Source organism: Pinus tabuliformis, chromosome Q (genome assembly GCF_031772625.1).
Source record: "Pinus tabuliformis cultivar Carrire ecotype Pingquan chromosome Q, CPIR1, whole genome shotgun sequence".
NCBI lineage: Eukaryota > Viridiplantae > Streptophyta > Pinopsida > Pinales > Pinaceae > Pinus > Pinus tabuliformis.
Window position 1 is genome coordinate 126,939,915 of NC_142296.1, and position 144,179 is coordinate 127,084,093.

At 39.1% G+C, this 144,179-nt stretch overlaps 2 pseudogenes; one reads left to right on the plus strand and one right to left on the minus strand.

Moving 5' to 3' along the window:
• The first annotated feature begins 28,851 nt into the window (after positions 1-28,851).
• On the plus strand, positions 28,852-81,373 carry LOC149218576 (putative cellulose synthase A catalytic subunit 1 [UDP-forming]; annotated as a pseudogene).
• Positions 81,374-84,772: 3,399 nt separating this feature from the next.
• Positions 84,773-85,717, minus strand: LOC149218577 (CDPK-related kinase 3 pseudogene; annotated as a pseudogene).
• Between the last annotated feature and the right edge of the window lie 58,462 nt (positions 85,718-144,179).

Consider the following 144,179-nt stretch of genomic DNA (forward strand, 5'->3'; position numbering starts at 1 on the left):
TAATCGTGCATGAAAAACTACCTCAGAATTTGAATCCGGGCTTCCTAAGCACGATTTTCGCCTTCGCGCCTTTTTTGCTGATGACGTCGGCGGGTGGGACCCAGTACGACAGATTACGTCAGAATGATGACGTCAGCATGTACGGCGGGTGACGTGGCAGTGACATAGTGGCAGTGACGTGGCGGGGTGAGTTGGCAGTATGGTGGCAGGAGGCCGACGCAGGCAGATGACGTCAGCGGGTGACGTGGTGCTGACGCAGGAGGGCAGAAGCGGTTTTCGGTTTTGGGCGCACCGCCTTTGGGCAGACGGTGGTATCGGAGGATGGGCTCCGCCACGGCCGAGAGGGCGACGCGTGGCGGGAGTACGGCGGCAAAACCGCCCATCTCCCAGACGCTAACCATCGGCGGGTTGGGGAATGGGAAGGCCCACCCACCGTTGATCTGGGGCGCAGACGATCGAATGGTTGGCGGGACGGGTAAGGCGGCGGGGGAATAAGGGATCGGGGCCCGCGAGAATATTCGCATATTAATATTGCGCGGCGGGGGTTTAAACTATGGTTTTTGTGGGTTTTTGTGTTAGTTTTAAGGGGGGGGGGGAACTTAATGTTTAATAAAACTTTTAAACATTAATCTTTGGGAAAATGACTGCAGGGGTAGAAATCGTGAGGTTTTTAAGGGCGAAGGGGTGGGTAAAGGTTGTTATTCTGACCAGGTGTCAGAGTAACTCCAGGACACGGATGGGCTAATAACAGCCCCAGATGAACTGCTACTTCCCAGACTTAGATGAATAGGGCTATAGTGCCAGGGAGGGGGTATTATTATATTTTTGGGATTTTTATATATAGTTTTAGTAGGGGAAGGGGAAACCGATAGGGAGCTAGATAATAGAGTTAGGAGTTAATATGGAGATGACAAGAAAGTGCTAAGGTAAGGGACCTTAGGCTACAGAGGGAAAATAGAACTTGTAGAAAAGATATGAGTGCCTCTAAGTAAAGCAGATCTGTTCTTAGGCAAATGTTATGAAACATGATGAGACTAAGAGGCTCAAGCAGATCTTGACCTCTTCAGGGAAATTAGTAAGTGTTTTGGGGATAAGGAAGAATGGGGAAGTTAGAGATGTCCAGCTTGAGCTCCTGCAGATGAAAACTGCCTCCAACTTGTGATCTTAATAAATATGACACTTGACAACATGAAATGGATCACAAGCCATGATTCTGCAACCACACAGCTACCTACCCACCCTACCTTCCTGACATTTTTTCTTATTTTTGGGTGGGTGCACTTAGACTTGCAGACCCTGATTATCCTTTTTTTTTCTTTTTGACTGCCCTCCTATCTAAATCTACCCTTATTTCTACCAAGGGCCCAGATTAAGCAGTTGGGCTCCTTTGATTCTCTACCTATCTACAAATCTTCCAAGATTCAGCTGTTTGGACAGATAATGGTTCTCTATACTCTAAAACAGGAAATTGAAACCTAGGGAGGCCAAAATTAAACTGTTTGGCCCTCCCTTTTATAGAACATTCTTCAAAAATGGTTAAGTCATCAAAATTGGAATACAACAGTGGCACTTGGACTGGCAAACTTTCATGGCCTTTTCTTTGACCTCTTTTGGAAATATGGAACCTTGCAGCATGAAAGATGACATATTTGGCACGTAAAAATGTCAATTATGAAACATGAACACCTGTTGCAACAGGAGGCTAACAGTGGCTCCACTTGGGGATGGCTTTTCCTTGTGAAAATCCAAGAACAACAGGTCAGACTGCCTGATCTTCTGTTGTTGTTGTAGATTGAAAAACTTCTTTATGCTGGCTGTTAGATAATTGAAACTTTGTAATATGAACAACCTTCTCCTCAATTGAAATATTGTGAAATGCATAGCACTGCCTGTTTTGTTCTGCGTGCTTGCTATTATGTAGAATGTTGCTTGAGCATTGTGCCTTTGAAACATTGTCAGAACATGGATCAAAACTGATGTGTTTGCCTTAGCCTCGGTCTAGAAACAGTTGCTGATATGAAACTTAAGACTGCAAGATTACAAACAACTTCTTTTTGCCATGAATTGCTTTGATGTGTCAGTGTTACTCTTTCTTTTTTGTTGAATTTAGTGCAGAGAGAAAGCTTTTTGAAACTGGAATACTTGCATTGGCTGTGTCTTCACAAAATTTACTGCTGCTCCTCCACCATTCGGAAAAATAAACAAAGTGCTGATATATAAAAATATTACTGTACAAGAAATATATACAAAGCTGTATTGTATCCCTTAGAAGGGATCATGGTAATGTTTCAGCATACGGCCATTAACAGGGCCTTCTTCAGCAGAGTTTCCCTCTACAGATTTGAGAAAATATGTGTTATTTCCCTGAACAGCAGAAATAACGAATGGCCCTTTCCATAAAAAATCAAACTTGGCATGTTTGCCCTTGTCTTCTCTTCGTGAGTCCCACCTTAGAACTTTGTCACCAATGTAGAAATCCTTAGCCTTAACTCTCTTATCAAATATCTTTTTGAGCTTTTCTTGCAAAATTTGAGCTCTGTCATAAACTTGTTCTCTGGTTTGCTGAAGATGAATGGTCTGATTAATCCTTCTTTGAATGTCATTTGGTTCAGCCTGAATTTCCTGTAACAGTCTGATAGTAGGGATGCCCAAGGATGAAGGAAATCTGGCCTCCATGCCATATACTAGCTCATAAGGGCTCATCCCAATGGATCTCTTTGTTGAAAGTCTATCTGCCCATAGGGCATTTACCAGCTTTTTGTGCCAGTTCTTCTTGTTTTCTTCTAGCACTTTCTTTATGATGTTGATGAGGCTCTTGTTGGATGATTCGGCCAAGCCATTACCTTGGGGGTAACAGGCTGTAGAGTGGCCCAAGGTAATAAGAAATTGGTGGCAAAAATTGATCATCTTTTTGGATTTGAAGGCAGCGGCATTGTCAGTGATGATCTTCTCAGGGCAGCCAAATCTAGAAAGGATTGCACTCAAGGAATTGGATAATGATGGTGTCATTGGCTTGCCTACAGGGGATGGATTCAACCCACTTGGTGAAATAGTCGGTGGCTGTTAAAATCCATTTGTGCTGGCCTGAGGAAGAGGGATGGATTTCTCCAACGAAGTCAAGACCCCATTGTTGAAAAGGTTTTTCGGTTGAGATGGATTTCAGGGGTAGGGGCAACAGCTTTCTTTTGCCCTCAAAGATTTGGCATTTGTGACATGACATGGCAAACTTCGTTACATCTGCAAAAAGAGAGGGCCAGTAGAAACCAACCCTTAAAATTTTATCAGCAGTGGACTTCCAATATAGATGTCCTCCACAGTCACCTGCATGGAATTCTTTCATGATATTGTTAGTTTCACTCATGTTTAAACAATTAAGCAATATACCTTCAAGATTTCTCCAAAATAATGCACCATCTATGACACAAAACTTTAAAGCCTTCATTTTCAAAAATCTTTTCTTGGTTCTGGACAATCCTGGGGGAGAAAATAGGTTTAACAGTACAAAACATATATCAGCATACCATGGGGATTGCAAAAAGATTTCACTGATCTGTGGAGTCGCCAACTCCTATTCATTGTCTAATTGGTTAATGTCTAAGGCTTGAAAGTTTGTCTCGGACATCAGTTTGGATAAACCTTGTCCCTTTATCAGTTTGGTTGGTTTTATTTCTATGTCATACTCAAGGATGTTTGCAATCCATTTTCCTCTTTTGCCTTCTAATCCCTCTTGAGTCAATATGTCTTTTACAACAGCGTTTTGAACATAGGCAATCACATGTGAATATAAAATGTACACTCGGAAATCCTTGATGGCCTTAACAAGTGCATAGGTCTGCTTCTCCATGATTGGGTACTTCAAAGGGGCATCTCTTAAGGCTCGGCTGAAAAAAGCAATTGGCTTTTCAGCCCCCTGTTCATCCTTTTGCAGAAGGACAACAGCTATGGTGTGATCAGATGCAAAAGAAAAAATGATAAAATCTTTGTCAAATTGTGGGCTGGTGAGGACAGGGGTTTGGGTTAAGGCAGATTTTATACTCTCAAAGGCCTACTTGGTTTCAAGAGACCATTTTACCTTGGCATACTTTTTTAACATGTTGCTTAATAATCTTATCAGCTCAGCTAGATTTGGAATAAATCTCCTTAGGAAATTGATTTTTCCAAGGAATGCTTGTAGCTCTTTTATGTTTATTGGATATGGGATTTGGAGGATGGCTTGGATTCTTTTGGGATCAATTCTAATCCCATCTTTTGATATGATGTGGCCAAGTAATTTGCCTTCTTCAAGGCCAAAGAGAGACTTCTTGGGATTCAGGGAAATGCCATACTTCCTACATGTCATGAATATTTGCCTTAAGTGTTTGAGGTGCTCTTGATCAAATTTGGAAAATGGGGTCAAGTCATCAAGGTAGACAACTAGGAAATCATGTATTTCTTTGGCAAATGCAATATCCATTGCTATTTGAAAGATAGCACCAGCGTTTTTAAGTCTGAATGGCATCTTTACATACTTAAATGTTCCCCACGGTGTAGTAAAGGCTGTCTTGTCTTGGTCATCCGGGTGAACAAGTATTTGATTGAAACCTGAAAAGCCATCTAGCAAAGAGATTCTAGATGACCCCACTACTCTTTGTAGGATGTGATCCATCTTGGGCAAAGGATAGTGGTCTTTTAGGGAGACTTGGTTTAAATTTCTCAAATCTACACAAAGTCTAATCTCACCTGTTTTCTTTCTTGTGGGAACAAGATTGGATACCCATTCAAAAAATCTGATGGGTGCTATGATACCTGCTTCAAACATTCTTTTCACTTCCTTTTCAATCAAAGGGAGAAGCACGGGATTGATTCTCCTTAGTTTTTGTTTGAAGGGCTTCTGGTTTGGTTTTAAGGGAATGGTGTGTTGAATTACTGAGGTGTCATAGGACTTCAAGTCCTCATAACTCCAAGCAAATACATCTTGGAACTCTTTAAATAAATCAATATACTTGGGCTTTTGATCAGGTGGCAAATTTTTGGATAGTTTGATCATTTTTGGCTTCTCTGCTATCCCAATATTGTGTTCCTCTATATCAGAATTCAATGGTTGCATTTTTGGTTTTTTAGGAACATCATTTGCATCAAACATGTCTTCTAATGGAGTTAGGCCGGCAGGCAGAAAGTTATCTTTTAAGTCAATGACTTCGGCCTCTGTTTTGGCTATTTCCTCCAAATGCATTTGTTTCAGCTGTTCTATGTTTGTTTTGTTAAAAACAGTTGGGTTCAGGATTTGTTTGGCTGTTGCAGCTGTTACAGCCCGCTGGTTTTCATTTGTTTGCTGTTGGGCATCGTTCATAGCATCCATGTCAATGTTAATATTTGCAAATTCATGCTCAAGAGTGAGGAAATTATTAATCTGGGCATCATTTTCGAACACTTGCCAATCTTTAACGTTATTTGGGACAGCAGGCCTATGTTTTATTTCAGCTGTAAAATGATGATTTGGCTCAAAGGGAAGCTTGCATGTACTAGCAAAAGTGGCTAGGCTGTGTGCATGAATGTTATGCTCTCTTGAGATCTTGGCCAGCTTGATTTCAGTGAATGCATTGAGTATATTAGTGGCAGCAGTCCTATAGGCCCTCATTCTATTGTCATTGGTAACAAAGTTACCTTTCATCTGTTGTATGATTAAGTCAGAGTCACCTAAAATGGACACTTTTGCAGCTCCTAAAGCTTTGAGCAGTTTAAGGCCTAAAAGCAGAGCCTCATACTCTGCCATGTTGTTGGTGCATTTAAAGTTGAGTCTGTAGGCACAGCCTTCTGCATGATTGTTATGTGTATTGTGAATCCATACACCTTCCCCTGCTCCTAACTTGTTAACAGAGCCATAAAACTCTAAATACCATGTGATTTCTTGCTTGTGGTTAGTACTAAGAGTTTCGGCCCTTTTAGGATTGGGCAGATTTGCAGTTTCTACTTGGGGAGTTTCTTCTTGTATGCCGGTTGCATTAACTGTTATGAGAGCTTCATCAGTATGTGCAACCGATTCTTCATTGATGTGTGCTTTTTGTTCTAGAGCCAAAGGCTCATCATCAGTTGGAGAATTTGTATCATCATTAAACAAAATAAAAGAATCCATATCAGAATGGATTGAGTAAATGGGAAAATTTTCAGGCTTGCTCTCACTACTTACCACATATTTCATGAGTGTTTCTCTGTACAGTCTCTTTGGTTGCCCAAAGACTGAAATAGTGGCATAGGAGAGGTCTAACTGAAGGGATCCTTGGAGCTTTGCTCCCCATGATCTTGATAGGATCATACCGTACTTTTGTGGTATGCCAGCCACCACCACATCCATGAGGATGGTCTTGTTGGGATATTGGACTAAGGAGACACACAAGTCTTTGATGAGGCCTAAACACTTGACTTGACTTGAGTCAAAGGAAAATAGATATTTGTAGGGTCTTGTGATATCAAGGTTCAGCTTTTCCATAACTGCTTTGGGCATAAGATTGTGCGATGCTCCTGAATCAAACTTGGCATTGTACAAGATTTTTTCATGTATATGTAAACTAACATAGAAGGGTGAAATAGGTCCATATGTTGACTTTCCATTAACTTCTGGACCAAACAGCAGTTCAGGGGTATCATCCAAAACATTTACATCGTCCTTATTCTCTGGGATTTGAAGTGAACTTTGAATTTTTTGCCTATATACATCGTGTTTGGCAAGTTCTGAGAGGGGGATAGATATCTTAAGTTTTCCAATCTCTGCTTCTAAGTTAAATGGCTTTTCCAATGGAGTCTTGGTGTTGATGATGGCAGTTTTTTCTTCCTTTTTTGAATTACCAGCGATTTGCTCTTGTTCATCAGCGTTATGGGAATTGATTGCTTGCGGTTTTTCTATTTTAGGAGAGCTTTTTGGAATACTGGTCGAATTTTGCTCAGAGGAAGAAGGTGGCAGAGGCTGATCAATAGAAGGCTGCATTTCTGTTATGTCTTCTACAGTCACTTGATGCAGGTTTGGGACAGGTATATCAGCTGGTTCTGTTATGACAACCTTGCTTTTAATCTTGTTGGGCTGTTTGCCATCCTTTGGTTTGCTAGGTTCAGAAATGTCAATGGTCCTAGTTCTCAGCTTATATTGTTTGTGGACCTCATACACAGTAGTATCATAACCTTGTTTAAAATAAAAAGACTCACCAGATTTAGTCTGAAATTGACTATAGTCATGCTCATCTTGGTCTTCTTAGCTCAAAAAAGTTTGATGCTCACCCTTTAGATCCATCAGATTCATGTGAGTGTCTTCTATGGGTTCACTAGAAGTGGATGCCTCAGCATAGTTTTCTTGGAAAGGGGGTCTTATGTCATGATCTGGGCTTGACCTACCAACATTTGTGTTCTGCGTTTTCCTAAAATTTGGGTTCCTTATGGTATTGGACTGTTGTCCTTCCCATGATGACTTCCTCTCAACACTCTCTACTCTGTCTCCCAGCCTTTGCATGCCACTGATAATAGCATCAAGCTTTTGTTCTAAGGCTGAGGGTTCTTCCTTAAAGGTGGTTCTTCTTTCCATTCTAGCTCTGTTTCTTTTGGCAATTAGGTTGGCCTCTATGCTAACAGCAACATTTTGCATGTCTGCAAGGGTCTGAGGGGCTCTTTCTTTTAACTGGTATGCCATATCCGGGTCGAATCCATCAGGGAATTTATACAAGGCAAGGTCAGGTGGTGGTCTTAAGTTCTGTGGTATTGCATTATAGACATTATTGAACCTTGCACAGTACTCCAAAACAGTCTCTTGAGGACCTCTTTTAATTGTATCATATTCAGCTAGTATGTGCAAGGGGTCTTTCTTTTTCTCCCATCTGTTGGTAAAGGATTGGTAAAGCTCATCTGGAGTGGTTATAGAATTTGCAGCAAGTGATCTGAACCAAGTTCTTACATCACCTGTTAGACTTTGAACAAAAATTTTCATTCTCACGCTACATCATCTATTTCGTAGTTTTAAAAATAGTCCTGCGTCTTCTTGGTATGCTGAAGTGCAGTGAAAGGACCAGTACTATCAAAATATGTAATTTTGGATTGGTAATCTTGAGGCAAGGCCCCAGGATTAGCAGGCAATTGCAGGGGTGCATATCTATTACCCATTTTCACCGGGATAAATGGTGCAGTTGGGATAACAGGAACAACAGGGACAACAGGGATAATAGGAGTAACTGGAACAGCAGTAGTGGTAGTTGTAGTATGTGCAGTGAATGGAAGTGTGGATGGAGTGCTTTGAGATGTGGATGATGAACAAGGGGAAGTAGGGGTTGAACGAAATAAAACCTTAACTGGGGTAGGAACACTGCTAGGGTGAACTGTTTCAGGACTCAGATCAGCAAAATCTTCTCTTTGCTCTTCCTTCCTAAGGATCTTTGGGATTAGGTTTGGATTTTCAAAAGCAGCTGGGGGATTTAGGTATGGATTTGCCCTTGTGTATCGTGGATTCTTCTTGGGAGCCAGCTTCCGAATTGTTTTTGGTATTTTTCTGGGAATACTTTTAGAATTAGCAAGGAACTGATCAAAATTTGGGAACAGCTATTTGCAGCTTAAAAATAGCATGAAGATTGACTGAAGCAGCTTTTATTTAATCCTGAAAATGCAAAGCAAGAACAGTTTCAAAGGCTCCTTGGCTGATATTCAGACTTCATCTGTAGTTTTAAGGAGCAAACAGCGCTTGAACAATTGATTGGTCCCCAGTGGAGTTTTCCAACCTGTTTTATGAAATTAACTGAGGATATCCCCAGTGGAGTCGCCATTATGTTATCACTCAGGTTGTCCTTTTGATCAGCACAAAAGGATACGGCCGAGGTAACCACAGACCAATCTTTGGACTACAGGTTCTAGCCCACCTACAATCAAAGAGGGCTCTCTCTTTCTGATTTAGCTTTGTTGGAGATGATTTTAGGCTAGTTATTGAGTTCAAGGGGGTTTTGTTTAAGTTTTTGTGGGAAGGATGATACTTTCAGGTAAAGAGGCAGAGATAGCACGAAAGTTTTAGAACCATTGAGCTTGGAGTCAAGGAGTAAGGCTGCTGGTACCTTTTCTTGGTCATAAGAAAGAATATGGATCAAGATAGATGCATATGAAACAATAATTCAAGGTAAAAAGATGGATTAAAGGCTAAGGAATGAGAGGCAATTAAGAATCTCTCAGTCAGGTTAGCAGAAAGGAGATAAATGAGCCCTATCTAGGAGCAGTTAAGAATTCCTAGATAACAGTCATTCATATGTGAAATAGATCAAACATGAGCCATTAAGGAATTCATATTTATGCCTAAATCAAGAGGAAAACATTAATAAGCCACAGAAACTGAGCATAGAGTGTGGCTAAGCAAATTCTAAACCAATCCTTTGTTCTGTAACTTAAGCATATGTGAAATTGGAATAACAGAGGTAAGAAACACTTATTGATTCATACTGCAGCACAAGAATTCCACATTCAATTCTTCAGGCCATTAGACACAGAGCAGACAGTCATTCCTCCAAAGCTGTTCAACAATCTTTGATTAAGTAAAACATCTCAGATATCCAATGCGAGTCTCTAATGAATATTATCAACCAACCAACCCTTAAAACAATACAGAGGGTGGTATATATAGGAAAAATATCAAAACTTGTCTATTACAGCTTGACCTAAACAGGTCCTAAAGAAAAATGATCACTTTAACCTAATCCTATCCAGCAATAAATGCAAGAAAATATCTTTGAGCTGTGCTGAGGGCAGCCGTATCAAAACTGAGTTAATGTGTTGTCCTCGGTGGCTTGGTGCAGTGTTTCTACAATAACTGTGCATGGGTCTCTGCTCCATTGTTGTTCGGCGGCCTTATATGCTTTAACTGTGATTTGAGAGCTTTAATGGGCTTACACCGCTCTATTTGACTTTGTTGAAGGCCCTTCAATGTTAACCCGCTTTAGGAATTGCAGATTTCCTTTAAAAATATTCAACTGATACTCTTTGTCGCTTCTTCGATGTGTTGTGGTGCTGAAATTGTCAAATCAATATTTAATGGTCGTTTTTCGGCCCTCTGTTTCCTTTAGAACTGTTTTTTGCTCCTTTCTAAATGCCTCGCAAAGAAAAACATGTCATTTTGCGCCTTTCGGGCTTGTTGGGGGCTACGCGATGAGGGTCTTTCCATTTTGGCCCATTTCGCGTAGCCATGCGCGATTATAAAACTACCTCAGAATTTGAATCCAGGCTTCCTAAACACGATTTTCACCTTCGCGCCTTTTTTGCTGATGACGTCAGTATGACGTTAGCGGGTGGGATCCAGTACGACAGATTACGTCAGCATGTACGGCGGGTGACGTGGCAGTGACACGATGGCAGTGACGTGGCGGGGTGAGTTGGTAGTATGGTGGCAGGAGGCCGACACAGGCAGATAACGTCAGCGGGTGACATGGTGCTGATGCAGGAGGGCGGAAGTGGTTTTCAGTTTTGGGCGCACCGCCTTTAGGCAGACGACGATATCGGAGGATGGGCTCCGCCACGGCCGAGAGGGCGACGCGTGGCAGGAGTATGGCGACAAAACCGTCCATCTCTCGAATGCTAACCATCGACGGGTTGGGGAATGGGAAGGCCTGCCCACCATTGATCTGGGGTGCAGACGATCGAACGGTTGGCGGGACGGGTAAGGCAGCGGGGGAATAAGGGATCGGAGCCCACGGGAATATTCTCATATTAATATTGCACGGCGGGGGTTTAAACTATGGTTTTTGTGGGTTTTTGTGTTAGTTTTAAGCGGGGGGGAAAACTTAATGTTTAATAAAACTTTTCAACATTAATCTTTGGGAAAATGGCTGCAGGGATAGAAATCGTGAGGTTTTTAAGGGTGAAGGGGTGGGTAAAGGCTGTTATTCTGACCAAGTGTCAGAGTAACTCCAGGACACGAATGGGCTAATAACAGCCCCAGATGAACTGCTACTTCCCAGACTTAGATGAATAGGGCTATAGTGCCAAGATAATAGAGTTAGGAGTTAATATGGAGATGACAAGAAATCGCTAAGGTAAGGGACCTTAGGCTACAAAGGGAAAATAGAACTTGTAGAAAAGATATGAGTGCCTCTAAGTAAAGCAGATCTGTTCTTAGGCAAATGTTATGAAACATGATGAGACTAAGAGGCTCAAGCAGTTCTTTACCTCTTCAGGGAAATTAGTAAGTGTTTTGGGGATAAGGAAGAATGGGGAAGTTAGAGATGTCCAGCTTGAGCTCCTGCAGATGAAAACTGCCTCCAACTTGTGATCTTAATAAATATGACACTTGACAACATGAAATGGATCACAAGCCATGATTTTGCAACCACACAGCTACCTACCTAGCCTACCTTCCTGACATTTTTTCTTCTTTTTGGGTGGGTGCACTTAGACTTGCAGACCCTGATTATCCTTTTTTTTCTTTTTGACTACCCTCCTATCTAAATCTACCCTTATTTCTGCCAAGGGCCCAGATTAAGTAGTTGGGCTCCTTTGATTCTCTACCTATCTACAAATCTTCCAAGATTAAGCTGTTTGGATAGATAATGGTTCTTTATACTCTAAAACAGGAAATTGAAACCTAGGGAGGCCAAGATTAAACTGTTTGGCCCTCCCTTTTATAGAACATTCTTCAAAAATGGTTAAGTCATCAAAATTAGAATACAGCAGTGGAACTTGGACTGGCACACTTTCATGGCCCTTTCTTTGACCTCTTTTGGAAATATGGAACCTTGCAGCATGAAAGATGACATATTTGGCATGTAAAAATGTCAATCATGAAAGAGAGCATGGTAATAATCTGTCTACCCCTCTCTAAAAAAATGATGGCAGCATAAGGAGGACTATCTGTGGGAGTATGGTGGTCCTCTATAATGAAAGCCTGGAATATTTGGGCTATTTTGGCCAGGTCTAACTTGACATATAGGTCCAACAAGTCACCAATAGACAATGGGGTCCCATTAGGGCTTGGCTGGACCTATAGCATTTGGTTGATACACTCTGCAATAATGCTAAATAATAATTGCTGGTTAGGGGTGATAATAACCATTTGGCTAGGAATGTAACAGGAATGAAAAAAGTGGATGATGTGAGGGAATGGGTGTACTTCTGGGAACAAATACTTGGGTAAATTTGATTCCCAAAGGTGAATTTCATTGTTCTGGTTTAGGAATCAATCCTTACTCCAGCAGTGGAGCTTTAGAAGGTAAGATGGGGAAGCAATATCCTTTATTTGAAAATATATGTATGCTAATGCTAGGTGGTCGATGTCTAGGTGAGGAGTTGACAAAGGTCTCACATCCAAATAGGTCTAGGAAGCCATGACTGAGTTTATATATGGATATGAATTAGGCCTGTAGAGATTCTAGAAGTAAGATTTAGACACCCTGGAACAGTGGGATTGCAGTTACAGTCTGTAAAAGAAGGGTTTGGGGTATACAAGTAAATTCTCTTCAATTTAGGCAAGTTTACTGATTAATTTCAATTAATTAAGCTTCCAATTAGACTGTACTTTTCAAATTGAGAAGGTCGTTCTGGTTTTTCTCAAGAATACCTAGAATTTGGCGGTCTAGATTACAAACTGAGTTCAATGGTGAATATAGAGGGTACGATAGCTTGAGATGTTAAATGGTTGCTTGAATTAGGTGTCCAAAGCTTTTTTAGGTGACAGATGGTGGTTAATATTGGTCGCAGAGGTTCAAGGTGTCACAGAATGGCTTGAGCAGAAGTTACAGTGAAAATGAGCGAAAAGAGTGAATTGGGGCTTTTCCAACCTTTTAACGAGTAACGGTCACATTTTGGCATGGAAAATATGAATGAACAGTCGGTAGTTTTCGGCTTTGGCAGGGAGGTGGTTTTCTGGCCATCGCATCGCTTTTGGAGGGCAGGCAATAGTTTTCATGAGCACACGATCTAGCCTGGGGCCGCCGCGTAGCAAGAAAGCGCCCAGGTAAAACCATGAATCTCGCGTACTCTCAGGCTGCTATTGGTCGAACGGTGAACCGATACGATATGGATGTGCACCGTCAAATTTGGGGGTAGGAGGTCGGACGGCAGTCGCGTGGTTAAGTTGCACAGAGGGAATCAGGGAAAGGATTTGCGAGGCTTGGGGTTTAATTACAAATAATTGTAATTAATTAGTAAATAAGGTAGGGATTAGATATAAGCAGCGGGTTTAATAAAGTGGGACCAGGGGTTATGTGGCAGGGTTTTTTAACTGCACCGAGGGTTGGTGGGTTAAAAGGGTTTGTCGGGGAAATATGAAGCGGGGAGTTAATTAAATAATGCAGGGAGATCAAACTTAGGATAAGGGGTTTTTTTGGGTTTTTGAAGGGAAATAGGGAAATTAATAAGGGGGGAAGTTAATATTTGTAATGGGGAATGGTTTTCACACTAGGGAAAGGGGCTTGTGGATAGTGAAATGATTTTTGAAGGGTAATTACTAGGGAAATGTGTGAAACCAAGGGGTAAGGTTCAAAATGAGGGGAAAAGGGGATTTATAAATGATAAAGAGATAATGGGGAAATTAGCAAATAAGCATGTGGGAGCATAGTGAAATGAGGGGGAATTAGTTAAAAAAGATTGTGAACATGCTTTTCTTTCTCATAAATGCCCCTGCACATGAAACATAGGATTAAGCATGATAAATTTGCTTTTGACTCAGCATCCTTGTACAGATGCAACATTTCTTCTACCTACCCTTTATTTATCCTAACATTTTTTCTTCATTTTATTGGGTGCATTTGAGCTTGCTGACCCTTTATTTCCTTTTCTTTTGACAAGAAAACTATCTAATTCTAACCTTATAACTTCCAATGGCTAGATTAAACTGATGAGCTCGTTTTTATTCTCTACCTAACTACTGATTTTCCAAGGTTAAATAGTTTAGCTAGATCTTTATTCTCTATTTATCAACATAAAATTTAAAACATGAATGAGTCAAGATTAAGTTGTTTGACCATCATGGGTTGTGGCATTTCTAACAAGATGCACACAACCTTATTTTACACAGTAAAGTAAAGAGTAGTGGCATTTGAATTTTCACACTTTCATGATCTATTTTATTTCTTTTTGAGGTTCATATTTTCCACTTTTTTTTATCTTTTTATCTTTCTTTTTGTCCTTTGATTATTCTTTTAGGACATGCCCTCTTTAAATTTTTTAATTTTTAATATGGAAAACATTTTGCAGAAAGCAAAAGTATGTACAATATTACAAGACTAACCATAGACAATTCAAAATTATGAATCCTATTATTATAGGACCCTAACAGTGGCTCCACATGGGGATGGCATTTCCTGGTGAAATGTCAATAACTTTAAGATTAGTAGCCTTTGAAACTTGACTGAGCTAACTTGTAAACTGTTCTTTTGTGATTTCTTCTTTATTCATACTAATGATGGTGAACCCTTCAAAGCTCGAGGCCTTCTCTCCGGGCTTGAACTTCAAAATATTACCATCCAATCCAATCTAAACTCTACACTGTTATATACAATGAGTAAAGTAAAGTGAACTATTGTTAATTTATGGAAAATTAATGCTTCAACATTCTACCATTGACAAGTCCTCCTAGTAGATCTATCCCATCTAACTCTCTCAAGAAAAATGCATTGTTACCTCTGTAACCATAAATGACATAAGGGCCTTGCCACAGAAAATCAAATTTGCCATGTTTTCCCTTGTCTTCTCTTCTAGAATCCCATTTAAGCACTTTATCACCTATGTAAAAATCATCAGCTTTAGTCTTTTTATCAAAAATATTTTTGATTTTATCCTAGATTACTTGTGATATGACATAGACTTCTTCTCTGGTTTGTTGCAAGTGTATTGTTTGATTTATCCTCCTCTGAATATCGTTTGGTTCTACCTACAACGCCTGGATGATCTTCATCACTGGTACTCGTAAATAGGATGGAAAAAAAGCATCCATACCATATACTAACTAATAAGGAGATGTACCAATGGACTCATTGGTAGTTAGTCTGTCTACCCATAAGGGATTGACCAAATTTTTGTTCCATGTCTTTTTGTTGTCTTCTAGTAATTTCTTAATGATATTGACAAGGATTTTCTTAGAGAATTCTACAATTCCATTACCTTGAGGGTAATAGGCAGTGGAATGGCCAAGGGTGACGTGATATTTGTTACAAAATTCTACCATTTTCTTGGATTTAAAAGCAACTACATTATTAGTAATGAGTTTTTGGGGGCATCCAAATCTTGACAGGATATTGTTTTCAAGGAATGAGATAATGACAGAGTCTGTAGCTTGTCTAGAATGGATGGATTCTATCCATTTGGTAAAATAATCAGTGGCTATCAAAATTCATTTATGTTGGGTTGAGGATGCTAGGTGAATTTCTCCAATGAAGTCTAAACCCCATTGTTGAAATGGCACTTCTGTGGAGATGGGTTTGAGAGGTAAAGGTAAAAGCTTTCTTTTTCCCTCAAATATCCGACATTTATGACAGGAGGTCACATGTCTTTTAACATCTACAAAAAGAGTGGGCTAGTAAAAACCAGCCCTCAGAATTTATCAGCAGTAGTTTTCCAATACAAGTGTCCTCTACAATCTCCTGCGTGAAATTCTTGCATAATTTTATCAGCTTCATCTTTCAATAAATAGTTTAATAGAATATTGTCATTATCTTTCCAAAATAAAGCATTATCTATGATACAATATCTCATTGATTTCATTTTCAAAAATCTAGCTTTAGTTCTAGATAAACCAGGAGGAGCTTGTAAGTTTAGTAAGACAAATATGATATCTGCATACTAAGGTAAATTTGTAAAAGGTTCATTGATCTGTGGAGTCGTCATCTCTTCCTGATCATCTAGGGCACCAATGAAATTTATATCTAGGGCCCGATAGTTCGATTCAGCCATGAGTTTGGCTAAACCTTTGCCTTTGATAAGTTTTGTAGGCTTTATTTATTCCAGAATAGTGGAAATTCATTTTCCTCTCTTTCCTTCAGGCCCATTTTGTGTCAAAATGTCCTTTACTACTGAATTTGGAACATAAGCAATGATGTGTGAATACAAGATGTACACTCTAAAACCTTTAATAGCTTTAACTAAAGCTAGTGGTTGTTTTTCCATTATGTTGTATTTTATTGTTGCATCTCTTAAAGATTTACTGAAAAACGTAATAGGATGTTCATATCCTTGATCATTCTTTTGCAACAAGACTGTTACAATAGTATGTTCTGAAGCAAAAGAAAAAATTATAAAATATTTTTGAAAGTCATGACTTATAAGGACTGTGTTGAAATGTGGCAACAAGAATATTCCAATTTTAATCCGTCCTTGAATTAAAATTGAGAATTAAAATTCGAATTTAGTCTCACCAACTGCTTGAAAAATAATTAATTAATTCATCTTGGATTAATTAGTTGGAGAAATTCAAGCTAGAAGTCTTTGTGAATTCATGCAACAGTTATCCCTTAAATTAAGGAGATTATCCCTTAATTAAGGAGATAAGGATGAGTTATAATTGAGTTGTAATTATTTAGCTCAGTTAACTGAATTATGTCTAGTTAAATTAGTTTCAAATAGTTTGAGGAACTAATTGTGAGTTCAATCAGTTAATGCATGCATGCATCAAACAAGTGTGCTCCAGATAACTAAATATTCTCTCATAAATAACTCATGCATGTCTATTAAGAGAAAGACCCAATTGAGATTAAAGACAGGGACATTGTACTATCAGTTGCTAGAATTTTCCTATAAGGAAAACTATTGCATACAAAAGGAATTCATTCCTTGAGATTTGTGTAGTTTTACAGGGTGTAAGATCAGTGTGAGTGATCAGTGTTACACATGGTAACAGCTGGATCACCCAGGAATAACTACGCTAGGAAATAGGAGCTTGGAGGGTAGTGTGGAGGACTTAATGAGAAGTCTATTTTGCCTGTGAGCATCTGAGAGGATTGTACTGAGAGCTGGTTAGCTGTGAGAGCTAAAGTTATGTGTAATTCTGAGATATTTCCACTTGTATGATAATACAAATAGCGGAGTTTTTAGCTTAGGCTTTCCCCTAAGTATTTTTTGTGTTTCATGTGCATTGATTCTTCTTCTTCTAGTTATATTGTTCAAATCGATCCTTAAGCTTCTGCAAGTTTGATAGTAGAAGTAGATTATAGTATTTTGCTTTGGTATATTGCATTATCGAGTTAATCTATACTTAGATTTTTTACATAGATCTCAGAGGTAGATTTTTAGAGAATTTGCAGGAAATTCTACATGGTATCATAGCAAAGGTTATTGGAGCTATGAATAGTATACAGAGAAGAGAATTCCAAGTTTGAAGTTCGGGATCACAGGTACAAGTGAAATTCATCTAATACTTCGGATTGGTCAATGGCGTCTATGGCTTGAGACTCGAGTATGCCTTAGAAGGCAACTCGAATTACATATCATGGAAGGATAAAATGGAAGTGGTATTAGAAGACAATGGTTTGAAGGATTTCATTGATCAAGAAATCCCCAAGCTAGCTGCAGCTAATGCAAAAGAATTATCTGAATGGAAGAAATGTGTGGCGAAGGCAAGACGAATTATTCTGGAGGGATTTCAAGACCATATTGTCTCAAGTCTCCATGGGAAGGAGACTCTGTTTACAATGTGGAAGATATTGAAGGACCTCTATTAGAACAGTAGTGACAAGAGGAAACTGGCACTCAAGGATAAGATTCGGAAAATCAAGATGGAGAAGGGTGATACTATTTCTACATATCTGAACAACCTCACCACCAGCAGAGATGAGCTTGGTAGTGTGGGAATAACTACTGTCGATGATGATATGGTGAGCCTTGCTCTCCTCGGTCTTCCAAGGAGCTGGAATAGCTACCAGGACTCTATGAATGGAAGCGAGAAATTTTCAGATTGGGAACGACTGTGGGAAATTTTCGAGATGGTTCTGCATCAGATAATGATGATGAATAAAATCTGGCCTTAGTGAGTAAGGCAAGGAAAAGGAAAGGGAAGGATTCCCATTCTAAATTGAATTCTTCTCATGGAGGGAAGAAGGGTGACAAATCTAAAGTGAGATGCTTTAATTGTCACGATATGGGACATTATGCAACTAATTTCCCATCGAAGAAGTCTAAGAAGGGATCCTCGAAAGGTGAGGCATTAGCCTCTCAGTTAGAAATGGACTTCACCCTCATTGCATGCATGGTTTCATCGATGGTGGGTTGTGTTTGGTATCTTGAAAATGGAGCCTCATTCCACATGACCGGTGATAAAATTTTATTCAGTACCTTGGCGGAGAAAGACCTAAAGATGCACATAGAGATGGGTGATGATGGAAAGTACAGTGTTTCAAGAGTGGGCATGGTTGCTTTTCAGAGGGAGCATGGAGCTCCTCTCACCTTGACAGATGTGAAGTATGTGCCTGGACTGAAGAAGAACTTGGTATCGGTCGCGATGTTGGAGGACAAAGGCTACGATTTTATCTTTAGTAAAGGAAAGGCGTTCCTAAGAAACATAGCCACAGGTCAAACCAAGAGGGTCGAGATTCGAGTGAAGAATATCTATAAACTAGAGATAGATGACTGTGATGCATTGAGTTCGAAAGCAGAATTGGTGCAAAGCCAAGACATTGGCGAGTTATGGCATAGGCGACTGGGCCATTTGCATCATGGGGCCTTGAAGATAATGTAGCAAATATCTACAGGACTTCCCAAAGGTAAACTTGAGAAAGTTGACACATGCAAAGGTTGTACCTTGGGAAAGTACGCCAAGTCTTCCTTTCATGATCGAGACAGTCAAGCAGAAGCGATCTTAGAGCAAGTTCACATTGATTTGTGTGGACCATTCTCGACGGCATCCATAGCGAAGCAAAGGTATTATGTGATTTTCGTTGATGATTAGTCTCGTAAATGCTGGATTTATTTCATGCAGAAGAAGGATCAAACCTTCTCAAAGTTTTGTGAGTTCAAAGCTTTGGTTGAGAAAGAATCAGGGAAGAAGATCAAGGTCTTAAGAAGCAACAATGGTGGAGAATATGTCTCTCAAGAGTTTAAGGACTTCTGTGTAGTGGAAGGAATTAAACAGGAATTGATGGCACCTCATAACCCACAACAAAATGGGGTGGTCGAGAGGAAGAACAGAACGAGTGTAGGGGCAGCACGGGTGATGCTACATGAATAAGGCCTACCACTTTATTTATGGGTTGAGGCATGCAACACAACGGTCTATTTGCAGAATAGAAGCCCACAACGCATACTTGGGATGAAAACACCAGAGGAAGCTTTCTCCGGTAAGAGACCAGATGTGGGTCACTTCAAGATATTTGGCTCATTGGTATATTTCCATGTGACAAAGGATGCATGGAAGAAGCTTGAGCTGACAGCTAAGTTGGGGATACTTGTGGGGTACACTGATACACCCCACAACGGTCGGGTGTACTTTCCAACTAGTCGGAGGACAGTGGTTCCTAGAGAACTCAAGTTTGATGAGCAAAAGGCCATGTGAGTTTCCCTTGGAGAGGGAGCTCCAACTAGAGGTTTTGGAGGAACTTTTGGTTCCTAAGGAGGAGGAGCCTCAGACTGATGTGGAGCAGCTGCATGTAGAGGTTCCAGGAGTGGAGACATCCACTCAAGTAGAGTATTCCAGAGATGGACGGAAGCGCACAAGAGAAGCTGACAGATTGTTGTCAGATGTGAGAAAGAATGTGGGAGAACCATCTTCTCAGTGCAGATAGAGGAGGTCACCTGAGAGGTACACTAGATACATGGCCCTTTTTGGGGAATGTGTTGAGATCGAGCCATATTCCTTTGAGGAAGCAGTGCAGCAGCCGATTTGGGTTGATGCTATGGTGGAGGAGTATGACTCCATAGTTCGGAACAATGTTTAGGATGTGGTTCCAAGACCAGAGAACAAGTCAGTTGTGAGTTCTCGTTGTCTTTATAAGGTAAAGCAAGCTACTGATGGTAGTGTGGAGAAACATAAGGCAAGATTGGTTGCTTGTGGTTTCTCATAGGTTGAGGGGATCGACAATGATGAGACTTCTGCTCCTATAGCAAGGTACTCATCTATCAGATCGATGTTGGCACTATCAACACATATGGGTTGGAAGATCCATCAGATGGATGTGAAGACCGCATTCCTCAATGGCAAGATTGAAAAAGTGGTGTACATAGAGCAACGAGAAGGTTTTGAGACCTTCAATCATGAGTTACATGTGTGCTAACTCAAGAGATCTTTATACAGGTTGAAGCAAGCACCTTATGCTTGGTACACCAGGATCAACAACTACTTCACCGGGTTAGGCTTCACAAAGAGTGAAGTGAATATGAACCTTTACCACATCATGGTAAAAGGTAAGCAGTTGATCATTTTACTTCATGTTGATGATCTCATATTTACAGGGATGATCAGTTGATCATGTCTTGCAAGGAGGACCTTGCAAGAGAATTCGAGATGAAAGACATGGGTCTCATGCATTACTTCCTTGGCATGGAAGTATGGCAGAAGGATGGGGAGTTGTTTGTGTCTCAGGGCAAGTATGCCAATGAGATACTCAAGAGATTCCACATGGATAAGTGCAAGCCCATGCAGACTCCTCTAGCAGGTAACTGGAGGAAGGAGGATGCTACTTCAGAAGAAGTAGTAGAAGCTACTATGTACAGGCAGCTTGTGGGTTCACTAATGTACTTAGTGAACACACGGCCAGATTTGTGCTATGCGGTGAACCAACTGAGTCAAGCTATGCTTCAGCCTACCAAGACGTTTTGGAAGGCGACAAAGCATGTTTTGAGATACCTCAGAGGCACATCTCAGTATGGATTATGGTACAGATGGATAGAGGGAGTGAATCTACAGGGCTTCGCTGATGCAGATTGGGCAGGGAGTCCATTAGATCGGAAGAGCACATCAAGTGGAATTTTCAACCTTGGGTCGGCGGTAGGTTCTTGGTACAGCAGGAAATAGAGGTCGGTTGCACTCACCACAACAGAGGTCGAATACATGGCTACAAGTCAGGCAGCATGTGAGGCCATCTTGTTGAGGAAAATTTTAGTTGGTTTGTTTGATCAGAGGATGGATCCAACTGTGATCTATTGTGATAATCAGAGTTGCATCAAATCCTCTGAGAATCCAGTATTTCATGACAGGTCCAAGCACATTGACATTCGATATCATCATCTCAGAGACTGTGTGACGAGGAGGATCATGTTGTTGTAGTATATTTCAACCGAGGAGCAAGATGCTGACATTTTGACTAAGTCATTGTCAAAGTGTAAATTTGAGTTCCATAGAGACAGGATCAGGGTTGCAGATGATCCCTTTCTTATTGAGAGGGAGTGTTGAAATGTGGAAACAAGAATATTCCAATTTTAATTTGTCCTTGAATTAAAATTCGAATTTAGTCTCACCAGTTGCTTGAAAAATAATTAATTAATTCATCTTGGATTAATTATTTGGAGAAATTCAAGCTAGAAGCCTTTGTGAAGTCATGCAACAGTTACCCCTTATATTAAGGAGATTATCCCTTAATTAAGGAGATAAGGATGAGTTATAATTGAGTTGTAATTAGTTAGCTCAGTTAACTGAGTTATGTCCAGTTAAATTAGTTACAAGCAGTTTGAGGAACTCATTGTGATTTCAGTCAGTTAATGCATGCATGCATCAAACTAGTGTACTCTAGATAACTGAAGGTTCTCTCATAAATAACTCATGCATGTCTATTCAGAAAAAGACCCAGTTGAGATTAAAGACACAGACAATGCACTATCAGTTGCTAGAATTTTCCTATAATGAAAACTCTTGCATGCAGAAGGAATTCATTCCTTGAGATTTGTGCAGTTTTACAGGGTGTAAGATCAGTGTGAGCGATTAGTGTTACACATGGTAACAGCTGGATCACCCAGGAAAAATTGCACTAGGAAATAGGAGCTTGGATGGCAGTGTGGAGGACTTAATGAGAATTCTATTTTTCCTATGAGCATCTAAGAGGATTGTACTGAGAGCTGGCTAGCTATCAGAGCTAAAGTTGTGTGTAATTCTGAGATATTTCCACTTGTATGATAATACAAATAGCGGGATTTTTAGCTGAGGCTTTCCCCTGGGTATTTTATGTGTTTCATGTGCATTGATTCTTCTTCTAGTTATATTATTCAGCTCTGATTCAGCTCGATCTTTAAGCTTCCGCAAGTTTGATAGTAGAAGTAGATTATAGTATTTTGCTTTGGTATATTGCATTATCGATTTAATCTACAGTCAGATTTTCTACATAGATCTCAGAGGTAGATTTGTAGAGAATTTGTAGGAAATTCTACAGACTGGAGTTCTGGTAAGGCCTTGTTTGATGGCTTCAAAGGTCTGTTTAGATTCCACTATCCATTTAAGTGTTGAATCTTTTCTTAACATGTTATTTAGTTTTCTAATTAATTCTGCTAAATTTGAAATGAATCTCCTAAGAAAATTTATTTTGCCTAAAAATGACTGTAATTCTTTGATGTTTCTAAGATGAGTGATGGTCAATATTGCCTCTATTCTAGTAGGATCTATTCTAATTCCATCTTTAGATATTATATCTCCCAAGAGTTTACCTTCTTCTAGACCAAAGAGTATCTTTTTGGGATTTAAGGATATACCAAATTTTCTGCATTTAATGAAAACTCTTCTCAGGTGATCTTGATGTTCATTATAAGATTTGGAAAAGACTATGATGTCATCTTGGTAAACAACTAGGAAGTCATGTATTTCTTTAGCAAAAGCTATATCCATATCTCTTTGAAATGTTTCTCCTGCATTCATTAATACAAAAGGCATTTTCAAATACATGAAAGTACCCAAAGGAGTAGTAAATGCAGTTTTTGCTTGGTCCTTTTGTTGAACTAAGATTTGGTTATATCCAGAAAATCCATCAAGCAATGAAATTCTGGATGAACCTACTACCCTCTGAAGAATATGGTCCATTTTTGGGAGAGGATATTTATCTTTCAATAAGACTTTGTTCATATTTTTGAATTCAATGCAGAGTCCGATTTCTCATGTTTTCTTCCTAGTAGTGACTAAGTTTGAGACTCAATCTGAACATCTAATGGTAGCTATGATTTGGGCATCATACATCCTTTTGACTTCCTTTTCAATTGATGGCATAAGAACTGGATTAATTCTCCTAAGTTTCTGTTTAAAAGTTTTATGATCTTCTTTGATAGGTATCTTGTGTTGTATTATGTTGGTGTCATAAGACTTTAGGTCTTCATAACTCCAGGGAAAGACATCTTGAAACTATTTGAACAGAATTATATATTTAAACTTTTCATCTACAGGTAAGCCTTTTGATATTTTAATGAACTTAGGTCTTTCTTCAGTTCCTATGTTACATTCTTCTATATCTGCTCTTAAAGGTTCCATTTTTGGTTTCCTAGCTACGTCATTTGAATCAAATAAATCTTCTAATGGGACTAATCCCTTAGGCAAAAAATTACTTTTATGATTTAGAATTTAGGATCATCATTCATTATTTCTTCTATTTCTACATTTTCTAAGTTATATATTTCTAGTTTAGTGAAATTAGTGGGTTTACCTATATCTAAAATATTTGCATCTATCCCATTATCTATGTCATTGTCTAGTGTACAATCTGTATCTATATTACAATTCTGAAACTCACCTTCAGCATTCATGAAATCATAAATTTGAGAATCACGTGAGAAAATATGCCAATATTGCAAATTTTCAGGTATGATAGGCCTATGTCTCACTTCTGTAGTGTACTGGTGGTTGGGCTGAAAAGGAAATTTACAGGTACTAGCAAAAGTAGCCAGACTGTGGGCTTGCATATTCCGTTTCCAAAAGGTCTTTGATCAAATCTAGGACAATCTCTCTATATTGGCTCGGTCTAGGATTATTTACAGAGTATTTGCCTTTGATTTGTTTGATAATCAATTCTGAGTCTCCCATTATAGAAACTCTCTTGGCTCCAAGTTTGCTAACCATTTGTAGTCCCAAGATTAGAGCTTCATATTTTTCCATGTTATTTGTGCATTTAAAGTTTAATCTAAATGCATGTCCCTCAGAATGATTGTTTTCCATATTGTGAATTCACACTCTTGCACCTACTCCTAGTCTATTCACAAATCCATCAAAATCCAAATGCCATAGAGACTCCTAAAAAATGATTTCACTGTTTTGTATTTTTGTTCTACAGCTGTGATTTCATTTTTGTCAGGGTCTGAATTGTACAAGATGAAAGAGTCCATATTAGAATGCATGGAGTATATATGGAAATTTTGTGGTTTTTCTACACTACTCACCATGTATTTCATCAAGGTCTCTCTATAAATTTTCTTTGTTGATGAAAAACAGAGATGGTGGCATATGACATATCTAATTGTAAATATCCCTGCAATTTTTCTCCCCATAAGCGAGATAACAACATTCCATATTTGGGTGGGATGTCAACAACTATTATGTCCATCACAATACTCTTTGTTGGGCATTGGACTAGAGTTACACACAAATACTTGATTAGGCCAAGGCATTTAACTTAGCTAGAGTCAAAGGAAAACAGGTCCTTATATGGTCTAATGATATCTAAGTTTAGTCTCTCCATGATTATCTTTGGCATTAAGTTATGGGATGCCCCTGAGTCTAGCATAGAATTATGTAATATTTTGTCATGAATGTTCAAACTAATGTAGAAAGGAGGGATACCCCCTTGCTAATGGGTGCCATTTACTTCAGGGCCAAACAATAACTCAGGTTGATCATCATTCAAATTCACAGCCTCCTCTCCACCTATATTCAATGTTTGAGTGGTCTGTGATCTATATGATTCATTTTTCACTAGCTCAGTCAAAGGGACTGATATTTTCAATTTTGCTATCTTAGGTTTAATGTTGAAAGGCAATTGATTTTTGCTTGATTGGATGATATCTTCCTTAGCGAATGTGGTTTGTGTGTTTTTATCTTCGTTTTCAGTATTAGGCACTTCAGTCTGTGTTTTAGTAGTTTTGTTTTGAATTCTCTTATTTGGAAAATTTGAGTAACAGTTTTAGTTTGAGTTTCAGATGAAGTTATATCTACAATTTTTGGGCTAGATGTCTCCTGAGTTCCCCTAGGGAGGATTTGCAGGATTTTGGTTACAAGAGATTTTGTTATCTTTTTAGTTTGGGTCTGGATTGATCTCTTAGTGGAGTTTCATTGTTATTTTTACCTCTCAAGCTATATTGTTTGTGAACCTCAAATATGGCAGATTCATAGCCCTGTTTAAAGTCGAAGGACTCTCTAGATTCTAATTGCTATTGTTGTAGCATGTACAATTCCTATTCTTCCTAAGTAAGAAAAACATCATCTTCTTTTTTTTATTCCTAATAAGTTTATCTAGGTTTCATCCTCTCCTTCATGGTTTTTCAAACCCTCAACATAGTTTTCCTAGAAGGGTGGTCTAATTTGTTGATCTGGTATTGCAATATTTTCAGTCTTAAGATTCTTCCTGAAGTTGGGGTTTCTTATTTTGGGTGGCTATTGATTCTCCCACTGAGTTTTTCTTTCCATGTTTTCTAATCTATCCATCATTCTTTCTACACTCTTTGCTAAACTATCTATTTTACCATCAGAAGTGGAAGTTTCCTCTTTAATGACAACTCTCTTTTCATTTCTCATTCTAGCATTCTTAGCTAATAGATTGGCTTCTACACTAACAACATTACTTTGCATTTGTTCCAATGTTTCATTGTTTATTTATCTTAACTGGTATGACATATCGGTATCAAAACCATCAGGGAATTTGATTAATCTTAGTTTTGGTGGAGGCTTAATATTAACAGGGATTGCATTGTAGATGCTATTGAACCTAGTACAATAATCCTGAACTGACTCATTAGGATCTCTTCTAATGTTATCATATTCAGAAAGTATTTGCAGAGGGTTTTTATTTCTCTCCTATCTATCAATAAACAATCTATGAAAAGCAACTAAGTCTACAATATGATTAGTAGGTAAAGCTTTGAACCATTTCTTAACATCCCTTGTTAATGTTTGGGCAAACAACCTCATTTGGACATCAGATTCATCAATCTCATGCAATTAAAAATAGTCAATCATTTTTTTCACTTGTTGTTGGGTAGTATACTGACCAGTAGCATCAAACAGAAAGATTTTGCTTTGATAATCTTGGGGCATGCCATGGAGTTGTGCTCGTAAAACCAAAGGTGCATATTTGTCTGCCATGGCTAAGATTCTAGCTTGACTAGGGGGTAAAGTTTTGGTACTTACGAAAGGGCTTGAAATGGATGGAGATGAACTAGATGAGGATGAGGAGTTTGGTTGGATAGGAAGCTTATGAATGACTGGTTTAGGGTAATGGACTGTGGTGGATATAATTAGTGAGGTGGTAGTAAATGAAGGTGTATTTACAGTATTTGAAGATTGTGCAGAAATTTCAGAGGCAGCAACAGTGAGGGTAGCTAATTCAACTGATTGTTGAAGGTAAGAATCATCTATATGGCTTATCAATGTGGAGGTTAAAGCTTCTAACTTGTTAAAAGTATGCAACACAAGTTTATCTAAATCTAGATGTATAGGCACCTTTTTTGAATCAATGGATTGAATAAAATTAGGGTAACATAGTTTCATGAATTACATTCTCTAATTTAGTTCTAAACAATGAGAGGTCAAATGACAAATCAAATGGAATTTCCTCTAAAGTTGATAATTCCTCGGGGAGTGAATTTGATTTAAGTAACTAGCTACTACTTTCTTGAGATTCTAACTTTTTTTGTTTTCTTAATATCCTGTCTGGGTCGTCAACTATGGTAGTAGGGTTTGGATCTGGATTTTCCCTGGTATAGTGAGTCTTCTTGGGAGCCAGAATTTTAACTTTTTAATTGTTTTTATGAAACTTTTTAACGACAATCTAAAAATGACCTTAAGGGGCACACGATGAAATTTAAGGTTTCCTTAAAGTTTTATTACATTGAGGATCGAAGTCCCCAGTATGGTCACCAATATGTTATCACTCCAATATTTCTCCAGATTTGTTTGAGAAATAAATGATTAGAGGTGACCACAAACCAACTTTGGAGATTAGAATCTAGCCTTCCTAATTCTCAGAGGGCTCTCTCTTTTTTATTTAAATTTGTTTATTTATTTGATTTTAGGCTACTTATGATTGTACTTGGGTTTTGATTTGGATTTTGTGGTGGGATCACATACTTAGATGAAAAGAGGGGTGTCTTTTACCATTTTGCTATGGGGTCAAATGTCAGGCAAACAAGACTGGATCAAGTTCTAAAAATAGTGTCTACAGGGCAAGATAGCAGAGTTACTTCAGATCTCAAGGTTGGATGGTTGAATCAGATCCAAAGAGAAATTAAGGGTTCCTTAGGCCGTATTATGAAGAAAGTGAAAGAGGTAAACCAGGATAGGAGAGAAATAAAGGATTCTCAGATCTGGATATAAGAAGAAAACATGTAAATGACCAACTATTCAAAACAGAGTGTACTTAAACAAATTCTGTGATAAACTTCCAGTTAATTCATTCAACTTTAGATAACATTTAAGTTTGTGAAAAACATAAGAAAATAACAAATTTGACAAAGAAAATACTTCACTGTAATAGCTCAATGCACGAATCCTGTAATGCAATCTCTTTATTACTTGGTCCAGTCTGCCGACTTGAAAAATTGGTACATTAACCTTTAGGTTTATGATCAAAATAACTTTACAAATGTATATAAATCCACCCTTAATACTTCAACTTTATGAAGTATTTATAAAAAAATAATAAATATCCCAAACTATCTTGGGAACTAATCTAGGAGAAAGAAATATCTTCATGCAAGAAGATAGAGACAGCTATTGAATTGTTGTTTGTTGTCCCTGTTTATTAGTTTGTGATGTCTTTAATCTTTGATATTTTTCCTTTTAATCTCTGCTTTGTTGTTTGGTCTTCACACTGGATGTTCTATTATCTCTGGCCTTTCAACTGATACACTTTCATATGATACACTTTCATCTGGGTGGCCTATCATTTATCCTTTTACTGTGCTTTTCAATCTTACTGTAGATTTTTACATTTTGACTGTGTATTTCTATAGTAAATCATTTAATTTCTCCCATGTTTCAGCATCTTGTAATTGGATATTTATCATCTTCTTGTAAATTTCATCTGCCTCCGTGTACTTGGTAAAAGTAGGCTTATTCACAAAAAGGTGTTTTACCTCATGTTGGAGGTAAAACAAGTTCTCAAAAGTTTGGTATAGGACCTTGCCAGTTGGCATTCCTTTCATAGATGAAGTGTTCACTTGATCTATGCCCACTTCTCTAATTTTTCTATTGTAGTCCTCCCGTGTCATTAACTTGTTGTTTATTACCAAGGGATTGGGTAGACCCTTTTGCCTCAAAACTTCAAACTTAACCATGAATCTGTCTAAAGCCAGTTGCATGGTTTGTCACTTATCTTCAAGGTTTCACATTAAATTCCTCTTGGTGAGGACCCTTTTCACTTCCTATATTGTACTTTTCCTATCAGGTATCTCTAATTCTTGTAATTCATACTTATTTTTGGATTTGAGGAAGTGAATGATCCTTGCAGCTTCCTTAGGCATGTCTCCCAGTTCTGCTTTTACTCTCTGTATGGCTTCTGTAGCCTGTTTTATTAAGTCAACTTGCTCAAAAATTACTTGGATGGATGACCAAATATCATTGACATAGTCAATGATATTGGCCCAAATTGTTCCTTAGCCTATCCAATGGGTTCCTTCAAAGTTAATTCCTTCTCCAATTTTTTTATTCTTTCATTCATCCTAGTGGCTTTCTCCACTTCTTCCTTGTGCATAATCTGGGCAAGCTTGTAGTCAGTCTTTAGACTTGTCACTGTTTCCTTGAGCTTTTTCATTTCAGTGGTCTAAATGGACATGTCTTCCATTGCTTTGACCAATCTGCTTTCCTCATCACCTGTTGACCATGTTGGTGTTGACCCTATTGTTGATGTAGATGTTGTAGAAGCTAGCAGTGTTGTAGGCATTGTAGATGTAGCAACTAATGATGCTTCCAAAGTGGAAGGTACTGCAGTAGTAATGGTTGGGATAACAGTGGCAGGGGCAGTATCTAGACTAGCTTGTTTTACCTATATCAAGCTATCTAACTCTTTTTCCATATCCTTCAATTGATCATTCAATTGTAAAACCAAGTCCATCATCTACTCTTGATGTTTTTGGCTCTCCATGACCTCTTTTGTCTATGTTTGCTCTGAATGAGGAAGCTTTAATTGTTTTTTAAGAGTTGCAATGTCCTCATTCTTCTTCTTGATCAACTTCTCCGTGGTTTTGATGTCATTGGGATCATGTCCCAACTCAATTACCAAGTCCTCCAATGACTTGATCATGTTGTCCTTGGCCTGTGAGGAGGCCTTTTCCAATTTATACTGGGTTGTAATGTTATCCAATGAATTTTGTAGCTTATGTGCAACCATGGCCTTCCCTGTCAGGGTGGAGTAGATCATCTCTCCAGCTTGCTTATGGAATTCTATCTGGTCAATGGGATGAACATTCCTAGTGAACACTTCGAAATCAGTTTTCCTATAGTCAGCTAATGTCTTTGGCTGCTGACCAATAGGTTGCATGAAAGACACCTGCATTTTCCTTGTTTGATGTCAAAAGTTGACATTAACCTGCTCTAATTAGCTGGTGTGTGCTTGAAGTATTGGGCAAATGTTTCAGCCTTCAACTTCTCATTTCTCAGCTTGATCTCCTTGTACCTGTCCTTGATATATTTTTCCTTGTATGTTTTCCTGGTAAAATAAGAAACCTGAACACTAAGCTGTCTCTCAATCAGTTGAGTGTTAGATGTTTATGGCTATTGTGTTTCTCCTGAGGCAATTGTGTCTTTGCTACTTTCCACCATTGTATCAGTGTCAGTTATTTCCATTGATTCAATGGTTTCTTCTTGTTCAGTTACAAGATTCATCTTTGGCCTTTTCCTGAGCTCAAAATGCTCATTTGTGATCTCCATAGCAGAACTGGAACCCTCCTCCCTATTTCTCTTTGGGTTTCTCTCCTCATTTGCTGGGGTTTGTAAAACTAGAATGCTATTCATGGGTTTCCCTAGTTCTGGAACCTGCAGGAAAGAACTTTCATCAATTTGTTTCTCTACATCAATCAGTGTATTTTCTACATCCACTATTGTGTTATCCATGTCAATTAATGTGTTTTCCAACCATTCTGATTGGTTGTCAAACCTCTCAATATTCGTCTAGGATGGTGGATGAAAGGTCCCAATTTGACCTTGATCCTTAACTTTTTTATGACCCCATGAGGGTCATACTGCCACATAAATCTATTCCTGAATTTCATTTCCTACAATATCTTGCCAGCCTCTGGTCCAGCCTCTCTGTTATTGCAAATGAAGGGGCCTAATTGATTTTTCGTTTTAAACTGGGTTTTCTTCTTAGCTGCTAAGAAGTTGACTTCATCGGAATTGATGATCTGCCTAAAATATTCCAGTGAAAATATCCTCATAGGGAGGTATTTTGGCAGTTTGTAAGGGGAAATTTGGCATCCATAAATTCTAATATCTGTGTGGTTCTGGTATAGATACCAGTCTCCCACCTTGTTGTTCTTGGCCAACTATAACACCCTTTTTATTTCTTGGTTGATTTTGGGCTGAGGGCTACTGGTCAACATGTTCATGACTAGATGGACAAATGAATCAATGAATTCCTTATAGGTGAATGCAGTGGAGTATTTTTGGATCAAGGGTGTCCAATAAATAACTGACTTTAGATTCCCTTTGGTATCCAACTTCTGGATGCTGACAGGGAATTTGTCTAATTGATAATATAAAAACATATGAAATAACACAGAGGAGTACTTGAAGACTCTCTCAATTGGTAGTCTGGTGAACTATTCATGCATCCTGTCTATAATGAACTGAGCATAGTTGTAGATGACAGAAGGAGGCTTGCCTGGGCTAAAAATAGAAAGAAAGGCTAGGACAACCTCATCCACATGTTCATCTGTGGTATATCCTAGGATGCGAGAGAGCATGGTAATAATTTGTCTACCCCTCCTTGAAAAAATGGTGGCAGCATAAGGAGGACTATCTGTGGGAGTATGGCAGTCCTCTATAATGAAATTCTGGAATATTTGGGCTATTTTGGCCAGGTATATATTCACATATAGGTCCAACAAGTCACCAATAGATAGTGGGGTCTCATTAGGGCTTGATTCGACCTGTAGAATTTAGTTGATAGACTTTGCAGTAATGATTAATAACAGCTACTGATTAGGGGTGATAATAGCCCTTTGGCTAGGAATGTAACAGACATGACAAAAGTAGATGATGTTAGGCAATGTGTGTACTTCTAGGAACAAATACTTGGGTAAATTAGATTCCCAAAGGTGAATTTCATCATTCTGGTTTAGGAATCTGTCCTTACTCCAGCAGTGGAGATTTAGAAGGTAAGTTGGGGAAGCAGTATCCTTTATTTGAAAATATTTGTCTGCTAATGCTAGGTGGTTGATGTCCAGGTGAGGGGTTGACAAAGGTCTCACATCCAAAGAGGTCTAGGAAGCCATGACTGAGTTTATGGATATGAATTAGGCCTGTAGAGATTCTAGAAGTGAGGTTTAGACACCCTGGAATAGTGGGATTACAGATACAGTCTGTAAAAGAAGGGTTTTGGGTATACAAGTAAATTCTCTTCAATTTAGGCAAGTTTATTGATTAATTTCAATTAATTAAGCTTTCAATTGGACTGTACTTTTCAAATTGAGAAGGTCATTCTGGATTTTCTCAAGAATACCGAGAATTTGGCAGTCTAGATTGCAAACTGGGTTCAATGGTGAATGTAGAGGGTACGGTAGCTTGAGGTGTCAACTGGTTGCTTGAACTGGGTGTCCGGAGCATCTTCAGGCAACAAACGGTGGTTAATTTTGGTCGTAGAGGTTCAAGGTGTCACAGAATGGCTTGAGCAACAATTATAGTGAAAACGAGTGAAAAGAGTGAATTGGGGCATTTCCGGCCTTTTAACGGGTAACGATCATATTTTGGCACGGAAAATATGAATGAAAAGTAGGCATTTTTCGGCTTTGGTGGGGAGGTGGTTTTTTGGGCCATCACATCACTTTTGGAGGGTAGGCGGTATTTTTCACGAGCACGTAATCTAGCCTAGGGTCACCACGTAGCAGGAAAGCGCCCAGGCAAAACCGCGAATCTTGCGTGCTCTCAGGCTACTATCAATCGGACGGTGAACCCGCAATATGGATGCGCACCGTCGGATCTAAGGGTAAGAGATCGGATGGCAGTCATGTGGTTAAGCTGCATAGAGGGAATCAAGGAAAGGATTTGTGGGGCCTGGGGTTTAATTACAAATAATTGTAATTAATTAGTAAATAAGGTAAGGATTATATATAAGTAGCGGGTTTAATAAAGTGGGCCCAGGGGTTGTGTGGTGTGATTTTTTAACTGCACCGAAGGTTGGTGGGTTAAAAGGGTTTGTTGGGGAAATATGAAGCGAGGAGTTAGTTAAATAATGCAGGGGGATAAGACTTAGGATAAGGGGGTTTTTTGGGTTTTTAAAGGGAAATAGGGAAATTAATAAGGGGGGAAGTTAATATTTGTAATGGGGAATGGTTTTCACACTAGGGAAAGGGGGTTGTGGGTAGGGAAATGATTTTTGAAGGGTAATTACTAGGGAAATGTGTGGAACCAAGGGGTAAGGGTCAAAATGAGGGGAAAAGTGGATTTATAAATGATAAAGGGATAATGGGGAAATTAGAAAATAATCATGTGGGAGCATAGTGAAATGAGGGGGAATTAGTTAAACCAGATTGTGAACATGCTTTTCTTTCTCATAAATTCCCCTGTACATGAAACATAGTATTAAGCATGATAAATGTGCAACATTTCTTCTACCTACCCTATGATAACATTTTTTCTTCATTTTATTGGGTTCATTTGAGCTTGCTGACCCTTTATTTCCTTTTCTTTTTACAAGAAAACTATCTAATTCTAACCTTATGACTTCCAATGGCTCAGATTAAACTGACGAGCTCTTTTATATTCTCTACCTAACTATTGATCTGCCAAGGTTAAACAATTTGGCTAGATATTTATTCTCTATCTATCAACATAAAATTTAAAACATGAATGAGTCAAGATTAAGCTATTTGACCATCATGGACTATGGCATTTCTAACAAGTTGCACACAACCTTATTTTGCATAGTAAAGTAAAAAGTAGTGGCATTTGAATTTGCACACTTTCATGATCTAGTTTATTTCTTTTTGGGGTTCATATTTTTCACTTTTTTTATCTTTTTCTCTTTCTTTTTGTACTTTGATTATTCTTTTAGGACATACCCTCTTTACATTTTTAAATTTTTAATATGGAAAACATTTTGCAGAAAGCAAAAGTATGTACAATATTACAAGACTAACCATAACCAATTCAAAATTATGAATCCTATTATTATAGAACCCTAAAAACTACCATGCATAGGTAGACTCTTTAGGTAGTTGAGGTGATCCAAGTCCGGATGTGACAAAGGACCTTTCCAAGACCTTTTACTTTCGTGATGTGTTAAATTGCATTTTTAAAAGAACATAAATGAATACATCTGCATGTTGTAAAGAAGAGGAACATGTCAATAATCAGCAACATAAAAACATAATCCGTTGATAACAGAGTTCTTCGGGCCCCAGTGTCAAGATGGTGTGGGCCACTGCATTAAGTGTTGTCAATAGTGATGATGTAATAGAGATGATGTCGCTATCATACAAGGAAAATGCCCTCATGCAGGAGTGGCACCAAGAGATGTTCCACTACATGAACTCTCAATCAAAATAATCCTATCCGTATGACACAAACTCATGCATGATGAGCATCCTGCCAACATGGCATAAAAGGGATCTCAATGCAAACATAGATGATGACAATATGAGTATCCCATCCACATACAACAAATAGATCTCAAAACACAACATGACGAATCATGACAACAAGTACATCACATAGATGATTCCATGTCACATCAAGCAGGAACCATGAAAACAAGTAATAAACAAGATCCCTCATCAACATCAAATAGGGATCTATGCAACAAAATGCATGGAAAAATAAGTACATGAACACTACATATACCTCAACCAGGGGCCATCTGAAGAAGCAGATGTCAAACTACTGAAGTTGTTTGTGCCATTGATCTCACAGCATAAATTGCATGAAAATCACTGCTCACACATAAATGTTAACACCTGCATTCCACTTAGAAAAGTGGTTGGAAAATGAAATGAGCGAATGAAAAATTTGAACACACCATCAGATTTGTGGCATCGAATAGTGCAAAATCAACTGTAAAATTTCTGAATTCTGAGAAATTGAGAATCTGGGGCTCAAGGAATCTTTTAGATTCCCCCTAGATTCCTCAAAGATTCTGCTCCATGGGTGGACTAGAAATCTACAACTCAAAAGGAAAATCTAACCTTGCCATTGCAATGCATGCAAAAAACCATGAAAAACGACTGTAAACTTGACTATGTTCCGACAAAAATATTTTTTTACCTCCCGGGAGAAACTTTGGGCATCAAAGAATATTCTACCTCCCTTGTCTTGAAATCCATGCCCACTCCTGGTTCCTCCATCTCCTCCCCAGGTGCACTGGTGAAATGAAGGTTTATATAATTTTTGAGGGCAGACAAACCAAATGAAACAATTTGGTATAGCGAAAAATAGGAAAAATGGTTGAGGAGGGGTCGGGTGGTCAATCCCCGCCCCTCTCATTTTAACATTTTATTGTTTTAAAAAACGAATCCGCATATGATTTTGGGAGGGGTCGAGTCTGCATTGGATGGCCCACACCTTAACTCTCGCAGCCCAAAGTTTACAGTGGCGCATTACTGTTTTGAGGTACCATGGATGGTTGCATTAAATGTTGACATAAGTGGGACCATTGGGGAGTTATGATGTGGGGTTACGTGTGAGGGTGCATGGGAGGCGGGCCGGCCACACCAGCCGAGCGGGTTTGAGCCTTGCCACCCTCGGTCTCTCATGTGTAAGTGAGGTGGGGCATGGGTTGGGTCCACCGGCGATGGCCCGCCCACTGCCCTTGTAATAATGTTTTAATAGATATGTGGTGGAGATGGAGGGTCCGGCGAGGTCATGGACACCGGCCTGATTTTTCTTTTAAATTTTTATATGTAGTTTGGGTCCTGGTGGGGGTGGAAGGGGTCATGTGTTGTGGGGAAAAGTATCCGACTCGGAATGACCCTATCCCTACTCTAAGGGTGATAGTTCCTTAGCAACAACTGAAAGTAAAGCTTTGATATTTTTCCTTTATGAAAGTACAGAGAAGGAAGAAAAGATTGACCAACCGATGTCTTTCGCTTTTGTCGATCCTGTCTTCTCTCTTTGCCTCTTGTTCCCAGCTCCTTGCTTCCTTTGCCAGCCCAGCTACACAAAGATCCTGCAAAAACAAGAGAGGGAAACTACAAGAAACATGTACTCATAACTGATGCATGGATTAGAATGGATCAAATATACAGATAAAAACAATACATCATTGCAATACAAGTATATAGGAGAACATCAAAAGCTTTATTGATAGAAGAAAAAGGTTCTGAGAAGGTTACAACCATAAATGGCTCCAATCCAGCAGCACCTCCCCAGCAGCAAGAAATCTCCTCTTCCCCTCTATAAAAGCAATCACCCAATAGCTCTAACTGTAAACCAACAGCACTTCCTTGCTTTGCACAAAATTCCAGCCTCCTGAGCTCATAGGAGAGAGCTCAATATATAGATGAATTGAGAAAGGATGAGTCAGCTTGCAACTGATGTGTAGCTGCCTTGTGTCCTCTCTCTCTTCAGTTAATCTTTAGTTGATCTTCAGTTCTTGAGTCCACTTGGTGAACCTTGCTTCCACTTGGAGAAACAAAGCCTCTGACTCATCACAAGGCGAAATACCTGATCCAAGTGTCATTTTTGGAAGATTCCAAAGCAATGACTCACTGTGCCACTTGTCCTTTCTCGCTCAGCGCAGGTGGCCTTCATTGGTTTTGACTTTCAGCGCAGGTACAAGGAGGAGCAGTTGACATTCAGCGCAGATGCTCAGTGGAGCAGCTGACATGATCCAAAAATAGCCTGTTTTTGAGTGTTTTCAGGTGGAGAACTGATAGGAAGTGCTGTGGTTTGCTGACCTTGTTCCTCTAGGGGTAAGAAAAACATGTTTAGGGACTGAGGATCCCTGTAATTATTGACATTTCATGCTCCATGCTGCGAGGCACAAAAATGTCTATAACAGTTGCCCCCTAAAGTATGAGGTCGTTTATCGGGTGAAATGCTTTATCCAGAGGGTCCGAAGTTCATTCAAGTGCTGAGAGGTGCCCTGTAATACAATACAATACAATACATTATTTTTCATTCTGTTTTCATGATCTAGCTGAGGCGGGCATTCCCATGCTCAGCTTTATAAATACATTTTGGTACATAGAACAGACGATCGTCTGATGATAGACTGATAATTCTCTACTGAAATTATCATCCTTTGAGTAGAATGATCATCTGCTGCAATGATGTACATGACAAATGCTTTTATATTTCCTGAATATGTATCGCAGCCCAGATGGATGAAACTAGATCCGGGGTCTTCAAACTCGTTCGATCTTCACTCTAAGTACAAGTCGATCCATGTGAGAATTTCGCTGAAGTCGAACATGGAAAGACATCGCTTGATTACCGGTCAATGATGAAAACCGTTAACAAGCGCGAGAGGAATCACCGATAATGATAATGACCCTCAAGGTACTGCAGTACAATTCACGTGGCGTGAATAAAGGACTTGGTGTCGAACGCCATGCAAAATCTTCTGGTCGAAGGTCATTGATGTATACCTGTCGCCGGAAGTGAGAAACTTGCCATTGAGGCATGCAAGCTTCAAAGTACTGATGGGGTTGTTCCTAGATCAACTTCTTGGATAATGAGCTGAAGTCGACAAGAAGCGATCCGTCAAAGGAGGGCCTTAATGAATCCCACATCAATGACACGGAACGGAGCTAATGATTTTAGTGGAGGTGAAAACAAACTGTGACATATGATTCAGGGTGGCGATCATGAATGGATGAAGGATAATGTATGGCAGTGGATGGGACACGGTTGACACTTTCAGAATGACCTCTCTTGAACATATAACGACACTGATGCGATGGATCGGTAGCATTACCCCAAAATGTGGATGGTTTGGCGAAGACCATGGTGATGAGACCGGTGAATGAAACAACCCAACCCGATGTGGTACGGAAGAAAAGTGTCATGTTCAAGAGCAACTTGCTACCATTAAGCTTTGATGTTCTCCCAATTTTTCCCCTGTCATTTCTGACCAGTACCTCTTTATTTTTGTCAAGCTTGAGGAGGATAACATATGCTTGTTCTATAACCTGCCCTTCGGGCAAGCCCATCGCTATGATTTAACGAGCTTAGCGATAGGGAAACTCATTCTCGTCTAAAGACAAGTTTGTCGCTATTTAATCATTTTAACGAGTCTAACGACAAGGAAAACTCGGTCCTTTTCATTTTTAGAGAGTCTGAAAAGGTACAGAAAGTTAACTCCATAATTCCTTTTTCGTCATCTAATCCCTTAAGTCCGAAAAAGTATAAAACAATACAGAAGGGATGGGTGTTCGGTACTTTTAACGAGCCGAACAAAACAATCGCTCGATCTTTTTGTGTAATAATCCCTCAAGTCCAAAAAGATTAAAGTCTAAATGAGGGACAGCTCTTCCGGTCCCTTTAACGAGCTGGAAGGCCAAAACTCGGCAAACTTTTCATATTTTACGAGTCTGAAAAGAGCTCAAAGAGGACTCGTCTTTTGAGGAACGAGTGATAAACAGGGATAGCAGCAGATTCCAGGTACAGGTTGGAATTTTCCAATCACGGCAGTGTCACAAGGATGGCTAGGTGAAATCACTCTTCGCAGATGTTCCTCAAAATGGGTAAACAATCATATGGGGGTGAGCGATCGGCCAAATGAAATGGAGGTGACGGTGCACAAACACGACCAAGGCTTTTAAGGCTGATAAAATTACGATCACAATGATTATTTACCGGGATAGGTTCATTTTTTAATGAGCTTGAACTCTGGTGGAACCCTTGCTCATGCTTTTTCTATTTTTTAACGAGCATAAATTCCGCAATAAAACTGCTCGGATCTCGCGCTTATTTTTTAACGAGCATGAGCTTTATGCTAAAACTGCTCGATATACCAGTCATAAGATAAGAATGCCTCCTCTAAGGATCCATTTTTTATAGAGCTTGCGCCTTACCACAGCTATGCTCCAACTCATCCTTCCTTTATGTAAGTTCCGAAAACGGTTAATCTTAAAACCAGATAAATAACCGCCCCTAGCTTGCACTCCAAAAGGTTCGCATGCCCCCAGGTATAGGGTAGGATTTCGAGGCTGCCCCTCCTCTCCCCCACCTCTGCTTTTCTTTGGGTGTTCACAGCTACTTGTCATCTTGCCAATCTAATGTTAACGATACTAGTCTTCTCGTTATTTTAAGGGGTCTTACGCGGTACTTGTCTTCCCGTAGGCCCAACTTTTAACGAACAGCTATTCATGACAAGAGAAGAACACTACTCAAAGACAAAACATTGGTATTATTGAGGGAGGCTTGCCTCTTTCTTATTATCCGAAGAGGGTTCTATTTGCTGCCGCAAATCAATCTCTTTCTTCGGCGATGTCTATCATTAGGTTACTCAAAGATGGTTACCCTATGTCACAACAATAGAATCTCTTTCTTTGGAGGCTGCCCCTACTTATCCTTCAAAACATTTGTTTTAATGGGTGAGGCTTGCTTTTCCCCAAAGATGGTTACTGCTTGTTGCAATAAGGGAATTCCTACTTGGGCATTGCCCACTTCTTTAGACAAAGGTGAATGACTCTTTTGCCAAACACATAACTTTAACAAAAGAATATTATTCCAGAACAACCCCTCTTCCATCCACGGACGGGGTACGGACTAGTCATATTCTTCTGCGGAAATTCTACCTTATACCCAGGGTTTCTTCTGCCCGAAGCAGACCAGGGTGCATGCCCCCTGGGTTCCAGTCTTTCTTTCCGAATCACTCGCACTCATCGGGAAGGAGGACTGGGGGTGGAGGCATATCTTGAGTGAACAGACCATTTAGGATTGGTATTTGACTATTTGCGATGCGAGATCCCGGAAATGAAAGTTGGTCTACGAGCTTGACCATCCTTCCTTCGTGTGGAAAACACATTACTCTAAAGAGTGAGGAGACTATCGCTCCCATGCAATAAATATAGTCACGTCCAAGGAGTAGGTTATAATCCAAGGGTCCTTGGACGACCATCACGTTCATATTAACGGTCTTCCCTTTCAATGTAACAGGCACATTGGGGAGGATCCCTAATGGTCGACTGGTTCCTTTATCAAAACCTGAGAGATTTCTTAACTCAGGTAAAAGCGCCGGGGAACCCAGTGCTTTCCAAGCAACAGAGGAAAGGATACTCACAGACGCCCCTTCATCAATGATAGTACCAGCCATAATCATTCTATAGATCTGGACAATGATTCTGAACGGTATACTGGCTGGTAACCGGGGTCTGCCTAGTTGATTCCAATCAAAGGATACAACCAAGTTGCTTGGTGGTGGGACCGAATATACGGCCGGATATGACCCTGATGATGTTCCTTTCTGCGATAAAGGAATGGGCGCATTGCCTTGACGCTCATCAGAGTCGGTGCTGATGAAAAGAACCTGGATGGTGTCATCCTTATTCTCTTCAGTGAGGGTGTCGCATGAAGATGACTCTTCGGCGACGGTGTCATTTGAAGATGAAACTTCTGAAGGTAGAACCGGGTCAACTGCCGTATCGACCTTTGGACTTTCATCCGGTCTGGGTTCAGTAGGTTCATTTTCAGTGACTGACGCTTCAGCCGACCACTTGAGCGGGCCAGCTGTATTTTCAACCAACGAAGGACTTGGCACGAGTTTTTTGTATCCAGGAGGAAGTTTTACAGGTGAAACCGGACGATCTTCCAAAACTCTCTTCGCTTCGTCTAAGAAGGGACAACGGTGGATGGCATGACTGCCTTCACACAACTTACAGGGGAATCTTACCCCCCCTTTTTGTCTTGATCCTTCACTTTCACTGGTTGACGGAAAGCAATCAACCTGATTGTCAGAGGTTGATGCCCCCGAATTGTGCAGACGAGGGGACCAGTCCCTTAGTATCCGGGGAATACAGGGACAATCTCTGTGGAAATGGTCTCCTCTACATATGACACATGGCGATTTAGGCCCGGTCTGTGCAGTGGGTGGGTTTTTGTCAGATGTCTTTTGCTTGCCCCCAGTCGCCTTAGGCTCCTTCTTCTTCTTTTCTTTCTTCTTCTTTTCCTTCTTCTCCTTGGGAGGCTGACTTTTGCCGGCTCTACCTTGCGAAGACGAAGGATCAGAGGAAGAACTTTTGGAAGTAGAAGGCTGGTGGGCAGCTCTAGACTGATCTAACTGTTGACTCGATTGATCAGGAACCATGGTGGCCTGAACTACATTGGTTGAGAACAGCCAAACTGGCAGGCCTATTGTCAGTCCTGGAAGCGACAATGTGGCCATATGGGGCGCACCAACTTCTCCCCAAGAGGAAAAAGGACTAGGACTTCCATCTTGTGGACTTCCTTGGTTGGGGCGTTCCATGTTCTCAACTTACAGATCAACGCGGGAATAAGAGGTGATTATGTTCCGTTTAAAATGAATTTTATAATGACGCTTTATTAGACACAACTTTGCTTTTTCATGTTTTAAGAGTCGAGAAAAAGCTAAAGATGACTCTAGTCGCCTTCGATGTATTAACGAGCCCGAAGTGACAAATGCTCGGTTGGACTTTTTCAGTTATAGAGTTTGAAAAAGGCCAAAAGAAACTGCTCTGGAGATCTAGGCAGAGGGTGTGCCAAACCTTTCGCGAAACCACAGAATACGTTTTACGGTACGGGTGGTCGATCTTCGTGAATGCTGTGTTCACTGCATCGCGATCAGTAGGGCGGCCGACACGGCTTCCTAAGGATAAAGGCTTTATTCCTATAGGGGTCTCCCAATATACTCGACGGTACGCAGGAGCACAAGTCCGTATTGATACTTATCGCTTCACCGTGGAGGAATCACCCAACCACTCAACGCTAAGATATCACGTTTAATGACGCCGGAACACGTCTCTAGCTTAGACCTCTATGTGTTTGCGTTATGTTTCAATGCGTTGTTATGTAAATTCAATTCATTTTAATGTTGATCTTGCTTAGCAGTTTGCCTTTTAAGGATCACCACGAGATGTATATATACAACTTCCTAAATGCAATCTAAGATGAGAAGCAAAACTTTTCAATCTTTCAACTTTGAAAACCTTAATCTACTGAGGGAAAAGAAAGACATCAACTTTTCACACAGATCATAGAACACACACTAAATGCACTTTTTCCTAAATCAACATGCAAACTGTCAATAATGCATATGCACAATGCAGATATTTCTTTTCTTTATCCTTAATGTTGATGTAAGACAAAAAGGAAACTGTTGTATAACTTTGAATCTAATTTCAAGCGAAAGTAAACAAGCTTGTCCAAAATCAAAAGACACCTTAAGATCAACTTGTTTAGACACTGGAAATGTATAGATTCAAACCACAAAATGAAAAACAAACAAACTCAAACAGCCATGAACAGTAATAAAACTAGCTCTTAAGATCACAAAGACACTTTTACAGTTCAGGATCTAAGAGGCCACAGCTATACTGGTTTGCTTTTCACAGTGGGAAACTGTAACTGAAACAAGAAATACTGAAAGAACAATCACAGTTTCATCACACAACTGAGGCGGAATAATGTCAAGGAAAGTTGGTTTAAAGCAAGTACAAATGACAAGCAATCAGCAGCAAAACAACAGTGAAAACAGGGCCAAGACTCAGTAGGAAACCTCAGCAAGACACTGGCTAACTGGTCCAGCGCAGGCTCTGGTCTGTCAAACTGACTTTCAGCGCAGTTCCCGAAGGGAGTACCTGCGCTGAAATGCAGACTGCCTTTGGGCAGCCTGCACTGAGACACGAGAGTTGCGTTTACAAGGGTTTCCGGGTCATAAAAAGCTCAAAAATTCACTGTTTTTGCTGAAATAAAAAGCTATAGGTCAAGTACAAGCTAAGGGATGATCAAGAGGATGAAAAGCTATCACAAAGAGCACAAGAGTCCAGCCCTCTACTTTGCAATTGAAGGACTCAATTGCAGTTCGATTTGGTGCTCTCCTTGTTTATGAGATGAATAGCAGGAAACACAATAAACCAACAAGATACTAGGCTCCCCAGCGGAGTCGCCAGTTTGTTGTGGGGAAAAGTATCCGACTCGGAATGACCCTATCCCTACTCTAAGGGTGATAGTTCCTTAGCAACAACTGAAAGTAAAGCTTTGATATTTTTCCTTTATGAAAGTACAGAGAAGGAAGAAAAGATTGACCAACCGATGTCTTTTGCTTTTGTCGATCCTGTCTTCTCTCTTTGCCTCTTGTTCCCAGCTCCTTGCTTCCTTTGCCGGCCCAGCTACACAAAGATCCTGCAAAAACAAGAGAGGGAAACTACAAGAAACATGTACTCATAACTGATGCATGGATTAGAATGGATCAAATATACAGATAAAAACAATACATCATTACAATACAAGTATATAGGAGAACATCAAAAGCTTTATTGATAGAAGAAAAAGGTTCTGAGAAGGTTACAACCATAAATGGCTCCAATCCAGCAGCACCTCCCCAGCAGCAAGAAATCTCCTCTTCCCCTCTATAAAAGCAATCACCCAATAGCTCTAACTGTAAACCAACAGCACTTCCTTGCTTTGCACAAAATTCCAGCCTCCTGAGCTCATAGGAGAGAGCTCAATATATAGATGAATTGAGAAAGGATGAGTCAGCTTGCAACTGATGTGTAGCTGCCTTGTGTCCTCTCTCTCTTCAGTTAATCTTTAGTTGATCTTCAGTTCTTGAGTCCACTTGGTGAACCTTGCTTCCACTTGGAGAAACAAAGCCTCTGACTCATCACAAGGCGAAATACCTGATCCAAGTGTCATTTTTGGAAGATTCCAAAGCAATGACTCACTGTGCCACTTGTCCTTTCTCGCTCAGCGCAGGTGGCCTTCATTGGTTTTGACTTTCAGCGCAGGTACAAGGAGGAGCAGTTGACATTCAGCGCAGATGCTCAGTGGAGCAGCTGACATGATCCAAAAATAGCCTGTTTTTGAGTGTTTTCAGGTGGAGAACTGATAGGAAGTGTTGTGGTTTGCTGACCTTGTTCCTCTAGGGGTAAGAACAACATGTTTAGGGACTGAGGATCCCTGTAATTATTGACATTTCATGCTCCATGCTGCGAGGCACAAAAATGTCTATAACATCATGGCCCGCCACCCATTTTAATATATATATACACCCATTTTATATATATATATATATATATATATATATATATATATATATATATATATATATATATATATATATATATATATATATATATATATATATATATATATATATATATATATATATATATATATATATATATATATATATATATATATATATAATAAGCCTATGTGCCTTTTTGAAAAATCGAAAAATGGACCGAAGGAGACAAATTAATCGGGCTGTAAATTCGCCCGGAATATGGCCCAGGTTGGCTAGAATCTAGTCGCCAGATTTTGTCCAAATTGTGGCCTCCTTAAGCCTGCCTAGTCACCAAAGTCAACCTAAGATTTGACTGCGCCTAACTTTTGCATACGAACTCAGTTTGACGAACCGTTCACATCACTGCGATTAGGACGACGAGATCTACACTCTGGTCCTAGTCCAAAATCATTTTGATCACTTTGATCTTTGAATGTTCACAAGCCCTCTTTGTCTTGTGTGTGTCGCTAGAGCCACCTAGATCAATCCTCCCCACTCAGGAGCTTTTGGTCCTCTAAAATCATGAAAACAATCTACAAATTTTTTGTACCTTGTCTGCATCACAAGCGTCTTGAAAGGCCTCACTTCCATCTCCTTCACCTTTTTTCTTTGGAGCCTTAAGCGATGAGCTAACACCTACAACCTCTGCATACTCAGTGGTCAAGTTTACATCAATATGGACACAATAATCTAGCTACGAAAACAAGGCCAACATATCACTATTGCTCCAACATGTGATGGAAAACACATCATCGTTGTAACACATGATTTACAAACATCAGGCCAAACACTATCGTTTTGCTTTGACAAGTGATGGAAACACAACATCACTTTCACAGTTTATCATGCTACTTAAAATAAGACCACACATCATTTTTGTTGAACAAGTGATGAAAAACACATCATCACTTTTACATTTTAAAATGCAACAAATGATTTACAAAAGCACGACCATGAAATGCTAACATATCTAGAAACCATTTTTCACTTATCAATGTGAATGGGTTGCCTCCTTGTGGCAGTTTTTCTTATCAAATAATTGCTTCACCTGGTTCATGCATTGACACTTTGTCTTTAAGGCATTGCTCTGGATGGAGCCTCCAACAAGTGGCCCTTTGATGGCCATTTCTATCACAATGACTGCAATACATCTTCTTCCTCCATATCTGTTTAACATATTTCTTTACCTATTGTTGAGAGGGTCCTCATGCCTCATCCTGTTGTGCGCTGCCATTCTTTTCCAACACTTAGAAAATGTATGGTTATGTAATCCACAAAAGGTACCTATTTTTAGATGCCATGTTTTACATTCATCAGTAACAACATGATCATAATCGAAATGAACATTTCAATGTCGAAAGTGATTATACCTTTCCTTGCCATCTCTAGTGTAATTATGGCGATGAGAGCTTGTCTCAACTCTTTCCCAACAATGGAAACTGTCACGGAATGATGGGGATGTTTTCCATTATTCTCTTTCCTCAATGATTTTGACGATGTCTCGGAAGAATTTGACACCTTCGAGCATTCTCCTTTGGTGTATCTCAAGCCTACAAATTGAGGTATCTGCACAGCCTCCAATGGTTGAGTTATGCCTTGGTTATTAACAACAAGTTGTTCTTCCTCCTCATGCCTCCTCCTAGTAAGGAGCCTCATGTTTGTCCCTGTAATTGGGATCTCCAAATATCCAATAGAAATCATACTATGTGAAGATGAAACTGAAAGGAAATCAACATCTTTAACCTCCTCTTTTGATTTGGAAAGAACTGATGAGGGCTTCTCATCATCTGTTTTTGGTGCTTCACTAGCTATCTCGGCGTAATCCCCACCTTGTTTTCTAACATACCCAAGTCCTATTTGACATGGTAATTCCTCCACATTGATGGGATTGACAATGCCTTGTCCATTAACACCTAAGCCTCTTCCTTCATATCCCATCTTCTTCAATAGTTTGGAGCCAATTCCTATGGTATGATTTTCAAAAACAATTAAATCATCATTAGGACACATACATGAATTCAGAGAATCACATTTTACCTCACATGGGTCACGTTGCAGCTTTTCCAAGGCCTCATCCTTTGCTTGCAGCTGTTGTAGCAAACTTTCTTATTCTTCTTTCTCTTCAGGTAGAAGCATTTTCAATTCAGCGTTCTCTATTTTAAGATTTTGTTTGTTATGCTTCAGTTCTTCTAGGGCCTCTTCCATGGCTTGTAACTGAAGCTACAATCGCTCCTTTTCCTCTGTCTCTTTCTATAGAGTTTCATACATTATTTCCACTCTTTTGGAAATTTTGAGCATGGTCTTGTACATCACTTTTTCATCCTCTGTCGCTGCATGTTTCATTGTTCATGCTTGCAGTTCACATCCACACAAAGACCATTCTGATACCACTTGATCTAGGTCTGGATGTGACAAAGGACCCTTCCAAGACCTTTAAATTTCCTGATGTGTTAAATTTTATTTTTAAAAGAACATAAATAAATAAATTTTCATGCTTTAAAGAAGAGGAACATGTCAATTATCAACAACATAAAAACATAAGTCGTTGATAACGGAGTTCGTCCAGGAGGGACTACGTCTCCGGGCCCCGGTGTCAAGATGGTGCAGGCCGCTGCATTAAGTGTTGTCAATAGTGATGATGTACATAGAGATGATGTTGCTATCATACATGGAAAATGCCCTCATGCAGGAGTGGCACCAAGAGATGTTCCACTACAGGAACTCTCAGTCAAAAGACTCCTATCAGTATGACACAAACTCATGCATGATGAGCATCCCGCCAACATGGCATAAAAGGGATCTCAAAACATAACATGACGAATCCTGACAACAAGTACATCACATAGACGATTCTGCATCACATCAAGTAGGAATCATGAAAACAAATAATAAACAAGATCCCTCATCAACATCGAACATGGATCTGTGCAGCACAATGCATGGCAAAAGAAGTACATGAACACTGCATATACCTCACAACCAGGGGCCATCTAAAGAAGCAGATGTCAAATTGTTGAAGTTGTTTGTGCCATCGATCTCCCGACATCAATCGAATGAAAATGATTTCTCGCACATAAATGCTGACATCTGAATTCCACTTAGAAAATTGGCTGGAAAATGAAATGAGGGAATGAAAAATATGAATGCACCATCAGATTTGTGGTGTCGAATAGTGCAAAATCAACTGTCAAATTTCTAAATTCTGAGAAATTGAGAATCTGGGGCTCAAGGAATCTTTTAGATTCCCCATAGATTCCTCAAAGATTCTACTCCATGGGTGGACTAGAAATCTGCAGCTCAAAAGGTGAATCTGACCTTGCCATTGTGATCCCTGTAGAAAACCATGAAAAACGATTGTAAACTTGACTATATTCCGACAAAAATAATTTTTTACCTCCCTGGAGAATCTTTGGGCATCAAAGAATATTCTGCCTCCTCTGTCTCAAAATCTGTGCCCACTCCTGGTTCCTCCATCTCCTCCCCGGGTGCATTGGTGAAATGAAGGTTTATACAAGTTTTGATGGCGAACAAACCAAATGAAACAGTTTTGTAAAACAGAAAATAGGAAAAATGGTTGAGGGGTCGAGTGGTCAAACCCCGCCCCTCTCATTTTAACATTTTATTGTTTTAAAAAACGAATCCACATATGATTTTTGGAGGGGTTAGGTCCGCATTGGGTAGCCTGCCCCTTAACTCCCGCAACCCAAAGTTTTCGATGGCGCATTATTGTTTTGAGGTACCGTGGAGGGTTGCATTAAATGTTGACATAAGTGGGGTTGTTGGGGAGTTGTGATGTGGGGTTACATGTGAGGGTGCTCAGGAGGCGAGCCAGCCACACCCACCGGGTAGATTCAAGCCCCGCAACCCTCGGCCTATCATGTGTAAGTGAGGTGGGGTGTGGGCCAGGACCACCGGCGGTGGCCCACCCACTACCCTTGTAATAATGTTTTAATAGATATGCGGTGGGGATGGAGGGTCCGAAGGGGTCATGGTTGCCTGCCTGATTTTTTTAATTTTATTTTTTTAATTTATATGTAGTTTGGGTCCCGGTGTAGGTGGTGGGGTTCATGGACCACCACCCATTTTAATATTTTTTTTTGTTATAATAAGCCTATGGCCCTTTTTGAAAAATCAGAAAATGGACAAAAGGAGACAAATTAACTGGGCCATAAATTCGCCCAGAATCTGGCTAGGGTTAGCCGAAATCTGGTGGCCAGATTTTGTCCAAATTGTGGCCTCATTAAGCTTGCCCAGTCACCAAATTCAACCTGAACTTTGACTCATCCTAACTTTCACATACGAACTCAGTTTGATGAACCGTTCACATCATCGTGATCAAGACAACAAGATCTATGCTCTAGTCCTAGTCTAAAATCATTCTGATTGTAGGAATTTACAGGGTAATTTCCTCAGATAGAACACCAAAGGACACCGCTCACAACCAGATTGCAGATCAATACACCAGTATTTTTGATGTGGTTAAAACCCTCAAAGAGGGAAACAATCCACGGCCTGAGCCAACGCGGCCACTTCAGGCAATTTATTAATAAAAGAATGAAAATTTACATATGCTTCTCTCATGCACGGATTACCCTACAAATGAACCTCCATGCGCTTTAAATAGAAATAATGGACCAATCCGGTGTCAAGCCACGGATCAAGTGTCGGTAATATCGAGGAGAGAATGAACCGTCGGATCACTACATATCGTGACCGTCGGATTGTAAGTTACAAAATGTACAAGGTAAAGAAACACACTTTACCTAACTCTATACTAGACCAAGTTGTTCATAAACCATCTTTGTCTTGTGTGTGTCGCTGGAGCCACTTGGATCAATACTCCCCACTGAGGAGCTTTTGGTCCTCCAAAAGCATGAAAACAATCTCCAACTTTTCTATACCTCGTCCGCATCACAAGCGTCCTAAAAGGCCTTGCTTCCATCTCCTTCACCTTTGTTCTTTGGAGCCTTAAGCGATGAGTCGACACCTGAAGCCTCTACAACCTGAAGTACATTATTTTGCAACTTACATGTTTGAATTTCATGACCAAATAATGATCCAAGAATCCCATACTTGCCATGAGTTTATATCACATACTCAGTGGTCAAGTTTACATCAAGATGGACACAATACCCTAGCTACGAAAACAAGGCCAACATATCATTGTTGCTCCAACAAGTGATGGAAAACACATCATCACTGCAACACATGATTTACAAAAATAAGGCCAAACACTATTGTTTTGCTTTGACAAGTGATGGAAACACAACATCACTTTCATAGTTTATCATGCTATTCAAAATAAGACCAAACATCATTGTTGCTGAACAAGTGATGAAAAACACATCATCACTTTTACATTTTAAAATGCAACAAATGATTTACAAAAGCATGACCATGAAACACTAACATATCTAGAAACCATTTTTCACTTATCAATGTGAATGGGTCGCCTCCTTGTGGCGGTTTTGCTTGTCAAATAACTGCTTCACCTAGTTCATGCATCGACACTTTGTCTTTAAGGAGCTGCTCTGGATGGAGCCTCCAACAAGTGGCTCTTTGATGGAATTTTCTGTCACAATGATTGCAATACATCTTCTTCCTCCAGATCTGTTTAACATGTTTCTTTACTTGCTGTTGAGAGGGTCCTTCATGCCTCATCTTTTCCAACACTTAGAAAATGTATGGTTATGTAATCCACAAAAGGTACATGTTTTTCGATGCCATGTTTTATGTTCATCATTAACAACATGATCATAATCGAAATGAACATTTAATGTCGAAAGTGATTATACCTTTCCTTTCCATCTCTAGTGTAAGGATGGCGATGAGAGCTTGTCTCAGCTCTTTCCCTACAATGGAAACTGTCATGGAATGATGGGGATGTTTTCCCATTATTCTCTTTCCTCAATGATTTTGATGATGTCTCAGAAGAATATGACACCTTCGAGCATTCTCCTTTGGTGTATCTTAAGCCTATAAATTGAGGTCTTTGCACAACCTCCAATGTTTGAGTTATGCCTTGGTTATTAACACCAAGATGTTCTTCCTCCTCGTGCCTCCTCTTAGTAAGGAGCCTCATGTTTTTCCCTGTAATTGGGATCTCCAAATCTCCAACAGAAATCATACTATGTGAAGATGAAACCAAAAGGAAATCAACATCTTTTACCTCCTCTTTTGATTTGGAAAGAACTGATGAGGGCTTCTCATCATCTGTTATTGGTGGTTCGCTAGTTGTCTCGGCACATTCCCCAACTTCTTTTCTAACATACCCAAGTCCTGTTCGACATGGTAATTCCTATACTTTGATGGGATTAACAATGCCTTGGCCATTAACGCATAAACCTTTTCCTTCATACCCCATCTTCTTCAACAGTTTGGAGCCAATTCCTATGGTATGATTTTCAAAAACAGTGAAATCATCATTAGGACACATACATGAATTCAAAGAATCACATTTTACCTCACATGGGTCACGTTGTAGCTTTTCTAAGGCCTCGTCCTTTGCTTGCAGCTGTTGTAGAAAACTTTCTTTTTCTTCTGTCTCTTCATGTAGAAGCATTTTCAATTCAGCGTTCTCTATTTGAAGATTTTGTTTGTTGTGCTTCAGTTCTTCTAGGGAATCTTCTATGGCTCACAACTAAAGCTGCAATCGCTCCTTTTCCTCTGTCTCTTTCTGTATAGTTTCATACATTATTTCCACTCTTTTGGAAATTTTGAGCATGGTCTCGTACATCACTTTTTCATCCTCTGTCGCTGCATGTTCCATTATTCACGTTTGCAATTCACATCCACACAAAGACCACTCTGATACGACTTGATCCAGGTCCAGATGTGACAAAGGATCATTTCAAGACCTTTTACTTCCATGATGTGTTAAATTGAATTTTTAAAAGAACATAAATAAATACATTTTCATGCTTTAAAGAATAGGAACATGTCAATCATCACAACATAAAAACATAAGTCTTTGATAATGGAGTTCCTCCAAGAGGGACTACGTCTCCGGGCCTCGGTGTTAAGATGATGTGGGTCGTTGCATTAAGTGTTGTCAATAGTGATGATGTACATAGAGATGATGTCGCTATCATACAAGGAAAATTCCCTCATGCAGGAGTGGCGCCAAGAGATGTTCCACTACAGGAACTCTCAGTCAAAAGACTCCTATCAGTATGACACAAACTCATGCATGATGAGCATCCCACCAACATGGCATAAAAGGGATATCAATGCAACATACATGACGACAAAATGAGTATCCCATCAACATACAACAAATGGATCTCAAAACATAACATGACGAATCATGACAACAAGTACATCACATAGACGATTCCATGCCACATCAAGCAGGAATCATGAAAACAAATAATAAACAAGATCCCTCATCAACATCGAACAGGGATCTATGTAGCACAATGCATGGAAAAACAAGTACATGAACACTGCATATACCTCACAACCAGGGGCCATCTAAAGAAGCGAATGTCAAACTACTGAAGTTGTTTGTGCCATCTATCTCTCGGCATCAATCGCATGAAAATGACTGCTCACACATAAATGTTGAAACCTGCATTCCACTTAGAAAAGTGGCTGGAAAATGAAATGATCAAATGAAAAATCTGAACACACCATTATATTTTTGGCGTCGAATAGTGAAAAATTGACTGTCAAATTTCTGAATTCTGAGAAATTGAGAATCTGGGGCTCACAGAATCTTTTAGACTCCCCCTAGATTCCTCAAAGTTTTAGCTCCATGGGTGGACTAGAAATCTGCAACTCAAAAGGTGAATCTGAACTCGCCATTGCGATCCATACAGAAAACCATGAAAAACGACTGTAAACTTGACTATATTCCGAAAACAATAATTTTTTACCTCCCTAGAGAATCTTTGGGCATCAAAGAATATTCTACCTCCTCTGTCTCAAAATCTATGTCCACTCCTGGTTCCTCCATCTCCTCCCTGGGTGCACTGGTGAAATGAAGGTTTATATAAGTTTTGAGGGCGGACAAACCAAATGAAACAGTTTGGTACAGCGGAAAATAGGAAAAATGGTTGAGGAGGGGTCGAGTGGTCAAACCCCGCCCCTCTCATTTTAACATTTTATTGTTTTAAAAAACGAATCCATGATTTTGGGAGGGGTCGGGTCTGCACTGGGCGGCCTTCCCCTTAACTCCCATAGCCCAAAGTTTTCGGTGGCGCATTATTGTTTTGAGATACCTTGGAGGGTTGAATTAAATGTTGACATAAGTGGGGCCGTTGGGGAGTTATGATGTGGGGTTACATGTGAGGGTGCCTGGGAGGCGGGCTGGCCGCACCGGCCAGGCAGGTTCAAGCCCTGCCACCCTCGACCTATCATGTGTAAGTGAGGTGAGGCATGGGCCGATACCACCAGCAGTGGCTCGCCCACTGCCCTTGTAATAATGTTTTAATAGATATGCAGTGGGGATGGAAGTTTCGGTGGGGTCATGGCTCACCACCCATTTTAATATGTATTTTTTTGTTATAATAATCCTATGGGCCTTTTTAAAAAATCAGAAAATGGACAGAATCCAATGGCTGGATTTTGTCCAAATTGCGGCCTCCTTAAACCTACCCAGTCACCAAAGTCAACCTGAACTTTGACTATGCCTAACTTTCGCATACGAACTCGGTTTGGAAAATCGTTCACATCACCATGATCAAGACGACGAGATCTACACTTTGGTCCTGGTCCAAAATCATCCTGATCACTTTGATTTTTGAGCATTCATAAGCCCTCTGTCTTGTGTGTGTCACTGGAGCCACCTGGATCATGAGGTTATCTTTTGTTCGTTATAATAGGTAATTTAGGAGTATATTTACCTAGTTAGGAAGTAGCTTGCCAGGGTTGTTGCTCCTGCTGATAACTATTATGCTGCATTGTATTTTTATTTTTTTAGTGATAGTTCCTTCTATTAAATCTCCAAGCACACTGTGTCACCCATGGAAATATCCACTTATTTCAGGATGAAGGAGATGGAGACCAGGTATTTTGAGAGGACTCTTATTTTTGTAGATGAGAGGAGTTTTGTGACATATATTGAAGGATGAACTATACCATTTTATGACACCAATCATCTCGATGCCACAGTAGTGGATCTCTATTGCACTGAGGGAGAAATGATAAAGTATTCCACTTTAAAGAATTGGTATGTCGGGGACAAGGAATGTAGATGTGGGATTTATAATTTTATTACGAAAATATGTTTTTACAATGGAGATAAATCAAGGATTTCATGGACCTGAGTAGAGACTAGTTCAACAATCACTTGGAAATACTCAAGCATTGTTTTGAAAGGCAATGATGCAATTGGAGAGTTATAAAAAAATAACTATCAATAGCGGGGGACAAAGATGATCCATATAGGGAAGAATTGCAGGAGTAGTCAAGGGACTACTACAGAGGATTAGTGTAGGTGCAACCAAATTATCATAATGCAAGGAATTTTTCACAGTGTGATTTGATGCTCATCGGTGACCAGGAAGCTGCAAATACTTATCGTTACATTCAGGTACAATTGAGTTGCATTCTAAAGTCTCTAATTTCATTTATTGATAGTCCTTCTTGTGTCCTTGTCTCTCTTAATTTCATTGTGGTAGGATTGGAATGGGTTAAAAAATCAAGCATATCATTGATTCAAATAGACACTCACATGTCAGTACATGTCATTATGCATACTCTTTGTTTTTGATACAATTAGAAGTGAGCAATATGATGTGTGCACACAAAAAAAATCCTAGCATGCATGATGAATCCCCCTCCAATTCCATTTTCTATGGTGACATTTTATTCGCTTTGTTTATACAGGTCATCTAGCCACATAGTGGCTACATCGAATGTTGAGGTATATGTCATATAAATGTTTTATAGTCTACTTTATTTTATATTCAAGTATTCATTGCCTTTCATGTCTTATACTCTGCATTATATCTTCTTTCATTTTCAGGAGAGGAACTCAATATTGATGGTAAGAAGCAATAATTGAAGAAAGAAGAGAACAATAACACTATAGCGACAAATGAAAAATGAGAGTGAGAAGAGAATTTGTCTAGTGATACCCTTAGAGCCAATCTTGCATAAGACACACTCATAGAAACTAATGGTCAAGCCTTCAAAGTTGGTGAATTCACTTGAAATACTTTGGCAACACAGTGATAATGTTTTGAAATGATGAAACAATATTTCATGTGTAAATTGTAGTCCAACCCATATTAAGTTGGAAATTCATATTGTAATACTTGATATTTTACATAATAAAATTTATATGGTTGAAACTTTTTTTATTTGCACTTGATATTATGTAGTCTCGTAATTAACATATGCAACTTTGCGTTATCATATTAGATAAACATGCACATTGTATGCCATTTTCTTATAATATAGTCACAAAATCATACTAATTAATTTATGGTGATCAATAATAAACACATAAAATCAATATAAAACTACTAAATTAGTAGTTTATATTAATTAATGATGAACATGAATAAATGAAATGAATAGAAACTACTAAATCAGTCGTTTAAATATAGAATATGAAAATACCAAAAAAAGATAAATGACTACTACAAATGATAATTTTTTTATTATTAAATGATGACTAAATTTTGCATATATATGACTATTAGTAGCTAATTTACAACATCTTATAACACGACTAAAATTTAGTCATATTTCTTTGGTCATTAATTGGTTTTAAATGATGACTAAAATTTGCATATATTTGACTATTAGTAGCTAATTTACAGTATCTTATTACACAAGCAACGTTTTGGTCATATTTATTTGGTCATTAATTGGTTTTCTCAAGGATTCATATAGTAATATATTTTGTTATATATTTTCTCATTAATTGTGACAATTAATGACTAAAACATTGAAAAATTAATGACCAAATTAATCACTAAATATACTACTAGATAATAAAATTAAGGAAACCAATTAATGACTAAGCTAAAAATGACTAAAATTTGGTCGTGTTATAAGATACTGTAAATTAGCTACTATTGGTCACCGACTGAAAAATGGTCGTTTATATGCAAATTTTAGTTGTATTTTTAGTAACTAATTAGTCATTTTGCACTAGTGTAGCCAAGGACATAATGTGCATTATCTAACATGGGATATCGATAATAAATCATAGTAACAAACCCCCATGGTTTTGTGATTTCGAGGACAACGACACTAGGTAAGTGCGCATAAGAACAACTTTCCTTAAGACACCTCAACACTCACCAGAGGTGATCAACAATGTCATGGGAGAAGTGTCAAGGAGAATGTAAGCACAAACCATGACTTCGCTCAATAAAAGCATTAAGCTCCATCAAATAATCCTACAATTGCAAGTTTAATATAAATAAGATGTTAATTAATAGTCACTTATATAAGTGCATTTGGTAACAAGATATGCGAAAAAAAAAAAAAAAAAAATCAATACTCCATGTGCAACATGCTTAGTTAGGGTTAACAAACACCATCTAGCACTCAACCTTGATTAAAAAAAAAGAATAACTCTTATTGTGAAAAAAATGATATGGATTAGACTAATAAAGAAACTAATGTAATAACATGATGCCAAAAGGCTAGGGAGATGAATTCCATTCACAAATCTTTATATCTTTTTATATATAAATCCTTCATCAAGTGTGACTTATGGAACTCATGAAGTGTTTTTTTTTTTTTTTTTTTTTTTTTTTTTTTAACATTGAACGGGGCTAGCTCAATTGATAGTTGCCAATGTTGTTAGTCATTTGGTTACTCTATTTCCAACAAATTATTAGTTTGACTCCCCTTGGGCGAGGCACACTAATTTACACCTATGGATTTACAAAGGAAATGCCATGTAAGGGGTATGCATAATGGAGAGAAAGTTGGTTACTGATATTTTCATGTAAAACATTAAACAATTCCCTCTCATGATTCTAGGGTTAGGGAGTTTTGAGGAGTTAATGAGAGTTTGAGTGGTTGTCTCTCACTAGTATCATGCATAGGAGTTTAGAGGACTAGATGCTAATGTTAATTTTGGAGGGGAGTCTAGGCATAAGTCTTGGTTGGCTTTAGTACTAACAATTGCCCATTGTGGTGTAATGGTACTCTGACAGAATGTGTAGTATTAAAATGTTGTAGCTTAAGTTGTGTTTCAGATATACAAGTGTAGTTGGAATATTTAATCAAGCATTTTGACAAGAGTATGATTGTATTTTTTTAGGACCTTGAACCTTCCGTGAATTTGAAAATGAATGTATAATTTCCTGAAAGCTGAATTGTGGCATTTCTACAGCTTCAAACCATAAATGTAGCCTTACAACTGAGCAATAGAAGTTGAATTGGAAGTAAGTTCCAAGTTTAAAGCAACATCTCTCTTGAATGATATTTGTATTTGTCTTGGTTGAATCGATTTCTAGGACTCTGGAGGATCACTATCACACTAATTAGAGCCTTGCGAAACTTGTAATGTTAATTCAGCTTTCCAACAAATTTTGAATATTATTTGGCCTTGTCTCTATTGAGTCAATTTTCGAGGATCTGAGGGATCACTATTGGACAAATTTGAGCTCCACAAAACTTGCATGCCCCCAAAATGGGAGAAGGGTAGCATCAAAGAGAGTCAGGGAATGGGCACATAGGACAAGGCAAGAAGAGATTTTGTTGTTGTCACTGCCATAGGAAGGAGGAATGTAGAGTTGCAACTAGAATAAGAGCTTGTCATCCAACCATTGAGCATGTCCTTAGTCACTAATGGAAATATCAACTTAAATTGCTTCTCTAAGGTTTGACCGATCATGGTTACTTGTAGTTCATTGTTTTGTTCATGGTCATCATCTAAGCTAGAGGTGTCCTAACTCCTCTCTACATAGACTATGCCACCAAGGAATTTGAATTCTATCTAGTTGAATTTAAGTCAGATATTTTGTTGTTTCTAAACTAGAACACAGCCACGAAACTAGTTGTTCAAAGGTTGAATTCCCCATCCTCAAATTTCATTTTAGTCTTTGTCCAACAGCAATGAGAGTGTTGAGTTTGTGTCAAAATCAACAAGGTTCAATCTTGGGCTCGGCTCACACATCAAGGCCATGAGCAGTTGTGATATCCATGACAATATCAGAGACAACATGGCAATGTTCATGTACACATCGAGAACAGCCAGAAGAATGAGGAGGGTGCCCTTGACTCAACTCAACCCCGCAATGTCCATGCTAGAAGCATGTACCTTCCCAATAGGAGAGCATATTAAATGAAGAGAAGCTAGTTGAACAAATGATTTTCATCTCCCACTGAGGAAAGTGTGCACCTTTCCAATGTGAAAAAAAAAAATCAAAAAGTGCTTACCCCTAAAGAAAAAAAGGGACCGAACAGGGTATATCGATAAATAGACTCAACATATGAGAAGGAGACTGATTTTTAGCACGGATAAACAAGGTTCAGAAGATTCAATAGTATAACATGCCAAGAAGTAGCCCAAATTGAGAATAAATAAATGATTTCAGACAGATGAATTTGAGTTTAAGACTAAAGGTAGTTTTACCTTATCAAAGAGAAGAAAGACAATTTTGAAGCAAAATTTCAAATTTAATGTTAGAAGCACAAATATTTAACAATGACAAAAATTTCAAGGTGAAAACATAAAAATTTGATGTCACAACCCAAGGAATGTCATGAGATCACAGTTTTCAGTAGCAGAACCTGACATTATCACTATATTGGTGAGAAAACTGCAACGAAGCAGAATGTAAGTCTAAAAAAAATACAACAAATTATACTGCTTAATTATATACAATAACCTAAAACATCATAACCGACAAATAAAAAGCACCAGAAAAACTGGTTCAAAGCCAAAAATCAACTTTCAAGTCACAAAAAACTTCATATTTTTAGGAGGGCTGTGAATTTTTAAACACTTGGAATCAAACCTGAGTTCTAGGGCAATGTTTGCTCCCTCATTTTTCCCGACCATATTTTTTTGCAAACTTTACCCGCATGGAAATGCCAAAACACCATGGAAAAGGTCAAATTAACCTACATGGCAATTAAAACGATGACCACTATGCACCACTTGTATCCCGTTGACATTATAGTCATTACTACAACCATTAGGTGTTGTGTTGTCACTATATTGAATGCATCAACAACATATATTTTCTTTCCATTTATAAGTTTAAAAGTAACATAAATTTGATTCAATTTTCACGACTCACTATGCAGCCCACAAAATGCTATTTAAATTGATTTTATTTCTAAATCTAGATTGGTTCTCAAGTCTTCCAACCTAATGTTTAGAAAGAGTATTTCATTTGCAAATCGTTTTATTTCCCATGCTTGAATCACTTAAACATTTTGCATATCTCTTAGATCTATAATGGTTTAACTTTAAAAACTTTTGTCGATCTAAACAATAGATTGACTAAGCAAACTAAAGCAAAGCTATAATTAACCAAACAATCTTGTGGTTTTAAGTTTATTTCATAGCTTCATTAGTTTAGCTTCATTATTGATTAGGGGTTTGACAAAGTTGACATTGTATCTTGAAAATTCTATATAATTCATGATCTCGTGACCCACATGCATTAAATCGATATCCAAGAATGCTTAATGAATTTCCTCTTTCTGGTTTGTCAACTTTTGAGGGTTCAAGAACTGGTTTGACATATTTGGCACCTATTTTCTTTAACGTTCACTTGTTTTGTCCTCTAACACCAAATATACACCAAATCGAGGTAAATATTCCTCAATGACTTGCTTAAAGAACTTAGCGTATAAGTTGAATTTAACAATCCTACCCTCATGAACATGATAAGCTGAATTTAACCAATCTCACTGTATATGAGATAAATAACCCACCCAACTGGGTAGATTGAGTTGAGACCCTTTTAGAAACTAAATCCATCCCTCCACAATCATGTCAATTACGCATTATCCTCCTTTTGATGAAAGGTTGGGGTTCTGTTTCCATTGTGAGCATTGTGGTTTGGCTCTCGTTGATTCTGTCTATGAGACAAACACTTCAAAATTCTCTCATGATCTTGTGTAAGCCTCTCATTGTGAGTTCTTAAATTATTAATTTATGCACACAAGTGTTGGATTCTTTCTAACACATATACATTGCCCTCGCAAGACTCCTCTCCCAATTGTATCCACATTTCATGATCGACCCCTACATAAGATGATTCTGGTGTGTTTGGTGGTATACTTCCCCTTTGTATATTGTCTCTAATTGTCTCTGTCTTCATTCACATGTTGTTTTCTTTAGTTCCCAAGATTTCATGGTGTCGGAACCTTGGCTCTCATACCACTTGTAATAATTATAAGAATACCAAAAAAATACTCACAACCATATTCTTACCATACGAATGTTATAACTTCTTACCATATGAATGTTATAAATTTTGATACACTACTTGGAAATAGTCTTATGGTAAGGATTAAGGATATTTATGTTAATGTTATATAAATGTTTTGAAAGAATTTACCATCCTAACCTAACCCTGTACATGTTCTTAGCTTAATACTTTAAATTATTTACTCATATCCATGTTACCACATATATAGCACATATTATGGAGGTTGGTTTATCGTCACATTCCTTGTTGTTTTTGCTGTTTAATTAACATTGAAAACTTTGATGTATATAAATCTTGACAATACCAACCTTTAGTAATTTATTTATAAATCCCAAAGGTGGTCTCTGGAGAGTTTCATCTCCTAAACACCTGTATCGATATCCACTATGTGATCATAGCTTGATGATCTAATGGTAAGGCTTCAGGCGGGACGGTTGAGGTAACCACTTTCACCTCAAGCTCCGCATCTGATGGGCATTCTAGCGGTGAGTTTAGGGTTGAAGGTGCCCTGAAATATCACAAGGGTTTTCTGAGAAGACAATGAAACTCTTATCAGGTAGAGTCTCCTACTGCACCCAGTACCTCACATACGTTCCAATTAGAATATGTCGGGTTAATTTCTGGTTGCTTGGGTTGAACGCAGGGTTTGCTCATAGAGTTTCCCATTCCTCACTTGTTAACGTTTAGGCGGAGTAATGGTGGCCACAACAGACTAGGTATTCTCCATGCTTAGGGTCACAGAGACACAAACTCTGATATTTCATAAAAGGGTTTGAATTAACCATTTTCTTATGCCTTCGTAGTAACTATGGTGCCACCTAATTTATAGACAACACCCCAGATTGCAGAATGATTCTTTGTATTTCTTTATTTTACATTTTGTTTAAAACAATGCATCTCGTTAATTGACTTGTTTCTGGTTCAATATTCAACGGGTGAGATTTCCTCTAGGACGTTCACCCTGATGGTATGTGTGTGGATTGAGAGCAGTCTCCTTCTAACACCAAGTATCCTTCTTGAGTTGGTTCCCTGCTTCTTCATAGGGCTACATCCCACCGATTGCAAATTCGTTGTTTTCCATGCGGCACTGTAGTACTGTTTGAGAAATCATCCTCTGTTCCTCACAGTCTTGGTTAGGTTATTTAAATATGGTGAAATCTTCTTGATACCGTCCAAGTGCCTGGTTAGGGTTTGATGGTTTTATTCCACTACAGTCAATATAAACTCATCCACGGATTCTGTAATAAGAATTTGATTTTTTTATATCTCATTGTTCAAATTATATAAATTGTTATATGGCTTGAGTATTTTCCTTTATATTTCATTGTTTAAATTTTATCAACCCGTTATATAATTTGAGGATTTTCCTGTACTTTCGATTCATTCTGTGAAAATTATTCAACATTGCATTGAAGGTTTCATTCAATATTTTAATGTTTTTTTGTTGTGTTGGATAGGAACCTCCATTTGGAAACAAAGATCAATCCAAAGATCAATGCTCTCTCTCAACAATCATGAGGCTTCTATTCTAGGTACATTTCATCTCAAAAGCCCCAACCCTTTCATTTTAGCAATCCCAGGTCCAGATCTTCTTGTATTAGTTTCTGCAATCCCATGTCCAGCTTTGTTTTTGTTAATGGCAGCAATCCAATGTCTAGCCTTGCAATGATGGGAAGGGGTAGGGTATCTAAAAGCTATTCTGTCTCCTTAACATCGTCCCCTGTAGTCATGGACCATGGCATTGAGGCTAAGAATAGACACATGGGGGATTATACTAAATTAAGAAGGAAAAAAACAATGGTGCCGACCTAGTTTCATTGTTGTCGGAATACGCCGAAAAGAAACAGCACTATTAGCATCAGTAGCATTATCCTTTTTTTTCTCATCCTCTGCAACCACAAGGATAATTTTCTCTGAATACCAATTCTAATCCCAAGATTGGCAATTCTCCCAGGAACATCGAAGGTGAGAGTTACTGCAGGATCGTCAACCTAGTTTATTGTTGTTGCTGGCGAAATGATCAAAGGTTGGATCCCATGCTGGGCCGACTCTTTTGAGAAGCTTGATAAGGTCATTAGGCTTGTTGTATCTCTCTTTATGGAATCAATATCTCGTTATGGAATCAATATTAGAAAAATGATTTATTCACATAGTAACAAATCAATATTAGCATAATGATTTTTTCACGTGGTATGAACGAGCAATGGCACTAAATATTGCAATGGAAATGCAGTATATCTATCACATGATTCACATCTTCTAAATAAATTAAATTATGATCACCATAAAGAGAATTCAGCGAATATCATGTGCCAAGAAGACACCAAAAGTATTATCGATTAGCCCCAATTCCATGAGAAATTAAGTTCATGGCCATAATAGGCATTCTACATTGTATAGTATTCTTTACAGTTATGAAAATTTATATACAAAATTGATTCAGAAATTAAAAACATTCTTCAGTTCAACAAAACAGGATTTATACCTAATAATTAGCTAGTGTTTGAAAATGAAGCTTGAATCTGGCTTAAATTCATCTAGTATTACTTGTGCTACTTTAGTTACTACCTTTAAGCGAGCTTCTTCATTCAACTCAAGAAGCACAAAAGTCAACACTTGAGCTTTGCTACTTCGAAGTTGCCAAGAATTCAAATTTTGGAATTAGCAAGAATATGTTTGGGTGTGTGAAATTTAAAATATAGGATTGAGAATACGTAAAATTAACAATGGATTTTTCATAAAGAGCTTGTATTATTTGGTTTCACGTTGAATGGGATCATTATCTTATTTAAGATGCTAAATTTTCAACTACATTTGCTTTGATGTTTCCCGTCAAATGAAGATGTCCAATCGAAGGGTCAGAGCTAAACAATAGGTCAAAACACAATGCTTGTGCTTTGGCCATGCATAAACTTATTTGATTATTTAGTATAGTTTGATGGAAACATACTTGCAAAATTTGTGGACAAATCAATTTATACTATAATAAATTGATTCAATCACTCATTATATGGATATAGGTGTTAAAATATTGTTTGCATTGTGAAATTAAACTATATCTTAGGTAGAGGAAATATTATTAAATTATAGGGTCCTCTTTATAAAATGTGAAAAAAGAGTATTACAATACTTTTTCAACTCATTATATGGATATAGGTGTTAAAATATTGTTTTTATTGTGAAATTAAACTATGTTTTGGGGGGAGGAAGGCTTATTAAATTATAGGGTCCCTTTTATAAAATGTGAAAAAAGAGTATCACACGACTTTTTCATGCATGCCATGTGATCCATCAACATACAGTTCTTTTTATTTTGGGTAAGAATTTGTAGCAAAAAGTTAGTTGTCTTGCAAATCCCTTTGTAAAATCATGACATGGTTTGGATTATTCTGTTTCAGTGTAACAAAAATTTGTCTTGCAAGGGATTTATAGATTTGGATTAGAATGTTTTTTCATATATGCGATGTACTGTTTCTTTTTTTAATTATATGGTGCGTCGCTTGATTTAAATTGTCAATAATAATTCATCTGCATTATGTTTGGTGAGATGTGGGGCATCTATGGCTTTGTATTTAGAGCTTGATCAACTTATTTTACTTGGTCTTATTTTAGATGCATGTACTTATAGCTTGATATGTGTGGATATGTCACATGGACAGGGAAAATTGGTTGAAGTACGACAAGGAGCAGGACTACTTTTCAAAAATAATCTGAGGGCAAGTTTTCATCTCATGATTGCTTCTTATCAACAATATATTAAATCAGAGTTTCTATATTATCTGGAGGCACTAGATAGACACCTTTTTCAAGAGTAGGAACTGTTGTCAGTGTCATAGTTCAACAAGTACAGGTGCAGGGTTGGTTAGAATTACTACAAGTACTGGTTCAATGCTTTGATAGCAATGACTTTAATCATATGGAAGCTGCTCTTGATGTACTATCAAAGGTAACTCAAGGTCTTACTCTTGACTCTGTCTGATTAAAGTTATTTTTGCCTATGTTTCGGAGAGTGGAAGCTTCTCTTGATGTACTATCAAAGGTAACTCAAGGTCTTACTCTTGGCTCTATCTAATTAAAGTTATTTTTGCCTATGTTTCAGAGAGTTGCATTTAAAAATAGATTTTTTCTTTTCGATTTTTTGGAAATTATCATTTTTTTATAATATATGTAAATTCTAATCAAGCCATGAGAATGGGGTAGTTATGGAATTTTCTTGGTTGATGAGTAATAATGTCCCAGATTTGTTTGTTGAGCCTTGCAATTATGAGAACCCTAAAGGATTTAGGAAACACCCCCTTACCCCCTCCAAAAATAAAAGAAAAAACTCGTTAACCTATATTCAACCATTTGGTCACAACTTCCACTGTAACCAATTCCAATTCCCATGCTTGTTAGGTTTTGGAGTGCATACTTAGAAATTAACAATTGATAATGGAGAGAGTATGAAACTTTATTTTTAATGATGTAGTGGAAATAGTTTAAAATATTTCATGTACATCATGTCATTTATAGTACCCTTCAAAAGTTATGGTGGTTAAACGACCAACCTATAGCGTCATCCTCTAATGTGTACATTGATCACATGTTAAACACTAAACATTGAAAGTATCGCATGATGCCAATGCTAACAATAAAGTCATACAATAATTAATACTTTGTTGGAGCTTTTTGTTTGCTCCTCCAACATCCACCTTCAAATATGAGCTACTCAATAAAGAGTTGTTTATCCCCTCATTCAACACAATCTTGTAGTTGATTACAACATATTCTCCATCCACAGTCTCTGGGACCCATTCTTAGTATACCAGTTTATCATCACTTACATTTCAAAGTGAACTACACATCATGGTACTGTGACTGTAAACTTGTGTAACCATCATTGAACATCCCCTTCAATGTCCATCCAAGTCAAGTAATTACTTGATTATTCACCCAAAACTTTATCTAAAAGATTGGATATGGGTTAACTCCCATCCATGAACTCATCTGGGTAACCAATTATTATGCTTGGTCCATTAGGAGAGCAACCTAGATACATGTGGTGTCATCCATTTATTTGCCTCAAAATTTTGTCAGTTTCTTAGTTTTTTCTTTCATATCTTTAAGGCTGGTGATTTCTATCTCTACTTTTCCTATTATTAGTGTAGAAAGTTGTTGTTTGTTGTCCTTATTTACAACTATTAAGCTCGCACCAGGTCCAACACCAAGACTCCTGGCCAGATAAAAAAATTTCAACACTTGTGATCATTGGTGCCAGCATTGAGGTTCAATTGTTTACTTCTACTTAATTAGTCACATTAATTGGTTTTCACTACCATTGAAAATTAGTATAACCTTTTCTTTCTTTCAAGAAACATTGACACTGCAACTTAAATTTAAAGGTTTCATATTTTTCAAGAGAAGGGGTTAGTAGGGGTTGATAAAAAGGTGTATGGGCGTCGTAGTGAAAAATGTTAGGAACTGAATATGGCATCAGGCTCAGGCATTGCCGCTAATGCAAGATGGGTTTCTAGCGAGGGAAATTTCTGAATGGTCGTGACATTTTTATCCACTTAACATGGAATATATAACTATTTAAGTTGTGTGAAGGTTGTGATATTTGGATCATTGCCATGTACAAGTGGTGCCAAATAATGATTTAGTTGTGTTGTTTGTGGTTGCACAATTTCTCATACAAAATAGATCATAAATATGCAAATTTTAAAGCAGAGTACATTGTTATTTAAGCATTTGAATTGATTCTTCAATGATACATCAAGACAAGGACTATATTGACCCAATAAGGCTTCTACAAGTGCTAAGTCTCCACAACTGAATGTCCAACAAAGGTCACCAAGGAAAGGTTGATCCTATCATCATACCACAAGGAAACAAGACTAAATACACCTTTTCTTGAGTTAAGACTTCAAACAAAGAATAGATCTTGGAATGATATGATGATAACAATATAGATCAGAGATAAATATAGGTTCCAGACCTCCTTGACATACCTTAGACATATGCTATAGATATTAGACCAATATCACAGATTTAGATAAAGATCACAGATTAGGATCTATGGTACAGAATTTGATAAAGTGTCATAGGATTTTGGTATAGTCTCCACTGATCTCCGATATATATCACAAGAAGTACCTAGTGTCCATTTCGCCAATGGATGTCAAAGGTTTCAGGGTGGCATTCATTGATGGAAAGGTACGTGTTTGAAAATGAAATTTTCAAAGATGCTTTTACTCATGGGTTCAGGGTTGGCAATTTGTATCAAGTTGTAGAAGTCCATTGGGGATCATGTGAGTTGACACATCTCATCTATAACACCAGAGGTATATTTTATGGGGCCCTACTCGATGTGAGTCAGATGGTGACAAGGATGCCTGAATTGGAAAAGAGCATGAAGGTACATGTTTGAGATGTACTGAAGGAAAATCTTACAAGGGGACCATTCCCCTAATGTAGCAGGTCCACAGGTTTGGAACAACCCAAGGGGTTTGAGATTCATGATAAGGAATCTCATGTATGAAGGTGGAAAAAATCCCTCTATGGCTTGGAGCTCACACCTGCTTAATATGAGAGGATTGATAGTTGTATGATGATGTTGAGATTCACTAGGAGTGAAGTCAATCAAAACCATTGCTTTAAGGTTGTGGATGATAGACCTCTCATACTGAAACCTTATGAGGATGACCTCTTTCTGACAGGTGCAGACCCTCTCATTTGCAACAGTAAGAGGGAGTTGGATTCTGGATTTGGAATGGTGAACTGCAAGCCGGCGACTACCTCGATGGAGCTTAACTTTCAAAATTTATGTGGTAGTGATGCTGAAACATATTTGGGAAATGCCTCTGATTTTCATAAACTCATTTGTATTGATGTTCTTGGTGAACTTATGGATATATGTTTTGCAGTTAGCATGTTGGGCTCATATTTTGGTTGAGCCTCACTCTATTGGTGCCAAGAATCTTCTCAAATATCTTTGGGGAAAAATCTCTCATGGATTGAGATACATTGCTGGAAATATGAAGCTGCATGATTATTCGAATTCTAACTAGGCAGGCAGTGTGGAGAATCTCAAGAGCACTTCTGAGTGCTGATTCTCTTTGGGTTTTTTTCGATATCTTGGATATAGTGATGATGGGTGTAGCATGGTGCAGCATGATGACGAGGTGCAGCACAATGATAGGTGAAGGAGCCACCTTGGAGAATCAGTTGAAGCAACATGTCTTCAACTGAGTTCAACTATATCATGTATCATCTTCTTAGAGATGATCTATGAAAATCTATGAAAATTTCATGCAATTCCATAAATTCAATTCTGTAATCTCTATTCCTTGTTAGTTAGCATATCCTGATGTTATCTGAGTACAATTTGGTTAGTGATCTCCACCTACTCAAGCATTTAGGATATCACAAACAATGCTAATTCCAAGTGTGCACACATATATTACAATAGCAATCCCAATCCCAATAGAATTTCAATTAATGAATTTAGAAGTTTTCCATAAGATCTTAATTTATATTCCAAACTCACCACACAAGAAAATTATAGACATTCCAAGACATATTGATTGGTACTATTCTAAATGGGAAACAAAAGAACTAAATGATTTTTGCTTCAAGTGTAGTTTCACATTATTCAATTTCATGACATTAAACTTTTATTAAACATGAATGTTGCTTCCGATCCTTATCAGGAAAATATCCCATGCTTTCTAAACCAATTGGGAACTTCACATACATTCACTTACTGGTTCACTGATTTACAAATTCTACCACCCTCATAGTAGTGTCAGTATCCATCACTTCAGGGGTAGGGGTGTCCAGTGAGTGCTCAACCACAAAGCCTGGACTTGAAATATCCTTAAAATTTGAAGAGTTGGGACCAGGCTTGAGGGATTCGTTAAAATACTTGGATGTAGTAATAGAAGGAGCCCCCACCTCCCTTGGCTCCACCTTTTAGCTCTACGATGAGGGAGATTGAAGCCTCACTTGTGATGCCATAATCACATAGAAGGCATTCCTTTCTTAGTATCCTGTCTTTGTACAAAAGTCTCAAAAGCATAGCCGAAATTCTTGTATGTTCTTGGATTTTAGTAGAAAACTTTGCTACTGAGTCAATTGTTGGCATCATAATACAAGGAGTCCCTTTTGATAGATCTTTTACAAATATGGTGAAAAGGGGCAGGTCTGAAATTAAAGATCCATGCTTTACAAGTTCTATCTATGGGGAGAGAGGGACAAATGCATGTCTACCCTCTTCATTCTAGTGGAAATTTCTTACAAACATTTTAGAAGCGATGATATAGTGGCAGATGCATGAGCGAAGAGAGGATATCAATTTAGTTACCTCTTCGAGACAGGATCCTCAGACTCCAATTCCTCTTCTCACAAATTTTCAACCGGTATAGTGTCTAATAACTTCTGAGAAAATTGCACTGTCATTCTCCTTTAGCTACATCTGTGACTGGAATTTGGACCTGAAATGTGACTATATGGGCTGCTATTTACAATCAATTTATCTTATATGGATTTAATTGTAATTGTAACTGTAATGCCTTTTGGCAGGATTCTGGGGAGTTTCAAGATGTCTCCCCCAAGCATGTGCAAGTCACTGGTAGTCCTGTCAGAGCCTGGTAACACACAGTGTGAATCAGTAAGTCTTGAAGGATGATAAAAATATATATTATTTTAACTTTGGCTTTCCATTGAATCATTATGCATTGAGTCTGTTAATGAAAATATATGTATGTGGAAGCAATTGGGCTAAGCAGGTGCTGCAATAGGAACAGTAAAAGTGGCAGTTTGCAAGCAAAAAATGGAAAAGTTCAGGCATGAATATCCTCAACAAAGTCGCTTTAGAACAAGGAATGAGAAACTTCATCTTTGTGGCATACAGACAAATTATTGCTACGTTGGCCATTTCTCCTTTGGCTTATGTTCTAGAACAGTACGAATTTATAAGCCCAACTTTTTCTCTAAATTGACCTTTATTATTTTGGTGAATAAAACTGCAAAGCCTTATCTCTTTTTCCTAAGATATATATTTCCACTTCTATGTAAGTTTTAGCCTAAACTTACATACTTCAAGTCTAAAGAATTTTTCTTAACTGAACCTACCTACAGATCTATTACCGGTAAGTTTAACCCCAATAAGCAAAACAACAAAAAAAAATTGATCATGATGTTTGCCTGCTGGGATCACCATTGAATGTAAGGGTATTAACCAATGAATATATGTTTGTCTGCTAAGGGTATTAACCATGGAAGTGTTTTCTCACTATGCTCCATTAGTGCGCTTGATAATTTTCCAATAAAATTTTGTCATCTTATCATATACCCCTCTTTGGATATCTGCAAAACCAAAACTGGGAATCCAAGAAGAAGAAGAGGATGAGGAACTGGGTGCACACTAAAACTACCTATTCCTCCCATTGGAATTTATAACCAAAAAATATATTGTCCTTCCTACAAGTCATCCTAGATAGCATCTGAGAAATATTAATATTTGTAGGTATCCCATCCAATCATAAACTCTAAGAACTAAATGTTAATAGTTGTAAGTATCCCATCCAATGATAAACTTTGAGAAGTGTTAATAGTAGGAACCTTGTGGGTGAGATTGAATTTCTTCTTTTGCAATTTCACAAGTTTGATAGAGAAGGAGAGCCATCTCAGTTGGCCAGTGTTGACATTTTTGTCAGTACAGTGGACCCTCTAAAGGATCCTCCTCTTGTCACAACAAATATTGTAACTCTTCACATCTACAACAACGTTCCTCCAGGTGAGTTCCTTCCTATTCTCCTCTCTTTCAGATTCAAGACTTAGGTTAGGTTAGCTGGCTTGCTGGAAGGGGTCTTCACTGATAATAACCTTACTGACTGAAAACCTACCTATTTCAGTAGGCATCGTCAAGTGGGGGTGTTTGAAGATAAGTAGGCCTAGCTCAAGTAGTAGCAACGGATTCCCCAGCCACAAGGGAAGGTTAATAAGGCGGTCGATAAAAGCGTGATGAGCAGAAATCTTATTTGTTAGCAATCAAGTGGTATTAAGGAGCAATCGACACACATACCACACTATGAACTTTGATAACTCTGTTGGGCTATGAACATGGATTATACTGTTATCACTTGACCGAAGGGCTAAAGGAGCTAGACCTTTTGGCTTAATTCCTTCCTCACTCTACTTTTCTTTTCCCGTATACTTCTTTATGCCTGCTAGAGCTGCTACCTACCAAAGATGTTATACTGATTTGCTGCATATAAATAAATTATTGCTACGTTGTCCATTGCTCCTTTGGCTTATGTTCTAGAACGGTATGAATTTATAAGCCCAACTTTTTCTCTAAATTGACCTTTATTATTTTGGTGAATAAAAATGCAAAGCCTTATCTCTTTTTCCTAAGATATATATTTCCACTTTTATGTAAGTTCTATCCCGAACTTACATACTTCAGTGTTAAGGACATTTTTGTGCCTTACAGCATTGAGCATGAAATTTCCATAATCTAAGGGATCCAAAGTACCTAAACATGTTGTTCCTACCCCTAGAGGAACAAGGCTAACAAACCACAACAATTCACAGAAGTTCTCCACCAGAAACTGCTCAAAAACAAGTCAATTCAGGATCATTTCAGTGGCTACACTAGTTGTTTGCGCTGAATGTCAAAGCCAACACTGGCTACCTGCGCTGAGCGAGAGTGGACATGTGGCAAGTTCATTTCTCAAGGTGTCAGAACCCAGGAAGCTTCCAAAATGACACTTGCCTCAGGGAATTCGATTGGTGATGAGTAAGAGGTTCCAAATCTCCAAGTGGAAGCAAGAACCTCCAAGTGGAATCAAGAACTGACAGAGAGAGAGGACACTAGTCAGATCTCAAGCTGACTCATCCTCTCTCCAAACATCTATATATGGATCTCTCCTCCATGAGATCTAGAGGCTGGAATTTTGTTATTGCAAAGAATTGATGTTGGTTTGAGATTGGAATCATTGGGTGCTTAATGCTTTGAAGGGGGTGAAGATAGGAATTCCATTTGCTGGGAAGGAGATGCTGGATTGGAGCCCTCTGGGTTGTATCTCTTCCTGAACCTTGTTATTCATCAATAAAGCTATCTTGGTTTCTCCTATATACTGATGTATTTTTGATGTATGATTGCATTAGTATGTTTAATTTATTTCTAATCCTGAACTAGTTATGAATATGAATCCATGTCTTGTGTAGTGTTCTCTTCTTGTGATCTTGCAGAAACCTCTTGAAGCTGGGCGAGCGAAAAGGCAAGTAGCTGGGAACTCTCCAAGAGAAGAGAAACCGGATCGAGGGACAAACGGAAGACACCAGTTAGTCCATCCATCTCTCTTCATTCTTAATTCATAAAGGAAGAATACTAGAATAGCTATCTCTGTTTGTTGCTAAGGCACTGTCACACCTTAGGTGGATAGGATCGTCCTGCATAGGCATTTTTCCCCACAACAAATTGGCGACTCCACTAGGGAGATCTGTTTAGTCATTTTACTTGTGTTTCTATCATTGTTTTGTTTCATAGACTCGACAGCAACAATCGAACTGCGTCTGCTATTCCCGGATGCAAAGCAGACAGTTGCTGCTTTAATCCAATCACTGGACTTGTCTATGGTCTGAACAATGGATTCACAAATGATTTGATGATCCTTTGTGATAGATCTTAGTACTCCCTCAAAGCATCCCTTTGATTGTACCTTGCTTGTTGCTTTTATTTGGCCTGAAACAGTAGATTAAATAGAAATCTGTGACCCAGAACCAGTGAGAAACGAGAGTTTCTCCTTCAACGCAGACCCAGTGAAGGGATTCTGCATTTCAACGCAGGTCCCGTGAAGGCTACCTACGCTAAATGTCAAAACCCCTGTGTTGAGGTTGCGCTGAACCAGTTTGCCCTTGTGCAGCTGGGGTTCTCTGCTCTGTTTTGCCTTGTTTTGATCTCTAATTTTTGCAGCCTGTAACCAGCATAGGTACCAGTCTGATAACTCCTTTTCTCTGCTTAAATTCCGCCTCCTTTTGTACAAAAATAGTGTGAGTGTTTTTATGTGTTTGTGGCGTCATTTACAGTTTTCCTTTGCATGAGTGAAATAATCATCCTGTAGCCCTTGATTCAGATCTGATTGTGATCTTAGGAGAGAGTTCATTGGCTGTTTGCAGTTGATTATACATTTACTCTTTCTTATTGGTTTGAGTTTGTCTCTTTTAAGTGTCGAAACAAGTATTCATTTCGAAAATCGTTAAGTGTTGTAATCTCTTCTACCCTCTCTGATTTCGAAAAAGTAAACTTGTTTGTATTGGTCATTTAAAAGCAAATTCAAAGTTGTACAAAAAGCTTTCTTTGTAGGCATCAATACTAAGAAAGCGGAAAACAAACACCTGCATTGTGCATTTGCATCTTGATAGTTTGCATGTCTGATTTAGGAAAAGTGCATTAGAGTATGTTGATTGCTCTTTGAGAAAAGATGGTGTCTTTCTTTTCCCTTAGTAGCTAGGATTTTCAAAGTTGAAAAGATATAAAGCTTGCTTATCATCTTTAGACTGCATTTAGGAATTGTATCATACATCTCGTGGTGAACCTTGAAAGGAAAACTTCTAAAAAGATCAACCTAAAATAAATTGAATGAACTTAACAACGCTTTGCAACATAACGCACAACATAGAGGTCTAGGCTAGAGACGTGTTCCGGCGTCGTAAAACCTGGTGACTGTTGATCTCGTTGATGGTGGGTGATTCCTCCTGAGGGACGATAGTGCCAGTACGGATTGTGCTCCCACGTACTGTTGCGTATATATTGGGAGACCCCTATAGGCATAAAACCTTTATCCTTAGGAAGCCGTGTCGGCCGCCCTACTGATCGCAATGCACTGAACACAGCATTCAGGAAGATCGATCACCCGTACCCTAAAAAGTATTCTGCGGTTTTGCGAAAAGTTTGGCACACCCTCTGCCTAGAACTCCAGAGCAGTTCCTTTTGGCCTTTTTCAGACTCTATAACGGAAAAAGTCCATCCGAGCATTTGTCACTTCGGGCTCGTTAAAACATCGAAGGAGACTAGAGTCATCTTTAGCTTTTTCTCGACTCTTTAAAACTGAAAAAGCAAGTTGTGTCTAAAGCGTCGTTAAAATTTATTTTAAACGGAACAATCACCCCTTATTCCTACGTTGATCTTTAGGTTGAAAAAATGGAGCACACCAACCAAGGAATTCCCCTTGGTGGAAATCCTAGTCCCTTCTCCTCTTGGGGAGATGTTGGTGCGCCCCATATGGCCACATTGTCGCTTCCAGGACTGACAATTGGCCTGCCGGTCTGGCTCTTTTCAACCAATGTCGTTCAAACCACCACTATTCCTGAATAGTCGAGTTTACAGTTAGACCAGACCAGAGTTGCCAACCAGCCTTCTACTTCATCTAACTCTTCCTCTCCTCCTTCCTCTTCGCTTGACGGAACTGGTAAAACAAAAAACCAAGTTCCTAAGGAGAAGAAGGAAAAGAAGAAGAAAGAGAAGAAGAAGAAGGGGCCAAAAGCGACTAGGGGCAAACAAGTGTCGTCTGACAGAAATCCACACACAGCACTGACTAGGCCTAAATCGCCATGTGTCATATGCAAGGGAGACCACTTCCATAGAGATTGTCCCTGCATCCCTCGGATACTAAGGGACTGGTCTCCCCGTTTGCACAATTCGGTAGCATCAACCTCTGATAGCCATGTTGACTACTCACCATCAACTAGTGAAAGTGAAGCCCCAGGACAGAGAGGGAAAGTTAGATTTCCCTGCAAACTGTTTGAAGGCAATCACGCCATCCACCGTTGTCCCTTCTTAGACGAGGCTAAAAGAGTTCTGGAAGATCGCCCGATCTTACGAGCGCAACTTCCTCCTGGATATCAAAAACTCCTGCCAAGTCCTTCACTAGTTGAGAACCCGGCTGGCCCACCCAGGTGGTCAGCCGAAGCACCTATCATTGAAGATGAACCGTCTGGATCCATGCCTGACGAAAGTCAAAAGGTTGAGGCCACAGTTGACCCGGTTTTGCCTTCAAAGGCTCTATCTTCGAATGATACCGTCACAGAGGAGAATAAAGACGACACCGTCCAAATTCTCTTCATCAACACAGGCTCCGACGAACAAGGGGGAAATTTGCCCATTCCTTTGTCACAGGAAGGAACTTCATCAGAGTCATACCCGGCCGTCTATTCGGTCCCACCACCAAGCAACCTGGTTGTGTCCTTCGACTGGAACCAACTAGGCAGACCCCGGTTGCCAGCAAGCATACCATTCAGAATTATCGTTCAAATATATAGAATGGTAATGGCTGGCACTATCATTGATGAGGGGGCATCTGTGAGTATCCTTTCCTCTATTGCTTGGAAAGCGCTTGGTTCGCCAGCGCTTTTGCCTGAAATGAGAAATCTATCAAGATTTGATAAAGGAACCAGTCGACCTTTAGGGATCCTCCCCAATGTGCCCATAACATTGAAAGGGAAGACCGTTCAAATGAACGTGATGGTCATTCAAGGACCCTTGGATTATAACCTACTCCTTAGACGAGACTATATATATTGCATGGGGGCCCTCGTCTCCTCACTCTTTAGAGTAATGTGTTTTCCGCATGAAGGAAGAGTGTTCAAGCTCGTGGACCAACTTTCATTTCCCGGATCACGCATCGCAAATAGTCATATACCATCCCTAAATGGTCTATTCACGCAAGAAGTGTCTCAACCCACGGTCTGTCCTCCTGATGAGCGCGAGTAATCCAGGAGGATATGACTGGAACCCAGGGGGCATGCGTCCTGGTCTGCTTCGGCAGGGAAACTTTGAGTATAGAGTAGGTTTCCGCGGGAGAATATGACTAGTCTATACCCCGCCCATGCTGGAAGAGGGTTATTCTAGAATAAGATTCTTTTGTCAAAGTTATGTGGGTTAGCGAGCATCGTCGCTCACCTTTGTCTATTTCAGTAGACATTGCCGAGGAAGTGTTTTGTTTGAAAGATTAACGAGACAATCTTTGGGTAACCTGAAAGAGGTAAGCCTCTCTCGTTAAAACAGTTGTTTTGACGGAAAAGAAGTAGAGGTAACCTTGAAATCGTACTTTATACCTGGGGGCATGCAAACCTTTTGGAGTGCAAGCAAAGAGCGGTTATTTATCTGTTTTTTTTAGGTTAGCCGTTTCCTAACTTGCATAAAGAAAGGATGCGGGGCATAGCTTTGTGAGATGAAGCTCCATAAAAAATAGAATCTCAATGAGACACTCTTATCATATGAATGGGTAATCGAGCAGTTTTAGCACACAATTCATGCTCGTTAAAAAATAAACGCAAGATCCGAGCAGTTTTAGCACATAGTTCATGCTCGTTAAAAAATAAACATAAGATCGAGCAAATGTTTCCACCCGCGTTTAAGCTCGTTAAAAAATGAACTATCCCGGTAAATAACCACTGTGAAATGTAATATTATCAGCCATTAAAGCCTTGGTCGTGTTTGCACCGTCACCTCCACTTTTCATTTGGCCGATAGTTCACCTCCATATGATTGTTTACCCATTTTGAGGAACAGCTGTGAAGAGTGATTGCACTAGCCATCCTTGTGACACTGCCGTGATTGGAAAATTCCAACCTGTACCTGGAATCAGCTGCTAACCCGTTTTATCACTCGTTCCTCAAAATACGAGTCTTCTTTAAGCTCTTTTCATCTGACTCGTAAAATATGAAAAGATTGCCGAGTTTTGGCCTTCCAGCTCGTTAAAGGGACAGGAAGAGCTATCCCTCCTCTAGATTTTAATCTTTTTGGACCTGAGGGATTATTGCACAAAAAGATCGAGCGCTTGTTTTATTCGGCTCGTTAAAACTATCGAAAACTCATCCCTTCTGTATTGTTTTATACTTTTTCGGACTTAAGGGATTAGATGACGAAAAAGGACCTTTGGAGTTAACTTTATGTACCTTTTCAGACTCTTTAAAAATGAAAAGGACCGAGTTATCCTTGTCGTTAGACTCGTTAAAATCATTAAATAGTGACAAACTTGTCTTTAGACGAGAACGAGTTTCACTATCGCTAGGCTCGTTAAAACATAGCGATGGGCTTGCCCGAAGGGCAGGTTATAGAACAAGCAGATGTTATCCTCCTCAAGCTTGACAAAAATAAAGAGGTACTGGTCAGCAATGACTGGGGAAAAATTGGGATAAACTAAAGAAAACTTTGATGGTAGCAAGTCGCTCTTGAACATGACACTTTTCCTCCGTACCACAATCGGGTTGGGTTGTTTCATTCACCGGTCACATCCATGGTCTCGCCATACCATCCATATTTGGGGTAATGCTACCGATCCATCGCATCAGTGTCGCCACATGTTCAAGAGAAGTCGTTCAGAAAAGTCAACCGTGTCCCATCCACTGCCATACATTATCCTTCATCCTTTCATGACCGCCACCCTGAATCATATGTCACAGATCGTTTTCACCTCCATCAAAATCATTAGCTCCGTTCCGTGTCACTGATGTGGGATTCATTAAGGCCCTCCTTTGACGGATCGCTTCTTGTTGACATCAGCTCATTATCCAAGAAGTTGATCTAGGAACAACCCCTTCAGTACTTTGAAGCTTGCATGCCTCAATGGCAAGTTTCTCACTTCCGGCGACAGGTATACATCAATGACCTTCGACCGAAAGATTTTGCATGGTGTTCGACGCCAAGTCCCTTATTCACACCACGTGAATTGTACTGCAGTACCTTGAGGGTCATTATCATTATCGGTGATTCCTCTCGCGCTTGTTAACGGTTTACATCATTGACCGGTAATCAAGCGATGTCTTTCCATGTTCGACTTCAGAACATTTCTCACATGGATCGACTTGTACTTAGAGTGAATATCGAACGAGTTTGAAGACCCCGGATCTAGTTTCATCCATCCGGGCTGCGATATATATTCAGGAAAGATAAAGACATTGACATGTACATCATTGCAGCAGATGATCATCCTACTCAAAGGATGATAATTTCATCAAAATTATCAGTCTACCATCAGACGATTATCTGTTCTATGTACAGAAAAATGAATTTATAAAGCTGAGCATGGGAATGCCCGCCTCAGCTAGATCATGAAAGAAGTATGAAAAATAATTTATTGTATTGTATCTTATTACAGGTCTCCTCCCAGCATTGGATGAACTTCGGATCCCCCTAATAAAGCATTTCACCCGATAAATGGCCTCATACTTTAGGGGGCAACTGTTATAGAAATTTTTGTGTCTTACAGCATTGAGCATGAAATGTCCATAATCTAAGGGATCCAAAGTCCCTAAACATGTTGTTCCTACCCCTAGAGGAACAAGGCTAACAAACCACAGCAATTCACAGAAGTTCTCCACCAGAAACTGCTAAAAAACAAGTCAATTCAGGATCATTTCAGTGGCTACACTAGCTGTTTGCGCTGAATGTCAAAGCCAACACTGGCTACCTGCGCTGAATGTCAAAGGCAACACTGGCTACCTACGCTGAGCGAGAGTGGACATGTGGCAAGTTCATTTCTCAAGGTGTCAGAACCCAGGAAGCTTCCAAAATGACACTTGCCTCAGGGAATTCGACTGGTGCTGAGTAAGAGGTTCCAAATCTCCAAGTGGAAGCAAGAACCTCCAAGTGGAATCAAGAACTGACAGAGAGAGAGGACACTAGTCAGATCTCAAGCTAACTCATCCTCTCTCCAAACATCTATATATGGATCTCTCCTCCATGAGATCTAGAGGCTGGAATTTTGTTATTGCAAAGAATTGCTGTTGGTTTGAGATTGGAATCATTGGGTGCTTAATGCTTTAAAGGGGGTGAAGATAGGAATTCCATTTGCTGGGAAGGAGATGCTGGATTGGAGCCCTCTGGGTTGTATCTCTTCCTGAGCCTTGTTATTCATCAATAAAGCTATCTTGGTTTCTCCTATATACTGATGTATTTTTTATGTATGATTGCATTAGTATGTTTAATTTATTTCTAATCCTAAACTAGTTATGAATATGAATCCATGTCTTGTGTAGTGTTCTCTTCTTGTGATCTTGCAGAAACCTCTTGAAGCTGGGCGAGCGAAAAGGCAAGTAGCTGGGAACTCTCCAAGAGAAGAGAAACCGGATCGAGGGACAAACAGAAGACACCGGTTAGTCCATCCATCTCTCTTCATTCTTAATTCATAAAGGAAGAATACTAGAATAGTTGTCTCTGTTTGTTGCTAAGGCACTGTCACACCTTAGGTGGATAGGATCGTCCTGCATAGGCATTTTTCCCCACAACATTCAGGTCTAAAGAAGTTTTCTTAACTAAACCTACCTATAGATCTACTACCGATAAGTTTAACCCCAAAAAAATGCAGCAAAACGGTGAAAAAAACTTGATCATGATGTTTGTCTTCTAGGATCACCATTGAATATATGTTTGTCTGCTAAGGGTATTAACCATGGAAGCGTTTTCCCACTATGCTCCCTTAGTGAGATTGATAATTTTTCAATAAAATTTTGTCATCTTATCATATACCCTTCTCTGGATATCTACAAAACCAAAATTGGGAATCCAAGAAGAAGAAGAGGATGAGGAACTGGGTGCAAACTGAAACTGCCTATTCCTCCCATTGGAATTTATAACCAACAAATATACTATCCTTCCTACAAGTCATCCTACACATCATCTGAGAAATATTAATAGTTGTAGGTATCCCATCCAATCATAAACTCTGAGAATTAAATGTTAATAGTTGTAAATATCCCATCCAATGATAAAACAAATATTTCATTAAATTTGGAAATATTTTATTCCAAGGACAATGACTTGAATTGAGCTTTTTGGTTATTTTAAAATTCTAGATCCATCATTTAATTCCAAATATAATGAAATATGTGTTATAAACTCTGAGAAGTGTTAATAGTAGGAACCTTGTGGGTGAGATTTAATTTCTTCTTTTGCAATTTCACAGGTTTGACAGTGAAGGAGAGCCATCTCAGTTGGCTGGTGTTGATATTTTTTCCAGTACAATGGACCCTCTAAAGGAGCCTCCTCTTGTCACAACAAATATTGTTCTGTCTATCCTTTCCTTGGATTATCCTGTCGATAAAGTTTCATGCTATGTTTCTGATGATGGAGCAGCAATGTTGATTTTTGAAACTCTTTTAGAAACTTTAGAATTCGCAAGGAAGTGGGTACCATTTTGCAAAAAATACAGTATCGAGCCGAGGGCTCCATAATTCTACTTTGCAGAGAAAATTGATTATTTGAATGATAAAGTACAACCTTCCTTTGTTAAAGAATGGAGAGCAATGAAGGCAAGTGCACATTAAAGTATCCAAATGTAAGAGCTACTTCTGTTGGTTTATTGGTTTTTCTTTCCCTTGACATCTTCCATTTTTGTGCCAATATCAGAGGGAACATGAAGATTACATGATCCATATTAATTCTCTTGTGTCCAAATCACAAAAAGTGCCAAAAGATGGATGGACCATGCAAGATGGAACTCCATGGCCAGGCAACAACACTCGAGACCATCCTGGGATGATCCAGGTATCAGATACTCATCTTTTTACCCCTGATTCTTATCTTTCCTTTGTAGTCTATATGAAGTATCATGATTTTCTCTCCCTTTTGTTAACATGCTTATAAATATGTTGCAAGTAATGGAAATTAGTACTACTAAATTTTTCACTTTTTGCTTCAGGTATTCTTAGGTCACAGTGGGGGAGTTGACAATCATGGTAATGAATTACCATGGTTATTTTATGTATCCCGTGAAAAGAGGTCTAGTTTCCAACACCACAAGAAAGCAAGTGTAATGAATGCATTGGTATATTTCTAGCTATGTACACATCTCTCTTTTTCTGTTGATTTCCTCATATGAAATTCATTAATTATTATATTGACACTGATGATTGTTATCCATTGCTCCACTTAGGTCTAAGTGTCCATTGTCCTAAAAAATGGCCTCTTTCTGTTGAACCTTGATCGTGATCATTATATAAACAACAGAAAAGATATTCGTGAGGCAATGTGTTTTCTAATGGATCCAGTTCTTGGGAAGAAAACTTGCTAAGTATAGTTTCCTCAGAGATTTGATGGCATTGATCGACATGATCGATATGCTAATCATAACACTATGTTCTTTGATGTAGGCATTGATAAACACCCAAAATGTTTTCTTATATGAAATTATGCAATTTTCATATAATTTTAGCCTGGCATATTAATTCTGAAATTTTTGCAAATCACCTTGAGAGGTTTCAATGGTATCCAAGGGCTTGTTTATGTGGGTACAGGGTGTTGTTTTAAGAGACAAGCACTCTATGGTTATGATTTGTAGGTTTTAACCCCATACAGAAATTACCTGCATACGAATTCTAAAACACGGAAAATAAACAATGCGAGAGCATAACACATAAAACACATATACATAGAGATTTTCCCGTGGATCCCAAAACCGGTATTACCGGCTTGATTTTTTATTATGTTCCTTCAATGTTCTAATACATATTTATACATGCCGAAGCATCCAATACCATGGACTAAAACCCATCGCGTCCAATACCATGGACCGAAAACCATCGCGTCCAAAAAACATGTGTGAAAATCATGCACAAAACCATAGGTGGGTCCGCCCACCGTAAAATAGGGTCCAAAACCAAAAAAAATCGGGGCGCTGCCCCGAACCCCATAAAGTGGGGTTACGGGTACGCCTCAAACCCCCTGTGATCCCCCCGCTACACAATCGGCGCAATGAAGTGGGGCTCCGCCGCCCCTCTAACCCCCCGTTTAACTACGTGGGCTAGTCGTGGAAAGAATATAACACAACCCAACATGATCCTATTCTCATTGAGAAGGATCTTGAACCAACATGTTTTCTGAGATGTTGCTAGGGGTCTAGAAAGAAGAGCAGAAAAGCAAACAAAAGGTATGATGACGATAAGAAGAGAACCAAGCGAACTGAATCTACTATACCCATCTTTAGTTTGGAAGACATAGAAGAGGGTGTTGAAGGTGAGTCCAAGTCCAAACTAGTGATTTGTATTTTTTGACAACTCATTTACCCTTAAACATTGTTCACCCTCACCCTTCTTTGAAATTGCGTATTGCAGGATTTGATGATGAGAAATCATTGCTCATGTCCCAAAGGAGATTAGAGAAAAGATTTGGTCAATCACCAGTGTTTATTCAATTTACCCTCATGGAAAATGGTGTTCTTCCACAATCTGCTAATCCTGTTTCTTTATTGAAAGAAGCCATTCATGTTATCAGCTGTGGATATGAAGACAAGTCAGAATGGGGAAAGAGGTATGCATAGAGGTGGATCTGCATCTATTTGAGGATGTTATGGATTTTTTTTAGTTCATTGAATTAGTTTTTTCTATAGTGAATTTGTATAAACATTTTTCCTGAATATGCATAATTCTCTTCAAAATAAGGCAACATTTTGTTTAGGCAACCAAGCACCAAGCACCTATTCTTGAAGAAAAGATCTAATATGAATGGGTTCTCATATTTTGTGAAGATTAGGTGGATTTATGGTTCTATCACAGAAGATATTTTGACTAGGTTTAAAATGCATTCTTGAGGCTGGATTTCAATATACTACATGCCTGCACATCCTATATTCAAGGGATCTGCACCAATCAATCTTTCAGATCATTTGAATCAAGTGCTCCAATGGGCCCTTGGTTCTGTTGAAAAATTATTGAGCAGGAATTGTCCAATTTGGTATGGCTACACCAATTGCAGAAGCTGGCATACATCAATACCATAGTTTATCCTCTCACATCCCTCCCATTGGTTGCAAATTGTACCCTGTCAGTTGTTTGTCTTCTTACAAGGAAGTTTATCATTCCTAAGGTAAGATTTTCAACCCTTACTGACCTTAATCTTGTCAATCTTTTCTCACCTCTAATGTAATCTATATTTTAGATTTTTTTGGGTTTCGTTCTCATACAATGCTTCACATTTTCCCCTAGTTTTTATATTTATTTTGATATTCAGATTAGCCACTGTGTAAGTGTGTTCTTCATGTTATATTTTATTTCCATTTTTACAACTGCTATTCTAGAGCTACGCTGGAGTATAGTTGGCATCAATGAATGGTTGAGAAATGAGAAATTTTGGGTTATTGGAGGTTTATCAGCACATTTGTTTGCCGTCTTTCAAGGGTTACTCAAAGTTCTAGCAGGGATTGACACAAACTTTACTGTCACGTCAAAGACTTCAGATGAAGATGGTGAATTTGCTAAGGTTTATGTTTTTGAGTGGACTAGTCTTCTCATCCCTCCAACTACTTTGCTTGTGGTAAATCTTGTTGGTGTAGTAGCAGGTGTTTCCCAAGCTATTAATAGTGGTTATCAATCTTGGGGTCCATTGTTTGGAAACCTGTTTTTCTCTCTGTGGGTGATTGTTCATCTTTATCCATTCCTCAAGAGATTAATGGGTTGCCAAAACCGGACACCAACAATATTTATTGTTTGGTAAATTCTTCTTTCGTCCATATTCTCACTACTTGGGTAAGGATAGATCCTTTCACAACAAACACAGGATCATCATCAAACACACAGCAATGTGGTGTAAATTGCTAAAACCCCTATTAGCGTTCATTAGCAGCAAATAAAGAGGAACTAAAAACACATCTTAGGGCCAAGAATATCTCAAATTTGTTTGTGTCATCTGTAGATAATAATATTTGAGATGGAGGGGCTTTAAGCATATTGCTTTCTAGCTAGTTCCAGCATAGGGACTAAACCTTGTACTTTGTCTTTGATTGATAGTTAAGATTGTACGGTGCAGTTGGTTCTCTGTTTCAACCAAGACAGTTGAGGTTTACTTGGAGTCATGCCTGTTCCAGAACTAATCTAATGCCACAAAATAGTGGGCAATGGATTATAAGGTTTGATATTGAAGAATATATATTTTTAAATATTTATTCATTTTTAAGTGGCATTCCTGTCACGAAAAAAATTATGGCACATCTTAATTGAATGTCATCTTTTTTTAAATGTGAAGTGGTCAATATCAAATAATTGTGTCGTGTAGGAGTAGTGGCAGTTATTAAGATTTTAGGCATACAAGTGCCTATGAAAGTGGTAAATGTATATTGTTTGTTCGTTTCATAAAATACAATTATAGGTGCCTAGGAAAATAGTAAATATACGTTGTTCGTTTGTTTCATAAATTACAGTTATAACTATGTTTAGAAATCATTGACCCCATCTTTGATGACTCCATTGCATCCAAAATGTTAGTTCTACAATGCGTTAAATAACATGCATGTTTTGACCTAACCCTGAATCATCTAAATTTGAGATTTTTTTTAGAAGTATTTGTTCTAGGTTTCTTTTTAAATTTTAGTGAATTGTATTTTTAACTCTGTTAAATTTTTTTATCAGGGAACTTGCTTAGCACACGATTCTTAATCTTGCTTTTGATACATTTAGTTGTCTGGTAATATTTCTTTGATTGTATAAAGAGAACATTACTACTAGATACCCAAGCTCTTCTTCTCAGACAATGTTGCAGGCTAAAGAGACAATGTCCCGGCCCCTCGTTGCAAAAGTTCCATTGGAAATGAATTTTTAATGTTACCAAGTGTCATCTATCTCACCAAGAGAAGAATCTCTTTTGTGAGATATTTGTAGATTTCCAGAATCTACTCGATCAAACACAATTTTTTTTTGAAATTACTACTGGGTAGTCTAGCTATTCCTTCCTCTATTTTATTTTTATATCTCTATTTACTGCAGTATTGTTACAGTGGATTATAGTGGGTATCTTTAAATTTTCATCTCAACATTATATCGCAGGTAGCAGTTCACCAAGATTACTATGGTATTTTAAGGAATTCTTTTGGAGGATGGTATTGTTGGCCATGTGAAGCTTTAAACTGGCAATACCAACTCCAAGGCATGAGGCATCCAAATGTAGCTAGCCATGGTATGCCTGGTTGTGGTATGCACTGTGCTCTATGTGGTGGTTTGAGTGGTGGTTTAAGAGGAATACTAATGGCTAGTGGGTTCATGTATTTTGCGCTGAGGTAAAAATCTCTGGTTGAATTGTGTTCACTTCAAAAGAATAGAAGAAGTTAATTATGCAAAATCGTATTGTTGATTTTATCTTGTGTTAATGATTTGGTGAGGAGCAATATATTTTCTCCCTTATGGTATCTTCATTTCCTTTGTGAACCTGCAGTGGTTGTTGGAGAATACGTTCAGGAGGGGTCAAATGGAGCTTGTTAAAGGGCTGGTATGTTTAAATTGAAATGTTGCTTCATTACCAGTAATGCATATAAGTTTTGAACATGTTGAACTGTTTTGTTTTACTTGTTTTGTGCATGATTGTTGCATTTGGATTATGTCTAGTGAGATGTTGTTAGAGACCTAAATTAGCATCCCATTGAATGGTTTGGTCAGTAACATATTGATGAAGGTGGATTTGTGCAATGCTAAAATTAACGATTGGTATGTTATGAAATTCAGGAAATACTTTTTAGAGAACGATATATGTTTCCATGCAGTATTTGTCATCAGAAGGTGCCTATGTGAAGGTTAGGATTCAATGTATATGAAATTTTGAAACTTATAATAACACTTGTTGGGTTAGTAGATTGTTCTATCCTGGTCATTCTCATGGAATCTATATTTTGTTTCTGCACTAACTGACATAAATATTTTGTGGTTTCGTAGTGCAATTTTGGCACTACCAAAGTAGTTTTCATCCCTTATGTGCAAGAGACTCTGGGTTTTATTTGACTGTGAGTACTCATGGTTGAAGGGTTCAACGTAAAGCATATTGTGTAAAACATACCGCAGAGAAAAAGCTAAAGGTACATGTAACATCATATTTATTCTAGTGAATTTCCATAGTGTTAATTTGATATAATAATTTTCTTGCTTAACCTGTCTCTATTGAATGAAAGATGTAGGCTGAAGCACAATGATGCGGAGGAACTGAGGAGTTGAAGAAAATAAAACAAATGCAGGTGATCATATGTAGCAATCTTCTGCAAGTTTTTTTTCATTCTAAAATGGTTCGTATACATCCTAGGGAAATTTCTTGCATACTGTTAGCGCTCGAATCTACCTTTGGCTAAAAGAAGACAAAACTCGAGGCAACATCAAACCAAGCTCAGCCTCGTAGCTAGCCCTACGAGGACAGGAGAGGGCTCTCTCCAGTCAATCTCGATAAAATGATTAATAGAGTCCGAGATGACTTAAAATGGGAACTGATTAGGCTAGTAAAATGAATTTGAATGAGGGATATTTGATTTAATGACTAAGTTGCTGGGCTGCATGGGACAAGGACAGCGTGAGCAAATATTTAACCAAAGGCACAAAATATTTCATAAGGCGAGATAAGCATGAGGTATTAGCAATCGAATTGAATTTAAATTGGGTGAAAAGACTGTTTAAGAAAGTTGAAAAGGGCATTAATGTATGAATCCTTTCCAGGCAAAAGAAAACACATAAAGACTGAACACTTCCTCAAGGCAGAGCAATGACTAAATTCTACCTTTCTCACTTAAAAGTATTCAGCTAGAAAGATCATGAATGAAATGCGAAACATCACAGGATACATATGAAACAGAGAGAAAAACACATGACAAAACTCATACCACAAGAATCTTATAAATCAGAGATGCACCATTTAATTATTTCTCTGTCAATCTGTACAGCCAAACGCTGAGTTATTCCTCCACCGTTTCCCAGAACTCAGAACCCTTTTCAAAAATTTTCTATACAATAAATAGACTCACTCTATCAAAAAATGAATCGATTCAGAATATGGGATGATTTAATCATTACTAACTGAAGATGAAAATCCATCCATTGCTAAAGGAGCAGTGTTACATTTTGCTCGGATCTGAAAAAGTGACATCTGTAGGTGTGAATCCCTTGAAATTGTAACTGAAGTCATAAATAGACCATCGTTTCCTATTTTTCGGCTGCCGCGGGTATTATTCATTTAATTGGGCTTTTGACCTTTCACCTTCTCTTTTGTCGTTTGAAACCAATTTTTGTAATTAGCGACAGATCCATCAAATTTAGTATATCTGGAACCTTGGATTCTTTCATGGCCTCTGTCGAATTTCTCATTAGAGCTGATTTAAAATTTTCTAGAGAAATTCTGGCATCATTATCAGGTTGCAGGAGCTTAAACTGAGCTCTGAGGTACACCAATTCATCCTCTCTTAATGATTTCACCAGTGCCTGGAACCATTTGGTCACATCAACTCCTTATTCTTAAGAGCTGCACGTTTGAACGGTAAGCAACGGAGATAAAGCTTTAATATGTTTGTACACCAAAATATCTAATGGAATTACATGTTTCCCACAAATCCATGGATGAGAAAGGGCCTGAGCTGCACTCATTTCTTTTACGTATATCTTTGTTAAGAAGACTTTTCACAAAATCATTAGCCTCAGGAGAGATAGAAAGCCATGGTGCATCATCAAAATTAGGTTCAGTGCTCAAAACTTCACGAAAAATTCCTGATTCAGAGTGTGCCCAGAAAGGTCGACTACCATATAGTAAGACGTACGTTATCACACCAATACTCCATACATTTGCTTCCATACTATATGATTGGTGAAAGACTTCTGGTGCTACATAATATGCACTTCCTACAATATCGTTCAGTCTTTCATCTCTAGTTTTAAATCACGATGCAACACACCCTAAAGGTGACAAAAGACAACTACGCTCAAAATCTGCACAACAATACCCTTGGCATCTTCCTCTGAGAACCTTCCACCACTGGACAATATTCTTTCCAACAGTTCCCCACCTTCGCAGAATTCCATGATAATGTAGACATTGTTGTCGTCCTCGCATACATCGTGAAATATGACCAAATTATGATGCCCTGACAATGCTTTCAAAATCTTAACCTCTCTCCGCACATCTTCGATCGCAATAGTTGTCGTCATCTTTCAAATGAAATCCCCGATGAAAATCCTTGCCATAGTTTAATCCAACTTCCAAATATCCAAAATCCTAAACCTTCTTCTCCTCAACATTGATCATCCATTGCACATTCATTGCATGGTGGTTCAGATATTTCTCATCCATCTCCATTCTCCATTCAAACAGATTACAATATTTTTCATGACTTTTCATCCGCCCCTCCTCATCCATCTTAAGGTTTGGCATGATCATTTTATTGTTCTCATACAAGGTTGCCTTAATGCCAGCTATTTTTTGATGATGATTTTCGCTTTTCCTTGGATATTTTTTATCTTTATCGGTAGAGGTATCACCAGGGCTCTGAAGGGGGGTCTCAGGCATTGTATTTTCATGCATTATCACATTCTTTGCAGGTGTAAGGTAATCTTCAAGTGTTTCCATGATCTGATGCAGATGTATCAATAACCATATCTCCCACATCCTTTCCTTTCTGGCCAAAATTTTTATTCATTGCATCACATAGTTCCTTGGTATAATTAGTTGGTAGTCTCTCGTCCATCTGTTTCAGACCCTTTTATACTCTCAAGCCCCTCATTAGTTAAGATATCTTTCTCAGATGCATCACTCTTCTTAATCACGCTAACAATATCTTTGTCCTTCAAAATACATGTAGGTTGAGAGGATTGGCAAGGTGAATCCCTCCATCGAAAGCAAAATGCCATGAGGGCAACTGCGATGAGGCTGGAATGTGAAAGAAATATCAATTGCAATGTCAGCTATAGTCTTCAAGTACGGCTTTACAATCATCCAGCATTGCTCTAATCCCTCTGATCTCTACCTCCTGCTTATCATATTTTGATCTTCGAATATCAAACGGATCCTTCGAACTGCGGCGATGTCATCCATTGCTACTCTTTTGGTTCAGTAACGCCGAGTTTGATATTAAACAAAACCCTTCATATAAATTCTCGTACAAACACTTCACATCTCGAAATGAATTCTGGGCACATGAATGAATTCTGTAGCTTTGCGTCCTAACTGTCTATAGTTTCCAGGAATTTTTATTGCCACAGTTTCCTCAAACTTATGGTTATGAAAAACAAGCTCATGAATTGATTTTGTGGTCGTCCAAGGCGTAGTAAAGAAGATCTGCAAAGGCGCACTGCTTGGGTCTGTTTAAGAATTCCCTGTAGCTAGCAAATCCACGCTAAGTATGAGCTGGGGAAATTTCGTGCAAATTCAGGCCTTTGGGTTGTATGCGCCATGCCGCATTGGGTATGCGCCGCGCATCAACAGTGCGGTGCGCCCGTGCAATTATGCCCTATGGAAAATGTCCCGATGCGCCGCGCACGCCCAGTGCGTCGCGACACTTATCTTATGTGCCGCGCATCCAAATTTACCCACGGCTGCCTTCAATTTGGTTGCGTTTCTCCTCCACGTTACCACCTTGGCTCCTTGATGTCTTTAGTATGCAAAGGAATTAACAATTGTGGAAACATCTTAGTATCACAAGGATTTTAATTCTTGCTTCCACTTGATTTTTTGACTGAAGTAATGAATCCTTTGTTGATTTCTTGCAAGTATGGTTTTCAAGCACTATACATCCTGCTTCACCCCAAATCACAATTACACACTTGAGGTGAGGCAATCTCAGAGCCATACCAAGAAGTGCACTTGCAATAGATGGTGCCTCTGTTCAGGCCTATTTTAAAATTTCCCACACATATAGCAGAAGCATGACAACAAATATGCAGTACCCCATCTCTCTGGCTGAGGAAACTATGCTGAGCACACAACATAATCTGTCATTGTGAGCAATTCACCCAGACCTTCCCTTTTTCTCTCGGCATCTGCTAAGATTGGCAACTCCCTTCTTATAGCATTTGTGCATCAATTGTAATGTATGGGAAGTGTTGGCTGCTTAATCTATATGGTTCCCTCATCAATGCGGCCATAATACCTTGAAATTCTAAGCATAAATAAATCTGGAACAGGTTCCTTACTTACATGTCCTTGGATCTGAAAATGACAACCAATATATATTTAATCTCAGCTACTGCAAGCCCTCAAATCTGGACATTATGACTTCGATATTAGTTGGTGGTGGTAGCAAATCTTCTTGGAACTGGTCCCCTGAATGATAAATAACTCGACTCTCCTAGTGTTTGTGGAAAACAATATATTTCAGCCCTCCTATAAGCTAATTAGACTCCTTCCATTTCTGCACTTGCAAGTGATGGGTCTTTCCATGTTTGTGGAGGCCATTCATAGTTTCAATTTATGTCATATGGGTAATATCGAAGTTTGCTCTTTTTAGTGTCCTGCTTGATTAAAATGATGACCTTTCTGTCGATTCTTTGCAGGGATAGGAGCTACTGAACCTAGCAAGATGGGCAGGGCTGCTTGAAGAACTTGTAAAATCTTATCAATCATGTATTAAGCGAACTTAATAATTTCTTCTTCAAAACAGAGTTTTGAAGAAGAAATGTCCTTCAGCATTATTAATAATGTGAATCTTGAAGTGAAACCTTATTGAATCTCTCTTTGGCCTGCAGGCGTTAGTGAACACTTCTGGAGACAAAACCTCTGGACTCAAGAATTAAAATGACTCTTTTTGACCAAAATGGCATTTGATGACTACAAATGACGAGAAATGAACCTTGGTGAATTTGACTCTGACATAGGACTGACAAGACTGAGTCTAACACATACAATCTCGGAGGCTTTATGTAGTCACATGTTAGCTCCTGCATTTAAAAAATGCAATCTAGGATTCTGGTTTTCACATGGATTCTTTTATGACCTTCTTTCCTATCCTTGTCATCATTCATTTTTAGATGGATTCATTCATGAGCTTCTTAGTTATCCTTGTTATTTCTTGCATTGTGCTTATGCCTAGACCCACTCTCATAGTTCCCTCATTCCAAACCATCAGTACAAGTGACTTTCGTTCTAAGCCCCCTCTAGGTTGAATTATTGTGTGTGGGTTCTATTTTGTCAATCTTTTGAGGATTTTGAACATTATAGGGTGTTGTCTGTTACTAGAGTTAATTCACTACTGCATAACATCATCACACATTTGATATTGTTCCATCTATTGCTCAAATTTTCATTTTGGCCAAGATGAATCCCCTACTTGGCGAACCATTCCCCTACTTGGCTAAATCATAAATGAAATCTTAGGGGAGATTATTTCTTATTTGGGCAGGTCCTTTAGTAAATAGTGTTTCAGTTGTATTTTTTCAATGTTTGGTTGTTGGAGATGGATAATAGCCAAGTTTTAAAAAAGAAAAGTTCAAGCTTCGAGTAATATTGACCTACTGCTTTCCAAGAAGATTGCAATTGTTGATAAATTTCTAGCTTGGTCACATTGGTTTCTGTGTCTTTTTCTTTTTTTCTTTTCAAGTAGCCTATAAAATGCTGGAATAAATACTCCAAAACTTTTATTGGACAAGCAAGGTGGGGTAAAATGGATTGATATGGTGTCTTTGAGTTTTTTGTAATTCCACTTTCCATATATTTCACTTGCTTATTGGCTTCCACATTCCCACTTCTATCAACGTTCCTTTTCACCTCTTGGTGCAATTTCTAGTTTTAAAATCAATGCCTATATATGCAATTTCATTCTCCCACTTTTATTAGCATTCTTTTGCACTTCTCGGTGCAATTGCTAGTTTTAAAATCAATGCCTATATATGCAATTTCAAGGACTACCATAATTCTCACATAATTATTTAAAGGGTTCTAGCTCAATGGTAGAGCACCTGCATTATAAGCAGGAGGTTGATGGTTCGATTCCACTGCGTCCAAATATGAATTAATTAATGATATTGTAGTTCATTTTTAATTAAATACTTTTAATATTGCTTTATTTCAACTGTGAGATACTTTTCTAGATTCATTATTTTATATTGTCTCTAAAGAGACAAAAGTGATGATGTATTATCTTTGAATGTAATTTTTTATTGTCTCTCGAGAGACAATAGTTAAGATCAAAGACATTGTCTTTTTAAAGACAATGTGTCTTTAATTCCAACTATTGTCTCTAAAGAGACAACTGAAATTGTCTTTGGAGAGACAAAAATGAAATTGTCTCTAGAGAGACAAAAATGCTTGTGTTATATATTGTCTTTATAGAGACAATATTTTAAGACAATTTAATTTTAAGATAATTTAATTTGAGACACTCGCTTAAAGACAATATTTAAGACAATAGACAAGTTTTCTTTTGTCTCAAGTTAAGACAATTTACACAAATATTGTCTTAAGTATTGTCTTAAAACCCCCCTTTGTGTTGTAGTGCGTGTTTACAAGCTCCCCTTTTTGGTAAGAATTGTGAAGCATAAAAAACATGTACGGGTGATTAATGAAATGCTTTAGAATGGTCCATGGATGGTTGATTAATGAAATGCTTGAGGGACAATCCACAAAGGCGATGAATGAAACAGTTGAGGCAAACTCAACTACCTAGAGGAGGAGAGCATTAGTCAAGCGTGTGCTTGTATCCATTGCAATAGTTAATGAAGCCTCTTGGTGGCCATATTTTTATTTAAATATTCATTAAACTCAACAGTAGCATACAAGATAAAGCCCTTCAACAACCCTTCATCAAATCACAACCATCAATCCTGTGTTCATTAATTTAAAAATTTAAATTATGAAACCATACATCTAGAGGTTGAAATAGGTACACTTATCCGCTTAATAAAAATTCATAATTTCTATTTATTTGGAGTATGGTTGGGATGGATTTAATGATTGTGTTGAATTTATGTGATTTAGTAAAATAGAAATAAATAAATAAATATTAACAACTATTTAAAATAAATAGTAACCATTTGAAATAAGGATTTAGTCATTTTAAATTATTAAAATAAAATTTAAAATCATTATTTAATTTTAATAATTTATTTTCCATAATTGACCATTTGAAATTTACATGATTTTAATTCTTAAAAAAAATGTCTTTTATTAGTATTTAATATCTTTAGTTAAAATCTCTCTCTCAATTATGTTATTATTGATTAAATAACATTACCATTATAATTTAAAATAATTAATGTTAAATCCTTATTAATTGTATTACTAGCAATAACATTAATTTAAAAAATAATTAGTACAGTAATTAAGTAATAATTATCAATCTTATTAATAACATTAATTAAGAAAAAATAGTTATTATTAATCTTACTATTCACATTAATTACGAAATGTAGTTATTATTAATCACATTAATTACGAAATATAGTTATTCTCAAATATTAACTATAATAAATTATTAATTAATTAATAATATTCTACACTACAAAAAGAAAGTTTGCACATCAAGTATTGAAAATTTACACCTTAAGTGATTTGATTCCTCTTAGCTCATAATAGATCCAGAGTTAAATAAATATAAGTTGGTTAAGAATATGTACTTCCTATAAAATTTAAGAGTCAAATAATTATCTTACAAATAAAGGATATAGCTAACTTACAAACAACAGGTATACTTGGGTACACTTTTCTTCCATTGTGAAAACCAAAACATTAACTTCATAAACATCAATATCAAGGACATGTCATCCATCAAATTGAAACTATAATTTTTTTTGAGATGATATATAAAAAATTCCATCTAAAGAGTCATCGAGCACCATAATTCCAACATCAACAACATTAATCTATTATTATTATTGTGTTGTTCTCTCTAAAGATATGTGTTGCTATCTCTCTCTCTTAATCATATATCAATGTCCACAAAAATATTCTCATGGATAATTGAATTAGAGGAATATGTATTGTTTCCCAATGCTCTATCTCTCAATTATATATCAGTGTCCAGAAAAATATTCTCATGGATAATCGAATTAGAGGAATATGCATTGTTGCCCAATGCTAGCATTTGAAGTCATGTTTTGTCTATCAAATATTCTCTCTCTCTCTCTCTCTTTCAACATAGGAACACAATCATATATCAATGTCCACAAAAATATTCTCATGGATAATGGAATTAGAGGAATATTCATTGCTTCCCAACCCTAGCATTTGAATTCATGTTTGGTCCATCAAACATTGTTGAAACTTAGGCATAAATACAAAGAAACAGGATATCATTTTCATAAATGGGAAACATATGAAGAATAATATTCAACTCCTCCACTTGGGCCATCGTATTTAGCCTCTTAGTATTAGAAAATTAATCCCTCATAATACCATCATATGTTACAATAGTTTCCCTTTTCAAGAAACCTAAATTTAAAAGCATGTTCTAGCTTTTGGCTTCCTTGAACTATAAAAATTACGTTATGAAACCAGCTCACAGAAAGATAGAAAAGATAGATCCACGCCTTAGAAATAAGCATCTTCGAGGGGGAAACCTCCTTTGCATTACACAAATGAGCAATTCTTGGATGATACAAATGACAAGACCTCCTTTCTATATATAGGAGTCTAAGGGGTCATAATGTAATCAGAGCCGACATAACAATAATAATGTAAGGGCACAACGATAACAATAGTGGGCTTCTATGGGGCACAATAATAACAATATGGGGACTACATGGGCAAAACAATATAATAAGGGGTTACACTAGTAGTATAGGGACCTAACATGCTCCTCTCCTTAAAAAAGAGTTGTCCTCAATTCTTGAGTAGTTTTGGATGCTTATGTATAAATTTCTTGTCCTTCCATGTGGAATTTTTAGTGGGTAAGTTCTTCCACTTGATGAGATACTCTGAAATTGATCGATTTCGTAGCTGTCAGTTTCTTGTTTCTGTGACTGCTTCAGGTTCCAATAAAATTTTTCCTTCCTTGTCAAGTTCTGACAATATTGTTTGAACTAGGAGCTTGTCACTTATAAACTTCTTTAAGCATGAAACATGGAAAACTGGGGCCACTCGAGAAGATGTAGGAAGCTCCAATTTGTATGCCATAGTACCAATCTTTTGCAGCACCTTATAAGGACCATAGTACTTTGGTGATAATTTATTATCCTTCTTAGCTTGCTTTTTGTTTGTATGGTTGTATTCGTAAAAATACCCAATCGTCTATATCAAAACTTCTTTCGTTGCGATGTTGATCTACTTCTTGTTTCATTCGATTCTATGCCAAAGTGAGGTTATCCTTTAAGAGTTGGAGAACTTGTTTTTGTTTGGGGTCTACCTTAACACCTTCATGAGATACAATATAACCCAAGTATTCCACTTCTTTTACTCCAAAGAAACATTTGGAGGTTTTTGCATATAATTGTTTCTCGTTCAACAGTCTGAGCACTCTATCAACCTGTTGAACATGATTCTTCCAAGACTTATTGTAGATTAGTATATCATCAAAAAATACTAACACAAATTTCTAAGGAAGGGTTTGAAAATGGAATTCATCAAACCTTGGAATGTAGAAGGTGCACTGGTAAGGCCAAAAGGCATGACCAAAAATTAATAATGACCCTCATGAGTTCTAAATGTTGTTTTTTGAATGTCTTCAGCCTTCATTCTGATTTGCTAATATCCTGCATCAAGGTCCAACTTGCTGAAGTAAATTTCTCCATGCAATTCATCCAATAATTCATCAATGAGAGGAATGGGAAATTTATCTTTAATAGTGAGCTTGTTGAGCTCTCTATAATTAAGACACATGCACCATGATACATCCTTCTTGTGCACCAATACTACTGGAGCAGAGAAAGAATTTTGACTAGATTGAATTATACCAACCTCTAGCATTTCTGCAACCATACGTTCAATTTTTCTCTTTTGTGCAAAGGGATATCTGTAAGGCCTAATGTTTGGAGGAACACTTCCTGGAAAATGAATAACATGATCATGATCAAAAATAGGTGGGAGGCCTTTAGGAGTCTCAAATACCTTGGAATGATTGTCCAAGGCTTTTTGGAGATCTAGAGAAATAGATGATTTCAATGTGGGAACCTCTAGAGAATATAATTGTGCAATTAGGGCACGTTGCTCTTCCTTTAAAAGCTTTTTCATGCCGTTAGAGCTTATTATCTTTCTCGGTTTCCCCAAAGATTGTTTCCATTGGACTCCTAGTACAACTTCAACACCACCCATTGGAATGGAAAGCATTGGACTATTCAAAACATATTCTCCCATGGATAGCTTGATATTATGGCACTTTCCAAAGTAATTTATGGTTCCTTCACTTACAACCATCACTTGACACTCTGGTGCTAGATATAGGAAGCAATTCAATTCTTTGAATATCTTAAAATGAATAAATTATGGGTACTACCCGAATCAATAAACACTATTACCTTTTTCTTCTTGATATGTCCTATCTTTATAGTTTGAGGAGTGGTAATTCTAGCCAATGCATTACAAGATATGGTCGGATTCATTTCTTATTTCTCTGGGTTGATTCCTAGTGAGTATCCTTTTCTTTTAACGTTTCTTGATTCTTTGCTTCCTGATATTTCACTGCTTGAACCTTCTTCTTCTTGATATGTCCTTCTATCTTGAGAGTTTGAGGAGTGGAAATTCCTGCCAATGCAGTACAAGATATGGTAGGATTCATTTGTTCTTTCTCTAGGGTTGGTTACCGGTGTATATCCTCTTCTTTCAACATTTCTTGATCATTTTCTTCTTCCTCTTCACAATCTATGTAAACTAATTTCTTCTCAACACACTTATGACCTTTAATGTACTTGCTATCACAATTGTAACAAAGCCCTTTTGCTCTTTTTTCTTCCCATTGTTGTGGTGTCAACCTTGTAGGTTATGGAAGGCTAGGAGAAACAACACTTCCATATTTATAACTATGATGGGTAGACTTCCTTGTTTCCATAATTTTTCTTTCCACTTTTCTTGCCAGCCTGTATGCCTTCTCTAATGAATCAGGTTCCCAAAGGTGAACCTCATGTTGGATGTTATCTTTTAAAGTCCTTATGAAGACATCAATCCTCTGCTTATTTGGAATATTATTTACCATTATATTCAATTTTTGAAAGTACTCAATGTGCTATTCCATTGAATCCTTTTGTTTGAGATTTATCAATTGGCTAAAGAAGGCATTGATCTTTGTATCTTCATAATACGCTATCATTTCCTCCATGAAAATTGACCATATGAAAAGTGGTTTATTAGAACAAAGCCCTTTATACCATAAAAATTGATTCGGTTCTAAATATAAAGATGCAATACATACCTTTTGTAACAGTTGCACCTCATGTAGATCAAAATATTGCTCCATCTGTAGTATCTAATTTACCGGATATTTGCCATCAAACTTCCTCATATCGCTTTTTCTTGATTTTAGGAGCTCGATCCCGAAACGAATATAACTCTGTAATATAGAATATTTAAGTTTTGAACTATCGGCCTGTGATTGCCCTCTGAGTCCTCTTTCTAACCCCGCAAGTCTGATCACAACTAGATTCCCGAAGAAAGAGTTATGCCCAATCACCCTTCGATGACCTAATTATAGACTGGTTCAGTAGATAAAACTTGTACGACATGCCACATGTCACTGTTTCGACCTTAGGTTTTGAAACTAATACCCAACAATCTACAATCTGTCTTCTTTCTATCACTTTTTACGAAATTTGAACCAGATGCTCTGAGAGAGTGTTATGACGAGTTTCGCAAGGTCACCTATTTGGGATGTAATTCAGGGGCCTGCAGAAACCCTAAATTTCTTGGACTGTATCTCTAAAAATATAGCAAAGAAAATTCTGAAATTCAGGCCTCAGCTTCACCAAGATTTTGGCTCAAATGGGTTTTAATTTAAAAATCTAAAACTTCGTAGAAAACAAATTATAGAAAAAATTCCACGATGACCTGTTTGAGATGGAATTTTGGATCTTGCAAAAACCCTGACTTCCTCAGATCGTATCTCCGAAAATATAGAGAGACAAGATTTGAAATTCAGACTCGAGGTTTAGAATGATTTCGTCTCAATTTTTTTTATTTTTTTTATCTTCTCAAACGCCGTATAAAAAAATTTATAGCGAAAATGCTACGAAGGCCCTTTTGGAGTAGTGAAACCCTAGAATCCAAAGCTCTAATACCAAATGTTATGAAACTAGCTCACAAAAAGATAGAAAAGATAGATCAATGCCTTAGAAATAAGCCTCTTTGAGGGGGAAACCTCCTTTACATTACACAAATGAATAATTCTTGGATGATACAAATGACAAGACCTCCTTTATATATATAGGAGTCTAAGGGGTCATAATGTAATCAAAGCCAACATAACAATAATAATGTAAGGGCAACAATATAATAAGGGGGTTTCATTAATAATAATAAGGGGTTACACTATCCCGGATGCGGGTGGTTATAATGCATAACAGGGAAGTGGCTCATCATAAGGGCATGTGTCAGCCCGGACGAGCCACGTATACCAGGACGATTCACATATGGTCTAGCCGCGTGATGCATTTAAGAATGGAGGCGATGGTTTATTGCAGTGGAGTCCTCTCGGCATTTACTGCCCTTCTTGGTAACCGGAAAATGGCGTTACAAAGCCATGGTATCTCTGTCATTCTCCCGCAGTTTGTGTTGGCTCACGTTCTGGTTCTTAGGGAGGTTGTGGTGGCTCACTCTCTGGTTCTGAGGGAGGTTGCGAGGGGGTATTCTTGCTCTCTGAACAATTCGGGGATGTATGACATCTCTGTCATTCTCCCGCAGTCTGGCATAAGGTTTGGGTGCTCGGAGGTTGTATTGGCTCATGCTCTGGTTCTGAGGGAGGCTGCGAGGGGGTATACCTGCTATTTGCACAATTCAGGGATGCAGCGTGAGCGCCAAAGGATGATAAGTCGGCGTGGCAGTTCCAGAGGTCGGGCTTCGTCTCAGAGGCAAGCCCCCTCCCCCTCCTCCTCAATCGAGGTTTCTTCCGACCGCAGACGCTCCAGGGGACGGGCAGCTGGCAGAGGTAGAGCAGCGGAACACCGAGAAATTATGGACTGTGGGCACTCTGCGCATCCCATGGTGAGATATCGTATTCCTTGTACTCTGTCAAATTCTACTTTCTTTGTTACGGTTTCGGTGGAGCATTGCAGCAATCCTGGAGGTCAAGACGATGCTCTTCAAGCCAGCCCTCCGCGGATTCATGGGTCGGCTCCCTCAATTGATATGCAAGTTCCCGCCATTGATATGTTGCGCCCTGTCCAAGAAGGCTTCTCCCCAGATCCTGGGGCAGGCCCAAGTGAACCTGCGCAGCGAAACATTCTCACCGAACCGGACATCCACAAGCTTCCCAGATGCAAAGCGGAGGAAGATCCGCACACCACTGATGATGACTAGCTCGCTCTGCAGTTCGCCTCAGGTCTCTGAGAAAGGAATTTTTTCACTGTCTGCTCTCACCGCTATCTTATATGTGTCAGGTCTTTGTCCTTATGTAATTCTGTCCTTATCTATTACAGTGCCGGATATCTATAGTTGTTCCAGTCTCTATGTGTTTCAGTTTCGGCTAATCATGTATGTTCAGTGTCGGTCTCATGACTGTCGACTTGGTTCAGTGTCGGTCTTATGTAATTTTGGAGATGATTATTCCTGAGCTTACTGTCAGTCCTTCGACAGGAATCACAGGGCTACGGCTCTGTTGTAACACTGATGATGTAAATTTTGCCTTTTTTGTAATATAATAGCTTAGTCTGATTCAGAAAAAAAAAAAAAATAAGGGGTTACACTAGTAGTATAGGGACCTAACATCCCTTCATATTATCACTAATGACAAGCATACATGTAGGAAATTTAGTGTGGGCATCCTTCATCATATCATATCCAAATGAATGTTGATATTTTATGTTATCCCTCATACAACCATGAGTCTTATCTGTTAGGAATGCTTCTATCTTCAACCAAAAGAGTACTAAGGTTTGGTATGATTGTAATATTTATTGATGATGGGCTTCTAAATTAGACATAAATTAAGGCCTATGACCATCCTTCAGAACATTAAACCTATCTTTTTGCATTAGATAATGTATTTTTAACTTTAATATATTCATTAGGAAATTTTATGAATAATTGGATATTTGTGCTTAATATTATTTATTTTTGTGGAATATTATGAGAATATTGGGCAAATTATGAAGATTTGGAGGAGGAGATAATTTAGGGACTTGCTCCCTACTACAGGAATCTTACAGATCCAGTTAGGCACATCACTCCTATCATCCAGATCAGTGTTTTAGGGCTCATCAAACCTTAATTTCAGTTGCTACATGCCCTAAACAAGTCAACCTTTTGAATGCCTCCTTCCCAGACAGTTTCATGGCCTGAAGACATCCTGAAATGACCTCTAAAGGGACCAGCATAGGTAGGCCCATGTAAGGGTGTGCTGCAGAGTAGTTAAGTCAAAGCCAAGGTGCTCTGCAAAGCACTTGGCCCTATATGACCTGCGCTGGGTGAGTTTGAGTGAAATTCACATAGGGTTTAGGGAATATTCTTATCCTCTGGAGCCTTCTAGAAGGTTCTCACACGTATGTTCAACAAGAAATTACTTATGAACCTGAATCTGTTCAACCAGAACTGGATCCTGAACCTATTAGAGTTAGTATTTGCATACTTCCACCAGCGATCAAAAATGCTCTTACAAAGTGGTCTTAGGGTGTCAAAGTCAAATTTTGTCATTTTAGTGAGTCTTCAAGTAAAATTTAGTCACTAGGTATTAGGTCTAGGATTATTTTCACTCGTTCCAAAGTTTTCCAAATATTGTTCCATGTCACCATTCAGATGAGTGTACCATCATTCAAAGAGTTATCATCATCATTTCAGGATTCAATGGGTCATTTTACACCTTGTTCATGCTTCAGTTGTACTTAGGTAAGGCTCATTTCCCTCTCATAGGGTTTTGAAGGTAATTTTCCTTGGATGGTCAAATCATCAACAAAGATTATATCCTGATGCTCATACACCTTCCCATACCCTTAAAATACCTTCTTAAACACTTACTATCATTGATATCCCTCAAATTCATCATTTTCCCACAAACCCTAGCATATTGCTACAATTTGACACTTTTCTAGGTTAGGCTTGTGTTTTTCCCTTTTGGACCCCTTCCCCTCACTCAATATTTGAAATTCCACTTTCCCCTGCTTCCTAACATTCCTCCCTACTCCAATAAATTTTCTCAATAAATTAGAAGCCCCTCATCCCCTTTATTTCCCTTCATGTCTATAAATCCCCTATTTCACACATCAGGATAGGTTTTATTAAAATGATGTTTCTGAGCAAGAAAAAATGAATTTGACAAAAGAGAGAGAGGTGTTTGTCCATCATAGACTCAAGAAGAAAAACCTACTTCAGTTTTTACATAGGTCTCATGGTTTGGGAGAAATTTCCAAAACATCATTTGCCTCAAGAGAGTTGTTGCACTTCTAGAGTGAATTTGGGAAAATCAAGATTTCTCCTAGATGGAATGTCCAAAAAACTTTCTTTATGAGTCAAATGATAACTATACATAGAGATATTTCTAATGAGCTATCATGAGTGCAATTTGAAGTTGAGGAAGACCTCCAAAAGTTGACTGGAACATCACTCTACATTTTTGCAGCCTCATTCTGCACATTTTGACCAATCTTGGGAGATTGAGAGTTTGATAGGGAAAATGAACTCCAAATTGAAAAATTCAAGATGTTTTGGAAAGTAGACTCGACAATATTTCCAATGAGCTATCTCATGCCTAATTTGGAAGCCATGAAGATAGTAAAAAAATTTCTTGAAGTGGCATTGTGCACTCACTTCAGGCGCTGCGCGTTTGCCCGTTGCAGCGCACTCCCTTCAGGCGTTGCGCACTCCCTTAAGGCACTGCACACTCCCTTCAGGTGATGCGCACTTCCTCTATGCACTGCATGTTTGGCTAGTTTTGCCCATATTCATTCTTCAGCGTTCCTAATACCTCCTTAGCCTTAAAGCAAGGGTGTTGAGAAGATGACTTACATTGCCCAAAAGAAAGAATACAAAGATCAAATGAAAAGCTTATTTCACCATTCCCTCATAAAGATCATAGTTCTTTATCACCCTAACGAACTTAACATTGCATGGAGTACATTTATAGCTAACCCCATTTTCACTCAAGTTTCCACTCAAAATGTTCAAGGAATTCCATCATCATCTCATCCACCATCACCCCCATTATCACCATTCCATGGACCTCTTCTTTCATTTGACAGGAAAGAGGGCAGTGACAAAGAACAAAGTGATCAGGGTCAAAGTAGCAAGCCTAGAGGGACTAATTTAGGTACTATGGTGCACACCTATCAGAGAGGAAATAGGCAAGTTTTTTCCCCACAGATTGTGGGAGGGGCCTTGCTCTCTTCATCAGCAAAGCAGGTACAAAAAGGAAAGGAAAAAAATGGTTGAAACAGAAATGCAAAAACAAGAAGAAGAACCCCAGGAAATTGAGCAAGATTTTGACTTAGTGGACTTAGATGAGGAAGATGAAAAGGAAAACACCAGAATGATCTCCAAAGAGCAAGAAGCATTGATAGGTGAGTTACAGGTGAAACTACAAAGAGCAAAATACATTATATCTTATTATGAACAGGAAAATAGGCAAATGGAGACCAAGCATGAGCATATGGAAGTTCAACTCATCAAAACTAAAAGGGAAGCTGAATAGACTAAAGTTCAACTTGAGGAAGCCTATGGTGACTATGGTGAGCCCATGGAGGAAGAAATGCCCAGGAGGAGGCCTAGGACTAGAGGCCTAAAGCGAAATTTGGAGCTTGAAAGAGAAAAGGAAGCTCAACTTGCCAACCAACTTACCTTAAATGAACAATTTGGCATAATGATGAATGAGAACTAGGAGTATTGGCTTGAGAGGGATAACACTCATCTTGAGGACCTATTATATAAAGCTAATAGAGATACAGAGGTTCAAAGAAGAATGGCCAAATACTATGCCATGATAAACAAAATTGCTAGAGCCAAGCTCAAAAGGTCTCATGCAAAAATTGAGACCTTAACTCATCAGAAGGAGGAAAAGCTTGACCTATTGGTGGAGGTTTCTCTCCATGCTAGTCACCTTTAACATTAGCTATGTCAACCATTTTAGAAGACCCTAAACTCATTTTTTTTCTTTTAGCAGTTCCTGTTTTCTTCAGGTAATTTTTGTATCAGTCCCTTGGTCAAACGCGCAGTGCATAGGGCGTTGCACACTTTTTTGGGGCATATTTTTGAGGAATTGCCACCACCATTGGATTCATAAGACCATTTACACTCAATAAAACCATGTGTCCAGATTTGAAATTCAAAACTACTAGGTGGAAAAGGAAAAAAGCCACCTAAAAATCATGTTTCTGCCTATTTTCTGAGCCAGGCGCTGCGTGTTTGACCAGTCTTGGGAGACTCCATTTTTGGAGGGTTAAATAAAGTTTATTTTGAAAACTGAAGATAGATCTAGAAACTAGACAGGATAATCTTTCCAACGAGCTATGCTGGGCTCCATTTGGACATTGATAAGGTAGTCAAAATTGGGTTTGAACATGGCACTGCGCACTTCCTTCAGGCACTGCATGTTTGACACTGGCACTGCGCACTTAACAGGCCGCCAAATTTTTCATTGTTTCTCTCATAAAATACTTTTCAGCTATGGTATTTTGATGTTTTCCCTGATGTAATTCATAATGATGATGTAATTAAAGTGTATTTTTGTTACCTAGGGTAGATACATCAGATGAATGGCCTAAGTGTCAAGTAATGAATCAGTTTGCTTCATATTAGGGATGAATCCATTTGACCACCCTAGTCTTTAGCTTTCAATTCAATCTTTTGTGAAACTGCTCCTCCTCTCATGGATTCGACCCCTGAGGCTAAGATTAGCTATTTTGAGGCCTATATCATGTCTTTTCTTATTCATTTTGTTTGTTGGACTCAGTTGGATGCTTAGAGCTTGATTGTACATCATTGTAAGCAGTTTAGCAGGGAGATTAATAAGAATTGCAGTTATTTTTATGGGATCCCTATGGTATGGAGTTTTACTACAGTTTATTCTTTTGTGACTATATGTTTATATGTTTTATGTATGCCATCATTCATTTCATTTCTTCTAGTTGAATGTTTTCAAGTTTGATAGGTAGAATCCATTGCATCAGTGCTCTACCTTGGTAAACCATTCACCATTTCATGTTTTCTGCATTCCAAGAATGATCCATGATTGTCACATGCCCCTCTTAGCTTCTCACCAGTCTTAATATCTCACCCCATCAAACCTAAGAGTGTTAAAGCCTATGCCTACCTTGCCCCATAGAAGACCATGCATTTCTGACCTAATTTCCCAGACCTAAACTGCCCAGCTCCTCCTGATCCAGCAAAACCTCTATAAAATCCAATCAATGCTTTTGTGCTACTATACCTAGCCTAAAATCCTTTACCTGATCTAGTCATCTTGACTAAGATCCTTACGGAGAAAGCCCTCTCCAAGCCTAGTAGGGCTAGCTACTTGGCTAAGCTTGGTTTGTGGTTACCCTGGCGTTGCCTTCCTTCAACTTGAGGTCAATCTAGGTGATAACAAAACCCATCACTATTCGATCAGAAGTTACTTATGAACCAAGGGTTGTTCACAAAGCACAACTTAAACTTGTTCTTTTACCAAAAAATTTGGATCTTGAGGTGGAACAATCAGAAGTTGTTACCTTACCGGAAGAAAATCAACCAATAGATCCTTAGACATCCGTAACTTTCGAGACCTCCTCTTTACCTCAGCAACAACCATAAATATACTACGAACCAAATGGTGAAATTCTTCCCCCTGGTTTGATTTCAATAGAAGAGGAACATGAGGTAGAATCACCCAAAACTCCATTCCATTTTGGAACTGGACTTTATTTGTATCCTCATACCTCTCATTTCACTACTCCTTTTGATCTTGATTACTTTTAGACATTTGTTGATTCATTAGGAAACTTATTTGGGCATTTAACTATGGCAGAGTCAACATCCCAGACCATACCATCTGTTATAGCTACGACAAAATCTTTTGTTGCAACCTCTTCGATGTTTACTACGACACTTGAGTCACTTGTATGGTGTTCCGTCTGTTAGCCTCCTGCTGCAGCAGGTTAATCATCTTTCATGATCAACATTTTTACATGCCAAATATGTCATACTTTGCTTGCTGCAATGCTCCATATTTGCTACAGATGGCCAGAGAAGTATCCATGAGAGTGTGCTAGTCTAAATGCCACTGCTGTGTTCCATTTTTGATGGGCTGATCCATTTTTGATGAGTTTTCAGCTAAGGGAGGTCCAAACAGCTTAATCTTGGCTTCCCTAGGTTTCAATTTCATGTTGTAGAATATAGAGAATGAACATCTGTCCAAACAGCTTAATCTTGGCAGATTTATAGATAGGTAGAGAAACAAGGGTGCTCAACAGCTTAATCTGAACCCCTGGATGCAATTGTAGTTGTAGATAGGAGCACAAGCAAGAAGAAAAGAATGAAAAGTTGGGTATGCTAGTTCAAGTGCACCCAAACCAAAAATAAGAGAAAATGCTAGGCAAGTAGGTCGGGTAGGTAGCTTTGTGGTTGCAGAATCATGGCTTGTGATCCATTTCATATTGTCAAGTGTTATATCTATCATATCACAAGTTTGAGGTAGTTTTCCATTTGAAGGACTTCAAGCGAGGCATGACTAACTTCCCCTTCTTCCCCTTTCCCCAAATCACTCACTAACTTTCCCTAAAGAGGTCAAGATCTGCTTGCTACCTCTTAATTTCATCATTTTTCATATCATTTGCCTTGGTGAAGATCTGCTTCACTCAAGGAATGTTCACACTTCTTCTATCAGTCATTTTTCCCCATTAATAGCCTAAGACATCATACTTAGCACTTTTCTCATCATTATCATATTAACTACTAACACTACTATGTAACTCCCTATCTATTTCCCCTTCCCCTACTAAAACTATGTATATAACTCCCCTATATATTTATCCCTCCCCCTGGTTGAAAATAACCATATACATCCTTGGAAATTGCTAAGTTTATCTGAAACTCAGCAAGAATCCTCACTTCACCCCCCTAACTATCTTCCAAATGCATGAGGACTCATTCCTAAGCATAAAATCCCCCAGTAGCTTTTGAAAATCCCAATATAATCCCAAGGAACCTCAGGAAGCTAGAGCGAAGAGAGGATTTTACTGATAATAGTCCTGAAGCAGTTCACCCACGCTGTGGCCCAACCCCTGTCAAAGTTTTATTTCGTTCAACCCCTAGTTCCCCTTGTTCTTCATCCACCTCTCAAAGCACTCCTTCCACACCTCCATTCACTGCACATACTACCACTACTACTCCTATTATCCCAGTTGTTCCTATTGTCCCTCTTATCCCTATGAATATGGCTAATAGATATGCACCTTTACAGCTGCCTGCAAATCCCGGGGCTATTCCTCAGGATTACCAAACTAAAATCACATATTTTGATGGCACAAGTGCTTGCACAGCCCTTCAGCATACAAAGAAAATGCAGGATTACTTTGAAAGCTATGAGATTGACGATGATGGTGTGAGAATGAAGATTTTTGTCCAAAGTTTGACAGGTGATGTCAGGACTTGGTTTAGAGCACTCCCAGCCAATTCCATAGCAGACCCAGAAGCATTATACCAGTCATTTATCAACAGATGGGAGAAAAAGAAAGATCCCTTGCACATACTAGCTGAATATGATACAATCAAAAGAGGTCCACAAGAAACAGTCTTGGACAGTATTGTGCAAGGTTCAATAGCATTTATAATGCTATCCCACAAAACTTAATGCCCCCACCTGACCTTGCCTTATATAAATTCCCTGATGGATTCGACCCAGATATGGCCTACCAATTAAAAGAAAGAGCCCCTAACAGCCTTGCAGACATGCAAAACGTGGCTGTCACTGTGGAGGCAAATTTAATTGCCAAAAGGAACAGAGCTAGAACTGAAAGAAGAACCACCTTCAAGGAAGAGTCGTCAGCCTTAGATCAAAATCTAGATGCTATCATCAATGGCATGCACAGGCTGGGAGACAGAGTAGAGAGTGTTGAGAGGAAATCGTCATGGGACGGGCAGCAAGCTAACACTGTCAGGAACCCGAATTTCAGGAAAAATCAAAATCCAAACGCTGGTAGGTCTAGCCTAGACCATGATATAAGACCTCCTTTTCAAGAAAACTACGCAGAGGCATCCACTTCTAATGAACCCATAGAGGACACTCACATGAACTTGGTGGATTTGAAGGGTGAGCAACAAATTTTCCTAACTCAAGAAGACCAAGATGACCATGAGATAAATCAATTTCAGACTAAGTCTGGTGAGTCTTTTGACTTTAAACAAGGTTATGATTCAGCTATTTATGAAGTCCACAAACAGTATAAGCTAAGGACAAGAACCATAGATGTGCCCGAAAAAGTTAAACCAAAGGAGGGCAAACAACCCAACCAAATTAGAGGCAAGGCTATTATAATAGAAACAACTGATATAACTATCCCAAACCTGCACCAAGTGACTGTAGAGGACATAACAGACATACAGCCTTTTGTTGATCAGCCTCTGCCACCTTCTTCCTCGAAAGAGAACTTGAACAGCACTCCTAAAAGCCTTCCCAAAATAGAAATACCGCAAGGTATCACTCACCATAACACTGATAATCAAGAGGAAAATGCAGAAAATACACTTGAAAAGGGGAAATCTGCTATTGCTAACACAAAGACTCCATTGGAGAAACCATTCAACTTAGAAGCAGAAATAAGCAAACTTAAGATTTCTATCCCCTTATCTGAACTTGCAAAGCATGATGTGTATAGGAAACAAATCCAAAGATCACTGTAAATGCCAGAGAATAGGGATGATGTGAATGTTTTAGATGATACACCTGAGTTGCTTTTTGGTCCAGAAGTTGATGGCAAATCAGCACATGGAGCTGTTCTACCCTTTTATGTCAGTCTGCACATACATGATAAAGTTTTACATAATGCAATGTTTGACTCAGGTGCCTCACACAACCTTATGCCCAAAGCTGTAATGGAGAAGCTAAACCTTGATGTAACAAGACCATACAAAGATCTATTCTCCTTTGACTCAAGTCAAGTCAAATGTTTAGGCCTCATCAAAGACTTGTGTGTCTCCTTAGTCCAATACCCAAACAAGACAATCCTCATGGATGTGGTGGTTGCTGACATTCCACCAAAGTATGGCATGCTGTTGTCAAGATCTTGGGGGAAAACTCCAAGGATCTCTCCAATTAGACCTCTCCTATGCCACTATTTCAATCTTTGGTCAACCAAAGAGACTGTATAGAGAAACATTGATGAAGTATGTGGTAAGTAGTGAGGAAAAACCCCAGAATTTCCCTATCTATTCAATCCATCCTGATATGGATTCTTTTATTTTGTTTAATGATGAAACAAGTCCTCCAACTAATGAGAGGCCTTTGCCTTTAGAACAAGAAACATGCATCAATCAAGAATCGGTTTCCCATACCTAAGAAACTGTCAAAACAGTGAGCACAACCAGCATACAAGAAGAACCACATGAAGCACAAAACCTAGGTCTGCCCAATCCTAAAATGACTGAAACTCTTAATACTAACCACAAGCAAGAAATCACATGGTATTTAGAGTTTGATGGCTCTGTTAACAAGTTAGGAGCAGGGGCAGGAATATGGATTCACAATACACATAACAACCATGCAGAGGGTCATGCTTACAGACTTAACTTCAGATGTACCAACAACATGGCAGAGTATGAATCTCTCCTTTTAGGCCTTAAACTGCTCAAAGCTTTAGGAGCTGCCAAAGTTTCCATTCTAGGTGACTCAGACCTAGTAATCCAACAAATGAAAGGCAACTTCGTTACCAATGATAGAAGGCTAAGAGCTTATAGGACTGCTGCCACTGCAATACTTGATACCTTCACTAAATCCAAACTTGCTAAGATTTCTAGAAGCAATAACATGCATGCTCACAACCTAGCTACTTTTTCTAGCACTTGCAAGCTTCCTTTTGAGTCCAATCACCACTTTACTGCTGAGATAAAGCATAGGCCTGCTGTCCCTAACAATGTTAAAGATTGGCAAGTGTTTGAGGATGATGCTCAAATCAACAATTTTCTTACCTTACAGCATGAGTTTTCAGGCCTAAACATTGATATGGATGCTATGGATGATCCACTGCAAGAAATAAACCAAATCCAGCAAACTGTAACAGCTGAAACAGCTAGAAAATTGCTACAACCAACCACCTTTTATGAAGAAAACATAGAAGAGCTGAAATAGATGCATTTGGAGGAAATAGCCAAAACAGAGGCCAAAATCATTGATCTAAAGGACAATTTTCTCCCGGTTGGCCTCACTCCACTAGAAGACATGTTTGATGCAAATGATGTCCCCAGAAAACCAAAATTGCAACCCATAAACACTGAGATAGAAGAACATAACATTGGGACAACAGAGAACCCGAAAATGATCAAACTGTCCAAAAATTTACCAGCTAATCAAAAGCCCAAGTACGTGGATTTGTTTAAAGAATTCCAAGATGTATTTGCTTGGAGTTATGAGGACTTAAAGTCCTATGACACCTCAATTATTCAACATACCATTCCCTTAAAGCCAAATCAAAAGCCCTTCAAACAGAAACTGAGGAGAATCAATCCTATGCTTCTCCCTTTGATTGAGACAGAAGTGAAAAGAATGTTTGAAGCAGGTATCATAGCACCCATTAGATTTTCTGAATGGGTATCCAATCTTGTTCCCACAAGAAAGAAAACAGGTGAGATTAGGCTTTGTGTAGATTTGAGAAACTTAAACCAAGTCTCCCTTAAATACCACTACCTATTCCCCAAAATGGACCACATCCTACAAAGAGTAGTGGGGTCATCTAGAATCTCTTTGCTAGATGGCTTTTCAGGTTTTAATCAAATACTGGTTCACCCAGATGACCAAGACAAGACAGCCTTTACCACACCGTGGGGAACATTTAAATATGTTAAAATGCCTTTTGGCGTAAAGAACGCAGGTGCCACCTTTCAAAGAGCCATGGACATTGCATTTGCCAAGGAAATCCATGATTTCTTGGTTGTCTATCTTGATGATCTTACCCCTTTCTCCAAATCTGATCAAGAGCACCTAAGACATTTGAGACAAGTGTTCCTAACATGTAGGAAATATGGCATTTGCTTGAACCCCAAGAAGTCTCTCTTTGGCCTTGAAGAAGGAAAATTACTTGGACATATCATTTCAAAAGACGGGATTAGAATTTATCCGGAAAGGATCCAAGCCATTCTCCAAATCCCATATCCAAGAAACATAAAAGAGCTGCAAGCATTCCTAGGAAAGATCAATTTCCTAAGGAGATTTATCCCAAATCTAGCTGAGCTGATAAGACTGTTGAGCAACATGTTAAAGAAGGATGCCAAGGTAAAATGGTCTCTTGAAACCAAGCAAGCATTTGAGAGTATCAAAGTTGCCTTAACTCAAGCCCCAGTCCTCACAAGTCCTCAATTTGATAGGGACTTTATCATATTTTCATTTGCATCTGATAATACCATAGCTGTTGTCCTATTGCAAAAGGATGACCAAGGAAATGAAAATCCAATTGCTTTTTTCAGCCGAGCCTTAAGAGATGCACCCCTGAAGTACCAAATCATGGAGAAGCAGGCCTATGCCCTTGTTAAAGCAATCAAAGACTTCAGAATTTACATTTTATATTCGCACGTGATTGCCTATGTCCCAAATGTTGTTGTAAAAGACATATTAACCCAAGAGAGGTTAGAAGGCAAAAGAGGCAAGTGGATTGCTAACATTCTTGAGTATGACATAGAAATAAAGCCAACCAAGCTAATAAAGGGACAAGGTTTAGCCAAACTGATGTCCGAAACAAACTTTCAAGCCTTAGACATCAACCAACTGGACAATGAACAGGAGCTGGCGACTCCACAGATTAGTGACACCTTTCTACAATCCCCATGGTATGCTGATATTTGCTTTGTATTGTTAAACCTGTGTGCTCCCCCAGGATTGTCCAGGACCAAGAAGAGATTTTTAAGAATGAAGGCTGTGAAATTTTGTGTCTTAGATGGTGCTTTATTTTGGAAGAATCATGAAGGAATATAAGCATTTCGGGTCCGCTAACCCTTTTTTATTAAATCCGCCGATTGACATCGCCGATGGGCCGGACCCAATTCAAATAAAGAAAGGGCCTATAGCATATCGGGTCCGCGCAGTTCGGCGATTCTATATGTGCTGCCCCCCCGGTCCGCCCCGATGCGATTTAGCGATAGCCGTTGGATCGGCCCGCGCCGGATCCAACGGCCAGGATTTAAAGGCTGCTACAGTGCCCGCCAAAAGCCAATTTTTCATTAAAATTTCATGTTTTTGGCACATTTTCTGTGTTATTCGGAAATGGGCCGTTTTCAAAGGTTTTGTGTGCGGCGCCCGTGCCCGCCCAGGTATAAAGAAATCATGGTTTTCTCAGGCCATTCTTGGATCGCTCCAGGCCCAAATTGCCCCAAATAGCAGGTTTTCACCTCGGCAGGCCTTCAATGACCCTTTACTCATCCAGTTCGTGACTTTAAGTGTTGCTAAAGCATTTTGAGTCGGCCAAGGGCCGACAACCACCCAAAAGCGGCAGAAGGCCTCACAGCAGATATTTGGGCCGATCAGCGGCCAGTAAGTGTTGATTTGACAGTTTGAGTGCATTTTTGAAGCCAAGATGGCCCAGTTTCAGTGGCAAAGAGTATCAGTGTTGCGACAAAGTGTATCAGTGAAGGTGTTCAATGGAAACTTTGAACCCAAAGCACGAAATCATTAAAGAGCCTCCCAGCAAAGTCAACAAAGCATCATTCGGCCATTAAGGCTCACCAACACTTCTTTTGTTGCTTTAAAGCCACCTAAAGGCATAGATGAAGCCTTTCAAGGCAGAGTTATTGCAGAGATATTGTTCCCAGTCATATTTTTGGAGCAGCGCTGCTTCCTTAAATGCATAGTTATCACACAGAGGACAGCGCATGGCTCAAGGAACTCTTTCAATCCATTTTTGAAGCAGCTGCCCCAGCGCAGCACTTAGATAAATGTTTTAAGAATTTACTTCAAGATAAAATAGATTAAAGCACTCATTTTCCTCAGATCTGCCTAAGATCTGCTGTAATAGATATTTTGAGATGCCAGTACCCTAGCGCAGCTGTTAGATAGATATTTTTGCCATTTACTTCTATACAAATTAGGTTAAAGGCATTTATTTGAGGAGATCTATCCCAGATCTTATGTTTGTAAATATTTTCTATTTAAACCACCCTCTACATTGTTTTAAGGGTTGGTTGGTCGATAACTTCCTCTAGACTTGCATTGTTTTTTCTGAGAGTCTCTATAATCAAAGATCGTTGGAATGTTTGGGAGATGACTGACTGTTGTGTTTTAATGTCTGAAGAGTGACTATGGAATCCTAACACTTCTACATAGCCCAATAAGTGTTTCTTATCTCTGTTTACAGTTTATATGTTTTATGCCATCATGGTTTCACTATCTAAATAGCAGAAAGAAAGAATAGTTCAGAGCTCACTTAGTTGTATTCTGTTCTCAATTTCTGTGATTTATCTATGTTTTCCTCTGAATTAGTCCTGAATATGAATACTGATTTGCTCATATTTACACTAGTTCCTTCATATATGAATGTTGTTTAAGAATCCTTGATTGCTCCTATATAAATGTTCATTCACCTTCCCTCTGTTAGCATAATGAGAGCTACTTAGTTGCCTTTCATTCACTGACCTTCGTTCCATCTTTATTCTAGCTAGATATTGTTTTATGTGTAGCTATCCTGCTCTGTATTGCTCTTGAGCAAGAAAACACAACAGCAAGCCTAATCCACGACTCCATGCCCAATGGTTTGAACTTCTCACACTATGCATCCCAACTCTGTTTGAAAGAATCCTCCATCCCACCAAAATCAAAACAAAACCCAAGAAAATCATAACTAGCCTAAAATCAACCCAAAACAAAGCTAAATTATAAAGAGAGAGCCCTCTCTGATTGCAGGTAGGCTAGGACCTATAGTCCAAAGATTGGTTTGTGGTTACCTCGGCCGTATCCTTTAAGGAGCTTTAAGGACAACCTGAGTGATAACACCGTCTATCCCATCGGGTTACCAATATTTATCGGGAACCCACTCAGGTGTTGCTTCTAGCCCTTGGTCTTCACAAATGTCCTCTACTGGAATTTTATCTGGTTCCTCATTTATGGGTACTGAACAGCTGGACCCATCAAGTTCACATCAAGCTGGTTCATCTAGTTACCGTCCTATGTATCCGCTTAACACTGGACTAGCCCCATACGGAGAACAATATGCATATTCTCCTTATCCTCCATATTTTGGGGGGCAACCATATGTCGGTATGCCGTCATCTTTAGGTCAGCCTGGAATGGATGTCTGTCAGTGGCAGCCAACCGTGCCTGTTCAACCTAGGCATGTGTATCCATCACAACCTATGCAATCTGTCTCGTCCATACCTACAACACCTGTTGTTACAACTATGTCGCAGTCACAAGCCCAGATTGTTGTATCGCAACCTGTGCAAGCTGACCCTTTAACCTCAGACCCCCAAGTTTCAGGTATACAGATCCAACCTTCTCAGGAAGTTTTACAACAACCACTTGTGTCTGGTGTCCAACAACTTTATGCTAGCCATTTACTGGAATGACTCACACTTACACTAGTTTAGTGTATTCACAACCTAGTCAACCTTACATTGGTGGGCAACAACAACTGTTAAATCAACAACTGTTGTACCAACAACAACAGTTTCTTCAACGGCCTTGGCTGCAACAATATCAACAACAACAATTCCATCAATACCAACCTTAATATGGACTTGGACAACAAGCTCATGCTAGGTTTGGTTAGCAACAAGTTTATCCAGGCCCTGGTCAACAAGCCTATGTTGGGTTTGGACAACAACAAATTTACCCTAGTGCACAACAACAACACCCTTACACTGGATTTGCTCAACAAACTTACCCATATCAAGGTTATTAGCAACAGATGCCTTATGTTGGTATGCAAAGGCCCATTACCCAAGCAATTCCATCTTACCCTGGATATGCTCAACCAATCTAAATCGGCTCACCAATGACCCAATTCTTTACACACCTTGGTGGCCGGTGATTCCTCATAAGTTACCTTTCGATATTCTGAAATTCAATGGAAATCCTGGAGAAGAACCGTCTAATCATGTCATGACTTTTCATTTATGGTGTTCAAAAAACTCCTTGAATGATGATTTTATGAGACTTCGTCTTTTCCAAAGAACTCTTACTAGACCGATTGAAAAGTGGTACATCGAGTTACCATGAGCTTCTTTCGATAACTTCACTGCCTTAGCTACCACGTTTTTAACCCACTTCCAGTTACCCATATGATATGAGACTATAATGGAACTATTAACCAACTTTAAACAGACTACTTCTACTCATATCTCTAATCATATTCATGAGTGGCATCGTTGTCATCGAATGGTTAAAAATTTTGTTCCTCATTAGCTTCTGGCTGAGTGGTTTATAAAATCCTTGCTGCCATCTATCACTGAGGATGTGGCAAAAGGTGGAGTTATCACAGAAGAGCAAGTAATTGCTCATGCCCAATATTTGGACTTAATTTATACATAGTCTGGCACACTCTATGACAAGATCCCGAATGGACCCCGACCATCTTTCACTGTTCCTCCTCCACCATCGAGTAAGGACTCTCATGCCAACGATGGTGTGATTGGTTCTTCGAGCACACAAATGACAAGTAGACCATCTGGTCAAACACTTGCCATTTCCAATCAAACCAAATAACACTCTTACTTCTGAAATAAATGTTGTGTCATCTGACAAGGGCAAGAATGAAAATCAACCAGGAGGTAAGAAAAAGGGGAAAAACAAGAAGAAACAAAATAACTCCCCTCAAGAGAAATCATCTAATTCCTCTTCTTTGGCTAGGAAACCTTGTTACCCATGTTTGATCTGTAACGAAGAGCATTTTACGTGAGATTGTCTGCACCGCTATGAAGTCTCAAAGCTTCTGAAGACTTCTAATACATCTGTGGTATTGACTGGCCCTTTCCCAAAACTGGAGACAAATATGGTTGCTACAGACCAAGCTTCCACTTCCTAAGTGCGTATGTTATCCGCCTCTAAGAAGAAAGGTGATGTTTTGATGTCAACTCGAAGTAAAGATTATGGAAATCAACCGTCTTCGTTGAATAACTAGGCTAATCGACCTAACCCTTCAACTACAACTTTGAATGATCCTATTCCACCACCTAATGCACCAGATTTAACAATAAAACTGCCTAAGGGAGTTGTACACAAATCGGAAATTAACCCTCGAGGTCAAGCTACACAGAATTATAATATAGAAGAAGATTTGGCTCAATCATCTTCTGCTATGTCTACAATCGAGGTACTTCAGAATTGTCCCTCCCAAAAGTAGGCTTTGTTTTCAACAATTGGTGGATCGATCCAACTGATTCCAATTTTGTGGTTTTCAACCATGCGGGTTATATGCCACAGTTACCAACACAATTAGCATTTTCGATTCAAGTAAATGCCTTGAATAAACTTGTTCATTGAACCATTATTGACGAGGGGGAATCTACTTGTATAATGTCTATGAGTTATTGGAAAACACTTGGCTCATCGCCTTTGTCATGTTCACCAACAACATTAAAAGCTTTTGATGGTCACACATATACGCCTTGTGGAATATTGAGTAATTTGCAAATTGAACTAGGAGGCAAAACGGTAACGATTGAATTTGAGGTAGTTGAAGGACCCCTTGACTACAACATTTTACTAGGAAGATTGTGGGTTTATGCCATGGCTGCTGTGGTTTCAGCATATTTTCGTATGATTGCATTTCCTCATAAAGGTAGAATAACAGTTATCGACCAACTCGCCTTCTTCGCCTCTAGTTCATATGCTATTGGAAGCATTCTGTTGGTACACGGACCCCTACTATCTCTCCAAAACATTGGTGTAGGTCTCTTTAAATACTCTTCCCTAATGGGTACTTTTTCACTACCACCACCATCAAACTTGGCGGAAGTGGCAAAAGTTGATACTTGAAACATGATATCTTCCACTTCATCTGACTTAAGGAGGATTACCAATAGTTTTGAATTTGATAGTAGTAATGAAATCATGACACTAAGCCCTATTGAGCTAGCATATAAATAAATCTTTCTGGCTTGCGCGGCAAATCCAAATCCATTTTCGTCAATTGTATGGGTAGGTCGTTCATTAGAATTTGGTACTTCTCCCGATCCTTTTTCACGTATATTTTCTATTGATGAAGGAATTGTCCAATCAATTATGATGGAATGAGAACCATAGGAGGATTATCATCATTTTTCCCATCTTCCAAATCACATGAAGATTATTAAAAATAAATTAATCACCCTTCAGTTGTCGATTTCTTTTCACATTCAGTTTTCATAGATACAATAGATTCCAAGCGAAACTTGTCAAATATTGAAGAAACCATTTCTATCAATATTTTGACCAAACCTAACATTGTAGAAAACATTCATGTTGGAAAATCTTGTTCTCCATCAGAACTTGATATTTACTATGCTCTTTTTCGTGAATTTCAAGATATATGTGCATGGTCATATGAGGAGATGTCGGGAATTGACTCTAGTATAGTTGAACATCAAATTAAAATGTATCCTAATGTCAAGCCAGTGTAACAACACCTTCGTCCTGTTCATCCAAAGAAGGTTGTTTCCATTAAGGCAGAAGTTGAAAAACTTTTGCATGCCGGTTTCATTTACCCTGTTTACCTTACTGACTGGGTTTCCAATATTGTTCCTCTCATGAAGAAACAAGGGACAATATGAGTGTGCGTCGATTATAGGGATGTAAATCAAGCTTGTCCAAAAGACAATATCCCACTTCCTTTATCGACCAAATTATTGATGAATGTTCCGGATGTGAAATATTCTCATTTATGGATGGATTTTCTGGCTACAATCAAATCAATATCCGCCCACAGGACCAATCTAAAACTGCTTTTATTTTTCCATGGGGTACATTCGCTTATCGGAAACTCCCATTTGGTTTGAAGAATGCAGGGACCATATTTCATAGGGAAATTAATTATGCCTTCTATGACATCAAACATATTGCTTAACCTTAACTTGACGATTGACCTGCTCATTCACGAAAGCAGACTGATCAACCGCAGCATTTGAGAGCTATATTTTTACAGTGACGCCACTACAAAATACGACTCAATCCACACAAATGTTTGTTTTGTGTTGGTTCTGGTTGTTTTCTTGGTTTCATAGTGTCTAAGGATGGAATTCGACTCAACCCTCTTAAGGTTCAGGCAATTATTGACTCTGCCTCCACCTTCAAATCTACTTCAATTACATAGACTCCAAGGGAAGGTTAACTTTCTGAGGAGGTTCATTCCCAATTATGATGAAATGGCTAAAGGATTTACTCGTCTTTTGAAAAAGGGGATACCCTTCGATTGGGATCATGTCGTGCAAGCTTCCTTTGATTCTCTTAAAGATACTTTGATTATAGCATCATTAATGTATTCCCCGAATTATCAAAATGACTACTTCCTGTATCTCGTCGCTACAGATACAACCATTGGAATGGTTGTAGTACAAGAGGAAGATGGGATTGAACATCCAATATATTATTTGAGCCACAATCTCAATGATACAGAAAGTAAGTACTCTCATATCGTTGAGCCACAATCTCAATGATACAGAAAGTAAGTACTCTCATGTCGTTGAGCCACAATCTCAATGATACAGAAAGTAAGTACTCTCATGTCGAGAAACTAGCTCTAGCTACTGTTTAAGTTGTACAGAGATTTCGCCACTATATCCTACTTCGAAATACCATTGTCATTTCCGATTGCAGCCATATGACATGTGTTTTTTCACATCAATTGCTAGGGGGAAAATACTTAAAATGGATCGTCATTTTGCAAGAATTTGATTTTCAATTCATCAAATCCAAATCAAAGAAATCTCTAGTCTTTGTCGAGCTTCTCTGCGACCTTCCCTCGAATATCATTGATTCAACATCAGAAACATCAATTATGGATGAGTCTCTATTCCTGATTTCATCATCTGACGCGTGGTATGGAGATATACTGATATATCTCCAGACCCAAACTTTCCGGCTAGTTACCTTTCGCTCGCAACAGCGCATATCCAATACCAAGCCAAAGTTTATTTGATCGTTGGCGACACTCTTTACTGTCGTGGTATCGATACGATTTTATGAATGTGCCTCACTCATGAGGAAGCCAAGAAAGTTTTGAATGATTTCCATTCAAGTGCTTGTGGTGGACACTTATCTGGTTATGCTACCGCACAGAGAATTATCCTTGTTGGTTACTTCTAGCCTAGTATATTCAAAGATTTCATAACTTCCATCAGAAGTTGTCACACATGCAAGATCTATGGCCGTAAACCTAGATTACCACCTACACCATTACATCCTATCGTCGTTGTTGGACCATTCACCAAAGGGGCTTGCGCTTCCTAGTGCAAGGACCTGACAGGGGGCTCGACTGATAAGGACCTTTAGGTGCTCGACCATAAGGACCTTTAGGTGTTCGACTGTTAAGGACCCTTTAGGGGGCTCGACTGATAAGGAGAAGAGAGGGAGAGGAGAGGAAGTTTCAAATAAAGAAAAGGGAGTAAGGGAAGGCAGTAAGGGAAGTCATTCTAAAGGCGTTAATGAGTAAAGGGAAGGTATAATGCAGATTGAACTGAAATCTCATTTCCTATCGGTCCGTTATAAGTGAAACCAGGATAAGGTACCATGGGCGAGATCCCCTCCAAGGCCAAGGGGGGGAGCGAGCCAAAGTAACCCCCAGGCGAGATCCACCCCCTCCCTAGACCAAGAGCCAGGGGTGGAGCGAGTGCGTATATAATCCTGTGTGGCTCATAACATGGGTAGATGCATCTTTCAAGAGGAATCGGGGGTAATAGCTAGGGTAACGATTCAGTCCAGCTCATGGGTCGAGGCATATGTCTAGTTGAAGTGGGATAATCACCAGGGGAACAATTCATGGTAACAGGTTCAAGGGGCAAGCGAGTTCGATCATCAAGCGATAGCGATCAGAGGCAAGCTGCAAATGGGGCATTGAATTCATGACATGTAACCCCACCTTGGTCGGGGGGCATGGGTACATTATAGTTGTCATTGACTATTTTACCAAATGGGCCAAGGTGATGCCAACATTAAACAATAGTGGCGAAACAACTGCTCTTTTCTTTTTCAACCACGTGGTTCCGCGGTTTGGTGTACCACAAGCTATATTTACAGATCATGGATCACAGTTTTGCAATCACATGATGGTTGAGTTGATTGCTAAGTTAGGACTCTCACATGATAGTTCTACCCCTTATTATCCGCAAGAAAATGGACAAGTTGAGGCCATCAACAAAGTCCTGAAGCGAATGCTTCAAAGAATGATAGGGGTTCATAAACGAAACTAGAATTTAATCATGTACTCTTCATTGTGGCCATATCAAACCTCGTTGAGAAATGCAACTGGATTCACACCTCTCAATTGGTGTATGGTCTGGAGGCAATCTTGCCGATACAATGCGAAATTTCATATCTTAAACTCGTGATTGACCTGTTACCCAACATTTCTAAAGAAGAAGTGCATTTCTTGGAACTTATCCATTTGGATGAAACCCGTTATGAAGCCGCATTGGCTAACAAAGTGCATAAGAAATGAATCAAGGCGCAATATGACAGAAATGTTAAGCCTCTCATTTTCTCAAAAGGAGACCTGGTCTTGCTTTACGATCAAGAAGCTAATAAACTAGGAGCAGGAAAATTTGAACCGCTTTGGATGGGTCCTTATATTGTCAAGTGTGTTTTGGAAAAAGGTGCCTACAAGTTGGTGGATTATGATGGAATTCCATTGTCACAGCCCCGAAATGGATTGTATCTCAAACATTACTATTCTTAATTGAGTGTAGTAAAAAGCACTGTAAATATTCTTTAATTGCATGTGTGTGTGTTAGTGTGTCTTTTAGAGTTTTTATGTGGTTAAGTAATCCACTCTCCATTTGTTGTAGATGTCAGAACCTTTGGAACCATTTGTTGGTTATGCTGATGGTGCTAGTCGTAGTACACAAAACCTATCTTCTACAGCATGGGCCATTTTCGCTCTAGGTGGCGAGTTAGTGAGTTTTCAAGGGATTTGTATCAATCGATCGATGAACAATATCGTTGAGTATAGCGCATTGATCAAACTTCTCTCTGATGCCATTTCACTTGGCATCCATTGAATCATCATTAGGCTGGATTCACAACTCGTTGTACTACAACTAACAAACATTTATACTGTCTAAAATCCAACAATTCTTCATATGTTCCTTAGAGTTCGTCTTTTGCAAATACATTTTGAGTATATTCAATATCAACATATTTCCATAAACTTTAACACATTAACTGATTCTTTAGTGAATTATGTGTTAAATCGACATTTGCGACACATGTAGAGTTAAATTTTCAATTCACATCATTAGCTGAAAAGGATTGCATATAGCCATACATATAAAAACTTTGAAAGTAAAAATAGATAGATGTTTTAAAAAAATTTACAAAATTTGTGTCCAAGACATGTTTGGTCATTTGACCTAAAAACTCAAAATGCATGCAAAATCATCCTATGTAGACTTAGTGATGCTCATGATAACAAGTCTCAACTTGAGCTATCATGCACAATAGCCTCATCCAACGGCTAGTAACACCAATAGTATGGCACTGCAACCTCATAGGTAACTCCTTAATCCATACATCCGGAATACCAAGTGTTAATCCCTCCACATGATCTTGCAACTCTGCCAAGGTCTCGGTCAAATCCAAATCCTGGAAAACTGCTCTCCCAATGTTTCTCCTCGCTGGCCCACCTACCTCCTGTCGGTGCCTCATAGGTCGAACAATACCCACATCTGCATGCATAAGAAGAATTTTAGTTTAGTCTCGGAACATCAAAACACAAAACATGTAGAAACTTAAAAAATAAAAAAACATCTTAGTCAAACAATTTACCTATAGCACCCCATTGAGCAGTCACTGGTAAAATAAAATCTGGATCTCCACGAAAATCTATCCCTAAGTATGAATGCTCCTCGAAGACAATGTGTTGTCAATTGAGCCAGCTGAAGAATGCAGTGGAAAGAATAATTGTTGACTGACCCACATGTCTAGCCATCAGTTCGACCCACCTCTGCATCTGTGGATCTCTAGGACCAACTACACCCAATGTTACATGTTGTGGTTGTATCAATGGAATTATTTCTAAGGAAAAAGTGATTAAGATTGCACCATAGCTAAAATTATTCGTCTTACCACTTTTTACCTTTTTCAATTGTTCTTTCAGTGAAGAAAGCATGTCCTCACACCAGTTGAATACTATTAGCTCAAGACACTCTAGTGCATACTGCATATATGATTTGTTCGCAAGATGAAGTGTCAAAATTCCAGCAAACTTTGCGATAATGAAAAGGATAGTTCTCAAAGGTAAATCACTTACATCCCTGATGTTTATTTTCTCATCCTTGCTAGGCTGTGTACCTAGCCGACAAAATTGTCGAATGTAATCCCTCACCGATTCACCTCCACGGGCAGATCCTGAGAGTGAGATGGGGGCACCTCACCTCGACAGCACGATAAGAGAGTAAATATCATCGATCATAATAGGGACCACTTTGTCCCCTATGTGAAAAGCCTAATCTGTCGGATCCCATGCATGAACTAGGAACTGCAATAGTTCTATTTGTTGCCTCATTTCAGACAATCTGAAGTATTTGAGAAACCCACATTTTTTGAGGGCCTCAACTGTACCCGGATTATTTAGGGAAATCATGCCTTGTTCTTCATGCTCTCTTTCTCGCCAAGTAATAGACATTCTAATCCGATGAAAGCTTGAAATCAAACCATAATCTTAATTAGGATCCTTTACATGCAAAAAAACAGGACAAATTTTGGAGCAAATAGGTGAAACAAGTTTTGGAAACTCGCCCAACGCAGCCCAGGCGAGGAGACAATGCATTGTAGAGTAGGCAACCTTCTATCTAGGTTCTCTTAAGCTCATTTTTCGACATGCAAGTCTGCACTGATCCCATGGCGAAAAAATCTAACCCCAGAGGCCCCAAAAAACCCTAAAACTTGCATGAAACAGTAAAAGAATGACATGAAAATAAAGAGGAGGGGTAGATCTCCTACCTAGTCTAGACAGCACGAGAAATGGTCCATAGAATCTCTCATAATCAGTTGTTGATGTTCGAGGTAAAAAACTATCCCAGAGCACAACACTGAATGGTAAATATCAAACGGTAAAAATTACATGGTAAATGCTTGTTTATGTTTATTTCATGTTCATTAATCGAATAAACTTTAGTATTTACCTATTTTTACTCATGAAACAAGTATGTTTAATCTATTTGGTGGTGTCTTGAGCAGGTTTTACAGCTGACTTATAGAATTTGATGTGCTTGATTGTAAATTGTATCTTTGACCACAGAGCATACTTTTATCTCTTTTTCGAGCTCTGTTAAACATCGAAAAAGGAACCCCCTTGGAGTCCTCTTTAAGATCTTTTCAAAAATTTTAGTGTCAGTATATGCATACTTCCATCAGGGATCAAATCTACTCTTTGAATTTTCATTTTAGGTGTCTCATATTGAATTTTTTATCATTCTACTTGGTCATGCCAAAATTGTCCACTGATGGTTGTCTTCTTCTCAGAAAATCAAATTTTCTCTCATGAGGTACATTTGCTGACCCATCTCCATGTTGCATTCAGTTATGGTTTTAGTTATGTTATTTTTAGAGTCAAGACAGTTATCTTTCCATTAGGTCTTAGGGTTCATTTCCAAGGTCTTTTCATTAGGGCTTAGGGTTCATTTCCAAGGTCAAAAGCATAGTTTCAAGTGTAAATAAAGGGAAGAAAAGGCATGAGGAAGACCAATAAACAAAGAGTGATTGGTAGTACGTCATGGTTATTGTACAAAAATCTTATTTCACTGATGTAATTTTCATCTCAAAAACATGTTTTTGAGATGAAACTAGAGTATTTTAGTTGATTCATATTTTTTTTTATGTAATTCAAGTGCAGCCGCTGGGACTCTTGAATATGCCCCTGGTCCTTAAGCGGTGGTACTGGTCTGGGGCATCAAGCTGGGCTCTTAAACTGGTATGAAGCTGGCTGGGACTAGTCGATGTTAACACTTACTTACCCCAATTAACCCAACTTTATCAAACCAATAGGAGGGAGGAATCTCCACTTAGGCACTGTTATTACTTATATAATATGATCACACGTACCACTTTTCTTATATTATGTTAATTTGGACTTGAAATGAGTGTCCTACGGAGGCCGAGCCATGAGGAGATTATGCCTTCTTAGCTTTTGATTTAGAAAAAAACATTAGTACCTCCCCGGGCCGAGCCCATTAGTAGGAATGTAACCTCTGAGGGCCTAGTGTTATCATACTTCACCTTCCTTAAAAACACCTTCCATTTCCCGTAAGCGAGGTAGAGAGCTTAAAAGATGCGACCTCTCTATCTTATAACTTGGAGAGAGCTTAAAGGGCGAACGATCGGTTGTCCCTGATTTTCTCAGGGAGCGTATGCTTACTTTGCAGCATACTATATGCTCTCTCGAAAACATGGAAAGAGCATTGCACGAGGAGCAAAAAGAACTTATTATTCGGGCTGTGAACCGAGGCTGAGCTGATAAGAGAATGTGAACCCGGGAATGCTTATATAGAATTTGATGGGCCCCCTGCCTGTTTGTTTGAGGCTAAGGTCACCTAGCCCAAACTGAGAGGGAGCGAACATCTCTGACATGATGGATGGAATCAGGCAGGATGACAAACCGAAGCGGTTCCTAGTAGGTCGGGTCTATCATAGTGTCAGAAGTGCTGTCATAGAAGGGGCAGTACTGGTAAGCCTTAAACTATAATGGGACTTTGGATTTCCGCCATTCACAACCCGGGCTGCATGCTCGACTAATAAGGAGAGGTGCTCGACCATAAGGATGCGTAAGCAGGCTCGATTGTTAAGGAGAGGACCTTTAGGGTGCGTAAGCACGCTCGACTAATAAGGAGAGGTGCTCGACCCCCTTTTCTTGATCTCTTGGTTCCATTGGAGAAATCCAACTTAGGGTTAGTCCCATTATCCTTTCCCAGTTATTTATCCATTTGAACCAATTGATCCAGATCTCACAGAGGTAAAGACCCTAGCGCTTCATTCAGTAAATGGTCTAAGTATAAGAGGTCTAGTTCTTCAGGTGGGTGATTTCTTGTAGCCAATAAGAAAGGGTAAGGTCCAGAGGGTCTTGCGCTTCTGAGTGCAAGGATTGGAGGGGCTTGACTGTTAAGGAGAGGCCCGGTAGGATGCGTAAGCATGCTCGACTATTAAGGAGAGGGATGGAGTCACTTACTCATTCTGATGGGTGAGGGGCTCGACTGATAAGGAGAGGGCATTTGCATGTGCGTCACCCGTCCCATCCAATCCGGTGCTTATAAGGGAAGGGGAGCCCGACTCACTCAATTCATGGTCTAGGGCCAAAGGTGTTGGGTTGGAAACAAGGTAAGGGAGAATCTTCGTTGCTACAAGAGAAGACATACGGCCTACTAAGATTCATTCAGCCTAAAGGTTCAATTTACTTATTGGGTGGGGGGGCGTTGGTCGAGCCTGCTTCCAACTTCATGATTTCCTGTTCCAAATTCCTTCATTCTCCCACCTCGCTCGCCAAACCAGTAATAGCGCATTCTATTTCTCTGCAATATCGAAGCGGTATCAAAGCTGTATCGGAGCAAGAACTTATGGGCACGACCCAGCCGGCGGGGGGAAAGCAGATTGAGGAGGAACTTGAATGATTCCTCATGAAGAGAGTCTAAGATTTTGAGATACTCTGCCTCGTTAAGAGGCACTTGGTGTACCTTCCACCACACTCGCTTTCACTCGTCGGAGGAGTGTCGTGTTCTCCGGGGTCAGCATCCTATGAAAACCCTTTTGTAGAGACTCCCACCCACTCTAATAACAACTCCACACCCCCTGACCTCATTCCCTTGGACAATCCTACTTCTCCTGATCCTTCATTGATTCTCATGACCACTGGGGACACAACTACTTCACAGGCCACTTGGATCTTGGCACCCAAAGTCTGTTTGTACGATTGATTAAGCCTGTACTCGGAGTTTGCTTGGGGTTGGTCAAGCTTTGGGCCACCCTAGCCCATTGAGTGCTCTACCTCAGGCCATATTATACACATGCTCTACTGAAATAGATTTCACAGAAAACTAGCTATATCCGATCTTGGTTGGCCTTTCACCCCTAGCCACAAGTCATCCCTGTATTTTGCCACATACGTGGGTTCGATCCTCCAAGGCCTGTTGGAGCTCTCTTTGCCAAATACGAAAACAAGGATACCCTGTGCGGCATTCATCAAACCTGTATGCCTATGACGGTAAGCTTCTCTGTCTCAGGTGTACTGTCCATTTCCTTCTCCTCAGCTGCCTAGTAGGTGTACAATAGAATAGATAGGTATATTTCATAAATAAGAATTCTATTTATATCTAAAGGTGGAGTTGTTGGTTGACGAGAGGACATTATCGGGTCGAGAACGATTACAAGCCGCTCAAGGTGGCCTCAGCCTCAGGGTTGAATACCCCCACGGTGGGCTTAATCCACGCCGATAATGCATATAAGCCCATTGAAGAGCATCTCTTTTTTCGCCCAGCTGTGGTGCGTACCAACGATAGACTAGAGGTGTCCTAAAAGTAGGAACATGGGGAATGTACCAAACCCCGGAACACGCTGGGAAATACATAAAGCCGAACTACCCTAATGTCCAAGAAGCCGGAACAGGTCTAGGAACGCCCATCAGCCAACCAACAGGAGCGAATAATGATGTTTATTGAGTACCGGGCTTATGGTCGAGAAACTAAAGTTTCAATTTACTTATTGGGTGGCCCCTCTCAAATAAGTAAAAAAAAGGGCCCTCTCCTCTCCTGTCCCTTATGGTCGAGCACCTAAAGGTCCTCCCCCTTATGGTCGAGCACCTAAAGGTCCTCTACTGCAACTTTAGGGTGGTTCTTAAAATTTTCCCTGGTCATAGGATTCATGGAATTTCCTGCCAAATTCAGGTGCTCTGTGCATCTGAGGGAAGATTTAGTGAGGAAGGTGGGAGGCCCAAAGTCGTATTTCATTTGTTTGATCAATTAATTGATCCTCCATCCAGCAGTAGATTTCAAGCAAATTGAATTCAAACAAAGACTCATTGATTTTACAGTCTCCGTTGACTAGGGGAGTGTGATGGAAGTCAATTTGTGGATGAATGAGAGGGTTTGGGGTTTCTGCAACTTCTTTTCCTTTAGGAGGCATTCTGTTAATAGAATTCGAAGCTGAAAGTGACAGAAATTAGAAGAATTGGGATGAAACATAGTGATGATAGAATAACAGTGTAAGTGAAAATGGATTAGGGAGGTACGTTATGCGGGGAAAGCTTTTTCAGGCCCCATTCTCTTTGTTCAAGTCCAGGTGCTTTATGTTCCGGCAAAGGTTTTTTTCAATATTCCCTCCCATTCTTGCCATTTTAGTTTGGCGGAGGATGCGTAAGCAGGCTCGACCATAAGGGAGAGGTTTTCAAGATTAGGGCGCGGAACCACTCCCTCTCCTCTCCTCTCCCTCTCCTCTCCCTCTCCTCTCCCTATGGTCGAGTACCTAAAGGTCCTTAACAGTCGAGTACCTAAAGGCCCTTATGGTCGAGCACCCTAAAGGGTCCTTATCAGTCGAGCCCCTGACGGACCTGGTTGGTCGATATTTCAAGGCCTGAGCTTTCTCCCCTTTCAAATGAAGGGGGGCCTGTGATGGATGAGCGATAAATCCCTCACCATATGAATAGTGAGTGACCCCTAAATAATATGGGGCCCTTTCGGTCGAGCCTGCTTACGCACCCTTAAGATCGAGATGAATATTTAGTGAAAAGGTCCTATACAAATAGAGTACCAGAGGCAGATACACCAGCGGATCTAATTAATGAACTGTACTCTTGGTAGGCGTTCAGATACCGATTGACTCAGGAGATATAACCCTACCTCCCTTACTTTATGTATTCGAGCCGGGCAAGAATAGAAGAAAGTAAGAAAACGCAATAAAAGCCCCATAAATACAATCCCATCCAATACTATGCCTTCCTCGGGCCCGGTATCCTTTCACTCTCCTCGACGAATCGAACAACTGCTCAGATAACATCTTGATTTGGTGGTTGGGGCTTCGCGTGCTATACCAAGCGGGTAACATAGTGTATATTCATATATTACTACAGCGATGGGAACAACCGGCATGTCCACTCACTCCATTTCCACTCACTTACTTGACGAAGGAATGAATCTATCTTGATATGTTAGGTTTCTTAGTGAGTCTTAATGAGTAGGCTTAATCTTCTTCCTTTCTAAGCTTCCTTGCACTAGGAAGCGCAAGCCCCTCCGGGACCTTCTAAACCTTATTAATGTATGAGTGAAATCTTCCCTACCTTACCTTCTATTCTAAGCTTAAAGGATGAGTATGAGTATTTCCTCCCTCTCACTTCTATGGCGGAATATATGAGTTAAGCCTTCTATGTGAGTATGTGAGTCCTCTACTTACTTCCCTTACTTTCTTTCTTACCTAGCTAGTATGTTGGAAAGTGAAACCTTCCTTGCACTAGGAAGCGCAAGCCCCTCCGGGACCTTCTTAGCTTCCTTTCCTTCCTTTAAGTAAGTCTTCTTCCTTCTCCAGCTGGCTTTCTTACTGGCTTGATTTCTGGCTAAGCGTACTTACTAACCGCTTATCTGTGGGTTTCACTAACCGCCTCTCTTGCTTTTCTTTTCACTAACCGCTGTAGGGCTTACTACTTATCTTGCTCTTCTATACCCTTCGGGGAAGTGCCATCCCAAGAAGAAGGATGGACAACGATCATTCTCGGGGAGATCCCCGAACCAATCGAGTTTTCGGACACTGACAACGAGGACATGTGCCTTTGATATTCTATAACATATTCTCCCAGAGAGCATTTTGACTTAGCAAGTGGAAAGGGGAAAACGAACCTCCTTGTTCACCTCACTCAACCCCTTTATCTGGTGGCTCAGATATAGTTATCGTTGTCCTCTCCTCTTTGATTCCCGAGTCGAAACGGGCGAACGCGAATCAAGAGTCAAAAGGGTGAACTCATTCTGGCCGACCTCCCCCTCTGGCTCCGTTCTTGTATCTCTCTATTCTATTGTATTTCATTCTCGTTCTCGCTCGTTCGGAAAGGGCGACGGGGCGGGCGTCCGTGGGGTGAATGAATGAAAGGGAGGAATGAATGAATAACGCTTGCTTCAAACAAACGTATGAGAATGGTTAGTTCGCTATCGCTCATATATAAGGCGTTCCTTGTAGCGGTGTTTCCGAAGCTCCCCTCCCCCTACCTACCTCCCTCTCGACCTCAGAACCGGGGCCCTGCCCTTCTAGCTAGCGAATATATCCGGCGGATCTCGGGCCAAACAAAGTATGCACGCTCTGCCTACTGCTGAATGAAATCGATTTCGTAGAAAACCCTGATGCATAACCTCTGACTGACTGATGGAATTACAGTGGAAAGACACGTTGGGAGGGCATAAAGATAGCTTGAGGGATCGCCTTGTATGGCTGGGGACAGACCCTTGCCTTACTGGTTCAGGACCTAACTAAGCCGCCTTAGTGACAAGGTTCCTTCTTCAAAACTGAATATTGCCTACAACGGGCGAAGCTTGAGATAAGGTAGTGATAGTAGAGTGATTGGGCTAGTGGGGGAGCGACCCACCCCTTGACTGTCTGTGAGCGTAGGAGTGAGTGCGCGAACCAACCCAACAGAGCGAAGCTCCATCAGATAAGAGAGAAAGAAAGTTTTTGTGGTGTGCAGGTATGTGTGCATGCGTATGTGTGCGGGCGTATGCGTATGTGTGTGTACGTGCGCTTAGGCAAGAAAGACAGCTTATTGAGAGTTGAAAAAGAATGGTTCAAACAATTGGGAGAAAATAGACGAGTATTATGGGTTTTGATTTGATTGAAACATTGGGTTATGGGGTTTGATGGGAGGCATAGGGGAACTAGCCGGTTTGAGTGGAAGAATGCATTCTGAAGTGAAATCTAAAAATACGCTAGACTCTTCTTTTAAGGCTTGTTTCTCTGCTGCTTCTTGGACTAAGAGACTCTCTCTTAAGAAGGCTGCTTGGTTTCTCTGCTGGACCAAGGCGCTAAGACTAAAGCAAGTGTTGTACATAGGGCGCTTACTGTACAGACTAAGCTAAGACTTTTAGGCAGTAAGTTCAGAGGGCTAAAAGACTAACTGCTTGGACACTAAGAGACTCTCTCTTAAGCTAGTTTTTTATGGTAAATTGAAAAAGATAAGGTGGCATGGGTAGATGAGATAGAGTCTGAACCCGGCCTTCCAATAAGTGGTAATTTAAGGAAGGAAAGGTGGCATAGTCAAGATGATAGAGAGTATTAACTGGCCTATCACAATATGGCAAATTCAGGAAGAAAAGGTGGCATAGGGTATGCATAGAGAGAGAGAACGTAGCCTATCCAGATGGTAAATTAAGAAAAGAAAGGTTGCTTCATATATAATAGAGAGTGCTCACGCGATCCTATCAAGATGGGGAAATGAAAGAACAAAAGGTGGCCTGTGGGGATGGTAAATTAAGCAACAAAAGGTGTTATGTAGGGTATGAAGGGCTCTTACTGTACAGACACTAAGGCTTGTCTCTAAAGGCTTTCACTCTAAGGCTTTCACTCTTCTATGGAACTTAGTGCTTAGACAAAGAGAGTCTCTTAAGGCCGGCTAGTTATGGACCAAGCAAGAAGGCAAGACCTTAAGGACCACCTATTTAGAATATGGTCAATTCAATACATGAAAGGTGGCACGTCTATACAGATTACGAGTTTTCATCTTACTCTCCGATGCGTGTACGTGTGTGTGCGTGTGCGGGCGCTATAGGCAAGTAGAAAGAAAGCTCATTGTTGAGTTGAAAAGAATGGTTCAAACGGGGATCAAATTTGAGTATATTGGGGGTTTTCTTGAGAGAGATATTGGGGGCAGTATTGGGGGGGCGGGAAACTATAGGTTATATGAGTGGAAGAGAATGCATTCAATAGTTGTGATCTAGAAATACGCTGGAGAAGACTCTCTTAGGGCTTGTTTTGTCTCTGCTGGACCGAGAAGACTAAAGCTAGTAGGTGTCCATAGAGCAGCAGTCCAGAGGGCTAGACTTCATCAGCTAGTCCAGTTCAGAGGGCTCGAACTGTAAAGACTAATAGGGCTTGTCTCTAAAGAGTTTATTTGGACCAAGAAGACTAGAGCTAGTGTCCATGGGCTCCAGGCGGGACTAACTGGAAACTGATAATAAGCTAGTAGTCTCTCTTTAGGCTTGTTTCCGAAGAGCTCTTCCTCTCCGATTAGATATTACTCTCCGAAGAACTAACTTGTCTAATGTACAGCTTAAGACAATCTTCACTCCACAGAAGACCTAAGTGCATGGACTAAGATAGAGTCTCTGACGGGACTAATCGAGAATCTCGGAATCAAAGATATCTACATATGATAGGCATAGATACGTGATACTGGCATATATATGTTATACTCGCATCTCTAGTTGACACGGACTAAGAAGGCTTGCGCTTAAGGCACTCTCTGACTTTCACTCCGGAAGGCTAAGGCGAAAGAAGAAGGGGTACTCTACAGCGTGAATAGGGGTGTTTTTCTTGTTGGGACTAATGAATCTTACTCTCCATGAGCTCTTCCTCCCCGAAGCTCCAACAGAGTCTCTCCAATAAGCGCTTGAATTTGAATCCTACTCACCCACCACTATATAGGCGAGCTCTTCCTCACCCATCGGAATGAGTGAGTCGATGGCGGCCTTATAGTCGAGCGTTCGTTCATTTTACTTATTGGGTGGCCCCTATCAAATAAGTAACTAAAAGCCTGCTTCCTTGATGCTTATTGGGGTGGCCCCTATCAAATAAGTAACTAAAGGGTGGTCGAGCCTGCTTACGCATCCTTTCAGACGATTTCTGAGGTCTACGCAGCCTGCTGGGGGCCAGCTTGAGCGTGTCAAGTAGCCGTAAAACGCGCGCAAATGCCCTTTCAGACGAGATTCCACGGGGCTCTCGATGCATGCCTCTGGAAAACTACCGCAACATAGGCTAGCTAAAGAGAGATAGATGCAAAGTAAGCATACGCTCCCTGAGAAAATCAGGGGAAACGGGAGGTAAATGCTCCCAAAACGTGGCCTCTTCCTGCCATATTTCATTATGATAAGGCCACATGTACTTGCATATTGAACAATGGCGTGACACTATGAGGGTCATGTCTTCTAAATCTTTCCTCTCCAAAGTGGTAAGAGGCTAGTACCTCTCCTTCTTCTCTGGCAGCCTTAACATTTCCCAGACCATAATAACCTATGTACAAAGGCAAAGCGGGCCATGGGGCCATAAGCATAGACAGTAGCATAGCCAAGGGCAGCTTTAGGACTAGGTGGTGGTGAATAACCAAAAGCATAGGTAGCTGTAGCAAAGCAAGCATCAAAGTAAGCATCAGAGCAAGCATCAGTAGCGAAGTAGTGGACTCAGTCAAACCAATAGTAGCAGATCCAGATGCAGATAAAGATCCAGAGCAAGCAGCAGTAGCTAACATAAGCAAGACCAGGAGAAGTACCAGCAGTAGCAAAGTAAGCATAGGTAGATTCGGTTGATCGAGACCCAACAGCATCAGTAGTTTAGACAGTTGATCTAGTTGTTTACCCATAAGCAAGGACAGATCCATTTGTTGACCCCGAAGCAGTTGATTCACCATATTCTTAATCAGCAGCAAGGAAAGGCTACTCTGCCCACTACCAGAAACCATAAAGGCCTTACTATTTATAATGACACCTATATGAGCTATCAAATCATAAGAATCACCTCATTGGAATTTAAGCATCAAAGCAAGCATATACATAGGTGGCAGAGCCGGAAGCTCTGGTTGTTTCAGCTGAGGAACCAATTGATCGAGATCGAACATCAGTTGCAATTTATTTGATTGGCCGTGTCTCTGATCCAAGAGCCAGTGAATGATCAAGCAGCGGAGGTAGCAGTACTATGGGAATTACTTGGCCATACCGGGCGCGGGTGCTGGGGAATTATTTGACCGTTATCCCGCCTCCAACTACGATATATAGTGACAAAATTTTGCTTACTGACCTGTGATAGCGAAGGTTATCCCCTAATATTGATTCCCCTCAAAGTCTGAGCAGAGCTCACTCAGGACCAGGACCTTCCCTAACTATAGGGATTGCTGTCGTATCGCTCGACACGCTTGAATCTTGTTCCCTAGCAATAGGGCTAGTAAGGGCATGCACTGCACAATTCGTGTTCCCATAAGGTACATTTGATCCGGAATCACCAGCTATTGACCTAGAATAAGTAGCAAAGGCGGGCGGTGGAGGGCGTTTACCGTGTAAAAGAATCCGTTATAATTCCAGTTCCATTTGCTTAACCAGTCCTGGTTTAAGTCGATTCACCACAAGATATCTACCACTAGGGGATAACCTTAACGCACTTATTCACCTGCAACCTTGACTGCCTATGCTTCTGACCCTGCAACTGGCACATTCACTGGGCTGCACCATCACTACAATGTATGTATTGGAAGACCTAGACTTTCTAGCCCTATACCACTGAATGAATGCACCCAGGGAAATACAACTACAGACTCGGCATGGCATAGCATACATGATACAACGACTTCTTACCCTTTCCCCCCCTTACTTATGGATGTTTTTCCTAACTCTACTACTTGCCCTATATCACCTGCTTAATGAATAGCTTAGGATGTATCGCTATTCACCTGAGCAGAGGAAATGGATGGCATTGCTGGCATGAAACCCTTTCCCCCTCCACCTTCATGAAGCGCTTAAGAGGTAGCGCTATCAACCCGAGCAGAATAGCATGCCCCTGCCTACTTGAGTCTTCCTGGCTTCTAGGGTTGTTACTCCATTTCCTAGGATGAAGAGATCAAGGTAAGGGCCGGGGTCACTCACTATTCCGATGGTGAGGACCGGCAGGGTGCGTAGCACGCTCGACTAATAAGGTCGCCATCAGCTCGACTATTAAGGATGCGTAAGCAGGCTCGACTGTTAAGGATGCGTAAGCAGGCTCAACCAACACCCCCCCACCCAATAAGTAAATTGAACCTTTAGGGCGCGTAAGCACGCTCGACTAATAAGGAGAGGTGCTCGACCATAAGGGCCGCCATCGAGAGGAGAGGATGCGGAAGCAGGCTCGACCAACACCCCCCCCCCCCCACCCAATAAGTAAATTGAACCTTTAGGGTGCGTAAGCACGCTCGACTAATAAGGAGAGGTGCTTGACCAAAAGGACCTTTAGGTGCTCGACCATAAGGTCCGTCAGGGGCTCGACTGTTAAGGACCTTTAGGTGCTAGACCATAAGGGAGAGGAGAGGTAAATCTTGAAAAACCTCCACCAAGCTATTCGTGGCCTAACACACCCATCCTTGTAGAAAACCTCCGCCTCCTGAAAATGCTATAATAGGAGGGGAATCTTGAAAAGCCTTCGCCAAGTTGTTCATGGCCTAACACACCCATCCTTGAAGAAAACCTCTGCCTCCCACCCACACCTGTGTAGAGTGGATCGTTCAGCACCTGTGGCACGAACCAATTTTTGGCCCATCGGCCCTAGTATCATAAGTGACCGAACGACCGCCCCCCTAATTACTGGACCAACCTGCTATTTCCAAAGCGAAGTCACTATTTACCCTGCGTGATGCGGAAGGAAGGGAACGGTTCAACGCGCGAATGAAGGAGCTCACTCACACTCAATTGGCTGGCTCGCAAAGCTATTTGTCTTCTTGGCCGCTGTCCACGAGAGGGAGGGTGAAGGGAAAGCCGTTCCCTATTTATTTCACCTACCCCTTCCCGAGGTTGGTCCAGTTAAGGTCCTTAGTGAGCTATGCTCTTTTAGGGGAAGAAAGAAAGGGTCAGTCATATCTTCCCGAACCTAATTTTCACCCGGTAAGTTATAACCTATACAAATTAAGGTTATCCGAAGGGCAACTACGATCTATCTATAGTGCCGTAATTCTGTCACTATAGGTCGATCGTAGTTGCCGTAATTCACTATAGAATCATCTTTCCTCCACAAATGATCTGGTGATTCCCGAAACGCTCCGCGTTATCTTTCCCACCCAACCTGTTGCTTCTTTCTTCTAAAGGCTGTCCTCTCTCGGCTGGATGTTGGTCCAGCCTACTACGAGGAATCACTCACTACACTCATTACTGAAGTGCTGCGGGCTATGGCACTCCAAAGAGTCAAAGACGAAAGGTAGGGTAGTGGATTTCTAACAAACGATCCGGACAGGAATGCGTGTGCACCTGGGGCTTTATGTACATCTACAAACTCCACTAGGCGCTTAGCAACCTTTTCAACTACTCGATCTGGTCCTGCTCCTGGAACATACAGCTCAGGCTCGAGTAAGATTATCGTCTCGGGTAAGCGGGTAAGATTCTCGGGTAAGTGGCTGCACTGACAATGAACTACGCTACGCTACGCTCGGGCAAGTACCTATAGGCTATGGTCGAGCTTCCCGATTAAGGTGCAAGCAAGCAAGAAAAGTATTGGTCGAGCCGGGGATTTCAGGTCAACTTATTACCATGACTCAACGAATCCGAGGAGACCCCAGAACGAACTATCTATGGCGCCCGCCCAGATATCTACCTCGGGGGTCACCCATGACCATCCCTGCAGGTTTGAATTCGAACCCTACCCTCGGAGATCCAGCACGAGAAAAATTTATGCACGCGGGGCCAAAAGACCTGGACTTTTATGGAGCCATCTGTATTACTATACGGATATACACCCCGCTAACTCACCCCTAACGTACTATAGCGAGCGCGACAAAGAGACATAAAATAAATAAAGCTTATAACCTCTGAGGGGGAAAGGAAATAAGGAAGGGCCTACTTCTTCAGGACCTTCCCATCTTCGTGTCATCTACTGGCTTACTCACACCGGCTATAGTACCGGAAACGCTATACGACATTTCCTACCCACTTTTCAAAGACATTTCTCATTAGGGCTCATTCAGATTGTCAAAGAAGCCGCTACCTTCCCTTTTTGATCGAGTAGTATAGAAGTCCATAGCCTCCGCATGTTGGTATTATATATGTCATTTCGGTTTCTGAATGAGAGAGATTCCGAGCAGATATTCTCTATGTCATTATGGAGGGAGATGGAGAGAGATTCCGAGCATATATTATATATGTCATTATGGTCGATATATTTCATTTCTTCCAATCATGACTCGAGATATGTGTCATACCAGATTCATGACTGATATGGGCATATGTCATTTCTTACATGACCAGAGAGATGCTCCTGAGAGAAGGAGAGATATTCATGACTGATATGGGCATATGTCATTTCTTACATGTCTCAATAGCTAAAATCCCACCAGAGAACCTACTTCCCATTTAAGGGACAGAGTCACTCACTATTCATATGGTGAGGGTGCGTTAGCACACTCGACTGTCCAGGCCGCCATCGACGGAGTCACTCACTATTCATATGGTGAGGGATTTCAAACACTAGGAAAAAAACAGGTTCGTTAGAACTGAGTGAGGGGAAGGAACAACCCTCTCCTTAATAGTCGAGCATGCTTACGCATCCTACCAGGCCTCTCCTTAACAGTCGAGCCCCTCCGATCCTTGCACTCGGAAGTGCAAGACCCTCCAGACCTTACCCTTTCTTATTGCCTACAAGAAATCACCCACCTGAAGAACTAGACCTCTTATACTTATACCATTTACTGAATGAAGTGCTTAGGGAGGTACGGTACAACTACCCGGGTGGAATAGCACAGCATAGCAGAGCATGAAACAACCTCACCCTTCCCTCTTACTTATGTTTCTCCTAACTACCTGCTACCTAGAGACCTAGACTATACCACCTCCTTCATGAATGCACTTAGTGATTGAGTTGGGACTGCTATTAACCTTTCTCTTATCAGGTCAGAACCACCGGAAGTTCCCATAAGCTGCCAAAGAATTTCTCCTTGCTGCAAGAAATGAAGCCATTGAAGAAATCAATTCAATCAAAGCATCATCCACCTGAAAAGAGACAAAGAAAGAAAAGCATTAAATAGAGATTTGAAGACAAAGTAAAAGTTCCAAAAAACATTATAAAGTGGGTTTTTTCTAATGGAAAATAAAAATCACCCTCTATATAAGATTTCAAAATCCTTTTTCAAATTCATCATATTCATTTGACAAAGATAAAGAAGAGACTTAAAGGAGAGAAGGGAGTCGAAGCGAATTGGTGGTCGAGCAAAGTGGAGGCACTGCACCTAGAGAAGGGAGCATTGCGCACAGCGCAAATTGTGGAGGTGTTGTGCATAGAGCAGGGAGCGTTGCGCATACAGACAGAGTGTTGTGCATAGAGCCTATGTGCCAATGCATTTTTGCATGGCACTGTGCATACAACCAGAGTGTTGCGCATTTGTACAAGGTGTTGCGCATAGGGCCAGCAAACACTAAGACTACCCTAACAACCATTTAAATTTCTCTTTTGCTACCTACAGCCCCTAATCAAGTAACTACACTCCTTGAACCATCCTCCTAGCACTCATTTCACAATTTTGAAGTTTTTTTTCTATTTAAATTTTTAAACCCTAGGTTGTCTAAAAAACAAACCCTCCCTGCTTACCATATCCCTTATTCCCACATTTTGTTGTCAAATCCCTCCACCTATCCCCTATACCCTAATCCTCCATACAAAATCCCTACACCTATCCCCTATACCCTAATCCCCCAAAAAAAATCCTTAAACCCCAATTTACTAAACAGTCCCTCCAAAAAATACCCTCCTTCTCACTCTCACATCATACATATCTCATCCTACATCGCACAAACTCTTCTCCCCTTCCCCTATTCCTATTCACCATAACTCACTTCTTGATACCTTCTCTAGGGTTTTTAAAGTTTCAAATTCAAAATACATGGATATAGAGGATATAGATTGTGAGGAGGAGGAAAACAGTGGCAGTGAAAGCATAGGAGATGAAACTCGGCATCAGAGAAAACCACTTAAGGGAGGAAGAATTATCAGAGAAGAACCATAAAAAATCAAAGAGTTACAAGCTTCTCATATGACTGTCTCTTGTTTCAAGCATCTAGGGTGTTATGAGTTTTGTGAGCAGGTACAAAAGTTCAACATCATCCTGAGCTGACCAGCCTTTTTGTAGCCAATCTCTGTGATAACAAGATAACTCTTGCCGGGGTGAAATTTACAGTTTCATCCTCCATCATTGTTGGTGCTACAAGGATTCTAAATGTGGGGGAAAAATGGTATAAAGCACAAGATTTTTATGAGCAATACTATGAGCCATACATTAAATCCAAGTACAAGAATGAAAAGAAGAGGACCTTTCCTTTCAGGTTCCTTGACGACAAGTATGCCCCTATGATGAGAATCATTATGAAATATTTTACATGTTAGGGCAGATTTTCCAGATTGTATATCTATCATATTAGGCTTCTTATGCACTTCAAAAGAGTGAAAATGATGAACATCCCATATTTCTTATTCAGGAACATTGAGAAGATTGCCTACATTGTACAGAAAAAGCCATACCCCCAGTAGATGAATAGTATTTATCATTATTCCTTGATCAAGATGATTGTGCTACATCATCTCAACCTCTTCAACATCTCCTGGGATACATTTATTTCCAATGACATCTTCAATGGTCCTCAAATTCCTCCACTGGTGCCTCAAGAAGCAGAAAGGCCTTCCAGCAGTGCCAAAGTAAAGAAAAGTGAGAAGGCTAGAGAGACTAAAGTTGTTTGAGAAGCTAGAAACCTAAAAAACATATCAGAGAGGGGCTAGAAATTTGTTTTCAGTGGATATGCAAGTGTTTACTCCACTTGATGTGGAAGGGGCCTTGCCTTCTTCATTAGCTCATAGGAAAATTCTTGCTCCACAAACTGTGGAAGGGGATTTGCCTTCTTCATCAACACAACAGGTACAACAGGTGCAACAGGTGCATAAAGGGAAAGAAAAGATGTTGGAGGAAAACCTCAATGATGAAGAGGAAAGGGAATTTGATTTGATGGAACATGATGGATCGAAACAGCCACACATTCATCATGGCATTGAGATAGTCGACTTGGAGGCTCAAGATGAGGCAACAAATGAAAATATAACCGTAAGGGAAAAAGATGCACAGATCCAAGCACTGATGGACAACTTGGCGAGAGCTAAGTATGTCATTTCATACCTTGAGCAAGAGAATAAGAATCTAAGTGACAAACAAGTCCTCATGGAGCTGGAACTTCTCAAATCCAATAGGCAAGGTGACAAAGGAAAATTAGTAATGCAAGAGGAAGAAACCCCAGCCACCTTGACTACAAAACAAAGGCTTGAAAAGGACATTGAGGAGGATAGAGAAACTTGGCTTGATAGTGTCAATTTGAATTTGGAGAATCTGCTACAAAGGGCCAACAGGGACAATCAAATCATTAGGCACATGGCTCGACATTACAGGACCAGGAACAAGATTTATAACATAAAAGTCAAGCAAATGAAGACAAGGCTAAAACAAGCACTCAAAGGAAAAAAGGAGGGTGATAGGCTTAGGTTACATGTTGAAGCTTCCTTGGCTAACCCAGACACTTGATAATTGTGTTCTCCACAAATTTTGAGTAAGTTTTGAGAATCTTTTCCTTTTTGAAGAATTTTGCAATTTTTGACTCAGAAAAATTGGCTCTATGCGCAGTGCCACTGGCGTTGTGCTTTTCTGAGGGGCATCCAAGCAAGAAATGGTCAGAATTTTTGGATTCAAAATGATAAGTACATGCACCCTGTGAATTTTCTAAGCTTTTGGAGCAAAACTAGTCAACTAGAAGATCAAAAAACACCCAAAAAATGACCTTTCTGCCCATGGCATTGCGCACAAAGAAGTCTTTGGAGAATCATTTTTTGAGGGGTCAAATCAACTCCAAATGGGAAACTAAATTCAGATTTGGAAAGTATATAGGACATGCTTTCCAATGTGCTATCATGAGCTCAATTTGGACACTGGGAAGACCTCCAAAATGGTCCTGTAAAAAGTGTTGCGCATAGAGCTTGGGCACTGCGCATAGGACAATTTTATGCTAAAGTTTCACTTCACTGTGCCATGACTGTAATTTTGGATTTTCTCTATTGATGATGTTTTTACTGATTTAAATGGTGACTAAGCATGTAAATAAGATGGATAGTAGTTAATGGAAGTTAGATTCATTAGATCAAAAGTTATCTTGAGGACAAATGAATCAGTTTCCTCTCTTTTAGAGGCGAGTTGTTAGGTTGCCTAGATTCCAGTTTCTTGTTCAGTTTTTTATGGATCAGTTCCTCATCTCAGGGATTCGACCCCTAAGAATGGGAGGAGGTTGAGTTAATGTCTATATAATCTTTTTCTTTCTCATTGTAAAGGATTGGACTTATTTGGATGCTTATGCTTTGAGTAGACATCTTTTTGTATCAGTTTTCAGAAGGAGATTAATGAAAAGTTGCAACTATTTCTTTGGGATCCATGTGGTATGATGTTCAGTTTAGTTTTCTCTATTGTGATCATATGTTAAAAAAAAATTGTACTTCATCAATCATTTCATTGATTTTAAGTGGATGTTTTCAAGTTGATAGGCAGAACCCATAATATTTATGCTCTGTTTTGAGAAAATATTCACAGTCTATGTTTTCTTCAATTTAGGAAGAATCCATGTTGCTTACATGCTCTTTCTAGCTCCTCACTTGTCCTGAAATCACCTCACCCATCAAACCCTAGAGTGTTGAGCCTTGTGCCTACCTTGCCCCATCGAACACCCTGCAATTTTGACCTAATTTCCTTGCCCTAACTGTTTGGCTCCTCCTGATCCAGCAAAACCCTTCCAAATCAAATCAAACATTGTGCTACTATACCTAGCCTAATATCATTTTATTGATCCAGTCATCTTGGCTAAGATCCTTATGGAGAGAACCCTCTCCTGGCCTAGTAGAGCTAGCTACTTGGCTAAGCGTGGTTTGTGGTTACCCTGACATTGCCTTCCTTCAGCCTGAGGTTCAATCCAGGCGATAACAAGACTCTCTAAATATGAAAAGATTGTTGAATGCTTATCCTTTTCAGCTTGTTAATGGATTGGAAACGACATCTACTCAATATAAGTTTAACCCTTTTCTGGACTAAGATAGATTATTTACGAAAAAAGAATACGTTGACCAAACATGGTCAATAGGGTCTCTCTTGTATTGTTTTACGCTTTTTCATACTTGAGAGACAAATCTATGAAAAATAACTTGTGGAGTTTTCTTTTTGTCCCTTTTAAAATTATCTAAACATGAAAAAGACCGAGTTATCTTTGTCATTAAACTTGTTAAAACATCAAATAGCGACAAACTTTTTAATCATGACAAGACCGAGTTTCACCTTCGATGGACTCATTAAAACATCACATAGTGATGGATTCAGTGGAATTATACAACAAGCATATGTTATCCTCCTCAAGATTGATAAAAAATAAAGAGGTACTAGTCAACAATGACTGGGGAAAATGGAAAAAGGGGTAAACCACTTTTGCTAGTAGGTCGCTCTTGAACATGACACTTTCACTTCATTGCTGTGACTATATGGGTTGGGTTATCTACTTGATGATCATCATACATTTTTCTATCATACCATCAATTACTTTTTGTTTTGGATCAATGTTGCCAATTCATTCAATGTCACCGACATGTTCAAAAGAAGTCATTTAGTTAAAATTCATCCTTTCTAATACCATAAACCTTCATTTTCATGACCACCATTCCTAAACCTTGTGTCGTCAACAAAATTCAGTCTCCAAAATCATTAAACTAATTTTGTGTTGTTGATGTGGGATACACCAAAGCCCTCTTGTGACAAGTCGCTTCTTGTCGACATCAGCACATTATCCAAGAAGTTGACTTAGAAACACCCTTTTAGTACCTTGAGGTTTGTATTCATCAATGGCAATTTCTCGCTTCCAGCGATAGGTTGACATCACTGGCCTTCGACCAAAACACTTTGCATGGTGTTCGACATCAAAACATCCATTCACACCATGCAAAAGTACTGCAGTACCTTGAGGATCATTATCATTATCGATGATTTCTCTCACATATGTTAACAACTTGCATCATTGGCTGGTAATTAAACGGTTTCTTCCCATGTTTGACTTCAGATCATATATTTACATGGTTAGACTCGTACTTGATCAAATGCTTGTACAATATAGAAGACCCCGAATCTAGTTTCATCCATCTGGGTTGTGATTTCAGGAAATGTACCAAATCATCCATACAATGGCCTTACATTGATGGTCATTCTGATCATGGGTCTATATATGTAGACGAATGTCTATGTACTGTAATGAAAGTTTATATGTTGAACATGGGTATGCCTTCCCTCAGCAATTCATGAGAAAAAATCAAAATATCATGAATTATGTATTGTAATCGATGCAAGTCACCAACCACTTCAGAACCTCCTCATCACATCGTAAAGCATTTCATTCGGCATTTACATTTTCAACTTCATTCTTTAGGGGGCAGCTGTTACAAATCCATTTGGGCACATCACTCCCATCATCTAGATCAATGTCTTAGGGCTCATCAAACCCTAATTTCAGTTGCTACATGCCCTAAACAAGTCAACATTTTGAATGCCTCCTTCCCAAACAATTTCATGGCTTGAAGACATCCTGAAATGACCTCTAGAGGGACCAGCACAGGTAGGCCCATGCAAGGGTGCACTTCACAGCAGTTATGTCCATGCTAGGGTGCTCTTCAGAGCACTTAGGCCCTCTGTGACCTATGTTGGGCGAGCTTGAGCAAAATTCACATAGGGTTTGGGGAATATTCTTATCTTCTGGAGCCTTCTAGAATATTCCCACACTTATCATCTCCTATTATCTCGAAAATGGATGAGGAATGAGTTAATATACCTCCTGTCGTCTCATCCCTTCCTCCATGGAACTAATTCTAAGTATGGAAGTCCATTCAATACCCTCATTGATGACAAAACCTCCTACATCTTCCTATAAATTGACTACTCATCTAAGTGATCAAGGGCTAGACTTTGATGAATTGTAAGGAGATAATGTTAGTTTGAGAATTGATACTATTGTAAGTATCGTTATGTTGCTAGAATGTCATGCTTATGATGTGAAGTGGATGGAACCAAATCTGGAGGAGTGGCTTCGAATCAGGCTTCATGGTTGTAATTCTTCCTGCTATTCAATAAAGTATTTACACCTTTTTCCATATGCTTATCTTGATATGTGATGCTTATATGTGTGAATGTATATGATTCCATTTACTTGTAATCAATAGATCTTTTGCTTTGATTGGTTCTTTGTCTTTTGTTGATGTTTATGGGTACTTCTCAAAAGTGTTAAGTACGGGAAGGAACTACAGGACTGATACAAAGGATACAAGAGAAAAGCGAAAGTAAAAGTAGGTCCTCTCATTCTCTTTGTCTTATCTATCATTTATAGAAAAAGGTTAAAGTGCTTTAAACTGTTGTTCTAGATATGGCTACTTATTTAGGGAATTAGTATTTATCCGTAGATATAAAAATTTTCATAACAAGGAGGATCAATATTGAATAATAAATCAACAAGATATTATGGAATTATGGCACAAATTTTGGAACTCCAATGATTGAGAAAATCTAGGAATGTGTTCTCTGCCATTTAATGTAGATTCCTAGTATTGGGAACGAGATCCACTAATCAAGGAATTGTGGTGGGGAAAGCTTCCTCCTTTCATGGGGAATGATTCATAATCATTTTGTATAAGTACCAAGTCGAATTTTCCTAAGGAGGAGATTTTTATTAGTGTTCTTGTGGAGAGAACTCGTATTTCTGTAGCTCCATTGCATTTTCTTGTAGGGATGTAATTCTATTGATGAAAATAATGAATATTATTGTCATGTTCAACTTCTAAATCTTGTTCTCTTCCATAAGTCTCTAAGTTTCCTTGGGCTTTGCCATCCCAGGAGCCTCAGAGCCCTTTTGTCTCATTTTCTTTACCTCTTTTCACTTTTTATTCACATGCATCTCTTGTTTTTATTTCTTTCTATTTCTGCATTTAGTATTAGTGATTTCTTGTTGTAGGATTGGGTTAAATGGTTGATGTAAGTTATTTAGTAGGATCACAAGCATAATTTCATCCTTGGAAAATGTTTGGAAGGTCATAGTAATCATTGAGCTACTTGGATTAGTCTTCTTATTCCCAAATCTAGATTTTTGGAACTTCGTTGTGGAAACTAGCAATAAATTTCTACTATTTTTTAGAGCATGCTAATGAGATTCAATCAAGTTTATTCCACTTGTATTAGATAAAAAAAACAAAACAAAACAAAACAAAAAACAAAAAAAAACAAAACCTATTTCATAACAAAATTTACCCCATTTAATTTTCACTTGATTATGTTAGGCATCTAATGGATTTACTAGCTCACTAGTTCTCAAATTTTTTATTTTTAGACTAGTAATTTTCTACTATGTTTTAGCATGGGTTAATAGAGGTTTTTTGAGTGATTCCACTTGGAATGGAGACCTAAGACATCCTATTAGATTAAAAAAAAATTCCATCCAATTTGGATTTTATCTTCTTGGTCATTCGATGAATTATAATTTCGTATAGTAAATCTGTAATATCATGTAGTAAAACATGGGATCCTATAGGAGAACTAGTACATCATGTAGGAGATCCTGTAGCGGCTTGTTTTGAGCCTGAATTGATAAAAATTATCATTGAAGTTGGATTAGGCCTCTACTTGACCTCCATGCCATCAAGACCATTTTAACCCTCTTCCTTCATGTTTGTCTCCCCTGTCAAAGAACAAGTGAGGATTAGCATTTGCATTTATAAAACAAAAAGATTAAAAAAAGAGTTATTTTATCTTCACATGTGCACATAGCAGTTAATACTCCCTAGATCAGAATCCATGATTAGTTAGTTTAAATCATCACATGTGATAAATAGGGTTAAGTTAGGTTTATTTTACATTTAGTTCATGATCTTTATGTAGTTAGAATATGTTTCTTTCCTTGTACTTTATTTCTCGCAATAGTTTAAGGTTTCCATTATGAGCATTTCATTTTTTGTAATTAGTTCAGGATTTGGTTTTAGTACATGCACCCCATTACATCTTGATAGCAAAGGAAGGACACATTGTATGTTGCACATATAGTGCTGATACCTCTTTTGTATGAACCCCGAGTTGATAATTTAAGTCGGTAGCCTTAGGAGTTGCAGCATTCTTGTTGAAATAATGAGGCTCATCACTTTTTGGCACCGTTGCCGGGGAGGTGTCAAAGTATGAATTGTTTTCTTCCCTAGTTGATTCATTTAGTTTTACTTTTTTCAGAAATAAAAATTAATTTTATTAGGCATATTTCATTTCAAAAATAGAAAAGTGCATTACACTAGTGTTTTCATTCAATCATAAAAACAAAAAAATATCCAACACCAACCCACCTCCCCATTTGATCACGTGGTGAAATAAGAACCACCTCACTATTTACTTTTGCAAGTAGAAGAAGAATATCGAAAATAATGTAGAAGAAATGGATGGAGATGATGACAAGGAGGAAGATCCTCTCAAATTTCCCATTCAAGATACTGATGGTAGTGTGCACAAGAAGAACATCCCTCCATCTTTTCTTCCAAAATTTCATGGTCTAAGGTTAAAGGATCCAAAAACCTTTCTCTTTGAATTTGAAATTGTTTGTAGATATTATGGTTACTTATTAAAACTCAAAAACTAAGATTGTTTCCAGCAACATTAAAGGATAGAGCTCTTAAATGGTTCATGAGTTTAGAGACTAATTCAATAAGATCATGGAATGATATGCAAAATATATTTCTAGAAAAATATAAAGATCATGATCTTAAAGAAGAAATCTTTAGAATGAATAAAAAGGAAGATGAGAGTCTAGAGGATCTAATAGAAAGGTTCATGTATAATGTTAAGAGAGAAAAACTACAACATTTAGGATCCGAAACACTAAAAACCCTCTTACTTGGAACAATTAGGGATGAATGGATTAATCTCTTGATCTCAAGAGTAGAGGTGATGTATACCAAATATCATTTGAAGAAAATTTTGAAACATGCAAACACATATCAAGAGGAATGGCAAGAGTAGGTAAATCAACATCAAGATCGGTAAGTAAAGCTAAACATGGAAATTTCCTTGATAGCTTTAAAACAGAAATTCTTAGAAATCTAAGTGAACAAGTAGAAATGTTAAGAATAAAAAAAAAAAGAAAAAATAAGATGTTGATATTCATGTTGTCCATGCAGAATCACATGATGTTAAATGTTGCTCCTCATTACCAAGGTTGAAGGAAGTTCACCAAGAGGACAATGGAGCAAGTCAGTTGCCAATGCAACTATTTTATGTAGCTCCAAGAGGACCATGGCAGCCTAGTCAACCTAGTATGATGCAAGAGCTTAACTCACAATTTCAAGGTTATGCATATCCACCTCAAAGTAATTGGAACACACCCTTTCCTTGGCAACATTGGCCATCTCAACCCCAAAACCAATCTTGGAAACAAGGTTAGCAAGGAATTTATGGGAGTCATCCACAATATCCTCAGTATTTTCCTCAATATCCTCCATACCCAACTTCATGTTATCCCTACCATTCATCTCCACCACAACCACAACCCCAACCACATCCATCTCAAATATCCACTCCCACTCAACTACCTATACCACCATTTCCAAACCCACATATTGAAGTAGCTCAACCCACTTACAATGTTGAGGTACAACACTTCCAAATATCTCCTCTTGATCTCAATAGTATTCATCTCAACTCACAAAGAATATTCAAAAAAAAAATATTCTCTTGAAGCCATTGAACGACAACATGCAAAAAAAGAAGATTCAAAAGATTAGATCAAAGAATCATGGGCTACACTTAATGAAGAGCAAACAATGAAATCAGGGATTGAGAAAGCTCCCTCATGGTTACCATCAAATCCTCCATGTATTCAAAAGAACAATAAAAAAAAAGAGGAATATTTGAAGGTCATGGTAGAAGAAGACATGAAGAATGATCCAGATAAGCAAGAAAACCAAGGACATCAATGTTATATTGAGTTTGGTTCCATAAAATTAACAAGATGGAGCATCACTCTCTTCTTCAACTATGCTTGATCCTTTCAAAGTCAAATCATTTGGTCTCTAAAATCTAGGTACATGTCAAAGCAAACATTTCAATCCTACACACCATTTTTTCTGTCATCTTGATGTGCACATTGCTCCATTGGAAGTATTCTTATACTTGAAAGTGATTTTGTTTTTCAAGTAGGGTAGGGTAGAAAAAAAATGAAAAATAAGAGAAAAAATAAAAATCTCAGGTGAAAACCTCCTTGAGGCACCTCAGATTGGCTCAT